The 144,179-nt window shown below is 43.7% G+C and overlaps 1 protein-coding gene, 1 long non-coding RNA gene and 1 other non-coding gene across 9 annotated transcripts; 2 read left to right on the top strand and 1 right to left on the bottom strand.

Moving 5' to 3' along the window:
• The first annotated feature begins 7,889 nt into the window (after positions 1 to 7,889).
• LOC141370418 (uncharacterized) lies at positions 7,890 to 13,380 on the top strand. The gene is made up of 3 exons (XR_012374457.1): positions 7,890 to 8,034; positions 12,603 to 12,679; positions 13,270 to 13,380. It is a non-coding gene; the product is annotated as an uncharacterized lncRNA (long non-coding RNA).
• A 10,606-nt stretch (positions 13,381 to 23,986) lies between these two features.
• On the top strand, positions 23,987 to 123,856 carry YPEL2 (yippee like 2). Of its 7 annotated transcripts, XR_012374456.1 has the most exons (8): positions 23,988 to 24,267; positions 43,965 to 44,278; positions 76,255 to 76,298; positions 77,303 to 77,411; positions 94,911 to 95,166; positions 115,525 to 115,670; positions 116,164 to 116,236; positions 121,964 to 123,856. XR_012374456.1 is itself a non-coding variant. In XM_073879508.1 (6 exons), the coding sequence occupies exons 2-5, from the start codon at positions 44,162 to 44,164 to the stop codon at positions 116,191 to 116,193; spliced, it is 300 nt and encodes a 99-aa protein (XP_073735609.1). In that variant the 5' UTR covers positions 23,987 to 24,267; positions 43,965 to 44,161; the 3' UTR covers positions 116,194 to 116,236; positions 121,964 to 123,856. The 7 variants fall into 7 exon arrangements, 4 of the variants coding, with proteins under 4 accessions (XP_073735609.1, XP_073735608.1, XP_073735610.1 ...); XR_012374454.1 differs by lacking the exon at positions 94,911 to 95,166 and having other exon boundaries at positions 23,987 to 24,267; XR_012374455.1 differs by lacking the exons at positions 94,911 to 95,166; positions 116,164 to 116,236 and having other exon boundaries at positions 23,987 to 24,267; positions 115,525 to 116,097.
• Positions 123,857 to 127,741: 3,885 nt separating this feature from the next.
• On the bottom strand, positions 127,742 to 127,848 carry LOC112808483 (U6 spliceosomal RNA). The gene has a single exon (XR_003204359.1). It is a non-coding gene; the product is annotated as a U6 spliceosomal RNA (small nuclear RNA).
• Positions 127,849 to 144,179: the final 16,331 nt, after the last annotated feature.

Genomic DNA, 144,179 nt, shown 5'->3' with positions numbered 1-144,179 from the left:
TTGCCTAAGTTTAGAGATAAGCTGGAAAGAAGAACTTAAACAATTAAAAGTATAGACTGAGGTCAAAATGGAGGTAGTTGAAGTCCTCTTTCAGGAACTTATAACTTACAAGGCATTTCTTTTCTTTTCTTTTTTTTTTTAAGATTTTATTTATTTATTTGACATAGAGAGACACAGCAAGAGAGGGAACACAAGCAGGGGGAGCAGGAGAGGGAGAAGCAGGCTTCCCGCGGAGCGGGGAGCCTGACATGGGGCTTGATCCCAGAGCCCTAGGATCACGACCTGAGCCGAAGGCAGACGCTTAATGACTGAGCCACCCAGGCGCCCCCTTACAAGGCATTTCTATATGTATTTCCTTCCCTGATTCTTATAGAAGTTCTGTGAAGTAGTCATGAAGAGACAAGCTCAGAGAGTTTCAAGAATTGCCCAAGGTTGACGATCAAGTAAATCCCAGAGTACCCAAACAGGTTTTCTTTTTTTTTTTTTTAAGATTTTATTTATTTATTTGACAGAGAGAGACACAGAGGGAGAGGGAACACAAGCAGGGGGAGTGGGAGAGGGAGAAGCAGGCTTCCCACTGAACAGGGAGCCCCATGTGGGGCTAAATCCCAGGACCCTGGAATCATGACCTGAGCCGAAGGCAGACACTCAACAACTGAGCCACCCAGGTGCCCCCCAAACAAGTTTTCTGATGGCAGAAAAATCTCATGATATATATAAGGATTGATATTTAGTATCTGAACTTGGAGATAACCTGGAGATCTGACTTATTTCTCTGTATTTCCTTTCTTTTTTATAGTAGGCAAAAGGAAATTTTCATTCTTCACCAGTAGTGCATTTGTACTTAATAATTTGGAGAACCATTCATGTTCTGGCTATTTATCTCCTGAGATCACTTAGGCAACAATCTTTAAAAGATCTTAAATGATAGGGTGCCTGGGTGGCTCAGTTGGTTAAGCAACTGCCTTCAGCTCAGGTCATGATCCTGGAGTCCCGGGATCGAGTCCCACATCGGGCTCCCTGCTCTGCAGGGAGTCTGCTTCTCCCTCTGACCCTCCTCCCTCTCGTGCTCTCTATCTCTCATTCTCTCTCTCTCAAATAAATAATAAAATAAAATCTTTAAAAAAAAAAAAAAGATCTTAAATGATAGCTTCACAGCTCCAAAGTGCTCTTGTTGGAATTTTTGTTTTTGTCATAAAACTAAATAATTTCCAGTACAGCAGAGATTTCTTACATTTTTCTTTTTGTCTGTAATGTGTAGTGTAGTTATATGAATTTCACTTTCCGTTCAGGTGTTACAGTCATGTATAAAAATCTTTTATTACACTGAGATTCTGTTGTGAAGAAAGCTCGTCTTATTCACCTCGGCTGTTTCTCTTTCCCAACTTGGCAAAATGCATATGAGGTACAGGATAGATCCTCATTAAAACTTCAAGTTGAAAAGAGCAAGAAAAAAGAAATTGAGTTATGAAAATTCTTTTTGGATGGATAACAACAACATTCTTCAAGGTTCATATTTCAGATATTTTAATTAATTCCATATTTGCAATTAGAAAAACCAGCTACAGGACTTAAGAACTTCTTTCAGTATTTAGTGAATGAAGATAACATAACTTTCTTTGTGTAAATAAGAGCATTATGGTTTGGGTTTTGTTTTGTTTTGGTCAGCATTTTCTTCTCATGTAATCAGCAATCTGAAAGACACTTGAAGGGGAAAAAAGCTTTGACTACAGAAGAGGTGATCTGGAGGTTGAGCAAGGTTGTAAGCACTGACTCTGCTCTTACTGTCTGATGTCGACCAGCCTGAAAGAGGTCTTCATTTTGACCTCAAACTCTTTAATTGATAAAGTTCTTCTTTCCAGCTTTTTTTTCTTTCCAGCTTTTCTCTAAACTCCGGCAAAAGACCTTGCAGGCAAAGCATCCCTTACCCGCTCAAGCAGTAAGGACTGCCCTGAGCCAGCAAGATCTGACCCGTGATTGACCCCGAGACAATGATGACCTGACCTTTACTGCCCACCAGCTTGTACCCATTGACCTTTGTCCCACATTTTCCTTCTATAAACTTGGAAGTATTTTTGGCACTTTAGATACAGTCTTTGAGATGCTAGTCCCCTGTCTTCCCCGTATTGGCCTCATTGAAATAAATTCCTTTCTTGTTTCACCACTACCTGTCTCTTTGCCTTTGGATTTTGTCAGTGCTGAGTGGCTGCACCTGGTCTGTTTGGGATCCCAGAAGCCAGGTGCTCTTGCACCCCTGTGTCCTGGCTACAATACCACAAAATTCTGTTCAATACCACAGCTTGGAGAAAACATGAGCTATAGTAGCCAACTTTCTTCCTAAGCATGTGCAGAGAGTTTATTATCATGTATTCATTCAACAAATATTTGAACGCTCACACTGTGGAGATTCTAGGGACACAGCGGCGAAAAATGTACACAAGGTCTCTGTTCTGAAAATCCATTCTGAAAGTTTTAATCCAAATGAGTGCGGGTTGACCGAATCCTCATTGAGTATTGTCGGACTTTAAGCAAGGTTTTCTCTTTTACTAATTCTCCATGGAAAAGAACAATGTAAGAGCAGAAAACATGAATAGCATCTGATTCTAGCTGATTAAAGGGATTGGTATCCCTTTCCTTTCTTGGAAAAGTGATCATTCTCCTTTCTACTGACTGGCAAAAAGGAATGCCAAGTACTGCAGGTAAAACCTATATACATGCAACATGAACTAGTTTTGTTTCTGTGCTTTGCCATTTCTAAAATGTGTCCTCAATTGCATTTTGGAAATATAAGTTCCTTCAACTGTTATTTCTGTTTTACACTTCTATGTGACATCAAGCAGGGAGTTGGAAAACTTTGTCTGGGAAGGACTAGACAGTAAATATTTAGGCTTTTCAGGCTATAGGGTCTCTGTCACGACTACTCAAGTCAGCTGTTATAATGCAAAAGCAATCATAGATTCTACCTAAGTGGTTAAGTGGGGCTACGTTCCAATAAAAATTTATTTATGGACACTGAAATTTACATTTCACATAATTTTCACATATCACAACATATTCTTCTTCTTTTTATTATTTTCCCCCAACCATCTAAAAATGTAAAAACCATTCTTAGCTTGTGGGCATATAGAAAGTGAGATTTGGCACATGAGTCATAGTTGGCCAATCCTTCATATGAAGGACTGGTTAGTTCAGTTAAATAGGACCTGGTGATGCAGCCCGGTCTGTGGATTTAATCCTCACGGGAATGATTACATCCACTTTGCACTGGTGAACTTGTTGCAATTTCAAGTTCCACCCTCAATTCTGGCTAGTGGCTGGAAGACGTGGGCCATTCATCACCAGGAGAAACCAGTGAAAAACGCCACTTTCATGCTTTCATTTCTAGCAAAGCTTACCGATGATTATTCACACTTCTGTCACTTGAAAGTTTCTGAATTCCACTTTTTCACAGTAAGGTAACACAAATTGTGTGTTCTCGCCCTCTTGTTAAGGCTGGAAAGGCATAAATCTATCTTGTCACGTAGAAAAACTGACTCATAAGCATTTTGGATAGTTCGCTGAGAAAGTGAAACAGCTGTGTTGAGCATATTTAATAATAATCTTGAATTTTTATTGACCAGGATCATTTCATTCTGTGAATGAAGCAATTCCCGTAGGAATTCCCTAAGCCATTCCCTTAGGTTTGCTCTTGGACTGGGAAATAAGTATTTTTGCTTCCTGTTTAGGTCATTTCTAAGCACTTTTGTAAGACTTTGAGCTCTGTTTACCTTAACTAAGCATTTCAGATAGCTTTGTGCTTTTCTCTTCCGAGAAGGCATAAGTTTTCTTGACTTAGATTCCCTTGCCTCTTTCACATCTCTTAATTCTCTGCTTTTGAAATGGCTTTGTTTTTGAGGTGAAGCACCTGGCCATGGGGCATTTGTAAAGGATATAGAGCCATGGGAGGAGATTTGTAAACAAAGCCAAACTTTGTCAGTTATAATTGTAAATTGGCTTAAATTCTTCCAGTAGGAATGCTTTCTTGATTACAATGTAAGTCGGTTCAAGGCTTTTCCAGCAAAGCTCTGTCACACGGGTTTTTTCTTAAGCTTGATGTTACTACATTGAGGTTTGAAGGAGTGACCCCTGCTGGATTCTCTGTGTGATCAATTATACCAAAAAGTTTGTGCAAACGACCCATCCTGCTCAAGTCTGAAAACCTGGAATCATGCTTGATATTATTCTTCTTGTATCCCAATCCTATCCAAGAATGCTGTCATGTCTACATTCAAAATGTATCCAGAATTGGATCCCTTCTTATTTTTTCATACAATGCCACAACTCTGACCCAAGCCCAAACCATCTATCTCCTGGATTACTGCAAAAGCTCTCCCTGCTTCTCCCCATCTACTCTTAACAAAGCAGCCACAGTGGTCCAGTTAAAAACTCAAGTTAGATCACGTCTGTCCTCTTTTTAAAACCCTCCAGTGATTTCTTCTCTATCTCAGCACAAAGCCAAAGGCCTTAAAATGGCTTACTTTATCCCCCCCAGCCCCCATGTCTCTTACCTCATCTCCTATTACTCTCTCCATTGCTTACTTACTACCAGCCACACTGACCCCTTTGCTTCCCTTACAACGCATTTCCGCCTTGAAACCTTTGTACTGCTCTTCCAGAGACAAGGTATTCCACACAGCACATACTTCTTCAGGTCTGTGCTAAGAATCACTTAACAAACACACAGAATGGCTAAGATGAAAAAGACTGACACAATTAAGTGTCAGCAGGGATGAGGAGGAGCTTGAACTCCTATACTTGCTGACAGGAGTGTAAATTGGTTCAATCACTGTTCATCATTAATTACTAAAGCTAAACACTTGCCTACTCCGTAACCTAGCAATTCCACTCCCGGGCAGATACTCAAGATAAATGAGTGCATATACCTACGAGAAAACATATAAAGAACATTCACAGCAACTTATTCATAGTAGCCCCAAATTGGAAATAATCCAACTGTCATCAAGGGGAGAAGGGATAGGATTCGCCTGGGTGGCTCAGTCATATAAGCAGCTGACTCTTGATTTCGGCTCAGGTCATGATCTTGGCATACTGGGATCAAGCCCTGTATTGGGCTTTCCACCCGGTGGGGAATCTGCTTCTCTCCCTCTCCCTCTGCCCCTCCCCCTGCTCATGTGCTTTCTCTCTCTACAATAAATAATCTTTTTTAAAAAAAGATTTTATTTTTATTTATTTTTTTTATTTTTTTTAAAGATTTTATTTATTTGAGAGAGAGAGAATGAGAGAGAGCATGAGAGGGAAGATGGTCAGAGGGAGAAGCAGACTCCCCGCTGAGCAGGGAGTCCCATGTGGGACTCGATCCCGGGACTCCAGGATCATGACCTGAGCCGAAGACAGTCGCTTAACCAACTGAGCCACCCAGGTGCCCTCTAAAATAAATAATCCTAAAAAAGAGAGGAGAATGGATAAATTGTGACTATAATCATGAAATGGAATACTATATAGCAATAAAGGGGACAACTGCCTTTATATGCAACAGTATGGATCCATCTTACAGACATTATATTGAGTGGAAGAAGCCAGACACAAATGCATACATACTTAGGATTCCATTTTTTTTTTGAAGTTCAAGAACAGGTAAAACTCAACGGTGATAGAAGTCAGAATAGTAGTTTGCTCTTTGTGGACACTGACTGGGAAGGGTCACAAGGGAACCTTCTGGGATGCTGTAAATGTTCTGTTTCTTGCCCTGGGCAGTGGTTATATGAGTGTGTGTAAAAATTCATCAAGTTGTGCACAGCGGTATGGTTTACATACTTTAGAATGCGTCTGTTTACCTTGATAATTAAAAAAAATAAAGCAAATTCACTTATCTAAAGCAGCCTTTTTTTTTTTTTTAAAGATTTTACTTATTTATTTGACAGAGACACAGCGGGAGAGGGAACACAAGCAGGGAGAGTGGGAGAGGGAGAAGCAGGCTTCCTGCGGAGCAGAGAGCCCGATGCGGGGCTTGATCCCAGGACCCTGGGATCATGACCTGAGACCAAGGCAGACGCTTAACAACTGAGCCGCCCAGGCGCCCCTAAAGCAGCCTTTTCTACCTTCTCATCACTTCTCCCTCTTATTCTATTTTTATCCATAGCACATATCACTAGCTGACACATTTTATATAATTAATGTATTAGCTTATTTATTATCCCTCTCTCCTACCAGGATGTAAGCTCCATGAGAGGGGGGGACTGGGTTTCATTTACTGCTGTATCTTAGAGCTTAGAACAATGCTTGGCACATAGAAGATCTCAATAAAGATTTGTTAAATAAATGAATTGCTATATTGTAGCTTCAGCTCCGGATGTACTTACAAATCAATTTTTGTCTGGAACATGAGATACTCCTCTTTCCCTATAATCAGCACTATGACTAATTTACAAACTGCTTGCAGATTGTGAAGTGGGATTGGGAACAATGATGACAATCTTTGGGTTGAGTTGCAGGTTTTATTGACAAAGATGTTCGTTGGTTGACTTCTGGGCCCAAAGCTAAGAAGGCAGAAGAGTGGGGGATATCGGTTCATTCTTCTCACTCTCCCAAGATTGTTGAGTTGTTCAGTATTATTTTCTCAGAAGCCAGAAAAGGAAAATAAATAAGCCATTGTCTCCCTAAGCAAAATCGCCTGTGCTATACTCAAGATTTATTTTTTAAGATTTTTTTAATTTATTTATTCATGAGAGACAGAGAGAGAGAAGCAGAGGGAGAAGCAGGCTCCCAAGGAGCAGGGAGCCCGATGCGGGACTCGATCCCAGGACCCCGGGATCATGACCTGAGCTGAAGGCAGACGCTTGACCATCTGAGCCACCCAGGCGCCCATAGTCAAGATTTTTGACCCTGGAATCAGGTAGGAAGAATTAGCAACGCAAATCTTAAGAAATGTGGAGGTGATCCCTCCAGATCTAGAATTGATTTGAAACTAAAATGCAGGGAGAGGATAAGGAACATATAACAAAAAGATATTTGTCTCAGGGTAGAAGTGCAAGTGTGTAGACATGACAAATGAAATGGGTAGAGGATTTTGAGAAGTACAGGAGCATGAAAACAGTGATAAGTAAAAATGCCAACTTTTCAACTATAAGCTTAATCATAAAGGTAGGACCTGGCATGTTTGGAAATAACATTTATAGAGTACTTATTACATGCTTAGCATTTAATAGGTTTTTCTCACTTAGTCCCTGCAACAGGGAGATAGGTAGGTATTAGTAGCTTTATTATTTTTTTAAAGAATTTATTTTATTTATTTTAAATTTTATTTATGTATTTGACAGAGAGAAACACAGCGAGAGAGGGAACACAAGTAGGGGGAGTGGGAGAGGGAGAAGCAGGCTTCCCGCCGAGCAGGGAGCCCGATGCGGTGCTCGATCCCAGGACCGTGGGATCATGACCTGAGCTGAAGGCAGACGCTTAACGACTGAGCCACCCAGGCGCCCCTAAAGAATTTTTTTTAAAGATTTATTTATTTATTTGACAGAGAGAGAGAGAGCGCACGCGCGTGCCTGAGCGATCCCTCTGCATACCTGAAACCACGGACAGCACTGAACCCCATAAAAACTGTTTTTCCTCTATAATACATACCTATAGTAAAGTTTAATTTATAAATTAGGCACAGTAGGAGAGTAGCAACAAAGACTAATAATCATATAGAACAATTATAACAATGTACTGTAATAAAAGTTACGTGAATGTGGTCTCGCTCTCGAAACGCTGTATTGGACTCACCCTTCTTCTTGGGGTGATGTGAGATGCTACCACGCTGACGTGAGCGAGACGAAGTGAGGGGAATGACGCAGGCATATGACGTAGTGCTATAGGCTGCTAGGGACCTTCCCAGGATCCGTTAGGAGGATGCTCTGCTTCCCGAAGGCGGTTGTCGGTGGGTAACTGAAACCACAGAAAGTGAAACCATGGATGAGGGGGCTTGTACTACCGTATAAGCCAAGGAATGCCAAGGATTGCCAGCAAATAACACAAGATAAAATAAAAAAGGCAAGGAAGAATTTTCTCCTACAGTTTTCAGAGGGATCGGGGCCCTGCTAACACCTTGATTTTGAACTCCTTGTCTCCAGACCGTGAGACAGTACATTTCTTACATTTTAAGCAACCCACTTTGTGGTAGTTTGTTATGGCAGTCCTAGGAAAGTAATACACTATTCTTGGGGAATAATTAATATGAATAAGAATATATGTTCAAGGATAGTTGTTGAATAATTTTATTTAAATTCAGTTAATTAACAAATAGTGTATTATCAGTTTCAGAGGTAGAGTTCAGTGATTCATCAGGTGCATATAACACACAGCACTCATTGTATCACCTGCCCTCCTTAATGCCCATCACCCAGTTACCCCATCCCCCCACCTCTCCTTGAATTATTTATAATTATGAAAATTTAGAAGTCACCAGAATGTATAAACAATAGTGGAATCATAAATGAAATATATTTATCAGGTGCCAATAAAAATCATATTTTTGCAAATCTAGGTAAATGTTTCATAATATAATAGTGAGAAAAGGCAGGAAATAACACTGTATATTCCATATGATTCAAATTTCATTTTAAAATTCATAAATCATTACATATTTATAGAAAAAACTGGTGGCAAATACTCTTTTATTTATTTAAGATTTTATTTATTTGCCAGAGAGAGAGAGTGAGCACAAGCAGGGGGAGCTGCGGCTCCCCGCTAAGCAAAGAGCCCAATGTGGGGCTCAATCCCAGGACCCCAGGATCATGACCTGAGCCGAAGGCAGATGCTTAACTGACTAAGCCACCCACGTGCCCTTGTGGTAAATACTTTAAAGGGCTAATAGTGGTTAGATTTTTTTTTCTATAATTTTCTACAGTTATAACAAAGTTATATATTAGATGTTATTATAACAAAGTTATAAGTTAGATGTTAGAAATGTCAGAAAGAAGATAGTATATATAAATTTGATGGTCTTGAGGATAAAGATACAAAGACAAAAAATTATATGTGTCTAATTTATACTATTTCATTATTACATGTATCCAATTTATACTATTCATTTCTCCACACAGCTGGGACTTGTTTTACCCTGGAAATACAGACTACTAGCAGAGAAGGTGGCAAAGACTTTCAGGCCCAAGCCTTTGTTTCTTAATGCAAAATCAAAGGTAGAGGCTATCAATTTGACTCTTATATTTTATTTTCTTTATATTATAGCCTACACAGCCTAAGACAAAGCACTTAGAAGATTCTAATGAGAACCAGAAGATATACGTTCTCAGTTGAAATGCTCAGTTATATTTAGGGATTACACAAATGCCCAGCAATGAGTGAAGCCTCACAGGCCTACAGGAGAGACAAGAAGGGCCAAATGGAGACATTTACAGGAGAGGGGATGGGGTGCCATAGCTGCAAGCGCTGTGGGCACTAGCAGGGAAGCAAGGCCTAAGCCAAAGCCAATATCATGCAGCTAAAGGCTCTGCATAATTGCCACAAATATAAGGTACATTCCTTCACTTCACTGCAACTTCTCTGAGGAGTGATGAAATCCAAGGCCTTTCTCTCTCTCTCTCTCCCCCATACACACTATTTCCTGGTTAAAGTGATGTCAAAACATTCTTTACCTACAGATTTGCATTTTTAGGAAGATAATTTACCCATGAAAGCAACATATCCTAATAAAAACTTATTCCTGGGGCACCTGGGTGGCTCAGGTTAAGCATCTAACTCTTGATTGCAGCTCAGGTCGTGATCACGCCATGCGCAGCGGGGAGTCGCTCTCTCTGCCCCTCCCCCCAATAATTCCTAATAATTAAGCTAACCTTAAAATGACTGACTGGGGTTGTAGTAAAAATGGTCACTTTTTTTTTTTTTAATGGTCCCATTTGGCATTGCCTGTGGCATTGGAAACTGGTACAGTCTTTTAGAAACATGACAGTAAGTACCAAGAGCCCTAAGGAAAACAAAAAAAAAAAAAAAGAAAGAGAATAGCAACAATAATTTGTCTATTTGCCATGATCTATACGATGTACTTGGCATACACAATTTCGTTTAATCATTACCACAATCCCCAGAGTATCAGGGAGCTTAAGCAAATCATTCAAGTCACATAGGTGGTAATGGACAGAACTGAGTTTTGGATCCAGGTTGCCTAATTCCAAATTCTATGTTCTTATCCATTCTATGTTGCCATATAGTGTTTACATTTTTTTTAAAAGATTTTATTTATTTGACAGAGAGAGACAGCGAGAGAGGGAACGCAAGCAGGGGGAGTGGGAGAAGGAGAAGCAGGCTTCCCATCTAGCAGGGAGCCCGATGCAGGGCTCTATCCCAGGACCCTGGGATCATGACCCGAGCTGAAGGCAGACGCTTAAAGACTGAGCCACCCAGGAGCCCCTACTGTTTACATTTTTGACCCTAAAATTGTACTCCTAGAAAGGTACCCTTAAGAAATACTTTAAAGAAAAACACTGTATTGCAATGTTAGAAAAGAGAACAATTTGAAACAATATAATTGTCTAAAATAGAAGAATGGCCATAGTATTGTTTACCTTCATAACGGATTATGATAGACTTTAGAAAAGATAATGACACTCTAAGGATATGAAAAAATATTTTGGATACAATATTCAGTAAAAAAAATGAATACAATAGGTTATATTCATTGCACAAACATAAAAATATATATGTATAGGAGTGCAATTTAAAGTAGTTTTAGATTGTGGTTGTAATAGACTGGGTGCAATTTTTTCCCTTAAAATTTAGTTTATTATTTATTTGTTTATTTGAGAGAGAGAGAAAGAGCATGCATGTGTGGGTGGAGGGAAGGGCTGAGGGAGAGAGAAACTTTAGCAGACTCCACACTGACACAATCCTGAGATCAAGACCTGAGCCAAAACCAAGAGTTGGACACTTAACTGACTGTGGCACCCAAAATTTGGTTTTTGAAAAAATTATCTGAAATGAAGAGTTTTATCACATAATCACCTTCTCAAAATACTGGCCCCAGTCCAGTTTCTTTCTCTACCTGCACCTCTTCTGCTCAGAACAACTTTCCATTTGTCATTTGCTTCTTTTGTTCGCTCCACAGCATGAGCTCTTGCCACGCATATTCATATGAACAAGGTTGACCCAAATAGAAACTGCACATTCCCAGAAATCACTTGACCATTTCTTCTGTCCTGTGACAGTGTTGAGCTGCACATTTTATTGAAGAATTTGTCCTCTTTTTTCACAAAACAGGGTCTCCTCCCAACCCATTTTAACTATTCCTTTGAGCATAGTTGTAGCTTTATATACCTGTACACTGCCATTGACCACAAGGCTTCTCAACTTCAGCATTCTTGGCCTCTATTACTAGATGTCAGCAGCATCTCCTCCTAAAAGTGTGACAGCTAAAGACATCTCCAGATACTGCCAAATGCTCTCAAGTGCTGGGGGGCAAAATCCTGGTTGAGAAACATTGGCCAAAGGTGAACCTGTAGTTGGCCAGTTATGCCCTCGTTTAACCACAAGAGGTCTCCCTAGACCTCATTATGGTTCTAATCTGGACACTATGAGGCTTTGGCCACTACCAACTAGGTTAATTGTCAAGACTGGGTGGGTGGTGACAGCAAAAGGTTTACAAACAGAAGCATTAGATCAATCTCCCGTGCAGAGAAATTCCAAATAAATCACATAGACATTCCATCCTAAAGGACAGGAGTATAAATCCCAAAAGTGTGCTGTATGCAGTGACCTCCTGGCAAAGAATGCAGTGTTGAAAGAGGAACGGGGAGTAACAAGAGTGGAGAAAGCCGACAAAGAGGACCCCAGCCAGGTCACTGGAGGTCACCATCAACACCGATCAATCATACTGATAGTATGTGCCCTTGAAATGATGTGATAAAAATGGCACTCTACCTCCATGACCCTCCTCCCCAAACCCTCTAATCTCAGTCTGATTATGAGAAAAATATCAGACAAATTCCAATTGAGGGGCATCCTACAAATACCTGACCATAACTCCTCAAAGCCGTCAAGGTCATTAAAAACAAGGACAGTCTGCCTGGAGCGGGGCTCCCTGCTCGGCGGTAGTCTGCTTCTCTCTCTCTCTCCCTCTACCACTACCCCCCCCCGCCCCCTGCCACTTGTACTCTCTCTCTCTCTCTCTTAAATAAATAAATAATATCTTTAAAAAAAATAAAAAATAACAGCAAGGAAAGCCTGAGAAACTGTTACAGCCAAGAGGAGCTTGGAGACATCACAACTAAACTTAAGGTGGTGTCCTGGATGTGATTCTGGGACAGAAGGTAGAAATTAAGGAAATCTGAATAACTGTGAATGTAAGTTAATAAAAAGTATCAATATTGACTCATTAAGTTGTAATGATGTACCCCACTAGTATGACATGTTAATAAAGGGAAACTGTGCAGTGGCAGGGTTATATGGGAACATGGTACTCAGCTTAATTTTTTTGTAAATCTAAAACTCAAAATTAAGTCTTCTAATTTTTTGAAAATCATCTGATCAAGCACCGTCTTGGTAAAATAAATGAAAAAGTTTTGAAAATGGTGGATTTGCTAGGATTCTGATTTTTTATCTAAAAGGAATCATTTGATGACTATAATTGGAAATGCCACCATCATGAACCAATCAAGCCCCTCATTTTATGCAGCAGTATCAGGTAAGAAAAGCAAAGATTGATACTGAAGACAACTTAATAGAATAGAGGAGCCCAAATACTTAAAAAAATTCTTGGAGATTATTTCTATACTAACAAGTAGGTAAATGTGGCACAATCATATAATGAGAATATCAACTATTATATCTCATTGATAACTCTTTGAAGTTGGTACTATATTCCGGTACTATATTCAGGTGAGGAAGATTGAATCTTAAAGAGATTATATATTTGCTCAAGGTCATGGAGCTAGTGAGTAGCAAAACTAAAATTCAAATTTTTATATCTGACTTTAAAGTCTTTGCTTTTGACTCCTGTGCATTATTTTCTGCCTATATTTGGCAACCGAGGTTATTAACCTTCACCGTAGAGTAGGTATTACATAATTAAAAGAGTGCTGAGGAAAAAACAGAACTCTGGGGCCTCAGTCAGCTCAGGATATCAATTTCCTTACCAGAAAATTGTGGATAATAATACCTGTCCTTCCTACCTCACTGGGTTATTTTAAGAGTCAAATGAAAGAATATATGAGAAAATGTCTTGCAACCTGTGAAGTGTGGCATTGAATCATTAACAAGTTTTTACTTTTGCAGCTTTTTGCAAACATGTCTGTGAGTTAATTGCAAAATGGAATGTGAGCAGATGATTGAAGGGAGCTTCAGAGCAGAAGGCTCATAAGAGAATTGTGTCAGCTTCAAATCCTCTCTTTGAATGTTAGATCTCAAGTCTATGGTCTTCATCACTGACTGCACTTATCACCTGGGGAGCTTTCCAAGGCATCCATGCCTGGGTTGTTTGACCCCAGACCAATTAAATAACAATTGCTAGGAGTAGGGCTCGGTCAGTGCTGTGTTTAAAAGGCTCTCCCAGTGATTCTAATATGCAACAGAGGCTGAGAACCGCCATCCTAATTGATCTAAAGTCAGCCCAGTTCCACAGGGCCCACCATACGCTTCCTGCTTGGGCTGCTCTTACTCCTGGAAATTGCTGGAGTTGTAATATTACCATCAGGCAGTGAGGCTAAAATAAAAGTCTGGTCAGCCAAGCTGCTAGGACAGCTGATGAAATTGTCATTTGACTAAAGGAAACGGATCTATTTCAGTTTTATTCAAAGAAGGAAGAGTCCAGTCATGGGAGGGAGAATGCTACACAGGCTGGCTATGCAATTATTTAGCACACTGCCACGATCACCAGCCAGGCTAGCAGAGAGGCTGCTCCCAAGTCTTTGCAAACTTGGCTCTGCAGGTTAGTTTATCTTGGTTATCATGCTGTCTGAGAGCCATTGGTGGGATCCTGGGCCTTGGTGCCTGGCCGAACAAAGCTTACAAATTAGCGAATTAACAGTGTTCAAAACCTGAGGCCATAGAAGAAAAAGCTGTTCAGCAAGAATAACATTAGGTGTGTTACAGAATTAATGTAATTCAGAGCTAGAAAATCCCTTCTTTTAGAAATAGGCCCAGTTTCCTAAAGGTATTGCTCTTTAGGGTCATCTGTGGAAGAATTTAGGTTACTGCCAACCACGGCCAAGAGAGAGTACTGAGAAGGAGAAGTCATTTGGGGGAACTGAGGGTTCCTGTCGTCTAGAGTCTGGGCATCACGTTAACAAATCCAGGAACTTATTATGTCATAACACTAAGAGATGAACAGTCTCTTGGGGATAAACCCACATTAACCAAGTTCACAAGAAGTCCAATACTGAATTACACAATGACCAGACATTAACACCGGATGGTACATTCTCTACTTGTAAGAAAGACAATATTGGGAGACACATTTGAATCATAAATTATACTTGAAAGTCAAGGATAATTAAGAAATTAGTTGAGTGATCATAAAAGATGGTACCATCAAGCTATAGTAACTGGATTCATTCCATCTCTCTGTAAGGGTGACCAGTTAAGTAGAAAGAAATACCTCAGACTCTGGCTGGGCACCTTCTGTATGGATCAAGCTGGAGATTAATTGACAAATTCTTGCTCTTCAAGAGTCAGTTTTTCAAACCCAGATCTCCAAACTTCTTTTCTGGTTATGTGTTCCTAACAGAAAAAAAAAAAAATTATGGTCCATTTTTCATATGATCTGCAGATAATTTTGATTTTTTTTGTATCATCTTCTTGTCAGACCTGACAAGAAGGTTATTGCTTTTACTGACTAATGTAGCTGACAGCTTATATTAAAAGTAAGAGAAATGTCAACGCTACCATTTTATTGTTTGCTTGTGCTTTAATTATTAGTATTAACTTTAATTTGTGGTTTCTTTGCAGGAATTTTGTTAAGCCCTTGTCCATTTCGTGAGAGTCAACTAAGTGAAAACTGAATACTATTAACAGAATATAATCTGTAAATCCATTAAACAGGGCTTAGTAAACTGCAAGGTGCCAAATGCTACGCTGAGAAGCAAGCAGTGAGTGAGGTGCCACTGTCAGCCCTCCCATTGCGGAATTCCCATTCTTTGCTGGTATACCTCAGCAATGAATGAGGCTATTCTTCAGACAATGTATAAAACAATGCATTCACTCAGAGCCTAGAATACTTTAGAGCTCTAGATACAATAGCAATAGCAATATACAGCAATCCTTAGAACAATAGTTTTAAGTTCTAGAACAATAATTCTAGAAATTATGCCCTAATCCTTAATTGGATAGGGACACTCTTAAATCTCTATCTCCCCATTTGCTGATTAGGTGAGTCTTTTGTGTAGATGTTCGGTATCTTTCATCATATTTTGATTCTGCTTATTGTTATGTCCTGAGGGAAACTTTATCTGAAGTTTTGGGGGTGCCTAAGGACTCTACTGCTCTATAAGAACAATAAAATGAGTACAAGGGATCCATAGTTATCACATTTTACTATTAGGAGAATGGTTTTATTTAAACTCAGAAGCAAAACAGGGTGCCTGGGTGGCTCAGATGGTTAAGCATCTGCCTTCAGCTCAGGTCATGATCCCAGGGTCCTGGGATCGAGTCCCACATCGGGCTCCCTGCTCCTTGGGAGCCTGCTTCTCCTTCTGCCTCTCTCTCTCTCTCTCTGTCTCTCATGAATAAATAAATAAAATCTTTTAAATAAATAAATAAATAAACTCAGAAGCAAAACAGCTGAACAGAGAGTTAATTTGGTTGGAAGGATCAGGAGGGACTAGGTTCATACCTCTGTCTTCAGAGACTTCACCTACAAGGCTTCCCAGGAATGGGAAGTCTTCCATAGAGTTTGAAAACTACAGCTCTAGAACATTAAAAAATTGTTTGAGATGGAATTTTGCTATAATTAGTGCTGTGTTATAAGTAAGCCTGCAGGAACTAGAGACAAAGGAGATCCCATGGACAGTTTGTTGGCAATGAATTAAGAACAACAACAAAATTCTGATTCATGTTTTATCCTAAAGATATTATAGCATAGAGTTTTAGAGTTTGGACTCTATATTCAGACAGCATTGGGTTGTTCTTTTTATTTCCTCCACAGAGAATTTAATTTTAGTTTTTAATAGGTAATGAATACACATGATTATAAATGGTAAGACTCCCTCTCATTCCTAAGCTCGCCTCCCCTAGTTCTCCCCAGCAGTAACCACAGTTACAAACTTCTTGTGCATTTTCCTAGAGGTAGTTAAGGCATATCAAGACATACTTGTATATATATTACATGTAAATATATATTTTAAAACAAATAGTGGCATTCTTCGTACAACTGTTCCGCACCATGCTTTTTTTTTTTAACTTAATTCTTGGAATTTGTTCACTTTATTCACTATATATTTATTGAGTATTGTGATAGATTGCAATATTGTTCTCTACTCCTCACGATAGGGTTATACATCCTACTTTCTTTGACTTTGGAGACTCTTTTAGTTAAGGAAGGCATAATATACTTCTCTCTTGACTTTGGATTTGGCCATATTTTCTTTGGCCAATGGATTGTGGGTAGGAGTGACAGTGTGTCATTCAAAGTAGAGGCTTTAAGGGGCATCATATGTTTTCATGTACTTCTTGTACAGCAGGGGTCCCTAATGAGAAGATACTAGAAGCCAGTCTAAATCTAATATGTGACCCTCAGTCTAGAGTAGTGCTGTACATATCAATGAGGGAAAAAGAAATGTTTGGGGGTCATTTGTTACCACAGTCAGAAGCAAATTAATGCTACTATGTATTCAGACATTTTTCTAGGTTTTTTTTTTTTAAGATTTTATTTATTTATTTGACAGAGAGACACAGCGAGAGAGAGAGAGCACAAGCAGGGGGAGTGGGAGAGGGAGAAGCAGGCTTCCTGCTGGGCAGGGACCCTGGGATCATGACCTGAGCTGAAGGCAGATGCTTAACGACTGAGCCACCCAGGCGCCCCACTTTTCTAGGTTTCTAAGTTAATTAGGGAGCCAAACAAAGATCCTCATCCTCATGGAGGATCTACATATAGACCCGCCTCTTTTTAATGGCTGCATAGTATTCTTTTGTACAGAGGCATTGTGATTTATTTAACCAGTCCTTTATTGATGGATTTAGGTTATCTCAAAAGATGAAAACATATTTCTAATATAAATGCACAGAAAGCATACATTCAAGTTTTATTTAACTTATAATGAAGAACATACCAGGATGATAAAGTTCGTTTAAGGAGAATATTAGGGGTGCCTGGGTGGCTCACTCGGTTGAGCGTCTGACTCTAGATTTCAGCTCAGGTCATGATCTCAGGGTCTCCAGGTTGAGCCCTGAGTTGGGCTCCATGCTGGGCATGGAGCCTGCTTAAGATTCTTTCCCACTGCCCCTTCCCCCCGCCCTGCCCTCATACACTCTCTCTCTCAAAAAAAAGAAAAGGAAAGAAAAAAGAAAAAAGAAAAAAAGAAGGAAAAGAAAAACAATCTGAAAGTTGAAAACTGTAGTCAGTGTATAAAAAGAAATTCTGAGGGGTGCCTGGGTGGCTCAGTCGTTATAAGCCTTCGGCTCAGGTCATGATCCCAGGGTCCTGGGATCGACCTCCGCATCAGGCTCCCTGCTTGGCAGGAAGCCTGCTTCTCCTTCTCCCACTCCCCCTGCTTGTGTTCTCTCTCTCGCTGTCTCTCTCTCTGTCAAATAAATAAATAAAATCTTTAAAAAAAAGAAATTCTGAAATAAAATTGTTAATTTTAAAAAAGATTTATTTTATTTGAGAGAAAGAGAGAGAGAGTGCAAGCAGGGGAAGGGCCAGAGGAAAGAATCCTCAAACAGACTCTCTGCTGAGCAGAGAGGCCAAAGTGGCGCCTGATCCCAGGACCCATGACCTGAGCTCAAATCAAGAGTCAGATGCTTAACTGACCAAGCCTCTCAGGTGCCCCTAAAATTGTTAATCTTGGTACAAAACTGGCTAATGGCCCACAGCGTAAAAATAATTTTTGAGGTTTTCTTCTACAGGATAGAAGAAATAATCATCCCCCATTATCAGTTTTGCAGAGTTGTAAAATGTCTGGGCTTTCATCAACCGCAAAGTCATATTCCCCAGAAAGAGTTTTTGCTAATACTAACCATGCTACAATATCCTTTTATATTCATTTTTGTGCACATGTGTGAGTGTATCTTAAGGATAAGTCCCTCAAAGTGAAATTCCTAAGTACATTAATTTTGACTTTTGAGAGAGGTTACCAAATTGCCCTTCATAGAAATCATACCAATTTACCTCACTGTGAACAACATATGAATGGCTGTTTCTTCATATCTTCTCCAACACAATGTTATGGGACATTTTACTACCTGCCAATCTGATAGGATAAAAATAGCACCTCATTATAATTTCAATTAAAATTTTTTCTTGTTATTACTATGACTGAATATTTTCTTCATATCTTTACAAGTTATTTCTTTTTCCTCTACCATGAATTGAATTGTCACTTCATATCTTTGCCTTTATTCATCATATGTGTTCCAAATTTTGTTTTGACAGTTTTAGACAGATTTTTAATCCTAGCTCTGCTCTTTACTAGCTGTGTGACCTTGGGCAAATTAATTAACATCTCTGAGCTTAAGTTTACTCATCTGTTAAATAGGGATACTAACATAGTCCTCAATCCCATATCTGGAACCCTAAGATAGAGATATTTTAAATTCTAGGGACTTTCAGTGCATATAGTGTATATCACATAAAGTCCCAGGGAGCATGAACTCTTCAAGCATTAATATTCCCACAAGAAACATATGAATATACTAGATGGGATTAATAAAGCCTACGGATGACCTCATGTCATTTGAAGTTGACCATCAAATGACCTGCATCAATTTTTTTTTTCTTGAAAATCTTCCATGGTTTATTATATTAGTTTGTTGAAAGTTAAAAATTGTGCAGAAGAAAGACATCCTCAATGGTATTGTAACCAATTGGGAGATACAACCTATTGATTAGACAAATATTGAGACTAGCCCACATAGGAAGGACTGGGAATGAAAAGAAGCTTAATGAGAGTGCTATTAGTAGCTTGTGAAAATAAAGGAAGAAAAATATAATTGCGTGTATCCTGTCAAATGTTTTTTTACCCTACAGATTTTACTTATTGAATACTACTGCTCTGTTATTGTGCCATATGAGCTCTGTCAAACTCACTTTTGATTTTCAGAGCTTTTTGGATTTTCAAATGTGCTTAAGGTATAGAGAACTATGGTATCTTCGTACATAAGGTTGTTGTGTGATGATTAGATTAAATGAAACAATGCATGTAAAGTGGTCTATACCAGCTCCTAGAACATAGGAAGAACAAGATAAATATTATTGTTACTCTTGTTTTTAAGATGAAAGTGTTAAGCCCTTACAACTCTTGTTTCCAGGCCCTTTAGCTTGGCGTAGGGTTTTGCTTTGTGCAATAGTTTGATAGTTCAGATGAGTTTCCTTGTAAAGGTGACTGAGATATTTGAAGAGAAGAGGAGAGAAGCATTTTTATTATTTGGTGGCGTAGAAGAAAGTGAATGGACTTTGAAGCCAGATAGATCAGGGTTCAAATTCCGTTAAGATCAGCTTTAAAAAAGAGAGAGAGAGAAAATTACCTATCTTCCAGGTTGTTTTGAGGATTAAATCTAACTAGATAGAATAGAAACTGCTCTGTGCACAATATGTACTCACTAAATGATGGCGGCTGTTTTGTTGGAGTACATTCGGGAGGGCTTAGGTTCAACACTTACCCATTTACAGTCTGAACAGCATTTAATCAGCCACTTTCATGACTGAAAATGAGGGACTTGGATAAGGATCAGAGAAAGCATTTATTGTACATAAAGAAACAAAGCACTGTTACCATGATCTGTCCACAGGAAGATGGCACCAGGCCCTCCTCTGTGATGTAATGTCATGGGATTTTACTTGTTGGGGGAGGAAGGGGTACAATGAAGCCTGGGAGGAGCATCTTCCCCTCCCCATACAGGCTGAGGGGAATGTTTTCCCAGGTGATATGGTAGTGTGAGAGCCTGTAGCCTTTAGCCTCCAAAAACTTTCTATTGTACTGTGATTTTAAAATGCAGATTGCCCCTTTTATTATAGAATATCCTTGAAGTTTCAGGTTTAATGTTGTCACACTACAAAGTAGGACCGCTATCTGTTGATCAGTTTACTCCTATCCATTCCTGCTTGGATCCCTAATGGATTAAATTCAGATATAAACCTTGAGAGAAGGCCTACCGTGTGTCAGGTGCTGAAAACATGAAGACATCTGATAAGGTTCCAGCCCAGGAGGGACTGCAAGAAGGATGGATAACTGATTAACTCCTAATAGGGAGTGCAGAGTGTTGAGTGATATAATAGTGTTATGAAGAAAGTGCCATGAGGGTACTGAGGAAAAAAAATTAATTTTTCTAGGGAGGTTAAGGGAAACTCTTCCAAAGAAGTGACATTCAGTCTGGGACGTCTGGGTGGCTCAGTTGGTTTATCATCTGCCTTCAGCTCAGGTCATGATCCCAGGGTCCTGAGATCGAGTCCCACATGGGGCTCAACGTGGAACCTGCTTCTCCCCTCTCCCTGCTCGTGCTCTCTGACGAATAAATAAAATATTTTAAAAAAAAGTGACATTTGATCTGATTTTTGGCCTGAGTCATTCAGCAAAAGGCTTTGAGATGGAATGATGAGAGGAAGAAGCAGAGGGGGGAAGGTGGGGGGTTAAGGAGTGAATAACATTCCAAATGAAGGAAACTGTGGGGTCCAGGGTGTGAGTCAGTAGGCATATGCATTCATTTGTTCAGTTATTTATTGAACGAACAAATATTGGTTGAATGTCATATACTCTTCTTGGCACGGGGAAAACAACAGGAAGCAAGATAGATAAGGTCCCTAATGCTCTCAAGGAGTTGACACTTTAGAGCTGGATGGGACAGGAACAGAAAACAAATAGGTGAACAAGGTAATTTCAGAGAGTGATATGTGTTATGATGAAAATAAGGTGGGAGAAGATGTGATAGAGAGTACCCTGGGGGGGAGGCATGAAGATTGGGTAGTCAGGGGGCCCTCTCTGGAGAAGGCTTTTGACCTGGGAACCAAGTGGCAAGGAGGCAGCCTTCTGGGGCAAAGTTTTTCAGGTGGAGGGGAGAGCAAATAAAAATACTGTAACAGGCTTAGGCCTGGTGTATTTGAGGAAAAGAAAGGCAGCCAGCTTGACTGGAGCAGCATGATCAAAGGAGCAATAGGGAAGACCAGGGAGGTTGGCAGACCTGGTTAGTAGGGTCTTATGGGTCATCATAAGAAGTTTGTTTTGAAAAAGTACCATTTGGTGTTGTGTAGAGAATGGACTGGAAGTAGAGAGATCAGTTGGGAGGTCATTGCTTACTCTATGCAAGAGATGTTGGTGGCTCCAACCAGGTGACAGCAGCAGAGACAGACATGTTCAGAGCAAATACACATTTTTGAAGTCGAGCTGACAAGACCTGCTGATGGACTGGTGTGGGGGTGAGGAAAAGGAAGATGTAAACATACCAAATGCTACAACGTGGATGTGGAACATGGGATTGGAGAGAAGATCCTGGAAAAGAATGGCTATTAAGGCTTTGGGAATGAATGATTTTGGCCTCACACAGAGGAGACAAATGTACTGGGCCACTAACAAAGCCAGGCTGATAAACTGTCTGTGAGGCCAGGAACCTCTCAAACCTTTACTACCAAGGGTTTTTTGTTTTGTTTTGTTTTAAATAACTCTCTGGCTACATTTGAGCAAATTTATGTCTTTCCTTACATTCTCTCCATCTCCTTTTTTGCCCTACAGGATATATATCTGTCTATTCTGACACTCTCCATTGGCCCCAGCTTCTCTTCTTGGTAGATTCTTCAGAATACTATCATCCAAGTCAAGTAGGAAGTTCTGCACATAATAGGCGCTGAGAATGTATGTACTGAGGGGCAATTAGAGGTGCTTGCTTTCAGACAGAAGTTCCACTTCTGCCTTCATGCTTTGCAACTCACCATACTTAGCCCTTTTGACTAGGAGGAGGCATGATCAGGCTTATGAAGTATTTTTTTGTTGTCCTTGGCTGGCTGGCTGGCTGGCTGGCTCTATTGTCTCCTGGTCTTACCATCCTGTTCGCCTCTCCTGTCTCCTGCATACACACCGCAGGCCTGCAGGGGTCCTCAGATCTCCCTCTGAACCACTGCACCAGGCTTGTCCTCCTTAGCTAACATTGTTATCTTTTATTTAAACAAAACAGTATCCACCAACCTTGTTACATAACATCCGGGTATCCGAGGGTGTTAGACTAATGCAGCATCTACTGTTGGGGAGTGTTGATCTGGCAACACAAATATTCACTAGGAGAATATTGCTGAAATGTAACAAGTTTGACTTCCTGGCCTTCCTTACAATTTTGGAGGGGAAGGGACTTTAGAGATCATGCTATCTCAATCTTCTTTGTTTTCAACTGTGAAAACGAAGGCCTAGACAGACAGACAGACAGACACACACACACACACACACACACACACACACACACACACACACACGAAGAAATTTGCCCGGAAGGCACATCAGGGCTAGAAATCAACCTCTTGATAAAGTCCATCACATTTTAGATAAAGGGTTGTGAAACCTTTCTTGTTCATGATTCTCATCTGAAAAGCTTTCTTTTTTTTTCTTTTCAGCTTTAGACTTTCCAAGTTTGTCAAAAGTGAACAGTTAACAGTGACATGGTGCTCCTGCTTACACCCAAACAGCAAATTTGAGACTGATAATATCTAATGAAAGAATTTGAGGTATTTTTGTTTCTACAAACATTTTACTGACATTAGGACTGGATTCATATCCAACAGTGCAAGGTATATTACCCGAACGCAATATGAATGCAATGTATATTCATCTGTATATCTGAGTCAGATATATTTTAAAGACAGCTGGATAGAGTTGCAGGTGAAGTTAGAGCCACCTGGGGATCTGCCCCAGTAACATTCTCAGTTTATGTGCAAACCAGTATATGGAAAGGGGGTGGAGTCAGCTGTACCTCCAGGGGCATTTCACATCCTGAGAGCTGCTCAATAAAAAACATGGGGTTTCCTACTGCTCTCTGAGGAACTGCAGAACCTCAGTGGTGAAGTGAAAAGGCTGGGCTGCTCTCTTCCCCTCAGCCTGGCCAGCATTCTTTCTCAAACTGACCTGTCTTCCTGCAGGGAGACTGCCCCACTCCACCCACCTGGTGCCTTCCTGGATTTCCTGCCTGCCTGGGCTTATTTTTTAACCTTCTCTTCCTTGAAAAGCAGTGATCCAGAAAGTGGGCTCCTCCCCTCTGGTCACTGACCGTCTTACTTTTCTAGGCTAACCATCCGTATTTCCCTTCAAAGGCTTTGGAAAATCAGCAGCAGTAGGAAGCTGGGCGCCTTCCAATTCCCCTACCACATCTTTCCTACTTTTAACTCGCTGAAATTACTGGCAGAACAGAGAGAAGTGGAGAAATGCCTTGCTTCTGAGCAGGGCCTGGGCTGGTTTGGCATTATCTTATTAAATTCAGCTGGCCCGGGTCCTGAGGCCCTCTTCAGGTAACTTAGGCTCTGAGTTACAAATGGCTAAGGTGTAAGGAGGGAGTTACTGTTTTGGCCCTCCAAATCTAGGTACTATACAGCCTCCCCACTCCTAACCCTAGGTTCTAGGAATTCCAGCCTTGACCTGGGGACAAACCCCAAACGCAAATAAACGGTCTCCTCCCAGGCACTGAAAGCGAACCAACCTCATCACTCTTTCTCTCTATTCCTTCAGCCAGTTGCCCTGCTTAGCCAAGCTCCGCCGGCTGAGCCGTAGCGGGCCAGACCCGGCACTCGCGCACTCCCCGCACCCCAGCCCGGCCAGGGCAGAGGGGTGGGGGGTGGGAGGTTGGGGAAGCGGGGGGCGGAGTTCCGTCCTTCGCTGATTGGCTTGGGGCGGATGGGCTGCGGCCGTGCCGAGCCAACCCGCGGCGTGTTGCTATGTGCTGAGGCGAGGGGATAGGCGCGGGTGCGCGTCCGTCACAGGGCAGCCCCCGGCCCCGACCGGGAGGGATGCGGAGTGGCGGCGGCGGCAGTCGCGGAGACTGTGGCTTTAAGAGCGCGCCCGGAGCCCGGGAGCCAGCCGGGCGGTCCTTCGCTGCTGCGCACCCCGGCGGAGCCGAGCCCAGCGCTGGCCGGACGGGGCAGCCTGCTGCGGGGTAAGCAAACCTGGAGCGCGGCGCGGGCCGGGCGCGCGTGGGCGTGGGGCGCGCTGTCAGCGCGGACGCCTGGCACCCGGCGCCGGGCACCGGTCCCGGAGCCCCTCCGTTTCGGCTCCGGCGGAGCGCGCAGCGCCTTGTGCGCCGCGCCGCCGAGGCGGGGTCCGGCGTGGGGTCCCAGTGGGGGCCGCGGGCGCAGGGGGGCGGGAAGCGGGCCGCCGGGGCCACGTGACCGGTTTGTTTACAAACACTGCCGGGCTCCGGCGGCTGCCTGCGGAGGGACCTGTGTGGTGACGCGGGTGCCCGGATCGGGGTCGGGGAGTTGTGCGAGGAGCCGGGCAAGTCTAGGGTGCATGGTTTGGCGGATGGGACTTGGACGCCGGGTCGTTGCTGCTTCTCAGCATAGTTTCTGCGGGTTCGGGCTCCCTGGGGCCGGGGGGGTTGCTTCGGGCGCTTTCTGTCCCGGGTGACGCTGGGTCTCCGCTGGAGACACTGGGTCCGGGGGCACCGCCTTCGGAGCCCCTGCCTGTGGGGGACTGGCAGCCCTCGAAACTCCCAGGAGCGCTTGGCAGGCCCTGGGCCGAGGTAACCGCAGCCGAGTTCCTGCCTGGCCGCTTCCCGGAGCCTCCCCACTGTCCTTGCCAAGGGGGTGGGCGCCGAGTTCTCTCCTGCCCGACGGAATGTAGGGGCCTCTCCAGCTAGTACCTCCCAGAAACTGGCGCTAAGGGGCAGCCCCGACCTCTCACTGCTTTAAGTCCACCCTCCTTGGCCGCTGACCTCCTTTGGGTGTCTTGACTCAAGTGGTGGCTTTTCTCCTGTTGGGGGTTGGGGTAACCACCTGTTCTTTTGGACGAAACCCAGGAGACTGCCCCTCTGACTTCATTGTCAGCTTACAAGCACTTAAAAAGCCAAGTGAGTGTGTCCTACGTTTGTCTCTGTCGCAAGTTGCAGACCCTCCCACAGTCCCACTGCCATGAATGGCACACGAAACTGCTTCTGGGTTTGCTGGGGTTTTTGCTTTTTCGGTGTTCTTGTCAATTTTCTGTCTTGGAGTCATGAGGCTCTTTTAAGTGAGTCCTTGCTTCTGGTAATCTAAACGCTAACAAGATATCTAGCAGTTTATCTTTTCTTTGCTCTTCCTCTGTTCTTGTTCTCTTCTGGTCCAGCAAGATGGGGTTCCCTGTCCTACAGCGTTGGGCAAGCAGGGAAGTTGTCTGCTTCCCTGTACCCCTCTTGGTGACAGAACACGGGCAGAGCAAGGAACTTAGGGGGTTTAGAAGTTAAGTGACTTGCCGGAGGTAACTCCTGTCGCTGGCTCTGGGGAGGGACTTGACGTCACATGCTTAATGCTCTTCAGTACTCTCCTGGTTGTGAGAACGCCAGGCCTTGTAATCAGTGGGCTTGAATGACCACTCCCTAGCCTTCCTTTGACTTCATCGTTGCCACAGGATGCGAAGGTGGGCCGAATCTGAATTCTATTTCTCTCATTTTCTTAGCGCTTACACTAAGGCTGAGTCTTGCCCCTGATGAGGAACATTTTAATTCCTCTGAACTGTGATAAGAGTGGCTATAAACTCTTTACCAAGAAACAGGTCCAGCCTGAGGAGAGTTGTGCAGACTTCCCTTTGGCACCATCCTTTATCCCCAGCTCCATCGTAAGGGTCTCAGGCAAGAGTGGGGGCCTTGGGCTCATACCTCTCCTTAACTTATTTGCCTTATTGGTTTAGGATTTGATAATAGAATTTCTGGGATCTGTCTTGGTATCTTGTGCTTGAACTAAAATAAAAAAGCTTGGAGTTAGGGGTGGAAAATGGAAAATAAAACATCATGCACAAGCGTACTGTTTTCCTTCTTCCCTCTAGCAGAGTGGTTTCAAAACTTTGAGTGGGATCCAAAGTAAGGAATACCTTTTACATCAGTGCACTGAGGTCCACAACTGTGATAAGTTCCAGGAAACAATTGCTGTCGCTGCCTGCAGTGTGCTCTCTACATAGTTTTTTCTTCTTAATTAAAACAAACAAAAAACCCAACTGCTGGTCATGGCCTGTTAATTTGATTTCTTGAGCAAATGGGTGATTGGGTGATGACCCACAGTTTAAGAAACATTGCTGTAGGGCAGAGGTTCTCAAACTTGAATGTGCACAAAGATGACCTGAATAGTGTTCAAAAATGCAGTCTGTCAGTCCACTCTGGAGATGTTTATTCTCAGTGGGGTGCATTTTTATTAAGTGGACCATGAGCTTGTGATGCAGGTGGTCAATAAGAAACCCTGGTCTAATGGGAATTGGGGGTAATGAACAATGAAAGGCATTAACTGGATATGAGGCATGCGAAGCCTTAGTCATGTATGTGACCTACTCTGTGCAAACCCAAGATCACTCATCTGCTAGTCACACTAGCCTAGGCTTTGAAAAATCCAAGGGTATGGTGTTGTTTGCTTTTAACTGCTGTGAAGCCTTGGCCATAAGACCCCCATCCCTTCCACACCACCCTGCCCAGCCCATTTGAGGGCTGCTGTTCGGTGTGCTGTATGGCTGGATGTTTCTAGGTGCGTGGGGTTGGGGTTTGTGAGTAGTGCTGGTGAGCCTGCTGTACTGTTCATAGATTATTAAAATCATTAAAACATATAAAAATCATTAAAATTCACATAGTTTTGAGGCAGTGACATAGTTACTATGCCTGGGGTATTAACAATTGGCCAGCAGAAAATGTTGATGTTGTTTAATAGCCGGGTATTCCAGGCCATGTGGCCTGGGGGAAGGGCAGGCAGGCTGGTGATTTTGTTTGGGAGTATGGGGGGAGTCAGGGGTTTGTCTGTCAACAGTTGTTAATAAAAGGCACAAGTTCCCCTGACCTCCTTGCCTACTTCAGCCCTGGTTCTTCTCCTGTGATGACATCTTGGCTCCTATGTGCAGGTGAATCTTGTTAGTTACCTCTAGCTCTACCTTCAAGCACACACACACCTGATGCATCCACGTGTTAGATGTTTCCCTCTTATTGAGTCCAAACGTGGGTAAAAGAAATTTCCTTGAGTTAAAGCTGCCTTTAGCTTCAAATAGAGTTCTATCCAAATTCAAACAACAGTGGTCCTTCCTGCCAAGGGTATGCTTTATATGGGAATACTAACTGTAGGATTGTTGAAATGAATAATGTTCAGTTTGGTCAAGCCACTCATATTTAAGATGTTTAGTTTTGAGCCTGTAATAAAAAAGAAAGCAACAAATGGATGGCAAAGGATAGGATATCCTAGTATAGAAAAGTAGAGGGAAGAGATGTCCAGGTAGGACTCTAATGGAGGATCAGGATCTGTTTTCCTTTGTAAATTATCTTAGCGTTTCCCTAGGGTCCATTGACAAACCACTAGGTGCTCTTGACAACTGAATTCCCTTAGCAGGAAGGGGGTCTAAAGCTGTGGAAAGGGAATCCTCTTTTTTTAAACTTGAGCATCCATTTATGGAAAGCCAGGGCCTGCAGGCTAAAGGTATTTTGTTAGAGTTGATAGTTTTCAATGATTTTTTTCCTTAGCAAAAGATGAGACTTGCATCCTTAAAGGACCATACCTACCTGAATTTCCCTGAGATTTGGGAATATAGCCCCCCTAGGGTTTAAAATAAATTGGATTATGCTATTTCCCTATTTAAAGTTTTCCAGTGGCTTCCTGTTGCCCTTCAGACATAATCCAAAGGGCATCCTGTCCCCTTCCCCGAGTCCCTCTCCCCTCATCTCCCCACAGGTCCTTACCTGGGCCATTTTGCTTCAGTCGGTCCCAAGTGGGCCAGCTTTCCTCAGGTTCCCGAAACGTTGAAGGTTTGTTTTTGTCATTGGGTCTTTCTAGTGGTAGTTACTCTTTCCAGAATGCCATTCTCCAAATTTTTACATGATTGGCTCTCTCACTTGCATCTCAACGAGCCCCTCTCAGACCGGTTATCTAGAAGCTCCTCCCTTCCCTGCCCCTCAGCTTCTCTTAATCCCCTTAACTTTATTTTTTTTTTTTTCAAGGCACTTTAATACCATCTGGAAATAGATTTTGTACTTGATGGCTAGATTGGAAGCTTTGGAGCTTCTGTCTTGCTCCCAGCTGACAGTACCTGGAGTGAGTAGCTCTGGATAAATACCTACCCATTGGTGGAATGAATGAATGACTAAAGAGAGCCAAGGTTTTGCGTCTCTAAGAGTAGAAAATAATACTTTTATTTTCAAGAGAAGAGGAAAAGAATTTTTCTCTCCCTTTTCCTGGGGTGTGATAGTGTTCCCTTGGAATTTATTTCAGGATTTCCGCTTTTCACAATATTTTTCACCCTTTTATACCTTTTGATAGGTCTCTAAAAGTTCCGTTGCCATTTTGTTCTTAATAAACAACCTTGCCTCCCCCAGTAGCTTGATTTTGTTTTCACTGTTCTTCTGACAAACAAGTCATTTCTACCAGTAATCACATTTCATTAATACAAGGAGACACTATAAGTAGGACTAAGAACCTGGGCTTTGGAACCAGAAAGATCGGGATAATTAGCTCTGTGACCTTGGGCAATTTGCTAAAATTCTCTAAATCTTTGTTCTTTAGTTGTAAAATAGGACTAATAATAGTTACTATCACACAGAATTGATGGGAAGACAAAATGAGAGGTTGTATAGGAAACCAGGCACAGAGCCTGGCACATAAGCACTTGCTGTTAGCTTTTATTTGTTTATTTTAGAGAGAAATGGAGAGAAAGAGTGAGTGCTGGAGGGAAAGGGGCAGAGGGAGAGAATCTCAAGCCGACTTCGGCCAACGCGCTCAGCCTGACTTGGGTTTTGATCTCATGACCCTGAGATCATGACCAAGCTGAAACCAAGAGTCCCACACTTAACCAGCTAAGCCACCCAGGCTCCCTGCTGTTAGCTTTTAATAATAACACTCATACTAATAGTTAGATTTCCCTCCTCTCTTTGGCAGGAATTCCCAACCCATTGATTTGGGAGTGTGCGGTGAGAGGGAGAAAACCACCAGATCTTAAATTAGCACCAGTAAACGAAGACCAAACATGTCACTTAGATCTATCAGGACTAGAGTGGAAGTTAGGAATCATCTAATCGTACATTGCCTCCCAACTTTTGATAACACCCATGTGGAAGAAGTTGTGGAAGTTTTTGGAAGGACATGTTGTCCACCTGTTCCTCTGGCCATTCTTAGTTTTATCCTTGGATTAAGCTGGGCTGACTGAAAGCTGCATATTGGGGCCATATTACCTCAGCCCCTCCAGAATTATTTTCACTGAGATAAACTTTGGTGTCCTGCCCTTTGCTTTCTCGGAGGGACACAGTCCGAAACAGCTTTATAACGCTACTACATTTCTCATTAAGGGTTGATGTTTGCTGCAGCCTTAAGCTGCAATTTCACTTAGTATCCCCTGTAAGTAGTTAATAGGAGAAATATCTTTCAGGGACAAGTGCCAGAAAAAGCTTTGCCTCTCCTGAGGAACGGGCATGATATTTCTTTGTGGACAATTGGAAATGTATAACTGATCATGTTTCACTTTTTGCTTTGGGTGCCAGGAAGCAAAGAGCCAAATCTGTGGCCTGACTTGAGTAACTTTAGGGCCCCTTATCCTAATTTTTTCCTTGTAATTTCTATTTTCTCTAATTTCAGGTTAATGATTTATAATTCCTTTTTAATTGGATAGATGCTGATTTGGGTATTAAAATCATTTCAGATTTTACTTTTTAGAGATACAAACATTGAGGCTAAGTAGGCAAAAAGAACTTGCTTAAGACAGAGCTAATTAAGGCAAAACAGAGCCCAGGGTTCTTTCTACTCCTGTACATTCTAGAATGTCAACTCCTGAATAAAACCCCATATAACCCATAATGTCTTGATCCTAGGCAAAGCCTACCTCCTCTCTGTGACGAGGCAAAGGAACATTCTGCCAGTGAGGTAACAACACTACCACTCGCATTCCTGGTTGGGTCAGCAGCCCTGTGCTCTCCTGTTTCCTGAGCTACAGCCTTCCCCTGTGGTCTTGAGAATGTGGTATGTCCAGATTTAGTGGTTTTGATCTGAAACTAGATTGCCAGCTCAGAATGAGCTTAGTCTCTAGTGTCTGGAGTTCCCTTGTCTATTTCTTATTAGGGAAGGAAGGCTCAATATCCAGATGGCAGATGGGTGCCACTTAGGCTCAAATGGGGTCTTCTGGTCATGAATGGGAGCTGAATTTGCTTCTACTGAAAAAAGTGGCATTATCTGATAAGAAATTTAATCATAGGAAATATTGACCTTCCCAATGATTTGTTTTGTTTTCCCATGCTATTCTGGGTTGTGAGTACCTGGGGCAAGAGAGGATAAGCTTGAAGCACATCCTGCCTGAGTCAGTAAAATATTGAGCTACAGAAGAGGAACTTCTGGCCTGAAAATGAACCTTGGTTTAGCTTTATTTTCCTGGCTAATAATAGTTCAACAGGTAATATAAGACCTTTGGGAGATAAATGGGTTAAGATATGGCCCCTGCCCCTAAGAGCATATACTCAAATAGGAGTGGTTAAGGCATATGTGTCAATAACCACAGTGTAAGGTACAAAGAGTTGATTTTTGTTGTTGTTGTTGTTGTTATTGTTTTTAAAGATTTTATTTGACAGAGACAGATAGCAAGAGCAGGAACACAAGCAGGCGGAGTGGGAGAGGGAGAAGCAGGCTTCCCACAGAGCAGGGAGCCTGACAGGGGACTCAATCCCAGGACCCTGGGATCATGACTTGAGCCAAAGGCAGGTGCTTAATGACTGAGCCACCCAGGTGCCCCAAGGTACAAAGAGTTTAAAGTCCTTATGGAGAAGGGTAGGCGTTTTGGAGATGGAGCTGTGAAGAATGATGAGGACTTAAATGTGCAGAAAGGCTCCAGGGGGAACAGTTTGTGCAAAGGCACAGAGGTATGATAATGTATGGGGAATGTTCAGTAGGCACATGAGATGTTGGAAAGAGAACATTGGGATTTTGCTTGGGCTGCTGTTGCTACAGTTTACTTATTTTCTTCCCCCAAAGTTTGTTTATTTATTTTTTTTTAGCAATCTCTACACCCAACATGGGGCTCGAACCCAGGACCCCGAGATCAAGAGTCCCATGCTCTTCTGAGCCAGCCAGGCACTCCACTATTGCTACAGTTTAGAGTAACTCCATGGAAATGGACTGTTGCTTCCATTCACAGAAGTCTGTGAACGATGGTTAGTTGACGTCAATAATAGGCATTCTCAAAAGACGGGACTATTCCCCAGAGATTCTCAAATCTTATGGCTGCCATAAGAATTTCTAGTCCAACCAAAGGCCTACAAAATGAAAATTTTCAGCTAGGGAATCTAATAAAAGCAAGCAAATAATACCCCCTCCCTGCCAAAAAAAAATTTTCCCAAGTTTATCTAATGTACATGTCTGAGGTCTGGAAATTGCTGAGGTAGTTGATCTCCTTAGCAGAAACCAGCTGCTAAGCATCTTTGACCTTTGGCCTCCTTTCCCTCACTGTATTTTTGCCGCTTCCTTTTCTTATCGTTGGTATTGCTCCTGCATGTGTCATCCATTATATTTGCCTCCTGTTTATCTCGTCTTTTACTGCTTTGGTCTTTTGTCTGTTGGGGGTCCCTCCCCAAATTGATCCACGGCCAAAGAGACCATAAAGTAGAAATTAATTCTTTTTCGGTATTTGTTGTATTAATGGTATAAACGTGTACTATGTATAAATGCAAATTAAATAGGGCTTTTGGTTAGTTTTGCTTACACGATTCTTTTTCCCTCAAATCCTAAAGGAAACAAACTATCTCTATATATGACTGCTGCCTTAAAGCTAAAAACCCCTTAGCAGGAAGATATTACAGGAACCAAAAACTGGCTTTTTCTTGTGCCTAATCTGTTGTTCTACCTTCTGGTTGAGGTTATTCCCTTCCCTCCTTTGTTTTATCGTATTTCTATAATTAAAAGTTGAAGCAGTGAGCCAACCCTGAGAGTTTGAAGATGTTTTAAGAGAACTTGACATTTTTGTTTGCATTATAATTAGTTGAAGATATTCTGCTTGTTGCTCTAAAGGGCTCAAGGACCAAGGATGCCCATCTTCAGACTCTTCTCTGGCTTGTCTAGGTTGAAGGATCCATGGGGGGTAGGGGTGGGGGTTGTCCGAGGCTTCACATCCTGGTTTTGGTACTTTCTAGTGGAGTGATCTTGGGCAAAATGTTTAATTTCTTGGCTTTTTTTCCTCATCTTTCAAACAAGAGTAATCATAATAATGCCTGCCTCTCTGGGTTGTTGTGAGGATTGAGATAACGCATATCAAGTACTTGGCCCCTCATGGGCCCATGATAGGAAATTAATAAACTGTAGAGTCCTGGAGGCTTACTGACAGTTGCTGCAGGGCCTCAGATGACTCCTCTTTACCTCCTCCCCTCACTTCCCACATTCCTTCAACCAACCTTTCTGAGCTCTTAGTGCAAGCCAGGCTTTGGCCTGGGTATGAAGGATGATTAGCCAGATGTGGTCTTCAGCCAGGAATAGCTCACAATCTAGGGGGAAGACTGACCCATAAACAGCTTTGTGGATGTTTCCTAAGTTATATGAAAAAGCTGCCCTGGCAATGTGCATGGGGCCCCTTGATGTGCCAGGCCTGAAAGGAAAAGAAGTTATAATTCTTCCTAAAATCTATCTGCCATTCCCATAACAGGAGAAATCCAGAAATCTGCTCTAGAATCAGTCTTTCTCCCACCCTCCTCTGTTTCTTCTTCAATAGATGGGAATACTAGATGGCAGTTTAATAATAATTAGGACAAAATACATCCATCTTCGAGCTGGTGATGCTTGGGACTTTAGACATACAGGCATCCTTTTGAAAGTGCTTCTGCCCCCCCTTTTTTTTTTTTACCCTCTCGAGTAGTAAAGTTCAGTTTCCAAATTGCAATTGTGGAGAGACAGGGAGCCCAGCCACAGATGTCAGAGTCTAGAGTTTTGGATTTATTTGAATTGGGAGATTAAAGTGAGGACGCCAAAGGCATGCTGACAGCTGAACAACAGAATTGTATTGGCAGATTGGGGATGGATGGTTTGTAACTAATTGGGGCCCCAGCTGTGCCCTGGGGGAGCAGCAGTTAAAGAGAAATCAAGGTCACACAGTGCCCAGGGTCCAAATATGTTCATTTATTTAGTAAATAATATTTGATCTTTGAGAGTGTGAGATACAGACAACAATCAAACGATCTCCCCAGTAAAATACAACTGCAGCTGTGAAGAGTACTCTGCCTGTGGAAGAAGAACCTGGGTAGTGGGCCTTGGTGGAGGCTAAGGGGAGGGTTCCCTGGTGAAGTCACTGCCAAAGGTCGGCCACCATCTCTTACCCTACTTTCCAAAATGTTCTTTTCTTTTCTTTTCTTTTTTCTTTTTTTTAAGATTTTATTTATTCATTTGACAGCACGAGCAGGGGGAGCTGCAGGCAGAGGGAGAGGGAGAAGCAGACTCCCCGCTGAGCAAGGAGCCCGATGCGGGACTCCATCCCAGGACTTAGAGATCCTGACCTGAGCCGAAGGCAGACGCTTAACCATTTGAGCCACCCAGGTGCCCCCAAAATATTGAGATCTTTTTTTTTTTAAAGATTTTATTTATTTATTTGACAGAGAGAGAGAGAGATAGCAAGAGGAGGAACACAAGCAGGGGGAGTGGGAGAGGGAGAAGCAGGCTTCCTGTCGAGCAGGGAGCCCGATGCGGGGCTTGATCCTGGGATCATGACCTGAGCAAAAGGCAGGTACTTAACGACTGAGCCACACCCAGGCACCCAATGTTGAGGTCTTCTAAATGACTGTTTTACACTGTAGTTCAAGTGTAGCCCTGTCTGGGTGATGGACCCAGTTCCTCTCTGGGTTCCAGATCATGGGGAAAATGTATTTATTTGTTTTCACCAACATTGTCTTTTCTGAGCCTGGCCAAATACAAAACAAAGGACCGATGCTGGGGCGGCAGTCTCGGGGGAGGCTGGAGGAAAAGGGCAAATCTGGCCTTGTTTTGAACATGGAATCAAGAGGCAGGGTCAAGGGACCCCTTTTCTTGCCTGAACCAAATCTGACAGTTCATTTTTCTCCTCACACTGCCCCGGGGGGTTTTGTGGGGACCACCCTGGGACAAAGAAGCTTCATGTGTTGGAAGTCTGAGGGTTTCTCCAGGGGTCAGAAGTCCATGCCAGTCTGGGGAGGGTCCCTTGGGAAGCTGCCCAATGGCACAGAGGTGGTGTGAAGGGCCAGGGGAGGTGGAATAAGAAATGTTTCTGGCCATCAGACAGCACCCAGGTAAAGGCATCAGAGGGTCTTGTCGTGTGTCACCTTGGAGCCATGGCTCCACAGTCCTGAGCATCATGCTCCATCTGCCAGGCCAAGCAAGTTGACGTCATAGGAGTTTGTTGGCTTTTTAACTTTGTGGAGCATTAATGGTGTGCGAGTCCCATGTAATGGCCAGAATTAGATATTTTAAATGCCCTGGATAGCGTTTAAGTAAGATTAAAAATATCAGCTTTACAGGGCAGCACAGTTTCACTGATGGTCACTCATTTTACTCAGTTAATTACCATTTATCAAGACTCTCCAGGGGGTGGGGGAGACTCTGATGTGCCTGAGACTAGGAGTCTGGGGAAACCAAGGGGCGTTAAAGACTGGACTTGAGCTGCAGGAAGCTCCCAGTCTGGGAGACAGATACGCGAACAGTGTGATGGAGCATCATTCAGGTGAAAAGAGTCTTTTGCATGCTGGGCAAAGGGGGCCACCGCCTCTGCTTAGGGTCTTATTCGGGTGTTAAGGGATGAGCAGGCATTTACCAGACAGTGAAGATAGGTTAAGGCTTTGCAAGAGGCTGAACCAACTTGGGAAAAAGTAGTGAACAAGCTTGGTCTGCTGGGGAAACAGGTTTGGAGGGAGGTGGGAAGGTGATGGTGAAGATAAGGAGAATCAGCCCAGTTCCTTGGTGCCACCCGAGGGGTTGGACCTTGTCCTATAGGCTGCTTGGAAACCACTGGAGGTTTTGAAACATGAGAGATGTGATCAGACTGCGTTGTATAAATAGAATTCTAGAATGGGCTGGAGAGGTAAGAGCTGAGTCAGGGAGACCAGTTTAGGAGGCTGTCACGTGAGCTCAGGATGAGGGAGGGTAGGGCCCACCCAGTGCTGCTCCCAGTGGCTGTGAAGATGGCTAGGGGAGACTGGATAACAGAGCCTGAACCAACTGTCTAGGCGACCGATGGAGTATGACATAGAAGGGCAAGAGAGAGTAAAGAGTCTGGACTGCTTTGGCAACCGGGCCTTAAGAATCAGGGTGAAGGTGGTAGGAACCAGGGGAAGGGGAAAGATGGTGCTGGTTTTGGATGCGTTTGGTTTGAAGTGCCTTCCTAGGAGCCAATTAGAGAGGCCTCTTTTAGAAAAGGATCCAGGCTTCAGGGGCAGGAGGCAGAGGTTTAGAAGACTTGGGTGTGGATGGGGATGTCCATGGGGAGCAGGCAGTCAGGCACATGGTAGAAGCACCTCCAAGGAGGAGGAGGAGGAAGGAAGAGCAGCCAGGGAGATGGAGGCCCAGAGAGAGAGAAGCAGGAGAGGCATGATGAGGTGCAGAAGGGGAGAGTTTAAGGGACAAGTAGGCTGAACCAACCACAAGAGAACTAACTTGAATGCAAGACCAGGGCCAAATAGTGTTAGCATTCAAATGTATTAGTGTTTGGACTTGGCATGTTGGAGGCTGCCCATGTTTTTGTAACTCAAAAGCCTGGTTGTGATAAATGATATATTTATGGAGCTTTGCCAGAAGGCTCTGTAGCTCTTCCATTCTTCTGGAGAGTTTGTTATCACTGGATCCAGCCAGATCATCAGAAAGCCATGTTCTTGGGCTGCCCTGATTTGACCCCTATGTAGAATCCCTTTTACTGAATTGCCCTTTGCTGTTAACCGTTATGCTGTGCATTTTTTCATGGAGGGACCTCTAAGAAACAGTTTTGCAAGAGTTTTATGGTAGGAACTATTGGTGTGTGCTGAGGATCTTGTCCACTGAGTTCACTGCTCATCATCTCCTCTGCAACCACCCACAGAAGAAATGTCTCTTAGAAAATCTGTAGCTTGAACAACCAAAATTTACAGAAACTGTCAACCTTATAAGTACTCATTTTCTTTTCTGCCTTGCTTACTGTGGAGTTCAAAGCCAAATATGCAACTGAAATTCGGTAAATATTTAGCAACTTAATAGCGTGCATTTCTCTGTCGTAACTCTCCTTGTGTTCTTCTATTTTTCTTACCCTAATTTCTTCATCTATTTTAAAACAAGCTTGGATCACTACATCAAAAACTAATGATGTATTGTATGGTGACTAACATAACGTAATAAAATAAAATTTAAAAAAATAGAGACACTCTGAAAGATTTTGAGGAAGACAAAAAAAGCGTTGTTTGTTTTTGTAAGTTACCTTAAATCATTTTTGGAGTTGGGAGATGTATAAGAAAAAGAAGGAAGCCATTGATGAACTTCAGTCAAGTGTCCTTGGAAATGAATCTCCAGACAGGTCGGTTGGGCTTTTTTACATTATTTTTTATTGAAATTGTAGAAACAACCCAAAGTAATATCTGATCTCTTCATAGCCAGGTAGTAACAGCTGCTTCTAATATCTAGTGAATTACGTGCAAGTGTCAGGATGTTCAAGGGGAACCACCTCTTCTCTATGCAGATGTTCTAACAGATGCAGGCCTCATGCTGGACTAAGGGCCATGTCATAATATATTGGTCTGCTAACAGATGTTGCAAAGGCACTGTCCAGCAGCCATTTCGGAGTGGACTCTGCACGACTGACATGTTCTGTGACCTCGCTGAAATCCAGGTCTTACCACGATGAAGGATGGTGGACGGATACTGTGCTCTCGGGTGGGATTCGGCTGGCAGAGACATCATTACAACATGCAATCAGGACTTTAAGAGCCGAAGGAATCCTAGAGCTCATGTAGGATTATCATCTGACAGATAATCCCTGTGAAATCAAGACTAGGCCCTGTGTCTAGGGTAGAGATGAATGGTTGGCTTGTTTATGAAAGAGTGGATCCTTGACTATGAAAGCTGGCTTTTATTATCATCTGGATGAAACTGAAGCACCACCTGGGTCCGGTGCTATACAGTGGGTAACTGTGAAGTGATGACAGTGATTTTCCTATGGGTCTTGCTCATCAGCTCTACGGTAGTCATAATAGGGGCATTTCAGTAAAGTTTTCAGGAGTGGCGCCATCCTGGGAGTAGTGGAGTCGGTGTGGGCTGCCACAGAGGTAACTTTTCCACCGTGCTAAGTGAGGGAGGGTGGTCTGTTCGGAATGATAACAGCAATAATGTCAGATCCCCGGCTAAGCCACAAGAACCTGCTTTTAAACCACAGTGTGCCTTTAAGTGGATTAATTGAGGTCCTAACTCTCTGACCACCATGAGTCAACGTGGGGGACAGGAACACTGCTCGTTGGGGTCTTATGTATAGGAACAGTTCCCGCATTTTTTTCTCCCTTGCTGGTGAGGACGATTATAGCTAATCAGGGTTATTGAATGCTAACTCAGGTGCGAGGTGCTGTGCTGAATGCTCCACTCGGCAGTATCTCGTTTGATTCTTTTGTCTCCTCCACGAGGTAGGCAGTGTTGTTACTCGTTTTCAGGCAACTTGCCCAGTGGTGATGCAGCTAGTGCTTGAGAAAAACTGAGACTGGACCCAGGCCCGTCGGCCTCTTCATCCTGTAAAGTCCTTATGGTGGACTACACCTCCAGCCACTTACCTGATGGTCCAGGGAGACTGGGTCTCTCCGCTCCCTGGTCTGGGTTTAGGATTCTGGTGAGATTAGGAATGGGGAGGGAGGACCTTCCTCCTCGGATAGAGACCTTCCACAGACATTGTCTCTTTTTTCTGCCTTCCAGTTCTAGAAATGGCTCACCTGGTCTTTTTCCACTGCCGCCTTTTATTGCCTCTAATCAGGACTTCTCCCTTTCCTGCTACATGTATATATGTAACCTAGGCCCTACAAAGGCAAAGAATGGACCTGGATGTCGATGACAGGCCTTTGGTTAACACCCAGGACTTAGAACATCTCTAGCCCAGAAGAACCATAGTTCTGGGCATCTCAGCACAGGGTCTGAGTGGGGGCAGTCAGGGGAGAATGGTATTTCATGGGCCATGGGGACCCAGAGTAATTTTGCCTCCTACCTCATTACTTGGAGGGGGAAAGGAGGGGCCTCAATTATGTCTGCTACCCACGCGGGTGGGTGGGCCGGTCTTGTCAGCAGTCCAATGGGACGCAGAGGGAGTTTAGTTCAGTAATAGCTGCTGCTGTGTGCTGTGTGCGGCTGACTCCAGGGAGCACGAGAATGTGGTCCCTACTCTTGGGGCTTACCTCTAGCAGAGGCAGAAAAGGATAATTTTCGTTTTGGTAGGATAAGCGTTAAGACAGAAGTGAGCCCAGAGGAAGGACCAATAAGGCCCATGTGGAGGGGGCATTTGAGCTGAATTTTTTTTTTTAAGATTTTTAAAAAATTTATTTATTTGAGGGGGAGGGGGAGGGGGAGAGAGAGCGAGGGAGAAGCAGACTCCCTGCCAGGCGGGGAGCCCGATGTAGGGTGCGATCCCAGGACCCTGGGATCATGACCTGAGCCGAAGGCAGACGCTTAACTGACTGAGCCACCCAGACTCACCCTGAGCTGAGTCTTAATGGACAAGTTAAAGGGCCTAGTGAGGGGTGCTCTCTCCCTCTGCTATTCCCCCACTTGTGCTCTCTCTCTGTCAAATAAAATAAAATAAAAATCTTAAAAAATAAATAAAGGGTCTGGTGAGGAGAAATAGGAAGGATGCCTCAGGCTGAGGGAATGGCATCAGCAAAACCGTGCAAGGGTGTATAAAGTGTGGTGTGTTAGGGGGAACTAGAAGAATTTGGTTGCCAAATGCAAGCACTTAGCAGAGTCCCTGACACATGGTAAACCCTTGAATGTCAGTTTAAAAAAATGGGAGTATAGAGTATGAAGTGATAGAGAAGAGTCTGAAGCAGTTCGTGGGTGTTGATGGTAGATGGATGTCAGTGGTAATACACACTTGGAACTTGTTTGTGCACTTAACTACATGCCAGGTGCACATGGTGAGTGTTAGTTTAGTTAATCCTCACAGAGCCTTATGAGGTTGATATTATTTGTATTTTCTAATGAGGAAATCATGGTTCGGAGAAGTTAAATAAACTTGCTCAAGGTCACACAGCTTGTATAGGATAAAACTGAGATTTGAAACCCATGAGTAAGGTTCTAGAACCCATCTCCTTTTATTTTATTTTTTTTAAGATTTTATTTATTTATTCGACAGAGATACAGCAAGAGAAGGAACACAAGCAGGGGGAATGGGAGAGGGAGAAGCAGACTCCCCACGGAGCAGGGAGCCCAATGCGGGGCTCAATCCCAGGACTCTCGGATCATGACCTGAGCCGAAGGCAGATACTTAACGACTGAGCCACCCAGGCACCCCACCCACCCACCTTGTCAGTTTCTGTGGCCCCTTGTCTCCCACTTCATTCGTCCAGTTCCTTCATGGCTTACCTGGAACATCCATACCTCCTACCCCTCCATCCTGGGGACACACACAAGTTTCTCCTCTGGGTTCGGGCTGCCATTGTGGCTCATTGTGGAAAAGGCCTGTCAGGTGAGACAGCCAGGTTCGCTGTGTGCTCCCTGTGCTTTTGGCTCTTGAAGTGCAGTATCTGAGGCGTTTGTTTTTAATCATAATAGTTCACATCTTTTCTTTCCATGCTGATCAGCAGGAGCCAGCTGGGGGTGGTAGCAAATCTTCTTTAATTTCCACTGTGATGGATTATTGCTTCACTTAAAATGGTGTTTAACTTGTACATGTTCCCTGAGGTTTTTAAATATCGGGCTCCTTTGATTATTGTTGGAAATCAATTTGGACTCCACAGTATGTTGGACTCCACGAGTTGGACTCATGAAGCCCCATGGAGTCTATGTGGCCCCATTACAAGTACCGAAGTCCAAAAATCAAAATGTGGTGACTTCTGCAGCCCCATATCCTTCATTCCTTCTTTAAAGAAAAAAAACTCAGGGTTACCTGGGTGGTTCAGTTGGTCAAGCATCTGACTTCTTCTGGCTCAGGTCATGCTCTCAGGGCCTGCTCAGCAGGGAGCCTGCTTGTCCCTCACCCTCTTCCCCTCCCCATGCTCATGCTCTCTTGCTCTCTTTCTCGCTCTCAAATAAATAAATAAATTAAATAAAAAGGGACGCCTGGGTGGCTCAGTCGGTTAAGTGTCTGCCTTCACCTCGGGTCATGATCCCAGGACTATCCCACATCCCAGGACTATCCCTGAGCTCCTTGCTCAGCAGGAAGCCTGCCTTTCCCTCTGCCCCTTCCCCTGCATGTGCTCTCTCTTTCTCTCTTTCTGACAAATAAATAAAATCTTTAAAAATAAAAATAAAATCTTTTTAAAAATTTTAAAAAATAAAGATTAAATCCATCTATTTTACCTTCCTAAGAACTGACTCAAAGAAGCAGCTTTTAAAATTTTCCCTTAGGAGGGAAGAAGACAGCAACAGGTGATTATTTTTCGGACCTAGCTGTCACCTCTTTTCTGTGACAGCCTACTCTCTGTTCTCAGGCACAACGATCCTCTCTTGATTCTGCTTCAGCTTGCTTTCAACTGACTCCTCTCTCCCAGCTTGCCCTGTTGTGGTTGGACAAGATGCATATTTCAACAAGCCACTTTTTCTTTCCTTGCTTCTCGGGGAGGGAGTCCCGTTTTGGTTGCCTGTGAATTCCTGTGAGAGAGGGAGAGGAGCAGAGTGACCCTGTTACAGCAGAGTCTCATGCCGGCGGGCTAGGCTCTCCGGGGTTTCTCTAGCACCGAGCAGCCTGGGATGTTGCTTATGGGGTCGATTCTTCTCTTATCTTTTAAGTTCAGAGCTGTGATGTGTGATGAATGTGTGCATGGGTATGTGTTTGTGTGTGACATGTTCACATTTAGTACAGACCATAAATGCTTATTCCTCAGAAGGTAGCTTTGAACAAGTTTTGGAATTCAGATTTGAAGCTGAGCATAACCAGAAACCCCTGCCTGCAAACTTTTTTTTTTTTTTTTTTTTTTGGTTTCCTACAGAAGAGAAGTGAGAGAAGAAATAATTCTACTCTGGGGAAATGCATAATTTAGAAGCTGTCTGCATGTATAAGAAAACAGACTCTGGCTGCTCTGTAAACCCAGACTGGCAGCCAGGGCTCGTTGTTTCCTTTTCTTCCTTCAGTGTTTGTATAACACTGATGGGACCCGTACTCCGAGTGCTCCCCACTAGGCAGTGAAGGCTGTGGACTTCAGAAGCTGGCCTGGGGCAAGCCTCTAGCTCATTTCCCTGCCTGTCTTTCCTATTCCTTACCCTGACCACCCCTTCCTTTCCTGGAGATACTGCCCTTCCTGAGAGCAAAACAGGGGTATTGGAAAGTTCAAGGGTGTTTCAGGAAACCTCAGGCAGGGTTCTTGGCTCTTTCTACCACCTCTAACAGCTCAACACCCGACACCATTGATCTACCATGGGCTTTTGTTTTGACCACACTCACCTTACCTTCTGTCAGAGGATGTCGTGGGTGAGAAGGAGGGGCTCTGGATCCAAGGGGTCATGTGTCTTGCTTGTTCATCCCCTGTTATGGCCAAGCCTAACTCCGAGGCAAAGCTGGGGAAACCAGTTCTCACTTCCATATTCTTCCAAGTATTTCTATAATGTTCAGTGTCACCTGATTCCACATTTTCAAAAATAGTGGTGGGTAGACCAAGCAGAGAAGACTCTATGCTTGGGCCCTTGTAGATCTGAATTCCTTCTACAGTTGGACGTCTCATGTGTAATTGGTCACCCTGAACGTGGAGCCCTGCATGGTTCAGGACCGCACAAGGGACATGCCAGGTGAAAGTAGTGACCACTGTTGTACTTCAGCCTAGTGCTGGGCAATGCGGTTGGCCACTCAGGAGGATGTACAGAGTGCCAGGGGTATAGTGACTTTCAGTGACTGCTGTGGTGGGAAGGATGTCAGGGAGGAGGACAGCATCCCTTTGGAAAGATTTGGTTAGTAAGGTTTAGAGGAAAAAGAGAACTATGACTTACAGCTTTCTCTAAACATCCAGATGGATCCCAGACATAATCCCGCAAAGATCTGATTTTATTTGTCTTCCTCCCACATCTCTCTAAATAATTTTATCTTCAAAGCATAATGCAGGGGGGGGGCACCTGAGTGGCTCAGTCGGTTAAGCATCTGCCTTCGGCTCAGGTCATGATCCCAGGGTCCTGGGATAGAGCCCCATATCAGGCCCCCTGCTCAGCGGGAAGCCTGCTTCTCCCTCTCCCACTCCCTCTGTTTGTGTTTCCCTCTCTTGCTGTGTCTCTCTCTGTCAAATAAATAAAATCTTAAAAAAAAAAAAAAGGCATGATGCAGGCATTAATTAACACTGTGACTCTCCTGGGAGGTAGGCAAGTGGGAACACCACCCCTATTAGTGAAGCGCAGGTCATAGGTAGGTCCAGAAGCTTCAGTCAGGGGAGCCAGAGAAGCAGAGTGTGCATTGGACCTTGGGGCTTTGCCCTCAGACCTTTACTTGGACATAACCCGGAAACCACCCACTTTCTCAGTGTCCTTGGTTCCCAGTAGAATAAAATTGCTGAGGCAATGGTAGGAGAGATGTTTGGTGCTGTGGGATGACTAATGGAAACTTTGAGGGTTGAGGAGAAATTCTGGTAAAATTTACTGTCATTGTGAATTTTAGATGCAGCAGTCTGATTATGCCATTTGTTTCATTCATTTGCTTGCTTGCTTTTCAAACAGAAAAGTACTGAGCATCTATTTCTGGGCAAGGTATGGCAAAGGAAATCATTTCTCTCAAAAGAGCTGGCTAGCTTTGAGGGACCCTGCTGGTTGGGAACTTGATCCTTTGTATCATGCTTAGCCCCAAGCAAAGGGTGGTGTGGGGTTTGTTGCCTCTGTAGGTGGTGGGTTGTTTTTTGTTTTTTGTTTCAGATTATATTTGTTAGGGGGTGCGCAAGAGAGAGAGCAGGGGTGGGGCAGAGGGAGAAGCCGACTCCCCGCGGAGCAGAGAGCCCGATGTGGGGCTCCATCCCAGGACCCTGGGATCGTGACCTGAGCCGAAGGCAGCTGCTTAACCGACTGAGCCACCTAGGCGCCCCTCTAGGTGGTGGGTTTAAGTGTTGGAAGACTCCTGGCATCCGGAGATGGATGAGAAATACATACATGACTGTTGCTATAGTGACTTTGTGGAGGCTGAATGTTTCCTCCTCATTTAGCCCTTTATCTTGGTTGGCTCAGAAGAAGAGGCCCCTTAGGAGCCTTCTCCCTGGGGCTACAGGTGGTGCATCCTTAATCCTGGCCTCTTCTAGGGTTCCCTGAGAATGGTGATCATGCCAGTTTCTGAATGTTGGTGGAGGGTGCCTAAGGTAACTGCTGAGAACCCTGGGTGGATACTGAACCTCCAGCTCTGGAAAAGCATCAACACTGGGATCTCCAGTAGTTTCTTTCTCATAATTGGGCGTCTTGGCAATGATGGTAAGAAACAGAGAAGGGGTCATTTCTTCCTGTAAATACTGCCCTCTCTCTTGGGTGGCTGTTGGACTTGACTTGCTTTGCAGGAAGCCCTGTTCCATCAGCTAATGATATTCCCCTTATCTTGGCACTGCAGGCTGCTGAGAACCAGCCCTCGACCTCTGCTTGAGGGTCCTTCCTCTGAAGACATCACCAGTGTGTGGAGCCTGCCCCACACCCACCCCCTGCCAAACCACGGCCTTTACCTGTGTCTTCCGGTGTTTCCCGTGCGACCCATCCTGTGGGAGTGCCTCGTGGGCCGCTCCAGAGTTCACCCCACGCTCAGCGGCGCCAATGGTGAAGATGACAAGATCCAAGACTTTCCAGGCATATCTGCCCTCCTGCCACAGAACCTACAGCTGCATTCACTGCAGAGCCCACTTGGCCAATCATGATGAACTCATTTCCAAGGTACATTTCCCTGTAGGCCTTCCTTGCCCTCCTCTGGGGTTGGGGGACACTTCTGGCTCATAAGGTTGCACAGGCTTATTAGCTCTTCCGAAGAAACCGAGATATTTGTACTTTATTTTTTTGTCCAGGGAGGGCTAACTTGTGTGGCTGTTTCACTCAATTGAGGGATAACTCTTGAGTTGGAGGGAGGGTGTACTAGTTTTAATTTGTAATTTTGGAAATTAGATGTCATCCCTGTTGGAGGCTGGAGGGCTGGTGGCTCGCAGGCCAGAGGGGAGAGGGGCTGAGGAGTGACTGGAACCTCTCACTTGGCAGGCTTAGCTCAAGTTGGTGGGTGAACGCCATGGAGAGTGCTGCCTGCCTGGAAAGAGAACTCTAGGAAAGGTGGTAGGGGCAGGATATCTTGTAGGAGGGCCTTCTTAGCTGAGATGAGAGGATGTTGCCTTGCAAGCTCCCTGGGAAGATTATCAGACTGTTGAGCTACTAAAATGGGTGGCTTTTGGCAGGAACCAAAAGTGGCTTGGCAAAGAGATGACCCACTGGCCTCAGGACCTTTAGGGCTTCTGCATGAGGTAAAATATGGTGTGACACTTGATCATAATCAGAAGAAAGAGTGGAACCCTATTTTCCCTGAAAAGCTTTAGCAACTGCTTCCTAAAGTTGGGTTGGGGAGATTGTTAACCAATAAACCCAACATCCCAGTTGTGCAGTCCAGGAACTGGCTCCTTCAGGCAGCATTTTTAGGGGAGCTCCCTCCCTCCTGGCTCTAAATTCCCAGGGGAGGAGAAACGGGATTTACTAGGCTACATGAAAAGGAGAAAGCGATCACGGGGACCTTTTGCCTTTAAAAAGAATCCCTAGACTTCGTGCCATTAAAATAAAAAAAAACCCTTTATACATACCCAAACAACAACAACAACAAAATTAAGTGTTCTTGATTTGTTTACAAGAACTGTTAGAAAAGGTGGCATCACTTTTCTTTGCTCTGGTTTGGTAGTCCCAGCCAGAAAGGGATGAAGGGTCAGTAGTTCTAGAACAATCCAGCTGGCTGATTTGACAGGAAGTGAAGGAGGGTGCTTGAACAACCATGTCTGTGGTTGTGGGGCTTTTCAAATCACGACTGAGGACAGAAGTCCTCCTTCTAGGCCAATCCCAAGATCTAGTGTTACCACAGAGCTTGAACCCTGGAGCCCTCAGAGTCTTGGCCTCTGGCCTACTTTCACTTCTCTAGGCTTCTGCTAATTACTCTCCTTTATGCCATTTATGTTCCAGCCAGCATCTTGTCTCAGATTCCTCTTGAATCTTTTGGGAACCCCTCAAGTCTGGAATTTTGGATGTGGGGAGGCTGTGTCAGTGAGGGAAGAGAGGAGTCAGTCCCCTTTGCTTTGGAAGGGGGCCTATAAGCTTGGAGGGAAAATGTGAGCTGTCCTATTTCTGGAAATCTCCAGAGAAAATGGAAGCCAAAACATCTTTTTAATAGCAGGAGGAAGTGTTACGTATCGTAAGAAATTGAGGTAACAATAAAATGTGTTCTAGCAACTTCCGTGTACTGAAAACTGCTACCTGACACTTTATAAATGTTATCTCATTTAACCCTCATAAGAAGACTTTAAGGTAGGTGATGTTAATCATATTTTCTGGATGGAGAAGTTGAGACTCAAACAGGCTGTCCAAGAATGCAAATTGGAGGCTCAAAGAAGAGAGAGCAATTTCTTTGAGCATGTTCAAGATGGGTTTCTGGAAGAGGTGGTATTTGAGCTGGGCCTTGTAAGATGGACAGAGGGACCATGTGGAGATGGTAGTGGCCTTCAGTGTTGATGTTTGAAGCCTGGTATTCAGGGCCTTGGACAGTCGGGCCTTTTTGAGTGAGGTTTCTTGCCAGTTCCTTGCTTTATGTTCCAACCACTTGGAACTAAGCAACATCCCTGAATATGCAGATGGGGGTATTTCAGGCGTCTGTGCGTCAGCCAACAGCAGTTCTTTTCCTTCACCTCTTTCCTCTCTCCCAGGAGCTTTCCTACATCCTCTCTTACCTGGGACCACATCTCCTAGTTTTGGATCTCCCCGGTCAGGACCCAACATGGCCAAGAGCTCACTAAATGATTAAATAGATGGGTGGAACGTGAGCCTTGGGAGAAGACAAGTGATGAGCAAAAAAAGTCTTTGTTGGCCTCCTGTCCTCCTTCCTGCCCCTTCTGGGGCAGAAAGGCTCATTCACAAGTCCAGGCCAAAGTCAGCACAAGCTTCAGTTTCATTGGCTACAACCGGTGCACAGATGGCGTACATTAGAGCTTGGTGATTTAAAGAGTTGGGTTAAATGCCTGGCTGTGGGGAGGGAATGAGGGAACTGTGGCTGGCACTGCACAAAGATTCCTTTATTTCACTCCACAGCCACCCCCGGCGTTAAATAATCTATAGATTCTTAGGCAGGTCCGCTTAACGGAAAGATCATTGCCCCAGCCCCCTCCTTGGAAAATGGGCCTTTCTTTTCATTCTGTTTCTCTCTTCCATTTAAGAAAGTTCAGGGAGAGAATGTTTCTCCTGTTCTCCCCTCTTGACATAATCTCCTATGTGGTTTCAGAATCTGCCCAGTGGGAGTTAGGAGCTGGGAAGCAGATAACTAGAGCAGCAGTGTAATTAAATGATACTTTGTACTTGTAATAGAGCCTTTCATCTGGAAGCCTGACATTCTGTTGTTTGGTTTAAAAAAAAAAAAATGTGAGTCTGACTTCATTATGGAGAAGGCAACACAAAGGTCCAGAGAACTAAAGCTCTGAGTCTATGGCTGGGGTAGAGAACTGGGAACAGAATCAGGACTTTGGGCTCCCATGGAAATGTGTAGTTGTAATGTTTTGAACAATTAGGGTCTCTACTGATGTGGTGGAAAGAATCCGGCACTAGCCTTTCTGCCTTCCCAGCTTGCTGTAAACCCCCAGAGGCCTCATTGCTTGGAATCAACTGTCCAACCTCTGAGTCTCAGTTTCTCACTAATAAAACGAGTGAAGTAATATTTGCTGCTGTGTGTAATGCCTAGTAGCTAGCACTTACTGTGTGCTTACTATGTGCCATCCCCATTACAGTCCTATGAGATAGGCATACCTTATTTGAAGGTAGAGTGAGGAGGTTTACCTCACTGGGTTGTTATGAGACTGGATGAGATCATGGGTGTGTGTGGGTGGTTGGCAAATCACAAAGCTCCTCTGCAAATATAAAGTAGCCCCTTTGCTTCTTTTGGTTTTGCTGTCCAAAGGGGGTCTGGGGGGTGGTGAAGGGGATTGTGCTTGCCTGATACCAAGCAAATTTAGTCTAGCCAAGATGGTTTCATTTTAGAACCTGGAGTCCAGGAGTTGGATTTCTCAAAAGGCCATAGAAGCAAAGTTGTGTGTGTCTGCACAAAGGTAACAGAGTATTTTCTCTGTAGGATGGCAGTAGGGGTCCTCTCTGAATTGATGACGGAACTATCTAGGGAATGTGCTGACACATCCTACATTTTCTTTCTTAGGGGGTGTTGTGGTCTAAATGCTGGAGTGTTTGCATGTGGAGGTATTTTAAGTTGGCACGAGGAATTGCTCACATTGTTGTTTCTCACTTAATGGTGCAAGCCCTATTATAAAAATATACTTTGGTTTTAAATAATAATAGTTTCAGTTGGTACAGCTAGTTGCCCCAAGTGAGGACAATCTAATATTCATTTCACTTCCTTCACCTCCCTCCTGTGGACCCATCACCCTTTAATGGCATTGTGGAATAGGCTATTTGGGAATGGTGAACAGGATTAATCCCTCACGAACTCTCTTTGGGGATGGTAGCCTCATTCCAAGACAGTTTGCTGTAGTATTCTGGGACCTTGGAGGGAAGATGTTGTGGGAGGCTGTAGAGTCAGTGTCCAGTCCAGGGGGAAGGCAGAAATCTTTCCCTCACCATCTAGAGCTATAGAAGTTATTGCTATGTGTCAGATCTTCGGGTCAGATTATCTCCTGGTGACAAATAAAAAATTCCCAGAATTGCTGGTCATCTAGCCCAGCCTCTCTTTGTGAGGAAACAGGCCACGGGCAGCTCAGTGACTGGCCTGAGGTTCCACAGCCTCAGAGCCAGACCTCTCCATTGCATTCCCCCTCAACTGTGCTCTGTGGGAGGAGCTCTGGCCGTTTTCAAGCACCAGGCCTCCTTCTGAGGCTGGGAGCTTTTAGGAGGACGGTTCTTTTGGTTCCCTATCGGGCTCCATTGGGCTTAACAGTAGTAGCATTTTGGTTTTCCCTGCCTGCCTTAGATGTAAGATGTAGCATTGCTCTGAGAGAAGTGGCAGGGAGGAAGATGTTCTGAAGCCGTGTATTGGTCTCATGGCTACCGAGGGGCCCACTCTGCCTGCCATTTTCCACCTCTGCTTTTTTTTTTTTTTAAGATTTTATTTATTTATTTGAGAGACAGTGCGTAAATGAGAGAGAGAGAGAGCGCACTCACAAGCTGGAGGAAGGGCAGAGGGAGAGGGAGAAGCAGGCTCCCTGCCTAGTGGAGAGCTCGTGGCAGGGCTTGTGGCGGGGCTCGTGGCAGGGCTCGATCCCAGAACCCTACACCCAAGGCAGCTGCTTAACTGACTGAACCACCCAGGCCCTCCATCTGTGCTTTGAGCACTAGTGTTCCACACCAGTGATTCTCAGAAAGACTTGTACCCCTAACACAGAGGCTTGGAGGTAGTGGACGTGGAGGGGTGCTGGTATGGAGGTACAGAGATCTGTCCTTTTCACTCTACTCATCTGTTTCTCTTAATTTATATCACTCACCAGCTTATTTTTAAAGTATAATAAATATCCTGGAAAATTGATGTAAAAAATAAATACAAGAATAGAATACTTAAAAAGCCAGTCATTCCTTTTTCTTTAAGCGTCTTGAAAATGTTACAGTGATGTTTGGATTGTATGTAGTAGTACTGATGACTGGTGTGTCACATCAAGTAGCATAATTCATGAAGAATATGGACAAGGGAAGTGTGGCTCTTGAAGATCATCCTGAGCTTTTCTAACTTGTAAACTGTATGTTGAATTCTAATTTTATGAACTGAGAGATTTCTGGTAGCCAACGGATATGTGACAATGACTTTTTACAGAAACTGTAATTCAATAAAATTATTTCTATTGAATTACTAGGAGGAAAACTAGATTGTATATAGACCTGTAAATGTCTATATCATAAAAAGTGAAAATTTTGTTTCTGAAATAGTAGGACCTATGATTGTACCAGAGTGACTGATGGGTTTTAAGAAAAATGAGGTTGAGAACAACCGTGCTGGTAGGACCCACATCATAGTGTGTGTCTTTGCTTCTATGTTTGTAAAACATTGTTGAATGTTTGTTGGTTTACTAAAGAGCATTTCTGAGATACAGCAAAGGCAGAAGTGATAAATTATGGAAGAGTTCCAAAGTAAGCCAATAAGCCCCATTTAAAAACACATTCAATCAGTGTTTTGTTTTTTTGTTTTTTGTTTTTTGCTTTTTAAGTAGGCTCCACACTCAGCGTGGAGCCCCACATGGGGCTTGAACTCAGGACCCTGAGATCAAGACCTGAGCTGAGATCAAGAGTCCGGACACTTAACCAACCGGCCCACCCAGGCTCCCCCACATTCAATCAATTTAGCTTTTATAAAGAAAATTACATATCTAACCTAAAATTACTGACTTCTTTTCCCCAACTATCTGACCTTTGAAAGCCCTAATCTTCTAATGAAGTGTTATTTCTGGAGGAGGGTAAAAGGGTTATCTGTTGGTCCCTCGGGAAGGGGTGATAGGTGAACCAAGTCTATACAGAAAATCTGCAAACAAAGGGATATGGTTAGATGACAGTGTTCCTTGATGAAAAGGAACCATTTGGAGCTTGTAAGATGTAATATCTTATGCTATCTTCTCTCCATGGGGACAGAGATTGAATTACTTCAGGGTGAGATAAACCATAAATTAGGCTGGGATAATTTGTTTGTATAGCATGATTGTTCGAACATGGGACCACCTTATCTGGATCTCAGAGGCCTCTGGCATATGTGGGTAATGGCAGTGGGCACTGTGCCTATATGTGCTGTTTTGTCTCATTGGCTCTGACCTGTCATTGCCCATATTACTAAATATGTACTCTGTGTGTGTGTGTGTGTGTGTGTGTGTGTGTGTGTGTGTGTGTATAGCACTCTAGTAAGTATTAGAATATTACCCTCAAGGATTTTATCCTCAAGGAACTTGGACTCTAGCTGGGAGATAGTAGCTTCCTAAGTCATCCCTTCTTGAAGTTTGTATTTCACCTCCTGTTTATCTTGGAGCAGTTATCACGGTGTAACATGTCTCCATTAGCTTGTGAACTGCTTGAGGAGATAATTATGATACCATCTTTGTTTCTCTAGCACTCCACACAGCTCCTAAAGACTGCTGTAGATTTTCAGTGAATATACGAGTGAATGACTGTTAGTACTGTAAACTGGGGAGATAGATATAGAGGCTCTTAACTTGGGGTCCATGGACTGGCTTCAAGGGATCCTTGAAATTCTATGTTTTATTCTATGTATAGTCTGTTTTTCAAGGGAGGGTACCATAGCCGCCTTCAGGTTCTCAAAAGGTTGATCAAAACCTTAAGATCCACCTGGGAAGACTTGGTAGAGTGTTTTTGAGATGTGCCTTGAAGCCAGAACTGAGACATGTAGAAATGGATGGGGAGGGGCCCGTAAAAAGAACAGTATGAACAACAAAGTGGAGGCAGGAAGCATGTGGGGAGCAGCCCATTCTTTTAGGTTTGATATTGAGGAGCTGTGTGAAAACAGATCGAAGGAGTAGGTTGAAGCCAGATTGTTGGAAGAATCCAAGTCCTGACGTTATATTGCTGGCAGTTGGGTGCTTCTGAAACTTCTGAGCAAGTAGTGACACGACCAGAGCTTTGCTTTGAGATGGCAAATGTTGTTGTGGTGTGGTTGGCAGAACTGCTGAAGGGAGACTGGAGATGGAAGAACCAGGGTGTAAGCGTTGCAGTGGCCTGTGGATATTTGGGGCACATGATGGTTGTTCAGTGAAGATTTGTTGAGCATTGCTTAAGGAAGAAATACAAGCATTCTAAGGGTTGAAAAAATTCTGTAATATGTAGTTACAAATAAGAGGAATTGAGTTCAGAAGGTCACACTCTTTGGATGGGAGGCAGACCTGTCCCATAGTCATGCCTGCTCCCTGTGAAAATTACTGATGGTAGGCACAAGTAGAATCGCTCACCCATTTCTTATCAGAGGAGCTGCTAGGGACCAAGTCTGGTGAATCATCTGTGTTTTTTGCTGCAGACTACAGGCAGCTGGAACATGAATCTGCTCAAATGTGATCCTTTCTATGTGGTTGCTTTAAATACCAAAAGGAAATGTTGACTTGAGCTATGAGGCGTACCCTGAAAATTAACTCCGTGGTTTGCAAATGCCTATAAGGTTCCAATCATAAGATTGGTTTGTACATTAGTGTCTTGGCATTCAGTAAGGATGCTGATGATTGCCAAGCTTGTGCACTTACTCAAAATCCAAAGAAACTCTTTTCAACGGGGTGTCTTCCCCAGAAACAAGCAGTAGGTGCAGGACCCTCCGCAGGACCTTCCCCCTGTGTTTTTGAGCACTGGCACTTGGTCTGTCTCTGGAATGGTAAAGCTGTACCATTGCTGGTTCAGCTGTTTTGTTTTTTTAGGGCCGAACAGAATCCACCATCATATTCAGATTGTTCAGTTCAATAATATTTTTTTAAAGATTTTATTTATTTGAGAGAGAGAGAGTGAGAGAGAGAGAGCACGAGAGGGAAGAGGGTCAGAGGAAGAAGCAGACTCCCTGCTGAGCAGGGAGCCCGATGTGGGACTTGATCCTGGGACTCCAGAATCATGACCTGAGCCGAAGGCAGTTGCCCAACCAACTGAGCCACCCAGGCGCCCAATAGTATTTTTTTATTTCAAACAACATGCCAGGCTCTATGCCGAGTGCTAGGGTTAGAGAGACGAAGTTACCATGATTCCTGTACTTAGCCTGTTATCTTTGGGGTGCATGGGAATGTAATGCTCACTGTGGGGGACAGAAGAATGTTTACAGATGTGGTTGTGTTGGTGCCCTAAAAAACACAGGATGAAAAATGTACATCGCTGCTTAACTACTATTTATCGAACGTCTGCTATGTGCTAGGGATTCCTTTTACTCCATCACTTAATTTTACAACATCCCTTTAAGGTGGGAATTAAGTGACTTGCCTAAGGTCATAGGTTACCAAGAAGCTGTGTGGAATACAGATCTAGGTAGTTCTATGCCTTCTTTACCATAGCTTGACAGTCATACCTAGGTAGCTCCTTTTGGCATCAACTATTTTCTCCCCCCCCCCTTTTTTTTTAGATTTTTTTTTTTTTCTTTTCCGGGACTCGATCCCCCATCACCTGAGCCGAAGGCAGATGCTCAACCAACTGAGCCACCCAGGTGCCCCATTTTTTTTTTATAGGGAGAGTGAGCGAGCACATGCATGGCGGTGGGGAGGGACAGAGGAAGAGGGAGAGAGAATCCCAAATAGCCTGATTTGAGACTCGATTTCAGGAGCATGAGATCATGACCCAAGCAGAAACCAAGAGTCAGACGCTTAGCCGCCCGCGCCCCCCAGGCACCCCAGCATCAACTGTTTTCTGGTCTCTCAGTAGTGTTGGTGGTAAATCCTACCCTGTCTGCCCTCCTATCATTTCCCTTGCCTGAAGAGTCCTTCTTGCTTTCTTTCTATTTACTTTCTACCCATTCCTGAAGACTAGTTTTAAGTATTTTCTACGATTCTCTCCCTCCGTTGAACTCCTATGGAAGTTCACTGCCTGGTTGTTCACTTGGCAATTAATAATGACTGTCTTATAATAACATGGTCTGTGTTATTGTGGTTACCTGCACTTTTTACACATAATTGTCTTGCCTCCTAATACGATTCTGAATGACCTGGAGTTAAAGACTCTTTCAGAACGTTAGAGCTAGAGGGGCCTTTGAACCTGGATTTTTCTACTTCAGCTCCTCATTTTACAGATTAGGAAACCAACGCCCAGAGAAACTGAGTGCCTCTTGACTTTGTACTTTGCCACCTCCTCTCTGCCACACCACCTACTGCCTCACACATAACTGGTGCTTGTAAATGCTGGAGGCAGGCCTGGAGGAGAGGGCTGACAGGGGTAGAACGAAAGTATCAAGCTGTATGATCTTGGGCAAGACTGTTCTTTTTGGCTTTCCTTTTTCTTCAGCCACCAGATGAGGCATTAGATCAGACTGTCATTAAAGTAAGTGTCCTTCCACCTCTCCCATCTTCCGTTCTAATATAGCAGCAGCAGATGATACAAGGCAACATAACTCAGCGGGATTACAATGTAATCTCAGAGCAAGACTACCTGGGTTCAAATCCTGACTTCCTCACTTAGTAGTTAGGCAAGCTGAGTCATCTCTGTGTCTTAATGCCCTCATTGGGAAAATGGGAATAATAATACTAGATACCTATAAGATTTTTGAGGAAATTAGCTGAGGTCATCAATATATAGTACTTCTCACAGTGCCTGACATAATAGGAAATGCTCCATGAAGGTCGGTAGTTGTTACCTCTGACTATTCATTAAGCAAAACCAAAGTAGCAAACATAACCAGATGCTGGCTCCCCAGCTGTCCTGGCTTATTGGCTCCTTCCTTCTTTCTGAGTCTCAGCTATTACCTGTTAGCTATACCCTTGTTAGTGGTCCTCTGAGACCTCTAGAATCATTGAATCTCTTGTTCCTTGTCATTCGGAAGGGACCAGCAGGTCTCTGGTGATAATGAAATAAGAGCAATAGCCTCCGCTCTCCCGACAGTGGTGGGGTTGGGCTTCCCTGCAAGCAGCCCTGAGGCCGCTTTCAAATTTAAATGGAAAAATCTGCCCCTGAGCCCTTCCCTTCTAGTCTGTCAGGTAGTGATTTTTCCTCTACCCTACACAGCCACCAGGCACAGAGACTTCAAACTGCTCTAATAGTAGCCCAGGCAGCCTTGGGTGTTGGCGCCATAGCCAGAGAATTGCTTGTCAGTTTGGTTCACCCCGTGATGCTTCCTGGTGGGGATGGATGGAGGGAGGTTCTTTAGAAGGAAGCCATTTTCATTATTTTTAAAAAAACAAAGCCCAAAAAGAATCTCTGATACTTTTGATTCCAAAGCACTCAGCTAGCTCCCAAAGCAGGAAGGGTTTGACCTTGTGACCCAGAGTATTGTCTTTGGGGTCAGGGCTGCCAAGCCAAGGAGAGCTTTAGCTCTGGGTTTCCCTCCCCTCCCTTGCCTATTGCTGGTGGCTGGACTGTGACTCAGGGGCAGAGGGGGGAGGAGAGGAAGAGAGGAGGAGATGGCTCCACCAGCTGCTGCTAAAAACAACAACATCTAATCAGTCCATGAACTCCCTCCCCTCCAGACCACAGTGATGTTAAGAGGCAGAGCAGGTGGCACTGGCTCTCCCCTCCCCCCTGCCCTCCAACACCTTTGGGACTTTGAAGGGACAGCTTATGTTGTCAAAAGGAACATGATCTAACTGGGGGACCAGGAAACTCCTTTTCCTCCCTGTTTGGGCTGGTCCCACCAATAGCATTTGCTGTAACTTGAACTCTCCAACAGATACATGAGTGGACAGAAAAGTTTTTCCTTGCCAAAATGAAAGATCCCAGAGTGAAACCTCCTGCATTAGACTCCACCATTGTTCCACGTTTTGTGAACTCCTCTTATGTGTTAGATATTGGGGAACACAGTGGCAAACAGGTGTATGCTCTGCCCTCGCCCAGTTTGTGCCTGGTACTTCGGTCACTGGAAAGCCCATTATCTGAAGAAGCAGCTGGTGGCACTAGAAGTGGGGATCCCCATCCTGAACCTGGTCCCCAGGGCCCTCCGCGGCAGCTGAGAAACCAACATTTCCACAGTGCTTTCCATCCCATTGGCCTGATTTTCATGAGCTTCCCACCTGTGCACAGCTTTTCCCCTGAATGTCCCAGTCCTTCACTGCAGTGTCAACCTGGGCTATCCCAGCCGAGTGAAAGTACCAGCGAGGCTCTTGAAGTTCAAGGTGACCAGTGAATTAGACCCGCTGTTCTCTGATGTGGGTTTGGAGGAATGTCTGTTCTCAGGAACAGGCCTCTAACCCTTGGGTGGTGGTTGCTTTGTTTACTTCTGAAAGCTGCACGGTTTTGCCCTCAGCCCCTCCCCTCTAAATGCAGAATGTTCCAAATGACAGGTGGGGCTCTGGAGAGCCCTTTCAGGTTGCCCCCAGACAGATTCACCCAGGCAACTGAAGGAGAAAAGAAGCAGGAGAAACCCGACTTACTGGAGCTCCTTAAGCTCCAAGTCCCCATATTTCTTGATCCCCTCTTCAGGAGGAGAAAGAAAAGGCAAAGTATATATCTGTGGGGGAGGAAAGCTCCTCCCTGTCTGTCTCCTTCTCTGTAAAAACAACAGGCCAGTCTGCCCTGGGCACTGTGGGGGCAGGTGCTGGGTAAATACACAAGGAAGGAAAGCCGATAAGATAAGGTCTGACAAATCTAGGTCACCAGGCTGCTGCCAGGCACCTGTGTGACTGGTCACCTTGAAACTGACAGGAGGGAGGATGGACTTCCGTTCCGGGGCACAGACAGGCTCACTTCCCAGGCCTTTGTTTTATGTCTTTATTTAATAAACACTTGTTGAGCGCCACTATATCCCAGGCTACGGGCTAGGTGTTTCAAGCCCCTGTGTGTGTCTGTCAGGCAAAAATCTCCTCCTGGATCCCAGGCCTGTAACCAGTGCTAAAAAAAGAAATGACATCATGCAAAAGCCAGTTGGTCCACTAACTTCTAGGATAGGGGCAACCAGTCTCATGGTAGAAGGGAGGGGCACTTTGGCGTCTTCGTTCCCTCTGCCTTCAGCTAAATCAGGGGTCGGCAAACTTTTCTGTGAAGGCCTGATAGTAAGTATTTTAGGCTTTGCTGGCCATATGGTCTTAAACCCCCAACTCAGCAGCCGTAGAGAATACATAAACGAGCATGGCTGTATTCCAGTGAAACACGTATGAAACAGGTGAGAGGCTCAGTTGGGCCCTTGTGCATTATTTGCTGTTTCCCAGGCTACAAAACGTGAAGTGAATGTTGGAGAAATGGGTTTATGTGATTTCAGGAGGATTCTAAAACCAACACGGTGGTTACAGTTGGTATGGATGGTGTAGAAGCTGATGTACTGTGTTCATCGACTAGCCCCACTTGACACTCTGGTGTCAGTTAGCTCTCAGGCCAAACTTCAGCCTCAACCATCAAGCACCCCAGGTTCCCACCAAAGGTTACGAGGTGACTAAGCCAGATGATGCACATAGTTTCACACAGTCTCATCTGTGTGAAACATCTCATGGGGAAACCGTGTGGGGCCCTGCATACAGCAGTCCTTGGAATCATTTTAAAAGCCCTGAATGAAGGGTTAAGCCACCTGTGCTTGAGGCCTGGCTCTGCCACTAACTCTTCAGTGTGGCATCGAGTGAGTTATGTAAGCTCCTGCCCATTCAGCACGTATTGAACACTACTGTATGAGGCATTGAGGAAACAGCAATGGATACATGAAAATGTTTGCCCTTAAGTAGCTTATGATCTAGTGGGGAAGACAAACAGATAAATGATTATAAGATGTAGTGAAACACAGGCTTTTTGAGGAGGTGATTGTTCATTCAGGATGCTATAGGGCAAATAGCAGGATGAGTTTTTTCTAAGTGAACAACAAAAAGGGGGGTTCATTCTGAGCAGAGGCAGAGAAACAGCCTAGAGGAGATCAAGCTTAAGGAATCACAGGAAGAGATGGAGAGGGTGAGAGGGGGCAGCAGGAGGTCAGCAGGGGTGCCTTGTACAAGGCCCAGAAGGCCCAGCTAAGGAATTTAGATTCAGTTTTGTATGCTGTGGGGAGCCATGAAAAGCACTTTTAGGCAAGGGAGTGATAGCATTTGATTGAGATTGGACTAGAATATTATAACATGGCCTATTTCGTAAAGTCACCTTCTCTAGCTTCTAGAAACTGTATGTCCATGAGCTTTGTGTGGACAGGCATGTTGATATTGTATAAAGTTAATAAACACCGATAATTAAACCAGTGCTGTAATTTGTAAGCAGGCTCATTTCCTCCCTGGTGATGCCTTCAGTTAAAGAGCAGCCAAATAAATCACTGGCAAACACCAAGCACCCATAACTCTGAGAAGACGGCCTTTCAGACTTCTCTGGTTTGCTGGGCCAGGTATTCCCTTTTGTGTGACGCTCTCGGCTGGCTTCTTGAAGCTCACTGAGTCTTCATGAGGTGGCAGTTGCAGCCCCACATTTATGAGTTAGTTTTTCTATTACGTTGAAGTGAGAACTGAGTTGCAGAACTCACACGGCTTTTGGTGTAGTCATGGGGTTTGGGAACAGGGCAAAGTGAAGGGGAGAAATAGATGGCTTCTGCACTCCTGCTGTGTGTTAGCATACACCTGAATGTGGTGGAAACCGGCCTGAGAAAATGGGGATACATGGGCAGAGATTCCCAAATCTGACAGCACATCAGAATAACCTGGGATAAAAAAGGCCTATCTTCAGGACCTACCTCCAGAAATTCCTATTCTGTAGGTCTGAGTTTGACTGGGAATGAAGGCCCTGCCTACTTTGGACACAAGATTCAAGGAGGCACCCACTCTCAGGGCTGTCCAAGTGCAGGGGGGCAGCACCTCAGAGCAAGGGCCTCCTTAAAAACGCTGTGTTAACTTCCTGGCTTGCGTCGCCTTAGTCCCAGCCTTCCAGCCTCCTTAGCACTTCGAAAGTAGCCAGGGCTTGCTGTCTGCCTTCTAGCCCTTTGCACTCCCTGAAGGCACAAAGGGTGTATATGCGTTTTGTTTTGTTTTGTTTTAATAAGATTTATTTTTTTATTAGAGAGCACAAGGCGGGGTGGCGGGGGGTAGGGTTAGAAGGAGAGAATCTCAAGCAGACTCCCTGCCAAACACTGAACCAGACCCCCTAAGCAGGTCACTGAGCCACCCAGGCACCCCACAAAGGGTGGTTTTGACTAACATTTGTTTGAAAAAGGTAAGAGTTCTTTGGAGACCTTCTAATAATGATAATAGTCATCATTTTACTGAATGCTAACTAAATACCAGCACAGTACTGGGCACTGTTTATGTGACTCACAACTTTTGTCTCATACTGACCCAGGGAGAAATGTACTACCATCGTGACCAATTTGGGATGAAGAAAGCAAGGCTTAGCCAAATTGAATTGATCAAGGGAACCCAGTTAGGAAACGGTAGAACCAGAATTGGAATTCAGGCATGACCCCCAGATCATACCCCTAAGTGCTCTACCACACTATTTCTTGCTCTAAATTTGTAGGGAAACCCAGCCAAGCCTATTCTCTTGGTGCTTCTCAGGCTATATGCCTGGCTCTGAAATCTCCAGGTAACCCCCTGTTCCTGGGGTCTTGAACTTGCACCAGACATGGCACCCTATGGTCTCTTTTGTTGTTGTTGTTGTTGTTTTTAAAGATTTTATTTATTTATTAGAATGAGAGAGAGAGAGCATGAGAGGGGGGAGGGTCAGAGGGAGAAGGAGACTCCCCGCCGAGCGGGGAGCCCGATGTGGGACTCGATCCCGGGACTCCAGGATCATGATCTGAGCCGAAGGCAGTCGCTTAACCAACTGAGCCACCCAGGCTCCCGTTGTTGTTGTTGTTTAAGATTTTATTTATTTATTTGCCCAGAGAGAGAGCACAAGCAGGGGGAGGGGCAGAGGCAGAGGAGAAGCAGGCTCCCCGCTGAGCAGGGAGCCCCCTATGGGGTTCAATCCCAGGACCCTGAGATCATGACCTGAGTGGAAGGCAGATGCTTAACCGACTGAGCCAACCAGGCGCCCCTGTTTCTTTTTTTTAAAATAGGGTTTTTGACCCATAGAGCCATGGCAAACGGGAAGGGATGGAGAAAGCGTAGGTGATTCTCAGCAGGGGCAGAAGAGTTACTCTTTCTTAAGCTGTTTACTAATTAGCTCCTTTTGCTCCTGAAACCAGAAAGAAGAGGAACTCAAGAGTCAGCAGGGCTCAGAAGCCCTAATTAATTTGTGGTCCAACTGGGTCAGGGAGAGTGACCCTATGCAGTGCCCCCTGCCCCTCCCCCCCGGGACTTGTGTGCTCCAGCTCACTAGAGCAGAGTTCCACAGCACTGGGGGGAGGGATTCCACCCTGGGAGTTAGATCTCCTGTGAAACACATGTCTGCCTATTCAGTCTCTTCCTCCCTGACCCTCTGGCGGGGCTCCTGCTGGTGTTAAGTTGCCCCAAATACTCAGTCTCTTATTTCACATAGTCAGGCAAATATCCCACAGCCAAGGTGCCCTTTCGGCTTAGCTTTCCCATTGGCTGCTCTCTGACAGATAAGCTCCTAAGAGGAGGGAAGAGGGAGGGTGTAGAGGTGGGTAAAACCTGGAGCAGACCCCTTTGTCCCTTTGTCATTCTGCATAATGGGTCCTGGAGCTCCCCAGTATTGGGTTTGATGGGGCAGGCCCTGGGTGGTGGCTAGCCATCAGCCCGTCTTTTATTGGTAGATGGGACTTCACTTGGCTGAGGCACAATTGTACATATGCTTAGACTTTACCTTAGGGTGGAAATCGGAGGCTGAAATTTTTTAAGTGTCAAGAGACAAGGAAACTCTGTGTTCGATGTGTGGGCTGGGAGAATGCAGGGGCTCCTGAGCCAGGCTCGGTTTCTGCATAATCTGCCATGGCCGTGCCTGACTCCCTGTCTGTCCAGACCTTGCAGAGATGTTTCATTCTTTGGACTGGCTGGAATTGAGACATGAGTGCTCCTACTAGTCAGGAGGGGGAAGAAGCCAGTGGACAAAATGTTCCTGGGTCTGGATGACTAGCCATAGCACAGGCTGAGTCGCTGGGAACTGAGATGAAACCTTTCCTCTTTCTTTAGCCAACCCATATCTTGAGTAACAGATGAGTTACTGCCAGATTTGCTGGTTTTAATTTACCTTTTTGAAGAGATAGATGCACTTGAAATAAAAATGAGCAGGAAGTTTGCACAGTTAGCTTTGCCTGGCTCACTGCTGTGGGGAATGAACATGTACTCCTAGATTTACACATCTTCTCTCTTCCCTGTTATCTGCAACCAGAACAAATCCCTGGAACCCGGTTATAGGGATTATTATGTTATGTGGAGTTAGTTGATATTTCAGACAGTCAGGAAATTTCCTCAAGACGAGGTCTTCAACCATGGCCTCCAAACACAACCTTGCAGGTAGGTGCCAGCATGCTAGAACCCAAGAACTGGGCATGGATGGATAAGTTGGTCTTGAGTATCCAGAGACTATTTTAAAATGTGTACAGAAAGGTAGCAATTAAATGTTTGTCTTGGAATAAGCCTGGCCTCTGCATTCTCCCAGGAGCTTTTGCCTAGGGAAGATGATTAAAAATAGATCTGAGTAGCACTTCCTGCTTGGCAGATGGCTGATAGCAAATGCTAGGGCTTGCAGCTGACCTTTCCTTTCTGAAATCTGCTCCGTGTTTCCATGATGCTAATTGAGCCCCTCTCTAGACCTAATCAAAGAGCTGGCTGCAAAAAAAACAAGGTTTGCTGTCCTGGCTGGGCTCAGTTCATGGAGCAACTTGAAAGTGCTGGAATTTGCATGGAAACACCCACTCTGTGGTCCAACTGGCTGGTCCTTGTTTAAAAACTAACAAGTTCTGCTTTTAAATTTGCTGCCTGGTGCTGTTAATGATCCCACACCCTCTCCACCCCCATCAATAAGGAAAAATTAGTGGAAAGGGGAGTGGTAAGAATGCCCTGTGTTAGATGTGTGCACAATAGACAATGCTTACACTCAGCCAAAAGAGAGGCAGGGATTTCTTGAGACTTGGCTTCCAGGGGTGGTTCTGTCCCCATCAGCTGTTGTCTTTCCTCACTTAATAAAACACAGATAATACTTGAGACAGTGCCCTGAGGTGGTATTAAACTATGGAGGACAGAAGATACGGTTGCAAACATCTAGGGACCACTGCTGCGTTCTCATGGAGTTATTAGCCTCTCATAGGAAGGAGATGGGGATGTAGATGGGTCTTGCTGAGACTGACTATGCTAAGTGCTCTTATTTCTTCAGTGGGAAAGTCCTCCTGCTCTATCAGCAATCCTAGAATGTTCTCATCCTCTTCAGTTCCACCTACGTTCTCAAAAACTCCTTTCACATCCATAATGTGTCACAATGATATATATTGTTTGATACATACTTTGTGTGTTTTAGTCCTGTTTTCTAGTTAGATTATAAGCAACTTCAGGACAGAGCTGGCTTGCTATGTTCTCCTTGGTGCCCGGCAAGGTCTGAGACATAGCTGCTCATTAGGTAGTTGTTGACTTATAATTATGGAGGCGCAGTATTCCTCATTATGATATATCACAAGATTCTAAGCTACACCCTTATTATTGGACATTTAGATTTCTCCCCAGTTTTTAAATTGTAGACTACATTCATGTGACACAAAACTGTTTTGTCTGGGAAATGATTTTCCAGTGCCTGATATTTCACAATGTGCCTGGGGCTTTAGTGTTGGCCAGGGAAGAAGGTTGAGCACCAGAATATATGAAAAGGATTTAAGTCTCTATGTCTTGAGGGTGAGAGTCCTAAAATAGGAATTGTCAGATAAGATAGGCCAGCTGATGAACAGAAAAGACTTTTTATGCAGATAAACAGGAAGTTTAAAAACATAAGAGAAGAGGTCTAACTCTGAGTCAGAAACGCTCGTTTAAAGTGTGAGGCGTTTACTCTCTTGAGAACGTGGACTCACAGAATGTTCACCCTCGGAAGAGTCCTTACTCAACCCCCTCATTTCACAGATGATGCAACTCCCAGTTCAGAGGATCGGGGATCTGCCCAAGGACATCATGCTGTTGGAGGCGGACGATCTAGCCTTGTCTGGCAGGGGTGGGAGTGAGGGAGCTGGTTTTTCTGACCCAGTCATGTTCTGTTTCTAGAAGGAGTACCTTGAATCACCAGTGCCCAGCTTTTGCACTTTGGCAAGCACCTTATCCTCATTTATACGCTCCTGTCTCTTTCAGAAGAGCCTTTTGGCTGTGACTTCTTCAAGCCCCACCATGGCCCTTTTAAATAACATTGTCTCTTCCTTCATTGCTATTTGTTATCACTAGACTCCTAAGCCCAGCCTATTGGGTGGGGGCAGTGGTGTATGAATATAGGGGTTAAGTGTAGATGTATACTACTACACTCACTGGAGGAAAGCCTGATGCTGGATAGCTGCCACAGTGGGGAGCAACACATTAGTTAACCTACTTTAGTGTGTGCAACCCGAAGTCCAATTGTTTAAGGCCCTGTGCTATGATTAACATTTCCAGGAAAGCAAAGTGTTGAAGGTGTTTAGAGAACACATAGTAGGAAATGAAAAATGAGGTTTAGAAGATAGTGGTATTAAGGAGGGCACATACTGCATGGAGCACTGGGTGTTATACGCAGACAATGAATCATGGAACACTACATCAAAAACTAATGATGTAATGTATGGTGACATAACATAATAAAATAAAATTTAAAAAAAATAGTGGTAAACTTGGTAAGGGTACAGCCGCACCACATACAGAAATTTGAAGGAAGTGGTAGAAGAATGGCACCGTTTATGAAAGCCTGTTCTATGCCAGCCACTTTACTTTCTTTGAGGTGGGTATTGTGATCCCATTTGGCAGATGAGGAACTTGAGGCCAGAGAAGTGAATATACCCAAGAGCACATGGTAGAGAAAGTGTCACAATTGGGAATTGTATCTAGTTCATACAACTATATCGTTCTTCCATTATATCAAGCTCCTAACCTGGGAGAAGTTCAGCTGGTACAAGGAAACCTTGTGAGCTTTAAAGCTATCACTCAAAGTGTTACTTGGCACCAGAGGATATAAAGATGGGGCATTCAGGGAGCTCTCAGGAGACAGTTCAGCTCATACAAGGAATTTTGGGAGAGTCAGAGCGGCTGGACGTAAAATGGGCCTCCTGGGGAGGTAGCAAGTTCCCTATCCCTGGAAGAGGTTTGGTAGAAATGAAGATTAGAGCCATGTATCAGATGAGTGGCTGATCTTTGAAGATCCTTCAAGTTCCAGTGGTCTATGAAATTAAAGCTGGACAAAGTCATATGTGTGTTTTGTTTTGTTTTGAGATCCTCTGCTATACCCAAACTGCAATCCACTGCATGAGATTCCTACAGACTGCCATTAGTTAAGTCTTTCTTTTTCAGCTAACTCCCCAAGCATTTTTCTGGGTTCTCTGCTCATTCTTTGCCATGATGTCCAGGTGCCAAAGAAGGGATTTTAAGGGGCTTCTTTGCTTTTAATTATTTTTTTTCCCCACAGGTTGTGAAATGAGAATCATCATTCAGGAGTGAGCTGGGAAGCCTGTTTTCAGGCTGGGTTGCAGAGACCATTCCTTTAGTGGTCTTCAGTCAGCCTTAAGCATTGTAGGTTTACAAATTTAATTTTACCTCTCCACTCAAGAGTGGCCAAGCTCTGGTGAAGCAGTTCACCTAGCACAACTCGCAGGAATTTAATTGGTGGACCAGAATTCTAATTCACTAATTTACAGTGGAACGGATAATCCCAAAAGCTCGGACTGTGTGTTGTCTTCCTTGAAGGTAAACCCACTTGAGTGAGAGAATTAAATTTAGGCAGTTGCTAAGTAAATATGGAATCAGAGCAGAGGAAGTGGAATAGCCTAAGAGATTTTTATTAATTCTGACAGCTTCATCCATCCTTCTTCATCAAAGAGACAGATTTTCCAGGTGAACATGCTCTAGTAAAATCTTGGGACTTGGAGTCAAAAGCCATAGATTTATGTTCTGACCTTGAATTATAAGCTGTGTGAAACTGGGAAAGTCACTCAAACAGCTCTGGGTTTCAGTTTCTTCTGCTGTTTTAGGGATTGAATCAGTTAACGTATGGGAAAGGGCTTTGTATACTTTGGTGTCCTATATACATGTTAGCATTAGTCTAATTGTGTTAGGCTCCTTTCTTTTAGGGAGTCCCTTGGACAACAGCCTTGGTGTCCCATCTTCATTCTCCCCTAGACTAGTCTGTAGGTTTTGCCAACTGACATCAGATATCTTTTGTGGTGTAAGGACATTCCATCTGCCAGTGTCCAGCTGGCTTTGGAAACAAGTGGTAGATTGAAACAAATCCAAGAAATTGGTATTGTCCTTCCTAGGTATATGAACTTGCATTATCTTTTTAATTTTAGCAGCTTGTAGTGAATTATTTTCAAGAGGCTGATGGTTTGGGGGAAATTTGAGTTCCATTATTTCAGCCCCCTTGAAGTTTTAGTTTTATATTCGAACTGAACCGCAAAGGGCCCCAGTATTAATCACTTGCCTGCCATTACATTCATCATTACAATCACTTGCCTGCCACTACCTCCACTCTCTTAACTGAGAAGCCAGTCTCCCTGAACAGACCTCATGAGGGTGACATGTCCAGCTTTCTTCTGCAGAGGATGAGGCTTGTCTGATTATGGGAATCCCCTGCTCTTTATCTTTCTGAAGAATGCATGTTTTCTGGGCCTTTTCTGTGAAGAGCAAGGAGCGAATGCAGGATGTTGAGCCGGCAGCATCTGTTTTCCCACTGGCTTCACGTTTCCATTGGCATCTACTTACTGTCCTAACCCTTTGTCACAAACTAGGGAGCCTTATCTGCTCTTGGTTCAACAGAGAACAACCCCACGGCCCCAAACCACATCTGAGGCCCTTAGAACAGCTGGGAGAGGTGTGGGAGAGGAGCTATGGGGGTCTGTGGCTGTCGGGGGTTTGGAAGAGAGTCTGGGGAAGCTCTGCTAAGACAGCCCAGCCCTTCCAGAGTAGTCCCACATCTCTCATCTTAAATCCGGAAGGCCCGCGTGGCCGAAAGGAAACAAACATTTAAGTGCCGTTTCAGGAGCCCGGCACTGTGCTTTATGTACAGGCATTCGTTGAACACAACATCCCTTTAGAACAGGGGGTTAATGGAATAGGCGTTACGTTTCTCCCTTTGGTAGATGGGGCCCTGAGGCTCAGAAAGATGCAGTGACTTGCTCAGGGTTACACAGCTTGCTCTAAAGCCTGAATCCTTTCCACTGAACATCCCGCAGACATGACAGCAAGAGGGAGCAGACTTTCCAGGCTCTTTTCTCTATTCTGTTCTCAGTTTCCCTTCCATTTCTCTAGGTCCATCCCAAAAAGCAGCCTGTTTCATGCAGGTCAACAGGAAGGTGAATTTGAATGGTCTGATCGTTCAGTAACTTAGATCCCAGAATATCCCCCTGTAAGCAATAAAACGTGGCGCCCAGACTGCTCAGCACCTTTTGTTTTTGCCGTTTGTTCCTTGCATCATTTGTATCATGTATGCTCCCATGCCCTTGGAATTTTATGACTCCACACAGCAGACATTTCCTCCTTGAGAGCCAGTCCCTTCCCAGCCCCTCCCTCCATCTGTTTAGGGAATGTGAGGGTGAACTGAGACCTACCAAAGCTCAAAGCCAGGGCATGAGGGCTGTAGGAGGCCATACTTCTGTCCTTAGGCAGCACACGTGGCTTCCTAGCCCATCTCAGTGTTTGTAAACAGATGGGCTAGAAGCTTTTTGTAATCCATAAACACATAGAGATGGCTTTGTTCTTTCCTCATCTTTCCTAGTGACCCGCGTCCTTGTGTGGAAGTCCTACACAGTTAGGAAATTCTTCCCTTAGAGTTAACCCAAGTCTCTCTTATTTCCATTTATGTCCATTTCCTCCTGCTCCTCTTATTGCAGAGAAAATGGAAGAAATCCCTTTTATTCTTCTTTTCCTCTTAGCTAAAGGCTTACTGGCTCTAAGTAGCACTTGGGTTCTAATTATGGAAGTTTTCATCATTTTCATTGTTCTTTATTGTTACCCTTCCCACTTTCTCCATATGCTTCCTCAAGGGTGAAATCCAAACAGGATCTAGTATTATTTTGCATGGGTTTCAGTTCTTTGGAGTGGAGCCTGTGGCTTACCTGACCCTAAATGGGAAACTCCACTGGGCCTGACCATGGATGGAGAAAAGAATGAGAAAGGAAAAAGGACTGACCGGGCCCTCCCCAACAGAACGTCAGATCTCCCGAGGCGGGATGTTTAGCCAGCATCCCAAGGGCAGGGGTTTTGCTAACCCTCCTTTGTATCTCTACCTAACACTTCTACTGTCTTCTTGCTGAGATGGTGTATTGTATAATATATGGTGCCTTCAGCAAATACATGGAGACAGAGAGTAGATTTGTGGGTGCCAGGGGCTGGGGCAGGGGATGTGGAAGATGACTGGTAACGACATGAGATTTCTTTTTGGAGAGTGGAAATGTTCCGGAATTATAGTGGTGACGATTGCACAACCTTATGAATATACCAAGAGCCACTGAATTGTATACTTTAAGAGGATGACTTTTTTTCTAAATATATTTTTAAGATTTTATTTATTTGAGAGAGAGAGAGAATGAGAGACAGAGAGCACGAGAGGGAGGAGGGTCAGAGGGAGAAGCAGACTCCCCGCTGAGCAGGGAGCCCGATACGGGACTCGATCCCGGGACTCCAGGATCATGACCTGAGCCGAAGGCAGTCGCTCAACCAACTGAGCCACCCAGGTGCCCCTAAGAGGATGACTTTTATGGTAATATGAATTACATTTCAGTTAAAAAGAACTCAACTTTGCACTAATTAGTTATTTTATAACTGTATAATAAAAAGAAATTGTAACAACACAATATATATATATAAAGCCTTAGAGTTTATGAAGCACTTTCTTTCATCACAGTATCTCCTTTATTTCTTAAAGAAAGCTGGTGTGAGGACTGTTTTACTGTGCCCATTTTACAGATTAGGAAATCAAGTCTCAGAGCAGTTAATTGGCTTGCTCAAGTTAGTAGCATAGCTGGTATGTGGCAAAGCCAGGACTCAAACTCTGGCAGTCTGCCTCTTTGAAGCCCATGTAATTCACACTGCCTGTGGATGGTAGGTTGGAGAAGCAAGCACTAAAGGCTTTAAAGGAGTCACAGAATATGACAGGAAAGGATCCTGGGGAGCTTCAGTCTCATCCCTCCATTCTTATGGAGACATTGAGTTGCAAAGAGTGGAACACTTGTCCTTTGTCATAATAGTAGAGAAATCAAAGTCACCAAAGAAAAGGATTTTGAAAACCCAAGTAGATTAGAATCAGCCTTTTCATCTCTCTTTTCCAGGCTCCTGAAAAGGCCAAAGAGGAAAGAGAGGGAACTGACCTTCCTTCTACTGTGGACTTCATTGACCTTGTTTTACTACTTATCCTCAGAAACCCTGTGAGATAGGCATGTTTCCATCTACAGATGTAAAAGATGGCAAAGCTGAGAGAGTTTGAGTATTTCTCCCCACGTCAGGTAGCTAGTAAGTTGTCGTTGTAAAACTAGGATTTGATCCTGATCTTCTGATGCCAAGGCTAGATCATCTCATCATACACAGATAGGCACCTAGCTCCCAGATAGTGTGGCTGGGTGGGCAGGTAGACATCTGCTTCCTCATCTTTCTACACCTCCTGAGGCACATGCTACATTAAAAATGGTTGACCTTGGGGCGCCTGGGGGATGCAGTCAGTGAAGCATTAGACTCTGGGTTTCAGCTCAGGTCATGATCTCAGGGTCATGAGATGGATCCCCACTTCAGGTTCCGGGCTGAGTGTGGAGCCTGCTTGTCTCTGTCTCTCTCTCTCTCTCTCTCTTTCTCTTTCTCTCTCTCTCTCTCTATCTCCCCCACTCCCCCCAAAAAAGAAAAAGAAAATGATTGACCTTCCCAGTGAGAGGAGTGGGCCTAAGTTGGAGAGGCTCTGCTTCATGCTAGGAGGACGTCATGCCCAAGTCTGCTCAAGGGTGAGGACCTGTGCCTGTTACCGAGGGGAAGGAACCCATATGTTTGCTCTTTTTCCACCTCCCCCTGAAAAATATTCATTTGCAATGGTCCTCCTACTTTTAAACGGAATTGCTGCCTTCAGACTTTCAAAAGGGGCCAGAAATCAGTGGTTTTGGATACTAAACAGGAAACTCAAAGCCCTTTCCATTCCTTTGAGCTGGCTGGAAGGGCTGGGCCTGGACTATTACTTTCCTTTAAAGGACAGAAGAAAAGTGTTGTGTAATTTTTTAAAAAAACAAAACAAAACAAAAAAAACCACTTTCCTGGAGTCCTGAACACGAGCCTCGGTTGATACACAACATGAAAAAGAGCTGCCTTGTTGCCTGGCAGTAATGACAGCAAACAAATGTGTCTGACAGTCTGTTTGGGATCTCCTGGTCTGAAATTCTGTTTGCTTCATTCTAATTGCTTCCTTAACTTCCTTTCAGTCTCCCCACCTTTGGTACCACCCTCACTCAAGGGAGTGCCAGGCCGTGCCTGGGTGTGCCAGGCTGGGCCGGGCCCCACAGGATACAGTGACCCGGCCGGGGCTATTCTTGTCTGTGTCTATTTGCAAGATGCCTGTTGTTCCAGTGGCTGTTTTTCCCATCATAAATGTCGCCTTGGCAGAGGCCCAGTGTGGAAGCCATGGTGGAAGAGCTTCCAGAGTTCTATCCCAGGGAATTCAGCTGCTCCTGAGTGCCAGGCTGAGCCAGCAGGTTCACTGTTACCCAGGAGGGTACCTGCCCTAGGAGGTCGTGCCTCCAAGACAGCCCTTTGCAGTGTGTGGGCCTCAGCCAGCGCACTTTTTGTGGAACAGGCCTGGAGGGACCATAGTGGCCCTGGGCGGCACCTCTGGGCCTGGCTGGCATTTCTCTTCTCTGCCATGTGTCCTCCCCATCCCCTACTGTCTAGGAATTCTAGGCTATGCCAGGCTGGAGGAAATTACTCATAGACCCTGCCCTGAAGCAGACAGAAACCCCCAGAATGGCCCCCAGACTTTTAAAATCACCTATCCCTACTAGTAAAATGTTTGAGTATATACTCCTAATATATGGACACTTATAAGTGGTATACGCATACTACTATGGAATATGTACATTATAAGCCTATGTTCAAAGAAATGTTAATAATTATAATTTAGGAAGAAAAACAATTTAAATTGTTTTTCAGATCTTATTGAAGCTATGTGATTTAATATGCTCTTTTAAAAAAATTATTGGTTTATCACTTTCTGATACAGTAATTCTAAGGTATGTCCTAATGATATTTTTCAGTACTTTATCTTAACAATTTCCCTTGCTGAAAAGTTCTTACAAGAAAGGTAGATTCAAATGCAACGTTAGCATGTTTGTGCCTAGGAAAATCATGATCCCCATGCTCCAACCCATTTACCCAATTACACAAAGGTTTTTGCAGAACTTGCAATTGCTCTTTGGAATACTTTTGAGTACATTAGGAAATGGGTCCTAATTGTGTAAATACAGAAATACAGTGTACAGATGAGAGATTGTAGAGATGGCTTATTTTTAAATTTTTATTGGATTTAAATTTTCTTTAATTTTACAAAGTAAAATTCACTCTTTGGTATACGGTCCTATGAGTTGATAAATACTTGGTCTTGTAGCAACCCCCATAATGAAGATAATTCTATCTTCCCTGTTACTCCTTGTAGTCAAATTCTTCTCCTACCCATAACCTTTGGCAATCACTTACCTTAGCCTGATGCATTTCAGATTCATCCATGTTGGTATGTGTATCAACAGGTGGTTCCTTTTTATTGCAGACCACCATTATATGGGAGGTATCATTTTATCCAGTCACCAACTGAGAGACATTTAGGTTGTTTCCAGTTTTGGACAATTAATAATAAAGCCGCTCTGAAAACATTCTCCTGTAGGTTTTTGCGTGAGCATAGGTTTTCATTTAACTTGGGTAAATGAAACCACCGAGCTCTTGTCCAAAGTGGTTATGCTGTTTTGCAATGTATGAGAGAGTTCTGGTTGCTACATATTCTTAACTTGGTTTTGTCAGCCTACAAAAATTTAACCATTCTAATAGGTGCATGGTGATATCTCACTTTTTTTTCTTTTTTTATCTTATGACTACCATTTTATTATAAAGGATACAACTCAGGAACAGCCAAATGGTAGAGATACATAGAGCCAAAAGATGAGAGTAGAGTGGAGGGTGGAGCTTTCATGCCCTTTCAGGGCACATCACTTACTGAGCACTTTGATGTGTTCACCAACCTGGAAGTTCTCAGAATCTCATTGTTCCAGAGTTGTTTTGTTTTTGTTTTTGTTTTTAATTTTTTATTTAAATTAACATTTGGTGTATTAGTAGTTTCAGAGGTAGAGGTCAGTGATTGATCAGTCTTATATGATACCCAGTACTCATTACGTCACGTGCCCTCCTTAATGTCCATCATCCAGTTACCCCATCCCTCCACCCCCCTCCCCTCCAGCAACCCTCAGTTTATTTCCTATTATTAAGAGTCTCTTGTGGTTTGTCTCCCTTTCTGATTTTGTCTTGTTTTATTTTTCCCTCCTTTCCCCTATGATCCTCTGTTTTGTTTCCTAAATTCCATATGTGAGCGAGATCATACGATAATTGTCTTTCTCTGACTTATTTCGCTTAGCACAATACCCTCTATAGTTCCATCCGCGTCGTTGCAAATGACAAGATTTCATTCCTTTTGATGGCTGCATAATATTCCATTGTATATATACACATCTTCTTTATCCATTCATTCATCTGTCGTTGGACATCTGGGCTCTTTCCATAGTTTGTCTATTGTGGACATTGCTGCTATAAACATTGGGGTGCAGGTGCCCCTTTGGAACACTACATTTGTATCTTTGGGGTAAATCCCTAGTAATGCAATTGTTGGGTCATAGGGTAACTCTATTTTCAACTTTTTGAGGAACCTCCATACTGCTTTCCAGAGCGGCTGCACCAGCTTGCATTCCCACCAACAGTGTAGGAGGGTTCCCCTTCGGGGGCGCCTGGGTGGCTCAGTCGTTAAGCGTCTGCCTTCGGCTCAGGTCATGATCCCAGAATCCTGGGATCGAGCCCCACATCGGGTTCCCTGCTCAGTGGGAAACCTGCTTCTCCCTCTCACACTCCCCCTGCTATGTTCCCTCTCTTGCTGTGTCTCTCTCTGTCAAATAAATAAATAAAATCTTTAAAAAAAAAAAAAAAAAAGAGGGTTCCCCTTTGTCCGCATCCCCGCCAACATCTGTGGTTTCCTGACTTGTTAGTTTTAGCCATTCTGACGGGTGTGAGGTGGTATCTCATTGTGGTTTTGATCTCATTGTGTTTTTAATTTGTACTTACCCCAGTGACTAGTGATGCTGAGCATCTTTTCATGTGACTACTTACTATCTGTTTATCTTTGGTGAAGTCTGTTCAAATCTTTGGCTCATTTTATTTTTTATTTAAAACTATTTTTGAGGTTATTTTTTGAGGTTTTTTTTTTTTGGCTGGGTATACTACACTTTATTGATGATACATGATAAGGTAGGGCTCCCCGAGTCCCTCCCTTTCTTTGGGGGTCTGGGATGTAAACTGTCTAGAGGTCGTGAGATTCTCAGTGTGTCAGGGGATGAGTTGGGGCAAGGACTCCCCAGCAGCTGAGGGCCTCTCTCTTCCTCTTGCTCTCCCTGGGGCTGGTTGTCCAGGGGGCTTTTACTCCTTGGAGGCCATATAGACCATAACGTCCACCACCTGGTTGCTCTGGCCAAATTCATTGTCATACCAAGAAATGAGCTTGACATACTGGAACATGTAGACCACATAGTTGAGGTCAGTGAAGGTGTCACTGATGGTGACAGTATCCACTTTGCCAGAGTTGAAAGCAGCCCTGGTGACCAGGTGCCCAATATGACCAAATCCATTTACTCTGACATTACCATTGTGTCTCGGGGATGTGGCTGGCCCTGCACCAGCAGATTCTGATGTCTGACGAATGGGCTAGGAGCCGAGAGCCTCTTTTGCTCATTTTAAAATTGGGGCATTTGTTCCTTATTGTTGAATTTTGAGAGTTCTTTATATATTTCAGGTACAAGTGCTTTGTCATATATGTGATTTCCAGATATTTTTTTCCCAGTCTATGGCTTAACTTTTCTTTTTATCGGTTTTTCAGAGTAAGTTTGAGATTTTGATGAAGTTCAGTTTAGCAGTCTTTTTCTTTTATAAATTGTTTCTGGGGCAGGATCTAAGAAATCTTTTCTAACACGAAGATTTCCACCTGCATTTTCTTCCAAATATCATTCGTTTTGAATCAATTTTTTGTATAGTCATGTCAATTCTAAACTACAAAGATCATAAAAAACGAATACATTGCCAGATACCAGTTCTCTCCATAGCATAAGTTCCTTTTGAAAAGAAGTTATATTCTCATTCCCTGTTGAAATGTCACCTATTCTTTAAAGGGACAAATTTTTGTGGGTTTATTCTTTTGGAAAATATTGCAGAATAAGAGTACCATATGAATGTCAAGCTCCTTTTTACAGCAAAGGCCAGAGAGTTTGGAATGCTCATCTTTTTACAAAAGGAAAATGTATAACTTCTTTACATTTTTAAGTACTTTGATATAAATGAACCTCTTCGTGGTGAGCTATCCTATATATACAAAAAATTGCAAGGATCCTACTGTTTAAATATCCTGTTTTTTAGATTTTATTTATTTTGGGGGGGGAAGAGAGAGAATGAGCAGAGGGAAGGGGCAGAGGCAGAGGGAGAGAGAGAATTCTCAGACTCCCTGCTGAGCACAGAGCCCAACGTGGGGCTCAATCTCAGGACCCTGGAATCATGACCGGAGCCGAAATGACCAACCGACTGAGCCACCCAGGAGCCCCAAATATCCTGTTTCGTTTCGTTTCGTTTTGTCTTAACTTAAGGTTAGTCTCATTCTTGACATCCTGTTGCACAGAAAACAGCAGTGTTCACGATAAGCTGAAAGCGAAGACTGAAGGGCACCGCTGTCACACCACACACGTGTACAATGAGAGCCCCACACTTCCTTCTAGATAACCTGTGCGCACATGACACTAACCCAGGGAAGATCCCAGTGGCAAATCTCTGACTGTTTAGTGAAACCATTTTTTTTTAAGAGAAAAATATAAAAAGAAGGAAGGAAAGAAAGATAAAAGTAGATTAAAAATTTAGGTGTTTTTTTTTTCCCCTACCCTGATTGTCTTATATACCTTCTGGGGATGCCTCTACCCTGGAAAGTCTTAAATGCTGCTTCTCTCCCTATATTCCCAGTTATCTCTAGGTATAGCAGATCTGTGTTTGTTTGGGAAATAAATACCTCATCCTGTTATAAATGGTAGAGCTGTGTTGCTTTGTGTTATCTTCCTGTCTGCTTTCTTCTAGAATTTATTTTCCCATAGCCTCATTCTTCTAAGCTCCAAACTTGAAGTTTACAACAAATGTTTCTTAGAAGATGACGCTCCTGATTATCCATAATGTAGAACCAGGAATCATAAAAGAATATAATTTTGGAGCTGTAAGGGGACTTGGGAGGTTGACTAGTCCAAATCCCTTATGAAAATAAAAAAATACAAAGGAATTATGGTTAAATCCATAGAATGGAATACGATTCAGCAATAAAAAGGGAATGAGCTTTTTTTTTTTTTAAAAGATTATGTTTATTTATTTGAGTGAGAGAGATGAGGGGGAGAGAGGGATAAGCACACGCCATGCTGAGTGAGCAGGGAGCCGGACGCAGGGCTCAATCTCACGACCCTGAGTTCATGACCTGAGTTGAAACCAAGAGTCGGAAGCTTAACTGATGGGACCACCCAGGTGCCCCAGGGAATGAGCTTTTGATAAAATGCAACAGCGTGGATGAATCTTGGAAGAATGATGCTGTGTAAGAGAAGCCAGACAAAAAGCACTACATACTGTGTGATTTCACTTATAAAAAACTGGAAAATGCAAGCAACAGTGATGGCGGTGGGTGCCTGTGGATGAGTGGGAAAGGAGTGAGGAGGGGAGGGAAGGCAATAAGGTGAAGAGGGACGCGAGGAAACTTCTGGGTATGACAGTCGTGATTGCGGTGATGGTTTCACAGGTAGATACAAATAGTGCACTTTACATAGGTACAGTTTACGACATGACTTATACATCAGTAAAGCCACTTAAAGAAATAAAGGAAGTTAGAGGCAGTTCACCTGTGGAATAAATATTAAAGGCCTACAGTATACCAGACTCATGTGCTCTGTGCTAGGGTTTCAGAGAGAGTGAAGCCTTGGCCCATACCTTCCAGGGAGCTCCCCATCTAGTGAGGTTGTTAGAAAATAAACATATCAATTAGATCCAGTATGTTAAGTGCTAAGAAAGAGGCACAGACAGGGCACAGGAGGAGTCCAGAACATGGGGGCCAACGGGTACCTCTTCTGGGGGGAGGTCAGGGAAAGCCTTACGGAAGAGAGCAAGCTGAGCTGAGGGTGGAAGAGCCTTCCCATCTGAGGGAACGTCATGGGCAAATTGGTGAGATGGCAAGTTCCAGGGAACTGCGTGTGGTTTGGCCTGACTAGAGCAGAGGACGCTATAGCGAGAGAAGGGACCGCAGAGGTTGGTGGGGCCAGACGGTGAAGCTTTGGCTTCCCTGCCAGTGCTTGGGTGTCTTTGTGCTCCAGGGTTGAACTAACAGGTTGTCTAAATCCATAGTCTGTGTCACAGGGACATTGTCTCTTCCAAACACTTGGCATAGACCTCCAGGTTTTCAAGGCTGGGACACAACTATTCCTGCTTCATTCAGCCTGGGAGTTTCTTCTGTTCCCCAGGAATGTTTCAAAACCCAAGGGAAGAGCTGGTTTAGGCCTGAGCAGCAGCTGGGGAACATCTGCTTGCTTCTTGGAGCTACACCTGGGAGCACAGGCCTTTGGTGCGTTTGCCTGTTGGAGGCAACCAACAATCAAGCTGTCCCAAAGGCAGCTTTTTCCACAAGTCCGAAATCTTGCCTTTCTTTCTGGCTGGCGGCATTGATCCCTGAAGTCCGGTATTTCTGACAGTGGCTGTCTGGTGTGCAGTGATCTGTGTCCTGTCTGGTTCTCTCCTACCCTCTGGTCCTCTGTTAACTAGTCACCACTGGATTTCTCCAGCCACGGAGTAATAGAGGTCATGGGAGAGTCCCCTTATTTTATTTGTTTTTAGAGTGGTTTTCGGAGGAGACTAGGACGTTGGATCCAGAGTACGACTGTCAGACCACATTAAAAATGCAGGCAGCAGCGGTACGCGGATGGCTCATGTCAGCCGGACCTGTCGGTGTCACCAGAGGAGGGAAACACGGCAAGGGCCTGTCTTAATGGAAGTGGATGCCAAACTGCATGGCAAGCCCTGGCTCACGTTTCTCCAGCTTCTGCTGCCCTTGAGCTGGAAGAGAACAGCTCATATCGAAGCTGGGATTTAAAATGGGATTGCTGCTTAATGAGTGTTGCTGTGATCTAGAGATCAAGTTGCTTACACCTCAAAAGGAGAGTGCCCGTGCTCCCAGGCAAGAGGATTGTTACTCTTAACGGCAGTTAGGATCACAAGACGTGAGAAGTGTAGGTTTGGTGGTGTATTCTTTCTTGCCTTGGGGATCCTTTGGCATCTTCTCGGGGTTGGGCCAAGAGGGCAAGCAAAGGTGCCCCCACTGATTTCCCTAACCACCTCGAGGAAAGCTGTGGCCAGCACAGATGCCTGAAATAAGTAGGTCCAGCAAAGGCCAGTGTGGATTATCTTGGGTGGATTAATAGAACAGACGGTGTCAGGAGGGAAGAAGTTCTCAGTGACATTGTGGAGTTTGGTTTTTCTGTCTTCTCACCTGGGCTGGTGAGAACAGTCCAAGTGTGGGCTGGCCCAAGCTCTGTGGCTGTGTTTATGCTCTCCTCTTGCCCTCCCTCATGCTAGCTGCCAGCTCCTCTACTAAATGGCTCAGGGCCGTTTTTTTTTTTTTTTTTTTTTTTTTTGCTGTGTCAATCCTGGAAGGTTGTCATTGTTGTGATTTAGGGCTGGTTTCCCGAATGGGTGGATGAAATGGATATCTAACTATCAATTTGTTTCCTTGCATTTCAGTCGTTCCAAGGAAGTCAAGGACGAGCATACCTCTTTAACTCAGTGTGAGTGTCTCTGGTACATCCATGGTTTGGTGCAAATTTTGTCGGGTGGGGGGGAAAGCAGCACTCAGTCATAATTAAACAATGGCCCCTGCCCCCTCTGCGACAATAGAAACCCTGCAGAACATTACTATCCACATTAGGTAGCCAGTTATCTTTGGGGAATTTTTTTGGGGGGGGGCAGCATCTTTGGCTAAAAATAATACATTTACTACCCACAGTAGGCACATCAGAGGGCTGTAGGCTCATAGGGAAGACGTTGAAGTGCTTCCGAGAGCCTCATCATGGAGGCTTCATAGCCAGGTCTAAGATGAGTCATCCGGGAGGAGAGGAGGTCGAACAAAAGACATGGGGATCCACTGCAGGAGCTGGGGCTGGAGGAAAAAGCCCGGGTAGTGAAGAGCCTCCCCCACTGCAGTCGCGGCCTATAGGGCTCTCTGTCACTGCTGGGCACATCCTTTGTAGCCTCTTACCTGGGAAAGGAAGGGGGGGACACTCACAGAAGTGTGATGAACTGTGAGAATGACAATCTCACATGTTCAGCTGGAGATACTACGGGGCTCATTCATCCTTGTAATCAGGCAAAGACTGTGCAGATGTCCCGTTTGACATCTTCAGCTGCATTCAGTCCTCAGTAAGCTCTGAGCTGAGGACCCGTGCTCATGGCTGTGGTCTTCACAGTGTGGCCATCCATTGGTCCCCTTAGGTCACAAGATTAGAAGCATTAGTTAGAAACCTTCCAAGCAAAGTCTCAACCGTACAGACTATTTTTCATAGACTCACTGAATCAGAACTTGCAGATCTCAAATGCATTTCAATGGAGATGTTTCCACGTGGCTACCTTTTGGGGACTGTTATCCCTTTTGGTCATAAACAACGCCCTTCTCAGTGCCAGCGTCCCTTGAGGCATCCGTGCTCAGTTACTTTCTCGCTGCAAGCTCTGCTTGAACGACCGAGGATGAATGTGTGACTAACCACCCTTTCTCTCTCTCTGTCCCTTGGCACAGAGTTAATGTGGGCTGCGGGCCTGCAGAAGAGCGAGTGTTGCTAACAGGACTCCATGCAGTCGCAGACATTTACTGTGAAAACTGCAAAACCACTCTGGGCTGGAAATATGTGAGTACTGAGGAGTCTGGTCGGTGGCGAGAGGACTGTGAGGGAGTAACCGAGAGCCTCGTGCTGGAAGATTGCTTTCTTCTCCTGGCTTCCTGTGACCTTGTGGGATTATCTTCATCCAGGAACAGGCAGTGGAACCCGAAGAGCTATTCCTGGCACACTCCTGTCTACCACACTCATTGTTCCCTTTTCTCTGACAGTCCCCTTCTCCTGCTCATTCCTTTGCACCTGCCCCTGAGACAGACAGATACACATCTGCTTTACAGTTTAATTAATAATAATAGCAGCACATGACATTTCCTGACAGCTTACTCTTTCCAAGCCTATATTATTTTATTCACTCTTCACAGCTTCCTTGGTGGGTAAAGCTTCCTTACCCATCCATAAAATAGGGCTGAGGAGACGGAGACTTAGGGAGGTTAATAGTATATCTGATGTTATCCAGCCATTACATGGCCAAACCAGGATATTAGGCATCCAGGAATCTCACTGCAGAGCCCATGCTCTTTGCCCCAGTAAATGTCCCCAAAACATTCCTCAGGTCCTAGGCCCTGTGCTAGGCATCATCAAACATGTTAATTAATGTCCTCTGTTAGATAGAGTCATGGCTGGACTCTCCCTAGTGGACGTTCGTTCCTTCGCTGTTTAACGCAACAAATATTTTTAATGTCTTGATACCTAGAGTGAGCAGTCCTTCGCCACGGTGAGAGGAGGTATAGATGATCCGTGAAAATAAACTTTTGTTGTTATTGCTGGTAGATATATTTCTTATTGGCAGATATTTTCACATGCTTTTTTCTGCCCAGTCATGGTGGGGATGTTGAGTCTTCCTGGCTCTGGGAGGACAACTTATTCCACGTAAAATGCCATAAATTCCCTGTCCTGTCAGTTGCCCAGGGTCAGTGTGGGGCTGGCTTATATGACCTGTGGTTAGTTAGCTTGTTTGTTAGCTTGGGAGAGCCCGGAGGAGTTGTCAGAACTGCCCGCAGAGTGATGATGATGTGTCAGTGTAGGTTTGTTGATTGTGAAAAACACACCACTCTGTGGGACTCCAGGAATGGGGGAGGCTGCGTGTTATGTGGGAGCGGGGAGTACAGGGGAAACCTCCTTGCCTTCTGCTCCTTTTTGCTATGAGCCTAAAACTGCTCTAAAAACATGAAGAAATCTATTTAAATAAAAAAGATGTTCAGCAAAGTATGATTCCATTTAACCGAAGTTCAAAAATGTGTGAATCTTAACTGCCGCAGTGGGGCTGCATTGCCTTTAGATGCCATCTTTCACATCTCCCTTGAAATGTTCAGAATTAGCAAGAAACACCCTAGATGGCATGTTTCACGATGCCAAGATGGTCACAGATCCCTATGGTTGCCCTGATTGCTTCCTGTGGGAAAAACTGGCCTTGGCTATTCTGTTCCCACCTGTATGGCCGGTGGCCCCCTCTGGGCGATCTGGGGGCCACAGTTCTGGTTTTGATTATTCAGAAATGTTCTGCCCTTCTGTTTCCCCAACCTCTTGGTCATCTTATTCCATTGAAGATGTACAGGATTACAGACAGACGATAAATCTGAGTTCATTGGTTTTGCTCCTTACTTTAGGTAAAATGATTCACTTCTTTGATAGAGGTTTATTAAAAGCCTTTGTGTTGGATACAAAAGTAAATGTGATCTAATGCTTGCCCTTGGGAGTGTTTACAGTCATGGTATCAAGGAGTAAAGCTTACAGGTAAATGGATAAAACAGCTGGACAGGCATAATGATAGGACAGTAGAGAAACCTCCATCTCCCAAATACATTACCCCTCATGTCCCAGGCCCGTGCTCCAATCCTTCATTCCATTATTTCTTCTGACCCTCATAGTTAATCCTGTGAAGTACTTTTAATTATCCCAGTTTTGTAAATGGAAAGTTTGCGACTGTAAATGCAATTGGTTAAGTGATGCTTCTGGGGCCAGGATTCAGTCTGGGGTGTTTCTGCAGACTCCAGATCTAGTGTTCTGTCCAGTTAGGACATTTTGGAAGTGCCCTGTGGGGCACGTGGGGGCTGTAGAATTTTTTTTTTCTTTTGACTTTTGTTTGTTTAATAGGGATATATTCTTACTTTCCTAGTTTTCTTTTTACCTCCTCCCTATCCTAAACACACTGCATGGAACAATAGGTCTTAGTCTCGAAACACATTCCTTTGTTGTGTACATACACACACACATACACGGAGCTGAGGAATAATGAAGTGTCAGGGAAATGACTGCTGAGTCCACAGCTCTTGCGTGTGTGTGATGTGTTTGCACATTCCCTCTCAGCGCCCCTCCCCTCTCCACTTTGTGGAATGATTCCTCTCTCAACAAGAGGCTCAAGTGTGAGCTCTTATTAGGAGACTCAATTCCCCAGAGCTCTAGGAACAGAAGATGCAGTTCATACAAATGCTGCCCAGAACCTACAGGCAGGAGGGTTGAGTTACTTACTAAGTTGGAAGACTTGGGAAAAGAGCTGATGTCCACAGCTTGTGCACATCGAGCTCAGCCATCTAATGACTGTGATGACCAGTGCTTTCCATATAGTACACCAAGATGTTTTTATACATCTATGCCTAGGAAGAAAATATCCCTTTGAGCCTATACCTATGCGGGGCTTTTTTTTTTTTTTTTTCTTTTTTCTTTCCTATGGGGCTTATTAGCCTGCAAGCCCACCCACAGTGTTGTAAATTTAGGATGGTAAATTGCCAGGTGGTTTCTGTTGCATTTTCTCTCTGGAGGCCTGGCAGCTGGGTGGGGCGTGAGGGCTGCCAGGTTCTTCAGCCTAGAGTTCATGTAGCTCCTTACTCCCTGGAGAAAGGTGGTGAAGAAAAAACAGACTTAACACACCTGACATAGAAACAGCAAGATAAATAAGAGAGAGACCTATTTGGCCTCCCAATACTTTGTTCTCTCCCTGAGTGTCTTTTCTCTAAGTGTAACAGTACAATTGAGGATTATGACATAGAAACTTCATGGATACATCTATAGAGCACATTTCTGGTTAGCATCTGAAACCAGGTTCCTCTCAGATTTTACACATGCACGCTCTCTCACACATGCACGCACACACACACATTCACACACTCACTCAGCAGTTATTTATTGAAGACCTATTATCTGGCAAGCAGTCTTCTAGGCACGAGGGATACTGCAGTGAACAAAATAGATGAAAACCTCTGCCTGCCATGAAATTTGTGTCGTCCTGGTGAAAGACAATAGGTATAGTAGATGTGCGGGTTGTACTTTGTGTTTGAAAATGATAAGTGCCGTGGAGAAGAATGAAGCAGGGAGAGGGGCGGGGAGGGTGTTCTGGGGTGGAAGTTGTGCTTTTAAAGTAGAATCGTTGGGAAAGACCTTACTAAGGTGGTGACATTTGGGCAAAGCCTTAAATGAGCAGAAATCCTGAAGAAATTCTACTGTAAATATTGAGAAAAAATGTTTAGAATATTTAAATTGCAAAATATCGAAACTCGGTTGTAAATATTGAGAGTCCTGGCGCTGTCTCGGAGCTGGAGCTCAGTGAAGGGGATGTGGTGTGTCTGAGTGGCGGGAATTCTCTCAGTCTGGGCCAGGCTGGGCCTGATCACTTCTGTGCTACAAGTCACCTACTTGTCTTTGGTCATTCGGTGTCTTTTCTCTTCCTTTGTGTCTCCTAGGAACATGCCTTTGAAAGCAGCCAGAAATATAAAGAAGGCAAATACATCATTGAGCTAGCACACATGATCAAGGACAATGGCTGGGACTGATCGGAGGGTATCCACCTAACCCAGTGTCCACGTGAACACCATCCAACCGAACATTCTACCCAAGCGTGAGAGAGTGACTGAACACTTGGTTCCATCCATTTAGGGGCCTTGCCATCTGGGGCATTCTCCCACCCTGACGCCGTCTTTCTGGTGACCGGCCTCTAAATCGCTGTCTCTCTGTCTCTTTGCTTTGTATCTGTTTGTGAGTTGATCCTGGCTTCTCTCTCTGTTCTAGTGTTGGCTGAAAACAAAACAACGAAAGGAACAGATGCCTGACCACATGGCGGCAACCCACCTTGATAAGGGCCCTAGGGCCCATGTAAGAGCTGCCTGATGGCCTCTTGTCAGGAGAGCAGTGGCACAGCATGGGGGTGTGAGGTAGAGAGGAAGGGGGAGCCTTGGGGGTCCCAGGGGTGGGCAGGGGATGGGCCGTTAGAGGTAGGAACAAAATTGTGCTGCTCCCGGGGTCCCGGTAACGTAGGCTTGAAATAATCGACTTGTCTAAAAGGACAAAGAGGAAAAAAAAAATACCTCATGACTGCATTCTCTCTGATCAGAAGCTTCTGTTCCTGACACCGACTGTGCCAGGTTAGCTTGTGCGAACGCAAGAACTGGCCCTAACTGTAGGGGCGCAGGGGCCTGGTTCTCCTGGGCTGAGTTGGGGGTGTTGTGGAGGCAGAGAGTGAAAAGCCCAGGTGGTTTTAGTAACTCTGATGCCTCACTGCTCCTTCGGGTTATCTTTGCCTCTTCAGCCACCGTAGGTGAGAAGAGGGGGACTGCCATTTGCAATGGGTGCAAGATCCAAACATCCCAAAGGCTCTGGCCACCAACCAACTAAAATCAGTAATCGAGGAGGACAGGGACCAAAGGGGGGCAGTAGTTTGGGAGCTCCTGCAGAAATGGCTCAGATACCGGGCCAGAAAAAATAAAAAGTAGAACCAGTTAGGAATTCTGACTGTCTAACCTTTTTTCCTGACCCTTAGTAAGAGAAGAGCCTTGTGACAAGGAAGGGGGTGGGGTGGGGCAATGCTGGGAATAGCTTAGATTCGAACCATTACAGGTTAGTGCATCTTTCCCCTTTGGTATGCAAAGGCTTCAGTGAGATCAGCATTTCTTTGTACATAGAGTTTTGGGTGTTTTTCTCCAGTTCTATCAAAGTCCCAAGGCTTTGAGCTTAGTGATAACCTGGCCAGTAGATTCGTCATGCCCCTAGCTGTTCTCCTTGGACTGGAATGCTTTGTGTGGAGAGAAATTGTCAGAGCGGTCCAGCAGTGGGGAGGGCCTAGGTATGATATCCAACGTCAAGTTACAAATTCCAGTATTAGCCCCTGCCTCCCATCCATCTCACAAACCAAACCAAAGTTCATTATATTAGGGAAACAGAGAAAAGATCCTTAATAAGGCTTATGAGAGCAAGGAGTTTGTTAGTTAACCAACACTGTGACGTGTATTCTACCAACAGGTAAGCCAGTACACGGTGCACGATGAAACTCGTTTAACCGAGTTAATTTTATTGCTTAGACCGAAAATGTAATTAATGTTAAGATATGTGCAGGTTATGTTAGGTAATTCTCAGCATCTCATTTCTCTAAGTAGGCTGACCCTATAGGAAAATTAACCTTAAAAGTCACAGAAGAGTGAGTTCATAGAGGCAAGAATCTGTAAAATTGATTGATCAGGATTCAAGCAGCCAACCAGGGACATTTCCAGAATTCAGACAAATTCCCGTAGGGAGTGAGTCCATGGTGGAAATGCCTTTTCATGTTTCTGTGGGCTGATTGCAGAAGGGGGGACCTGAGGTAGGCGTGGCCCTTCCCTGGAGGGTGACGGATGGCAGGACTGACAGGAAGCTGGGTGGCTCCAGGTAGACTGCTTCTGTGACACAGAAGGATTCCTAGAAATTGAATCTTGTTCTCAGAGGCTTTTTACTCACATTTTTTGGTACTTTAGCAACCCTGGGAGATTAAGTGCTCCCCACATTACTAAAAAGCAGACTGAAGTTCAGAAGAAGTATTTCATTTATGCTCCCAGAGAAAGAGCTCTTCTGGCTCCCAGGGCCAAGATCTCAATAAAAAGCATTTTCAACTTTCACATTCCTAAGATGGCTTGCCAGCACAAAAATCGTAGATCCCCCTTTCTGTCTGCCCTGAAGGTAGTGGCCTTCACTTAGAGATTTTGATTAGCCCCTTTGCTCAGGGAACGTCCTGGCTGTTGATGCTCCTTTCCATAGAAAGAAAATGGGGGTTAAGCACGGGTAGGTGTTCTGTCTTTGAGACTGAAAATGGAGTGTGGTGACATAGAAACCAGACATGGGGTGCCCTAGAATTTTCAAGGGGCAGAGGAGACTGATGTGCCACTGTTCTTCCTTGGGGATAAGGCCTCTGACTGTTGCATGGATCAGAGGAGGCTCCAGTTAGACCCAGGTTCTGGTTTTTTTTTTTTTTTTTCTTTTTTTTTCCCCCCAGTTCTTACCCATTGAGCATCCAATGGGTGTGTGGCACCATACTTGGTGCGAAAGATCTGAGTAGAATGTTGGTTTTCTGTAACTACAGGGGAAAAAAAAAACAACTCATTAGGCTTTCCCTCTGTGTCAATGAAACCAAAAGTGCTTCTTATAACCTTAGCTCCATTCATGGCTTGTCTACCTAACATCTAGCAGTATTGGAGAGACCGCAGCTGAGTGATGGAGACGCATCAACTCGTGGCCTCAGTCAGTTCATTCTTTAATTTCCTCACCAAATTATTGACTCAGAGCATAACCAAAGACCTCATCCATTCACCCCTGGCGGGTTCAGGGAATTGGAGTTTGACTGTAAAGCCTAGGCAGGGCGCAGGGAGTAGGGCAGGGGAAAGGGTGAAGTGAGAAAGGCAAATACAGTGAAGTTCTGTACCTCAGCCAGCAGCTGCCTTCATTTGCAACTGAAGTCCAGCTGGCAGACTCTCTAGGTCCATCTCCCCTGTGCCATCCTAGGTCATGTGGCCTCGGTGGCCCTGGATTACACCCAGACCCCAGGATGTTAGTCTCAGGCTGCTGACGGGTTGATTTGACATGAATCGAATACAGCCAGACTTGATGCCCACAGATTGTCAACTGGGCCTTGACTGAGTGCTGCCCCGACTCCGAGACAGCAAGATCATGGAGATAGGATAGAGTAAATCTTGACTGGTGGGTCAGTGTGTGAAAAAGAGGTGTCCCCTTTATAAAAAGATTTTCAAATGGATATATATATGAAAAAAGTTGCTTGTGAAATATACTTTTGTAAATAATATTTAATTTTTTAAATAATATATTTGGTGCTGTTTTCTCAGATCCCCTGAGAGCACTTTTTATTTTCATTTTTAAATTCTATGGTTTCCTCTGCATTTCTTGAAGTATATTTTAAGGGAAACAGTGATCACCAATATACTCTTTTAAAAAAAAAGATCTGTATCACTTTAGTCTGGACAGAGGCAATGCCTCTCTGCATTTTTTTTCCAGATGGAGCAGACTCTGCAGTACATTACCAGGTTGAGAATTGAAATATTTTCTTGCACCAATATTTGCTAGAAAAGAAAATAAATAAAATCAGATTTAGTAACAGCTTAGTGATTCCTCTTGTTGGAAGAATTTCCAACAAATCGGAATCTTGTTTTTAATGCGTGTGTGTGTGTGTGTGTGTGTGTGTGTGTGTGTGTGTGTGTGTGTAAAAAGCACTTTGGACTGTGCCTCCTGTTTTCTTTTATTGGGGACACTATACCTACAGTTTACACCTTGGGCACATAAGGCTTTCTTCTCTTTCTCTCTGCTTGTTTTGTTTCTGAGTGGACCAACAGCACAAACCATGAGGATTTTGTTTTTCTGAGCATGGAGCTATTGCCACTTTGCTCCTTTTTCTTTGTGTGCTCAACTCTCCCAGATTGTAAAGGAAATCTGTTGTTTGTGAAGATCAAGCAGAGTCAGGTCTGTGTGTTTCTGAGATGTGAGTGTATTCCTTATGTACCCCAGGGTTCCAGTGGTTGTAGAAGCCACATTGTTAACTGGTTTGGGTTGAAAGAACATCGGTAAAATAATACACATACCTTGTAGGTAAACAGTTTATATTTTAAGGTCAGATTGCCTCAGGTTCAGGAAGAGGCTGGGAAATCAAATCTTGAACACAATCAACTTACATATTTTAACAAAGAGTCTGCCTCAAATGAGAAAACAAGCTAGTGGTCAAGGTAGAGGAAAGAAATGTTTCATTTTCTCAAGCAAAATACAGTCATGAAATCTGCCAGCAGTGAAAGGAAAAGCCAAGAAGAAACAAGCTATTCCCATCACCAAATTCGATCTGCCTGTATATTTTTATATAACATTTTGGTGAAAGTGAGAGTCGGTTCCCTTTTCCAACCTGCAGAGACGATCTTTCAGTACGGAATCTCTACTTATGCTTGTGTTTACAAACTGTATTTGTTGGGTTTGGGTTTTGTTACTTTCCCCTTTTTTTTTTTTTTTTTTGGTGGCATTTTTCAGGTCACTTTGCTTCAATAACAAAGATAATTATTTTCAAATAATTTGTCTTCACCTTTTCCTGTATTTGTACATAGTGATTCAGTATTAGAGAAAAGTGCATTGTTTCTGTCCTATTTCCAATCTGTGTTGGTGCTCATTTGAGAAAATAAAGTTTTCAAATATTCTTTGGAGGGCTCATCTGTCTTAATTGACCCAGCATGTTTTTAACTTGATTTTAACGTTGAAAGTAACTGAAAAGCCTGTAGGAAGTCATCTAACCCCAGTCACAGAGCTCTCAACTGAGACCCTGCAGGGTTGTTTGTTCCAAGGACAGTTGGCCAATTAATGAATAAAAATCAGGTCTCCTGCTTATCTGCAAATGCTGCTCTTATCTTTAGATATCAGAAATGCCTGAGTGACCTTTAGGATTTTTGTCTACTAAACCCCATATTCTTAAACTCAGCAAACTTTTCTGTTTATGCCAATTTCTTTGGGGGGAAATTGTATTGCATTAAGTGAAGAGATAAAAGAATTGTAAAACAACAAAATTAGGTCACAGAGGCAGCATTATCTCCGAATAACTGGCTAACAAAGGAGGAAAGGAGTATTCACAGTTACAGTATATGGAAAATCAAGTCTTCTCACTCACTGAACAAATATTTATTAAACATCTGTTAGGTTCTAGACACTGGGTGAGGCAGTTGGACCATTCTAGTCAATCAGCTGCTTTTCTTTTCCTCCAGTATCTTCCATATGCACAGCCTTGCATAGCCAGTCAGCGTACACAGTTTTGTATTTTGGTGCCTTCATTTAACAGATGAAGTATTTTTGCCTAGACATCAACTTTTTCAAAACCTTGCCTCCACAACTTACAGCGTTCTCACCTTATATAGGCAACCTAAATAGTGAAGAAAGAGGATATTAAAACTGCCCGAATGTGTGTATTTGTGTGTTTTCACACTGGTGAAAGTATTTTAAAAGCCTGTTCTCTATAAAAGAAGAAATAACCTTGTCTTCCCGTGAATTTTCGCCTACCCATTCGGGGCCCGGCTGCAGTTGACTTTATTTGTCCTTGAGCGTATTATCTTATCCCGTGACCTGTTTTGCTTCAGTGGATGTGTCTGTTATCATTTCATTCTTGTTTGCCTTTGGCCGACCGGGAGGAGAGAAAAGGTAACACGTGCGGGAGACAACCCTTTCCCAGCCAGCAATCCTTGGGTCCTCCCCTTTCCAAGCTCTCACACCCCAGTGGCCATCCAGGGGACCAGGCCGGACCGCGGCTAGAGTGCTTTGCCTAAGTGACCTCACTTAAGATCCCCGCCGTGAGGCTCTTCCTCACGTCATCCCAGGAGTCCTCGCCGCTCTGTGGGAAAAGCAATGACAAATGCCGATGATTCCCATTTGACTGATGATGAAATTGAGGTCAGGAGGGTTTCACGGGAATGATAGGGTCAGGAATCCTAGCCCGGCTTCACCGCCCTAGGTTCTTTCCCTGCACTGTGTTCCAAATGTCAGTCTCTGTCTTCCTCCAGCCTTCTTAATTCTTGTGTGGCTTCATAGGACACTTTCTTAGTCTGCCCATCATGACTGTTTAATGTGTAAGGGGTCAGGGAATGTGAATCAGCAAATTAGGTGGCTGCTACCTGAAAAGGATTGTGTATTCCATAGCTGAACGTAAGCTCGGCTTTGTTGGTTCTTAATACTCTGCAGTAGATCACATGTGTAATCCTTGGCCCCTTGATTAATAGTAGGTACTTAACAACTGCTTGGTGAACATTGAACTAATGTGGATTCAAAATCTGTTTAATATATTAGTATCCCTAAGAGGACAAGAGAGGAGGTTAGCACTGAATGTTTCCTGCATAAGGTAAATGGTTATATCAGGAACAGTCAGTTTACTATTTGCATTTACTTATTCAACAAGCATTTTTTTTTTTTTTTTGGACGTCTGTTACGTGCCTAGTCTAGTCAGGAAACTAACCCCAGGGAGCAGAAAATCAGTGGTACTAATTGTGCAGAGTGGGAGAACAAAGAGTTATGCCTGGCCCTCCCTGTTGGTCAAATCATCATCAGCCACCACCCTCACTACCCTCTCCGGCACCTGTTTCCTGCAGAAGCAATTGCTCATAAATCCTTTCATCTGAACCTAGAGCAGGGCACAGGGCAATCTCTGGAGTTAGGGCACCTGATTTCAAATACTGGTTTCACTTAGTGAAAAGGTTATCTACGGAAAGGGCTCAGCCCAGTGCCTGGCACCTCGCAAGGAGTCAGTAATGAAATGGTTGTCATGATTACACAGTGCTATTTTGAGTTGGGAGTGGGATGAAGTGGACTGTTATATTTGATCTTTACGTACATTATTTGCTTAATTTTGCAACATGCCTATGAAGCAAATACTCCATTTTACAGAAGACAAAACTGAGGTTCAGGACATAAATAACATGCTCGTGGACGAGCTGGCACACCCCCTCCATTCTGTGGCCCCAGCCTGCCATTCAGGAAGCAGGAATAACCACCAAATAGGAAACTTTTTGGCAGATTAGATCACACACACACACCCAAACTCATGGCTGTCTAGTTGTCTCCCGTTTTATTCTTTTTATCACGAAATAGAAATTCTGGCTTTTCCATTGGAAGCCAGGAGCTCAGAACTGAGGAAGAGTTGAGTTGTACCATACCTTGATTTTATAGGATTTCAGGCCTGTTAATTGCAGGGTTATGATTGTTAAGAGGTAAAAGTGTTGCTTTCAGTTGTTCAGACTGATAGGAAAGATGGAAATGAAAACCATGCCCATGCAGAAGTGACTAAATATACTAACATTCAATACCATCTCTGTGCGGACGTTTGGGGTAACTCTCCAGGCCAGCTTAGAACAAGCCAAACATTAATAAGAGTTCATGTGGCAGGAAGATACTTCTGTTCTCCCCCCTCCTCCACCCAGGTGATAATGGGATCACTTTAATGAGAGACAGGATAGCTGGGAAAGCTGAATTTTTCGAGGCCTTAGCAAATCATTTAAAAACTATGACAGAACTAGTGAGTTGTATTTATTTTGAATTAAAATCATGCTAATGGTTTATTCCAAGCTCAGAAATTAGCAGGGTCAAGTAGAAAGAATGTTGGCTTTGGAGTCGGATAGATGGGGATTTGAAGCCTGACTGCATGATTATATATTGATTACTTTGAGGAAGTCCCTGCAATTCTCGGGACTAGTTTCTGTCATCTGTTAATCAGGGATACCAACAACCACACTCAAGTTATTGTCAGGGTCAAATAATAGCCATAAAATGCCCAGTACATTGCCTAGATCAAATAGGATTTTGCAAGTGTCACTCCCCGCCCCCCACCCCACCCCGCCAGCACTGTTAGCACTAGGATAGTGAGGATCCAAAATTCATTCCTCTAACCCACCTCTACAAAAGAGGAGAGGAGGGTAAGTCATCAACACCTGCTCATGGGCCTGGGAAGTAGCGGACTGACATTAGAACCCAGCACCCAGGTGATCAGGCTAGTGGTCCCTGCACCACGCTACTTGCTTTTAGCTCTAGGGGGTGAACATTTATGGAAAGAAAAAAAGGGCATCAGCTAGAAAAACATCCTTGAATTTTAGAATCTTGTTTGAGAATTTTGATAGTAACCATCTTTGGTGGTCTTCAGTCAGGCATAATTTGCTCTTTGTTCTTGCACCCTGGTCTTGATATGCAGGCAACATGCAGAAGGAGCAGAATGTTCTCAAATCTCACTCACCTCCCCAGCCTCCCCTGGACTGCCTGCTTCTAATTCTAATTCTCCAGAGCAAGGCCCTGCCAGCACAGCAACCAAGCAGGGATGTTTTATTTATGGCTTTAATAATGGAGTCTCTTGGGAAAATTTTGGTTTCCCATTCCCAGAAGCAAAAATTCATCCACAGAATGTTCTTAAAATTTATTACCGATTATATTTTTTTCCCCAACCACATTCTTTGAGCCACCTTAATAGACTTTAAAATGTCCCTTCACAAAAGTGGGATAATTTGAGTTGTCGTTCATTTGCCTGGTATGTTCTGTACCAAACCAGCACAGTGTCCAAAATGAAGAATATAGGTTGATCATGCTGTTGCCGAAGACATAATCCTATGTTGAACATGCTGTATTTATGACCCAAACTGCCGCCAACCCAGCAGGAGCTTGTTTTTTGCTTCGTCCAGTTCCCTGTCCCTGATTTTCCACTGCCATTGGAAGAACAGCACCCACTCCTGGAGGCGCTCAGGCTTGACGTTGTTTCCATGGTGATGGGACGACCCAAGACTCAGGTTTCATTTCATTTTCGATCTCAGTGATATGATAAAGGAATCGCACCGACAAGAATGCCAGCCATCTGAGGGAGGAGGACTGAGGAGAGGAGTCATGGGCCTTCTGGGACCCTACCAATCAGAAGAACTCCTGTGGGAGCTTCTGGTTAACAAGGGGGTATGGGTCGTCCTCTTGCAAAGGAGAAGTGGGAGTTACCACAGAGATAACTGGTTTGGACCTGTTGCGGCCAGTGCATCAGATAATTCATCTTGCCTGGGGTAGACCCAGGTTTAACCCGAGGGAGATTGCCTGAAAAAGCTAGGCCATGAGGCAGGCAGAACTCAACCTGAGAATGCCTGTAAAGATCTTTTCTGCCTGTGGGCAGGACACTAACTGGCAGGTGGGGACTAAAATGCAGGCTTCTGGGCTCCTTTTAGCTCTGTGACCTTGGCTGGGTTGGTTACCTTTTGAGGCTCCGCTAACCAACCTGTAAAAGAAAGTTGTGGTGAGAACCAAGCGTGACAACGTACATCAAGTGCTGAGGTGGAGCCCGGCACCCTAGAGCTGAAGAGATGTTGGTTATTGTTGTGATAGTAGTGGTGAAGCAAGGCGGGGCTGTGTGTTCTACAAAGTGGAAAAATGCATGTGAATCACTGGGCAAATGAGAAGAAGAATCCTAGTAGGATGGTTTATAACTATCCTTTTTCTCTGCATGTATTTTCTCAGCATATTTTAGTTTATATTTCTTCATACTTGGCAAATAGTAGATATCCCCAGAGACAATAACTTACACATTTCTTTCAACAAATCTTTATGAGCCAGACTTTGTGCTAGAGATAGACAAGATCCCTGCCCTCAGGGAGTCTTCTCAGTCCCTTCAGGGAGTACTTGTTTAACCAGGGGTAGTGGGTAGTTGCCCAATGAAGGAAACGCCAGAGCCACCACTGCAATTACTGGTTTGGACTGGAAAGTACAGTGATAGAAAGGCTTCCCAGAGGCCCCTTGCTGCCTGTCTTCCACTGGGCCCCTCCAGCTCTTGACCCAGGCCTGTACTGTGATCCTTACCAGATTGTATTGTCTGACTCCTTCCGGGGCAGGAACCCAGACTCTTCACAGTTGACTGCACTAGCAGCTCAGTGAATGTTTGATGAACCAATATTCATGTGGGTATAGGGATGGTCATCGAACAAAAGAATTAGTCCTTTCCACCCCAACCCAAGAGGAGACTAATGATATTTATTGACTGTTGGGGGAGGGGGGAGAAAGATTTATTTATTTAAAGATTGTTTTACCTTCATTCCATTGGAAATAATAAGGCAAATGAGAGAAGTTTAGAAGATAGGAAAGGTCACTAAAGCAGGCATCTGTTTCATATCTCATGGCGGGAGTAAAGGTTCTCAAATGGTTTCATTTGGTCCAACCTAAGTACAAGGAGTGGGCAGCATGGGATGGTCGGCAGTCATTCACGTGATATTAAGGAAAAGGGTCTCTCCATGTGGGGTATGTTGGACAGAGAGCTGAGCAGGGTTTTGGGGGCACAAACGTGAGTCGTTTCGGCCGGCTGGTCAGAGGGTGATGTGTTGTCTGCTGCCCAAGGAAAGATCTCAGCAGTATGGCCTGGTGAGGCCATGTATGGGCTCACTCAGTCATAGGTTGGGCAGTCAGTGAACATGGACTCTAATTCTTTCCATGGGGTCTCTTTAGGTTTAACCTTTTTGTCTCCAGACCCCACTAATCTCTCTGATCATTTTCTTTGCCTCTCTCATCCCTATCTCTTTAGTCTAGGGAATGTCTTTCAAGTGAGGGATAGAGGTGGGGACATCTTGATTTCACTTACAGTATTTTCTCCCAAATGCTTTGTTCTTGCCTAGAATCTTTTATTCTTACCTTTGATGGCCTAGAATTTTGAAACTCAAAGCCAAAGAAATACAAATCATGGTTAAGATACAGAATAATTACATCACCTCCAAAAGGTCCTTCATGTCCCTTTTATAATGAGCTCCCTCCCTCCTATCTCCAGCCCCCAACAACCACGGATCTATTTTCTGTTAATGTTGTTTTGCCTTTCCCAGAATGCCATATAATATGTAACCCAGTCAATGTCTTTTTTTTTTTTTTAAGATTTTATTTATTTATTTGAGAGAGAGAGAGAGCAGGAGCAAGGGAGAGGGGCAAAGGAAGAAAGAGAAGCAGACACCTTGCTGAGCAGAGAGCCTGATGTGGGGCTCGATCCCAGGACTCTGGGATCATGACCTAAGCCAGAGATAGCTACTTAACTGACAAAGCCACCCAGGTGCCCCAATCTGTCTTCTTTCATAATGCTTTAACATAATACTTAGAGATTCATCCATATTATTGTATGAATCAGTAGGTCATTCCTTTTTATTGCTGACTAGTATTCAATTGAATGGATATACCACAGTATGTTTACCAGTGATGGACGTTTCTATTGTTTCCAGTTTCTGGCTGTTAGGAAAAAGTGGCTGCGAACACGTATGGACAGGTTTTTGTGCATATTGTGTATATATTTTTACTTCTTTCGGGAAAATCAGATTGCTGAGTTATATGGCAAGTGGTTGTTTAAATTTAGAATTAACTAACAAACTTTTTCCAAAAAGGTTGTGTCGTTTTGCATTTCTACCAGCAGTCTGTGAAAATTCTATTTGTTTATATTTCAATTTAGTCATTCTGATAGATGCGGATACTCTCTCTCTCTCTTTTTTTCCTGATCTCTACTGCCACATTCCTCCCATGGAATAAATGTACAGAAATTCCTATCTGACCAAAGAAGGAAAAGAGCGAGGAAGAAATTTAAAAGTGGCTTTACATAAGAAGCAAAAATATCTTTTGCTTCATAAGAAAACATAAAGACAAGAATAAAAAAATGAAGAAGTAAGAAAACAGGTGTTGGAAAGGGGGACCCAGGTATAGGATATCATAAGCTCTCCAAAGTGACTCCTCTTTGTCATCCATCTAGGTAGGAAGCAGTTTGGTCAAATACTCTGGTTAATCCATTTAGAAAACTCCACTTCTGCTCTGGACATATATTATAAAACCAACCCCTTCTGTTAACTCTTGTGTTCTAATCTAGTCTCCTTTAAACCAGAAATGGGAGCTTTTACAGAAAGATGGCTGGGGTGACAGCATTGCTAAAACAGCCATGTGCAAAATAATTATGAAGGATTGCACATTCAAAGGAAAACCTCACCCTTGATCCCAAATTATATTATTTCTTAGTTCTTTGGAAAGGGATTTGCCATGAAACCTTTGAAACCTTTTGAGGAATCATCTTGTTCTTTTCCTTGTTACTCCCCATTCACTTCATTGGCACACACATTTTCAAGATAATCTTGCAATTTATAATCTTGGCCATTTACTTTAGTTCAAGGCCCCAGTGAAACTCCTATGACCTCGTAAAGAGGCTGCTAGAATCAACATCTAGAAAACTCGGATCTAAAATGAAGACTACAACCCTTTCCTTCTGCATGACAATTGAAAGAAGGCATTTCTTCCAGGGGTGTATGGAATACACACTGGGGGATCTGTTTACCCAGAAGTTGCTTCTTGTACTCCACTGTGTGGCCAACAAGAGGAACAGAATACCCTGAGTAGTCTACCTGAGAGTCTCTACATCCTGCTTCCTTTCCTTCTTTTGCTGTTCGTATCCAGAACTGCCTATATCAATCACCTCTCCTTTTCCAAATGCAAGAGAGAGCAAGAAGGGAGAAGGGTGGGAATTTTGAAGAATTGAGGTAATATGCTGACTAGTTGGCAGTGCTTACTTTTGGTTTCTAGGTAATAAATCATAACCTACAAGCAAAAGACCACTCCTGCTTTCAGCTACCATCTAGATCCATATTCCCCAAGGCCCTGCCTCCAGGGTGACCCAATACTATGGTAAATGCAAAACCTGCTGAGATTGAGTGTCCATGTTTGAGAACCAGACTCTAGACATTTGGTTCAAAGAGTGATGGTGACACAATGGGGTCAAGTGAAGCTGTCAGGAAAATAGCTACTAATAATAGCTCATATGTATTGAGCACTAGCTCTGTGCCAATCATCAAATGCTCCTCATGTTCTTTTTTTCATTAGCCCTCACATTAACCCTATAATGGAGGTCCTATTATTAACTCAGTTTTGAAGTAAAAAACAAAACAAAAAACTGGGATGCCTCGCTCGCTCAGTCCGTGGGGCATGTGACTCTTGATCTCAGGGTTGTGAGTTTGAGCTCCACACTGGGTATAGAGATTACTTAAAAAAAAAAAATCTAGGGCACCTGGGTGGCTCAGTCATTAAGCATCTGCCTTCGGCTCAGGTCATGATCCCAGGGTCCTGGGATCGAGCCCCGCATCGGGCTCCCTGCTCCACGGGAAGCCTGCTTCTCCCTCTCCCACTCCCCCTGCTTGTGTTCCCTCTCTCGCTGTCTCTCTGTCAAATAAATAAATAAAAATCTTTTTAAAAAGGGGCGCTGGAGTAGCTCAGATGGTTAAGCATCTGCCTTCGGCTCAGGTCAGGATCCCAGGGTCCTGGGATTGAGCCGCACGTCTGGCTCCTGGCTTGGTGGGGAGCCTGCTTCTCCCTCTCCCTCTGCCTCTGCTCCTGCTCATGCTCTCTCTCTCTGTATCTCTCTGTCTCAAATGAAAAAAATAAAATCTTTAAAAAAAAACTTAAAAAATCTAGAAAAAATAAATAATAAGAAATAAAATTAAAAATACCCTGAGGCTTGGTGAGATGGTGACTTCCTAAGGGCCCCCAGCTAGCAGATGATAGGCCCAAGTTTTAAACCTAGGTAATGGGACTCCAGAGTCTTCATTCTTAACTACCCTACAGTATAATTACCACTACAGCCCCAATGCAGTAAAAATCCCCAGGTAGATCAGTCTGACAATGGGAAAGTGTGAGAACAAAATGTTTTCTAGATTTCGAAATCTACTTCGAAAATCAGTTCATTTCAACAGTCATTCATTTATTCATTTAACAATTATTTTTGAATATGTATAGATGCTGGGGATACAACAGTAACAAGATAACTGTGGTTCCTGCCCTCACGGACCTTACCATCATAAAGAGAAAGCTTGTAAAGAGAAAATTGCAATAAAAAAAAAAAATGATGGGTTTCATCAGAGGTATGAAGGGGCAATGCCAAAGAAGAGGAAGAGGTACCTGAATCTGACTGTGAGAGTGAGAAAATGCTTCATAGAGGAGGCATCTTAGGAGCTGGGCCTCAAAGACTAAAGAGGAATCACAAATAGACAAGGTATGTGCGGATGCATGCAAGTATGTAAGGGAGGGCGTGGTGTTGTACCCAGGAGAAAAGGAGGAAGCATTGTGGGTAGAGAGGGCAGCCCAGCCCCACTGCCAACCTGAGGGAGCGCATGTTTGGTGATGCCAGCACACAGGGTTCAAGGTAAACAGCAGAAGAGGAGAAAGAAGCTGTGTAAAGTGGGTGAGGCCAGGTCTTGAAGGGACTTGTAAGGAGTTTGGGTTTTAACTCATGGGCAGCAAGAAGCCATTCAAGGATTTTGAATGGACACATGACATAACCAGATGGGCATCAAATTCCAGCTTGGTCACTTATGGCAGGAAGGATGAGAGAAAGACAGAGAGGCTAGGTGGGAACTGGGAGATAATTTAGGAGGACATAGTAATATTGCCGACGAGAAAAGATGCAGTGCCCAGCCAAGGGCAGTGACCGTGGAGATAGAGAGGAAGAGATGAATGAGAGCGTGACTAAGAAGGCAGACTGCACAGGATTTGAGGGTTATCCAGTGAGGTGGCGTAGGGGTTAAGCGCGCAGGCTGCGTGGTTTCCGACTGCATTGATTTCATGCGCTTCTTAGCAGTGTGACTTGGCCAAGTTACTTAAGCCATCTGCCTCAGCCTCCTCATCTATAAAATGAGGATAACAATAGTATTTATAGCATAGGGTTATGGTAAAGATCAAATGAGATCCAAATGCCTAGAACAGTGTCTGGCATAGTAAGTGCTCAACAAATGTTCTCTTTTCATTATTTTAGTGATAGAAAGGGAGGGTTCTGGGTGGGTCCCAGGTTCCTGACTTGGGTCACCGTGCCAACATGAACTAAGTGCAAGATACTCTCCTTGAGAAAGCTATAGTGTAATAGAACACCGACTAGAAGCCCTGTGGGACTGATCCTAATAGGGCCACAACTAAGATTTGCTGTGCTCATTGAGCCGTGGAAGTAAAAACTGACATCGCTGAGTAGCTCCAGATTCTGGGCTGCCTGACTCAAAGCAATATTTTCTGCCTTTATTCTGATCATGTTTCCCCAAAGATATTTTTCAAACATCAAAAATATTTCATGTGATCCTAAGGTTCTGAAAGTCATCCCAGATCATTGAAAGAAAGTGCTAGGAAATGCTCCCTGAAAAGGTAGTTTCTTCAGATAACTATGTGTTTTTCCCTTAGATACTTTAGTATAAAAGATTTTCAAGAAGTATGTTTCCTTCCTTCCATCCATCCATCCGTTCATCCATCCCCGTCCATTAATTCATGTATCCGCCCACCCAGCCCTCCATCCACCCACCCATCCATCTACCCATCCACGCTGTGTGGCATAGTGATGAAGAACATAGAATTTGGAGCCAGACACACCACTATTAAGCTTTACTATACCTAGTAGCAGTGAGACCTTGAGGCTGTCCTGTCACCTCTCTGAACCCAGTTCCTTGTTTGTAAAATGAGGATTCAAACAAGTATCTCTGGGAGCCCCTGGCTGGCTCAGTTGGTAGAGCTTATATGACTGTTCCTCTCAGGGTCCTGAGTTCAGGCCCCATGTTGCGCGTGGAGCCTACTTTCAAAACAAACAAACAAAAAACCCCACCAAGTATCTCCTCACAATTCTGTGAGGATTAAATGAGACAATGACTATAAAGTATGGAGCACAACACTGTGCATGTACTAACACTCGATTACTAGTAGCTGCTTTTATTGTTCTGCAAGCCACGCCCCATGCCGGACACTGAGCATACAGCAGTGAACAAGAGTTAGGGGCCCTTCCCCAAGGAAATTTCCAGTCTAGAGGAGGAGAAAGATGTGAATGAGTAATTTCTCCCAAACAATTTCATCTCATTATACAGCACTGCTCTCCTCCCAATTTATTAGGTTCATAAGTGAGGACTTGTCTTTGATTCCTTTCTTTTCTATCAACTCCCCCCCCATATCTAACCCAGAGGGAAGTCTTTTTAGCTCTACCCCTAAAATATATCTCAAATTTGGCCAGTTTTCACCATCTCCAATGCTACGACCTGGTCCAAGCATTCATCTGCCTTTCCCTGGACACCTGCAACAACTTCCTTAGCTGGTCTCCTTACTTGCGCTCATGCCCCTTACAGCGTATTTCCCAGAATAGCCACAAGGATCCTTTCAAAGCATAAATAAGACTTTGCTGGTCCTCTGCCTAAGTGCTGCAGTTAGAATAAAATTCAACCTTCAAGGCCCTGCGTGTACTCTGGTACCTGCAGCTTCACTGCCCACAACCATGTGGAAATTCTTTCTTTACCTTGAATGCATCAAGCTTGTTTCTGCTCAGGGACTTTGCACTGAGGTCTCCACTGCTTAGGATGCTCTTGTGTAAGTCCTCCCATGCTTCTTGCCCATCAGTCTCTGGTCAGATACCTACTCAGAGGCCTTCTCTGGCAACCCCACCTCATTACTCCTGCCCCCACCCCGCCGCACTCTATTCTCTAACCTTGTTTTATTTTCTTCATATCATTTCTCTCTCTGTCCTCCCTTCCTCCCTCCCCCTTCTCACTATTTTTCTTTCTTCTTCGATCTCTACATATAGCTGGTCTCACGAGGGGCAGGATTTTGTCTTCTCACCTCCATGTCCATGTGCCTTGAATGGTACTCAGCACATAGAAGGTGCCCTGTAAATATTTTTTAAATTAACGTTTGAATGAGTGAAGGAATCCCAGTAAAATGTGTGTGACCACAAGAACAATCCTGCTGGGGCAGCACGGTGACAGCTGCTCAAGGATGCTTTGGAAAACATTCCCATCTGTCTGAGTTAAATGCAGTGCTGCCTGATAACAAGAGTCATAAGCTCTACCAACCATGTCCTGAAGTGTCCTTTCACCTGGTTCTTAGCAATACACAGATGAAAAAGCTACTGTGGCCAAGTGGTTGGTGAAAGGAAGACCTGGCCACCATTCTTAACAGAGCAATCAATTCCCTCCCTAAAAGGGGCACTGCCAAAATTCTACACAGGTTATTTTATAGCCGATATAATAACAAACACGCCTGCCGGTAGTGCACCTAGTACATTCCATTCATCTTGTGTACCTCTCGACTACTTCTTACACCGACTCTGCAGCGTAGGTATTATCCTCCTCATCTTGTATATGCAGAACCTGAGGCCCAGAGAGGAATCCTTATTTGTCTGCGGTCACAAAGCTGGTAAAAGGGAGGGCTGGGATTCAAACCCAGGTCCGTCTGGCTCTGATGTCTAGGCTGGTTCCACAACACTCCAGAGGGTCAGCTCCTTCAAGTGGGGGGTGGATGGTGTGGATATGACCTAGCTAATGCTAATTTAGGAGAACAATCCCGAGATAAAGAGTTCTAGATAGAAGTCTCTGTAATGAGCCTGCTGGCCCAGTAGGAATGGCGAGTTTTATCTCCTGTGGGTCAGAGCAATTTGGTGTCTGGGCATTCAAGGGTAGGATTGTGGGGATCATGGAGAAAACTGTTTTCAAAGACAGGAAGGGCTTCCCTGGGCTGCGTCAGGGAGGGTAGTGTGCTCACAGTGATGAGCACATGCTGGGGGACAGGAACAAGGAAGAGATTGTAGGGAAGCAAAAGGTGTTACCAGAAAGGCTCTGGACAGAAGACAGATGGATATAGGGGTGGGGCAGAAAGGGAAGAGAAGTAAATGAATCCATAGCAAGAGACTTGGAAGAAGGGTTTTGTAACCCATGCCCTTCTCCCAGGATGTTCTTCACTGCATCCCTGGCTGAGATACACTTTTGTTCTTGTTAGAGCCTTTCACTAAGACATAGGGAGACTCTGCTGAGCAGTGAGGGAAGACCTTCATGGGCAACTGCCACTGAAATCCCAAGTCCTTAAATGTCACCACGTCAGAGAGACCTTCCTTCATCTAAATGAGACCTCCCTTCCCTCCATGACTCTCTATTACTGGACCTGACACTTTCTCAATAGCATTTCTCACAATTTGTAATCACATATTTATTAATTTTCATAGTCACTGTCAGGCTCTTCCCCTTGGGCCGAGACCATCTTTGTTTTATTCACCAATGTGTATTTGGAACCTAGAATGGTGTGAGGGAAATGTTCAAGAACTATTTGTTGAACAGCTGAAGGGGTGAATGTTGTCCAGGTGGCTGATCCTTAAATCAGGTGGTCTTTGTGGCATGTGAATAAATTACGGTGTACTCATCCCCCTCAATAGGTGCATATAGGTAAAATCAGGTTAGCGTTAACACCAAGGATAGGTTCAAAGAGGAACGAAGGATCGCTCTCCAAGAGGTGTCAGGGGAAGTCCTACTCCTTGGCCTACTGAGGTGAAGGGAATTCTGGGCTGCTTTTATGGAAATGAGCCTAAGTCAATTTAGCCCCAGCTCTCTCCTCCCACACACCAGTCCCCGGTCAGTGCCCGGTTGGGGGCAGATCATGGTGGAGCAGGTCATGCTAAGGCTTGCCCCACTTCGTGCTGCCAGGAGCTCTGGCTCCCATCAGATATATGCCGGCTGTTGGCTAGAAGGAAGAAAGCAAGCTGTAGCAGGAATGACGTCCACCCCCTCCCCCCAGACTTGAAGCCATCGGCTGAGGGAAGCCAGCTGGTACCAGGTTAAAGAGACCATTATTTGCCACCTAATAAGCAAGTGTTTGGGGAGTGGGGGGCAGATTATTTCTCAGCAGCTTGGAAAACAGGGCATACATGATATTTTGTTTCTCCTTTGGCCTTGCTGATAGCAGAGTTTACTCTTGAGTTTTGGTTGACCTGATTCTTTTCAGGGAGACCTTGAAATAGAGATAAGCACACTATAGTGGAACAGATATGTGCCACTCCCTTCCCCTTCATCTGCCCGTTCTTCCTGATGCCATCCTTCGTTTATGAACTGTGATCATTGTTCCTAGGGAAGAAAAATGCAGCCAGGAGACTCCTCACTGCAGCCTCAGCAAGATGCACTGCAGGCCAGATTGGGCCTCGGTGTGGGGACTTCTAAGTGGTATGAATCTAGAGAAGGGAAACAAAGTTCAACTTGTTCCTGTGAGCCTTCATATCAGAGATGTTTATGTCATGGGTCTGCACAGTTAGAGATGCTGGTCATTTTTGTCCACTAGTGTGAGAGGCTTGGATGGCCTTGGTTTGCCCTCACGTTTCCTGCCTTTCATTTTTCTGGAAAGAAAATTAAGAGTTTTATTAATCACCTACTATATCCCAGGTACTGAACTATGCATCTTTCCCAAAGTTGTCTCATTTCATTTGTATTAAAACCATTTCAGGAGAGATTATTATCCCCTTTATATGCGTGAGAAGATGGAGGTTCAGAAAAGTAGAATAAATTTACTAAGCCCTCTCAGCCAAGAGGCTGTGTCATAATTTGAACCCGGGGCATCTCACTCCTAAACTTGTCCAGGGTTCACAAAGAACAAAAATGCTGGAATACATTACAGGGTGACCTGACTACGTTGCTTAATGTATGAATTTAACACTAAACATTGTTTAGCGCATCTGCTTTTACAGGGGAGAGCCAGAGGAGGGAGAGAGGGCTGGCCTGAAAACAGTTCGTTTGCTGGGGTTCAGCCTGCTCTCAGCACCTAGTCCCATCCAGACAGTCGGAGCCTCTCTAAAAAAGCCACCGTGTTATTACAGTGTCAGAGAAAAGTGTGACCTTGGTAGCTTGGACCAAACCCCAGCTTGGACCAGAACTTCCATCCAGGGTAGCTGACTCTCTTTTATTGCATAACCGCCACATTTTTGCAGCCCTGTCCAGGAATATCTGTGGGAATAAAGGCTCCAATAAAAGAAAAGTTATCCTGCATGCTTGTCTCCTACCCTAAAGCAGGGGCAGCTCAACAAGATAGAAATCCCAAAGCAGCGACTTGTCCTGGAGGCCAATGGCGTAGTCACCCCAACCTGTATCCAGCTGCTCCTTCTGCAGAAAACAAGCCCCCAGCTCTGCCTTCTGGGACCAAGTGTGAGCTCTACCGGCCCTCAGCAACCCAGCTCCAGGAAGTTTGCTGCTTCCTTATTTGAGATGTATTACTAAACTGTAATCATACTGTGAGTGGAGCCAGCCAAAGCAGTGGCTATTAATAGGGAGGTGAAGAAAGCTGACTCAGGAGGAGGCTGACTTAGGCTGGAGGGAAGAGCCTGGCCACCTTGGCCTACAATCCTCAGTGAGAGGTCAGCGAGACAGACAGACCTGAGCTCATTTCGCTCCTGGGCCGGAGTCAGCACGAGCTGGATTTCTCAACTTTGGAAATAGAAACCTGAGGCGGTCCTGATCAAAGGGATGTGCAGCCGACCTTCCCAGGGCCTTGGGGAGTCTCAGAGCCCTGAACACAAATAGCTTAAATAGCTCTGATGCAGCAGAGCTGTAACTCTCCCCTGCCAGGGTGACTTGGAATGGGCTGTGGAGGCTACCTTCTGCAGCCTCCCTCAACCGAGAAGCCAGTGGTGACCCAGCCCTGTGCCGGCCAGAGCTCCCGCCTGGCAGATGTCAAAGGAGGGAGAACCTATTTCGGGCTTCCTGATAAGGCTTGGGGAAGTGGGTGTTACAGACAGGTGGAAGCAAAGAGGTGAAGGTCCACAGCGAATGAAGGGCATGGTGCTGAGAGGCCTGATCGTGTGGCAGAAAGTTTTCGGTCATTTCTGTTAATGCAGTGCCCTTGCTCAGGGAGTTCAGACTTCAGCCATTCGGTAGACGCGCCATCACCTAGCAGCTGGAAGCAGGATAGATTCCCACATCTGGCCCATGCTGCACCACAGGAAAAACAACTGCTCCCGGACGCTGCGTTCAGAGTATCCCTTGCTCCGTACCAGGCACGGAACACACGCTCCATATGCTGCTTCATTTAGTCCTCACCCACCCCAACAGGGGGGTATCATCACCCCTCTTCTCAGAGGGAAAAAGTGAGATTCAAAAAGGTGAAGTGACAGTGGCAGGGCTAGAAGGTGACAAAGATACAGGACTACAACCTAGGGCTGTGGGCAGCCTGAGGAAAAGCCAACTGCAGCAAGCTGCCTTTGTGCCCGAGGCTCGCCCCCATCTTCCCGGCCGTGCCTCCCTCTGCCGCCACTCTGGTGCCCGCACTGAGTTGGGGTGATGGTAGTCCGTGTGTGTGTTGCTGGGAGGTGCTGGAATCTTCTCTTCATTCTTTTAGTTGGTTAGGCATGCCTGGGTATGTTGCCTCAAGGTGGAAGATTGGTTTTGGTTCCTGGATCTCTGAAGAAAGAGGGTCAGGTGGAGAACGGATATGGAAGATCTCTTCCTGTCCCTCCTAAAAATATTTACTAAGCACCTATTAGGCTCAGCTCTGGATGGCTTGGGCACTTTCAGACTACAGAACAATTTAAAGACACTATTGATCTGGTCTCTTTCTCTACTATTTTTCACATATCCTGGGGACTATCCGCAGGGGTAGATCTCTTCAATTACACATGTGTCATAATAGACACCTTAGACACTCAGATGTATCTATCAAGTACTTCTTCACAGAAAAAGTGGACTTTTCTTCCACCGATTGTCATTTGGGTCACTTCCTGACCCTGAGAAAGATCCCCGGGACCCCAGACCCCGGCTCTTAAGCTCTAGCAAGTTCATGAGGGAAGGGAGCCCGATGCGGGGCTCGATCTCAGGACCCTGGGATCACGACCTGAGCGAAAGGCAGACACTTAACCACTGAGCCACCCAGGCGCCCCTGGTTAATTCTTTTTTCCTTTTTTGAAAGGCAGACAGCCTAACAATCATAATGGTCAGCAGGGTGGTGGCTGCATCCAGGTTCAGGCGGCCGCCTCCTCTCACTGTAGTCAAAGTTAATTCCCACTGTACCTTGAACTAGGTCACCTGCAGGTCTGTGCTGAGGCCTGATCTGGCTGTCGGGGGAAGGCATTTCTCGTCTGGCTCTTGCTGTGCTATCTTGGGCAGGCGGGTGGAGAAGGGGGTATTTTTCACCTTTGCGTGGGATTGTCTCTCCTCTTCTCCTCCCTGGAGGTGACCATTTTCAGATCTGTGGGTGGGGAGGAAAATCTTCTCTTCCAAAAATAATCTCTTTCTGCAGTGGGGTTTGAAGCTGGACCAAGCTGCTAATGCTATTTTTACCCAGCTTGCAATTCAGGGTGTAAATAGCAACTCTGGCTGTTTTTTCCCATAGCTGACAACAGAGTCAACCTCTTCAAGGCAGGGGCATCCTGGCATTTTGCACAAAGGAAACAGAATAAAGGTTGCTCTCGGGCCCAGGGAATGATCCTTGACCAATTAGGTCAGTATACAAACGGGGCCGGCATCTCCATGGTTGTGCTGTCTCAGTCACTGCTGTAAACAACAGGCCCCATGATAGCTCCTCGGCTGAGGCTGGTTTAAAGAGGTGCGATGTGGAATCACGAGGGAAAGACAGGCCCATAAATCTCTGCCTGAGCACGCTGAGAGTTCCGGGAGCTTGAGCAGCTCTAGGCTCCAGCCGACTATTCCCCTCACCCTCCGTCTTGCATTAGCAAGCATTTCTTCTAAGGTTGCCCCAAACCCACCAGATTAGGAGCTGAGGAAAGACAGAAAAAACACCTACCCAAGGCTGTCCAGATGACAGAATGTCTCTAAAAATAGATGCCTCCCATTTCTCAAGTGACTGGAGACCCCACCATCTTGAGTATTAGGAAGTATCATTTAGAGGTCATGCTAAGAGGACTGGCTCCCTCCATGCTGCATATGAGCAGAAGCCGTGAGAAGCTAACCAGAGCCTTGGGTTGTGTCTCCAACTGGCTTGGGTGGGGTGGGAAGTTCAGTTTCACAGAGGACCCCTCATTGGTACTGTTGATGAGCATGGTAACTGGCAAAGACAGAGGTGAGCTCATCACATTTGGCAATTCCCTATTGTTTCTCTTCTGGAGAACAAACATACTTCACTGGCTTTTTTCTGAGGCCAATTTTCTTACCCAAATCTTTCCCTGGGGCCTTTGGACTGAAATTAGAAAGGAGCTATAGGTCAGCAGGAATGCCCTTCATTCTGAATTACACAGCAATTCTTCATGGACCTGCCCATTCCCTTCCTCTAGGCACATACTAGTCAATCATCAATCAATAAGAGAATTTCTCAAATATCTACTGCATACTCAGAACTGGGCATTTAGACACATGGTTTAAGTTTCAGGTTCTTCCAGCAGATGACGTGTGGGCTAAGAAAGGGATTGGAGGGCAGGTAAGCAGCTGAGTAACCCCCAAATTTGCTTTTTGGGAAGCAGTTTCTGTGCAGTTCTTTGGAATTGATTCTGGGCAGCTGTTAAATTGCAAAACTCACTGCCAGTTATCAATAGCTAAAGTGGCATCGGAGAGCTTCTGATGGTAAAAATAGGAGCAGGTAACAGATGAGAAAATAGCTTTGCATTTGAGGAGAGAAGATGGGAACATATTGTCTCACTCTGCTGTGTTGTGGGTTTCCACTGTTAGCTTGGGTTCTTTCTCTCCCAGAACTGGCCAGCAAAACCTACTTGGTGTGACCTCCAGCAAAAAGTCCACCAGGGAGCTGGGCAGGATGAGATCAAAGCTTTGTGTTAGCAGCAGGAGGAGATCCGTGCTGGGTTCAGGGTATCCTGGTTCTCACTGCGCTCAGAGTCACATTGAATAGCCGACACCACAGTTTTCAATAAAACTTGTTGAATTTTAAATGTACCATTATGTACCAAATCTACTATATGTAGCAAATGTCAGTTGATCTGGTAATTCATGTGTCCCCAAACTTCAAATTTACAAACAATGGTTTTTGGAGCCTTGATGGTAAATGTTTACCTTAAAACAAACAAACAAACAAACAAACAACAGAAAAACGGAAGCAGGAAAAAGTGCCCTGGTGAGTGAAACCAAAAGCAAGTGGCAGACAATCATTTGCTAGACTGACCGTTTGTTTTGAAAAATGCTCCCAACCCCAGCCTTGACATTGGGAAATTTGGAACACCATAACAGACTTCCTGTCTAGTATTTCCCTAGATTTCCTGGAATCCAATTTGAAGTACCGTTTCCCCTGTGTCACTGAGGAGTTAAACTTTGGCTGGGCTCTCCTGATGACTAATAGGTACCGTGTGGCTCTGAGATCAGGGAGAAACTGACAGTCGGTGTGGGAAGTGTGAGGTGTCAGTGCTCTTGAAATGCCTTTCATGGGCATGGTGAACAAGCACAAGGATGTTTGCCACCTAGTGCCCCTGATTGTGTGATTTTAACGTGAATTCTTGTTTCTTCCTGTGAATTTTGCATGATTTTAAATGAAGATCTCTGACTTCCTTTGGAGCTTGATATTACCATAGTGTGAGAGTTATTCCGTGGAGAATGATACTTTTAGACAGCTAGTTCCTCTACTTTGAAAAATAACCCATTTTGATTGAGAACAAGGCAGAATCAAATGACCTAACCAAATCATAGCTGACAAGGGTTACGGAGATTTGGTCTTCCTACTCTAGCTGTTTTCATCCTTGTGAAAGGAGCCCAATTAGCATAACACTCTTGGCTTCTCTCCACCCCCTCATTCTTCCCTGGGAAGGAGGAGTGGTTTCCTTTGACTGGTGAGTCTGCAAGGAGAAACTGTGTCTTATACTATCTTCGCTTCCTTTCTTCTTGGGAGTCAACACTGCTCCTCTAGGTTGAGAAGGGAAGGCCCTTCTGGCCCACCTGCCTGTCACTGAGTGACCACGTCTGTCTAATTCTGAGCCTGAGTATTGGGAAGATCATTTGTTTGACAGTGTCAGCCACGTTCTCTAATATCAGCTTTATTAGTAATAAAGGTTATTTTTGCCCCTCATCTAGCTTACAACAGTCCTCTATTTCAGTTCAAAACTCGGAGAGAAGTGGGGGGACTGCTATGTTGGGGTCTCTACAAAGACCCCAACATATTTACTGGGAGACTTCCTGGTGGCTAGAAAAAGCCTTGGGTTGAGGTGAGACCCTGGCTTCTAGGTCCATGTCACTACTTTCCTGTAGAACACTGGGTCATGATCCCAGATCATGATCCCAGGGTCCCGGGATCAAGTCCCACCTTGGGCTTCTTGCTCAGCGGGGAGGCTGCTTCTCCCTCTCCCTCTGCTCCCCACCCCCTGCTTGTGCTCGCTCGCTCTCTCAAATAAGTAAATAAAAATCTTAAAAAAAAAAAAAAAAAAAAAGGAACACCAGGTTCTTCAGTAGTCAAAGGAGTAAAGGGAGTTTATAGAACGTGTCCCTCCCAGCTGGCACGTATCCATTCAACACTTATTTATTGAATGCCTACTGTGTGCCAGGGGGTACAACGATCAAGATAGATATGGTCTCTGTTGTCACAGTTTGTCATCTAACTAGGGCATATCAGTGAGAAAGTTTAATGTTCCAAGTGAAGTAAAACAACCTCAAACAGGCTTAACCCACAAAGAGAATTTATTGGCTCAGTGGGGCTCCAGACACAATTTAATCCAGTACTCAAACAACAGGGATCCATTTCTTGGTTCTGCTGCTTCTGGGTGGATTCATTCTTTTGACACCACATGATGCAACCCGTCCTCTCTCCTGCCAGCTTCAGGCTTTTCACTATGGCCACAGCGGAAGTAAGGTGTACAATTTACCAGGCCGAGAAGAGTCCAAGTCCCAACATTCCTTGCAGACTCCCAAGGTCCACTCAGATTACACCATTTTAGGTCATGGGCCGTCCCTAAAGCCACAACTGGGTTCAGTGTGAGAGGATACATGGATGAGCTGATAGCCAGTGGAACTCATCCCTAGATGAAAGACAGTTGGGCCCTTCCCACGTGGCTCGGAAATCTGGAGACCTATTAGGAAGAGAGAAGGGGCAGCCACCAATAATTGTCCGTGGCAGAAGGAAAAGACAGCAAATAAAATGATAATTCTGCTCTGAGGGAACAGTTCAACCTGCAGAAAACATAGACATTCATTACTACCTGGTGAGTCAAGCACAGGTCAAGCACAGGTCTGGGAATCCAGAGATTTGGGTTCCAGATTCTGTGCAGGATCCCTATATACAACAGACCCGTAGGAAAGTTCTGGAGGTTAGTAGATTTGCTTCTTGATCAGGCCCGTCAGGAACAGCCCTTGGGTTGCCTCTGTGATTCCTTTTCTCTTTTTGGCATGGAGGGTGACATATGTCTGAGAGGAATGCTAAACGGATCACTGAGGTGCTGTCCACAAAGTAGCTGTCACTACATAAACCCAAGCTATCTGTTGTCATGTGCTTGTTACTCTTTTAGTCTTAAGGACATTCAACCAGTGGTTTAGGGGCTAAACATTAACCACACTAGCGTAGATCAGCACTACGGGAGCTATGAGCCGTGAAGATACACAGGCCTTCAGTGTTCTAAGTTCAAAAGATCTATGTGAAACAAGATATAATCCAAGTGAACTGAAAATGGACAGAAGTGCAGTCAGACATGCAGGGTAGGGAGGGTGCTTCGGCTCAGTACCAGAGCTAGTTCTCAAGAGGTATGCGTGTTTGCCAGGCAACTCAAAAGTACCAGTGGGACCTGGGCAATCCTTTCGATCTTCATTCAGCAAACATTTGGGTACCTTCTTTACAAGAGGTACAGTAGGAACACATACACAGCAATGAGGTTGCCCCTTATATCCTTCTTAGAAAAAAAGGATCTCCATTTATAAATAGGTAAATTATCCTGAGTCCAGATTATTATATGTAATATCATATATGTTATATGAACTAAAGGTCTATCACACCAGAGCCAGAAGGTAAAATTAGTGTCATTTGGGGGTGGAAGTTGGAGAAAGAGTGGGCCATGAGTGAATCCTGCTTTAAGGCATAAACAAATACATAGGAATAAATTGAAAGATTATAATTACACAGCGGTATTTTTTGGTCTCCCAAATAAATACGACCCAGTCCCCTAAACACCCTACGGCAGCAGTTTATTTGCATCTTTCTCACTGCTCTTATTCTGACTTCTATCACAGTCAGTTGTTCATTCATTCAATTATTCAATCAGTCCCTCATTGAACATTTATGGCAGGCTTGATATGCACCAAAGTACTGTGTCAAAGGCCAAGATACAAAACAGAGTGAGACATGGTCGTTGTGTTCTAGGAGCTCAATCCAAGAGGGGAGGAGGCATAGAAAAAAATAATTATAATACAACATGGGAGGTGCTCACAGAAGCGTGCACTGAGTGCTCTGAGGTGAAGTCTTCACAAAGGAGATGATATTTGATTTGATCTAAAGATAACAGGAGTTTTCTAGGCTGAAATTTTAGAGCATCTGGAAAGTCCCTGCAGGAGGAGCCAGCATGGTGTGCTGAGGAAATGCTAAGGAGTTTGGTCTGGAAGGATCTCAAGGTATGTAGGGAGAGTGTCAGAAGAGGAGTGGGGTAAAAGGTAAGTCACGTAGAGCTTTGTAGCTCTTGATGTGGGCTTTGGACTTTATTTTATAGATAAAAGGGATTTGTTGAAGGACTAAGTAAAGGAAGGACAATATTAGATTTGGACTTTAGAAAGACATTCTAGCAGCAGTCTGCAGGAAGGGTTATCCTGGGGAAGGATTGGAGGCAAAGAAAGCAGCAAAAAGCTTATTTCAATAATCTAGATGAGAAGTGATAAGCCGTGATAGTTGAAAAAGATGGAACAGAATGGGTTCAGGAAGACTTGAGAGATTGAACCAGTAAGACTTGATAATTGATTGATGGGATGACGTCAGAAAGGAAAAAATTAAGAATGACTTAGGAATCAATAGCCTGGGTAGATAAGGAAATGAGGGTTCCATTAACCAGAGTAGCTAGTAGAAGAAGAATAGGTTTGGGAGGAAAGATAAGGACATACTGCCTTTAAGATGTGTGCATGACATTCACGTGGGCAAGCTCCGTGGCTGTTAAAAACACCTGTCTAGAGTTGACAGGAGAAACGGAGGCTAGAGGTTGACCAGGGGATAGGTGGGTGCTGAGACCATGAAATTAAATAGCACAGACCAGGCCACTAAAGGGCAAAGATTTTGAGGGCAGGAGGAGTTTGATCATCCCTACAGCCCCTGGTATAGTACTTTGCATAATGCATGCAGAAACTATGAAAAATGCTCAGATACATGCATAAATATACCAATTTGGAAGTTGCTAGTAATACCTAGATGCCCAGAGACCTCCAATTTGGAGTCTTTGCAATTTTACAGACTTACTTGAGGGCCAAACTGGCAATAAGAAGAATGCAAGCAGCATACTAATATTCAAAGAGATTCTAGCCTTCCACTAAATTCCATTTAAAAAACTACTGTTATCACCATGTGTATTTCTTTGCATTTGGTCTTCCAGAGGATGCTATAAAATGAGGAAGCTGGGGTAATACAGCTTATCAGAATTAGGGGAGTTTAGTTGCAGTTGCTGGAACACAGAAATTGGTGTCAGTGTGTTTGACCTTTCGGAAAGTCATTCTGAGGGCAGCTTCATGGTGTTTTAGGAACTAAGCAATGTCTTCTTCAAATGTCATACAATGTTACAATTCTTTTGCATTTGCTCATTCTTCCAACAAACATCGTTTGAGCACTTCGTATGTTCTAGACACTGTGCTAGGGACAGAGGACATCTTCCCACCCCTCAAAGAGCTCACAGTCCAATACAATTAAAACATACTGTGAAGTATTATGATAGAGGTAAGCACTGTGTGCAGTTGAAGGCAGAGAAAGACAACCCAGCACAGAGGGGAGGAAATGAGGGTGGCAACATGGTTAGAGAAGTCTTTTCAGAAGAGACAATGCCTGAGCCAGGTGATACAAGGAGGGGATGAGGTTCCAGATCAAGAAGAGAGCAACTGTAAAGGCAAGGAAGAATAGAATTCATTGTGGCTGGACATGGAGGGGAATGGCAAGAGAGGAGCTAGGACAGGTGGAGAGGGACCTCATCAGGCCCTGATAAGCCCTTCCTATGGAGTCTGAACTTTTAGCCTGAAAACAATGGATAGTCGCTGAAGGATTCTTATAGAGGACTTCAGAATTTTTGTGCTTTTAGTTTTTGTCTTATTTTCCATTCTCCCTCCTTCTGTCTCTCTGTTTTGACAGTTTGTCTTCCTTCCTTCCTTCCTTCCTTCCTTCCTTCCTTCCTTCCTTCCTTCCTTCCTTCCTTCCTCTCTCCCTCTCTCCCTCCCTCCCTCCTTTCCTTCCTTTCTTCTTCCTTTCTCCTTCTTTCCTGTGAGCATGATTTTGGAAATTGCAGCTGATCTGGCCTATACCTAAAGGGCAAGTGATTTATTTATGTTTTGTCCATGCTTGGGCTGAAGAAAAAGAAGGGGTTGTAGATCCCAGAGACCTGAATTTTGGTGGTAGTAATAAGCAAAGTGAGAGAATCCCAGAAATAATTAATACCACCCAGAGGCTCTCCTTTACTCAAACCTGGAGATGCTTATGTTCAGTTTTGAGGAGGGGGGCGTTACCTCCAAGGTGTGGACAGGAATCTTAACTGGAGAGAGATCGACACTCTTGCTACTTAAAATGGGGTCCCTTTAGATAAGTGGAATTTCAAGCTTCAACCCAAACTTACTAAATCAGTATCTGCATTTTTAACAAGATGCCTAGGTGATTCCCATACACATTCAAGTTTGAAAAGCCCTGATCTACAATATAGGAAAACTGCTTAGCTGGTAAATCTTATGTCACCATGTTGCAATCTGTGTTGTTTTGCATGGCTGATTGATATGTAATCAGTTTGTCAACCTCTATGATTATAAATTTATGTCCCACAGTAAACTCAAATCAGGGGTTAAGCCACTTGTACTCCACTGAACATTTCCAAGAAATCTCCTTGGAACCAATGATGTTGAGATTCTTTTAAATAAAAGATTTGCTCTCTGACTGTTGGATAAAAGATTCATTTTTCCCTTATTGTGACAAAATATCCATAACACAGATTTACCATTTTAACCATTTTTAAGTGTGCAGTTCGATAGCAGTAAGTACCTTCACATTGTTGTGCAACCATCACAAAATCCATCTCCAGAACTTTCTCATCTTTTTTTTTAAAGATTTTTATTATTTATTTATTTGAGAGAGAGAATGAAGGAGAGAGAGCACAAGTGGGGGAGGAGCAGAGGGAGAGGGTGAAGCAGACTCCCTGTTGAGCAGGCAGCCTGATGCGGGGCTCGATCCCAGGACTCCAGGATCATGACCTGAGCCGAAGGCAGACGCTTAACTGACTGAGCCACCCAGGTGCCTCAACTTTCTCATCTTCTTAAACTGAAACTCTGTGCCCATTAAATAATAAATCCCATTGCCCCCTCTCCCCAGGCCCTGGAAACCACCATTCTACTTTCTGTCTCTATGAACTCTACTCTAGGTGCTTCATATAAATGGAATCGTACAGTATTGGTCCTTTTCATATCTGGTTTATTTCACTTAGCATAATGTCTTCAAGGTTCATCCATGTTGTGGCTTGTATCAGCGTTTCCTTCCTTAAAAAAGGCTGAATGACATTCCATTGTATGTGTCTACCACATTTTCTTTTTTACCATTCATCCATCAACGATCACTTGGGTTACTTCTCTTTTAGCTATTGTGCATAATGCTTCTGTGAACATGGATGTAGAAAAATTCATTCCTATAATCAGCATTCATACCAGGCACGCAGCTCCCCTCTCCCAGCATCTCCACATTATTTCCCAGAGGTGTGCCACAATAAACATAAAATTCACAGCTAATGGATGTTCTCAATGAATTTTCTTTAATGTATCAATTCTCTAGTTGACTCCTCATTAAGAAAAGGGAATTTGCTGTTGTTGGGAATGAAATGTCTGTTCAATTTAGTGTCTCTGTCTGGGAGCAAGGGCCTCCTGAATATAAACTCAGAGCCAGAGCCAAGACATTAATCTGTGAAGCTCAAGTATTGATTTGGTGACGCCATTCTCTTCCCCTGATGCTATTCCTATCAACTCAAATTATCTCTGTGAATATAAGAACCATTTTTTTTCTGGGTGCACTGGGCAGCTGGTGACAAGCTGCTTGCTGATGGGCTGTGACAGAGATGAGCAGTCAGCTGCTCCTGGGCAGTCGAGGTCCTCCCCGCCAGAGTGTTGCTGGTCAAAGGAATTTGCAGCCCTGAAGCCAAGGGGCAGACCCACAAACACTTGGACAGACTCGGGCCTCCAGCCTGATTTCAGTGACCCCCAACAGCGCTCAGAGAAGGGGAAGAGCCCCTGAACTTATGGTGGAATTATTCTAAAGAATTATATAAAGGGCGTTATCTCCTCAAATTAATCACATTTCTTTTCTGGAATCTCCAGTTGACCTGTGCGGCTCCAGGAAGCAGATGGGACAGCTTTCCCTCGGGCATCCAGTGGGGGCGCTCTTACACTCTCATTTCATGCCCACTGTGTTTCACCCCTGGGTCATATCTTTGGGTTATCAGATATGTGTGTGAAGAAGAGAGGGTTACAGTCCCACCAGCTCATTTGGAAAATAAACAATGAAACTCTGGATTTCACTTTCTGTGCAGTCACTTTTGCTTTGAAACTAAATCTGGACGTAAAGTTGGGACCAACACAAGTTTCCAATTTTCATGTTAATTCCTGGCCCTCGAGGATGATTAACTTTATCTAGAAACCGAAAACACGGTTTGGACTAATCTTTTATGAGATCTGATTAAGAGCTTTACAGCGAAGATTTGCACCACATTAGAAAGGCTCAAGCAATTTAGGAGAGTGCACATGTAAGGAATGTCCTTTTACCCGATTATAAAAAGAAGAGCTGGAAATCGCAAGAAAGGAAAGGGTAAGGACCGGCCTATTTGATCCAAGGAAAAAAGTTTGCATGTTGGTGAGCACATTTGAAGACTTCCCATGAGAACCCCTGTTGAAACCAAAAGACATAACATGATGAGGTTACAGGCATGTGGAGTCACAGAGCATGCGATGGGTTGTAAGGATCTGAGGGAAGTCTGGGGACCTGCATAAGATCCTAAAATATCGGTAGGCCACTGCTTAGAATTTACGCTCTGCCTCCTCCTGGGTTTTATCCTGATCTCTCCACTTGAAACGCCTTCCCCTGTCCTTTTTCCTCTCCATTAATACATGCTTATCAAAGTCTCTCCACCCAACACCTCACAGACTGACACCTCTTAGCCATGATCGTTCTTCGCACCCTTTCAAAATGTGTGTGTTTTGGACGCCTGGGCGGCTCAGTCAGTTAAGCATCTGCCTTCGGCTCAGGTCATGATCCCAGGGTCCTGGGATCGAGTCCTGCGTCGGGCTCCCGGCTCCCTGGGGTGTCTTGCTTCTCCCCCTGCCTGCCACTCCCCCTGCTCATGCTCTCTCATTCTCTCTGACAGGTAAATAAATAAAATCTTAAAACAAAAAACAAAAAACAAAATAAAAACACCACAATGTGTATATTTTATATGTCCTAGGGCAGCCTACCTGGCATTAATGAGACATTTCTTAGTGGTCACTTTTAAGACATTTTTCACATGTGTGGTTTGTGCTCCTAAACCAGTCCCTAAGTTCTTTGAGGTAGGGACTATTTGAGGGTGTATTTCTCTAGGGTGTCCTAAAGCTCAAACTTTAATATGCATGGGCCTCAATAGAGGATCTTGCTAAAATGAAAATGCTGATTCAGCAGGAATGGGATGGGGCTGAGATTCTGCATTTCTTTTTTTTTTTCAATATTTTATTTATTTATTTGACATAGAGAGAGAGACAGAGACAGAGTGAGCACAAGCAGGGGGAGTGGCAGACAGAGGCAGAGGGAGAAGCAGGCTCCCCACAGAGATGGGGGAGCCCAATGTGGGACTTGATCCCAGGACTCCGGGACCATGACCTGAGCCGAAGGCAGTCGCCCAAACAACTGACCCACCCAGCCGCCCGAGATTTTGCATTTCTAAGCAGCTCCCAGGTATTGCTGCTGGTTGGAGGACCACCATTTGAGTAGCAAGACCCTAAAACGCCCAGGATGGTGCCTCAACATAAACAAGTAAAACTTTATATTGGTAGTAGTTCCAACCAAATTTCTCCTGTGAGAACCTGACCCCTTCAAGTAAATCCTATCTCACGATCAAAGGTAAGTCCTCTCCCCTTGGGTCATGACACTGCCCTCTAAACTAATTGAAGCCTGAGGACATGATTCTGTTATAATGCAATTGTTTGAATTTGTGTTTAAATTGGAGCAGTCTGAGTGGTTTTACTAATGTCATTTGAGAGGACTGGTGAATTATTTGGGTGTGCATGGCCCAGCCCTGATACGCTAGGCCACTCTTGGTAAGAGCCACAGTTAATACTAGCTGATCCCATAAACGGGAGCCCACACTAGCCTGCACAGAGTGTGGAGAGCCATAACTCGCCTTCTGGATAAGGGGCCCTCACTTTTCTCCCAGATGGGTTAAGTAGGTGGAGGCAGAAACCAAGCTTACTTTTGTTGACCTGTGTCCAGTTAAGTCTCTGTTCCCTGTAAGAAGTCCTGCTCAGAGGCCAAAAGCCCTACCTTAGTTTCACCTTCAAAACTAGGAAAATCAGTCTTTGACTATACTAAGCAGACTTAAATAAATGCTTTTGAACCAGGAGGTTCAGACCAGAAGGATTGGTGGGCATGAATGAAGCTACAGAAATGTCTGACTGGTCTCATGGCCTGGCACCGATAGAAGGCCAGTCCAGCCTCTCAGGACCTCGGTTTGCTTATCAGCAAAATCAAGGTGTTGGACTGGAGGCTTCTTATCAGCGCTAAGAGTCTGTGGTTCTGATCACCATATCAGGGAAAGGCACGGGAGACAAGAATTCCACACTTGGCTCCGTAACAGCACAATGTGACTGGGAGCCTCTTGGTGGGCTCTTCTCTTGCTGGTCTCAGCCCCAGTGCCTGTCCTAACCAGGCGCTAAGTTACCCTTTCCTAGACAATTGGGTGCCTCAGATCCGCCAGCCTGGTGTAGAAAGACTTGAAAAGATGTACCCTGTGCTGCCACCTAATGGCTCCAATTCTCTCAAAGCGATTCTTCAGCACCATTTGGATGTTACAGAATCTCTAGGCCCTCTATAAAACACAATCCACCAGCGATGAGAACCTAGGGTGAGAGAACAAACATAGGGTACCTCCAGGGGCCACCTCATCACGGGAGTCAGGGACTATGACTGTAAGAACCATAACTTTTTTTTTTTTAACTTGGTGATTTCCTCCTTGTTATTTCCTGTCTGTTTCCCCGTAATGATTAACAGTAAAACTCTAAAAACAAAAAGGGCCAAGGTGTTTGTTTTCAAGGGCAGCAAGGAAGCAAGGAACTGGGGGAGACAGCACTCCAGGGGTTGGGGTAAACAACTCCAGGGGATGGAGTGGGTGGAAGGAGCTGAATAGCTGGAAGGAAAGCAGGTTGAGTCCTCAGGCTCATTTGAAAAAGGAAAGAGGGGGTGGAATAAAGTTGTGTTCTAGTGGGAATGAAGGTAACGGTCTTAATAGCATTGTCATTCTTTCCTGTTTTGTCTTCAGATGAACCAGTCTATTTTCAATCCAAGAAGATGAAGCAAATGGATAGCTGTAGACTAGTGTTCTAGTTCAGGGGCCTTTGTAGGAAATGATACTCCTAGAGTGAAGATCCCAAATACAGAAGTCTCCAGAAGGGCCAGGCAGATAAGGTACCTGGCTGGGGTCTGCCATGGGTAAGACTGTCGCGAGTGGGGGACCGTGGGGAACTGGGGAGCACTTACCCCATCTCGGGAGGCAACAGATGCTCAGCCCTAGGTGGTTATGGCCCTAACCAAATTGTATGCTCACATTGCCTGATCTTTCAAATCTTCAAGAGAAGCTGGAAATTTAGATTATTATGTGAAGTCTCCTCATTTTTAAATGTTGGCAGCTAATGCTACTTTTAAAACAAACAACAGCAACATTGTGTGGGCCAAATAAAACATGTCAGTGAGACATATTTAGCCCAAAGGCCAACTTTTTGAAAACTGGACCTAAAGCAGTTTGCATTCTGGAATCTCAAAGCATTAAGAGGCTCCTTCTGAGGCATATGGTCTGTCAACAATAGCAAACTACAATCAAACAAGCAAATATCAGGTAAATTGGGGAAGTATTAAATGCTTTACATTTAGATTTGTTGGTTTGTTGATTTATCATATCCAGGTGAAAGCCTTGAATACATTCATTCAATAAATCAAGAAGCATTGATTGAGCACCTAATATATGCGAAGTAACGGTAAGTAAAACTTTTTCTGTAAAGGGCCAGATAGCAAATATTTTAGGCTTTGAGGGCCAAATCGTCTCTATCACAACTCCTCAGCTCTGCCAGTTGTAGTTACAAAGCAGCCTAAGACAATACATAAACAAGTGGTGTGGCTCTGTTCCAATAAAACTTTATTTACAACAGACAGCAGTCCAGATTTGGTCCCTTGGCTATAGTATGCCTATCTCTGATCTAGAAAATCTTAGGGAATTTGAAGCCTAATGCAACAGTTTTCTTTAAGGAAATCTACATGTTTATGCTTTGCCTATTCAGACAAGGAATTAGGGTGATATCACTATGATTTTAAGTTATAAGTAGTTTACCCCAAATATTTCTCTGTTATCATTTAGTATAATACAGGCTATCATAATTATTCTATAAACATAAACAAGTTACCATAAACATTGGAAATAATGCTGATCCAACTAAGCTACTGAAGTTAGTTTGGCAAAACTATCTGAATATGAATTTAATTTAGGATAATTTTTCAGAAGGGGAACCATTTACATGAAAGAATATTGAATAGTTGGCTGAGCTAGTTATCTTAATGGTGTGATTCAATTCCTGTTTTGATTGCATGTGAAACTGTTGTGAATAGAAACATAAAGCTGAGCACACCTGCTTGTCCCCTGAGTCCTTTGGGACTTCCTACTTGGAACTTGCAAAAAGATGTTATAAAGAGAAGAAATGAAGAATATATCACTTTAAAAAAAAAAGATTTTATTTATTTATTTGACAGAGAGAGACAAAGCGAGAGAAGGAACACAAGCAGGGGAGTGGGAGAGGGAGAGGCAGGCTTCCCGCGGAGCAGGGAGCCCGATGTGGGGCTCGATCCCAGGACCCCGGGATCATGACCCGAGCCGAAGGCAGTCACTTAACCGACTGAGCCACCCACGTGCCCAGAATATATCACTTTTATCTTTATATTCTCAGTGAAGTAATAGTACATAGAAGATGCTCAAAAAATTTTTGCTTTATGAATGGAAGGCAACAGACTTTGGTTGGCCATGGTAACTTCTTTAGATGTCACTTTTGTGAAATATTCACTAAAGATACCTAGCTATTTACATGCCTGTAGATACTGTGTTTTGGCACCCAAAAGCTATTTGTAGCTCCCTTCTTCTTCACTTTCTTCTACTGTAGACTGCCTTGCAGGGAAAGGGACCATGATGTTCCAATTCTGGCCAACAAGATAGAAACATAAGGATCTGCTTGGGGCTTCTGAGAACATTTCCTGATAGGGACTGATTCAGTTTGACCTCTTATCCCTTCCCTCTTCTTCCCGACACAGATACAGTACCTTAGAATTTCAGTAGCCATCTTAGAATGGGACAAAAGCGACAGACTAAGGATGGTGGAGTAGAAAGAAAGAAGAAGCCTTGATGACATCACTGAGCAGCTTCATTAGCCCTGAACTGACCACATTTGGCTTTATTACATGAGAAGAGATTTAGTCCCCATGGGGTAAAGCCATTGTTTGGCCTTCTATGACTTGCAACCCAACCCAATTCTATCTGTTTGGGGACTACTTAGAGTTTCCTTCTATTCTTTTTTTTTTTTTTTTTAAAGATTTTATTTATTTATTTGACAGAGAGAGATAGCAAGAGTAGGAACACAAGCAGGGGGAGTGGGAGAGAGAGAAGCAGGCTTCCCACGAAGCAGGGAGCCCGATGTGGGGCTCGATCCCAGGACCCTGGGATCGTGACCTGAGCCGAAGGCAGACACTTAACGACAGAGCCACCCAGGCGCCCTAAATTTCCTTCATTCTTATACTCCATCAACATTGCTCAGGAGATGAAATTTCTAGCATCTAATGCAGCTGTATTAATTTTCTGACTCTTCCTGTGCCACTTTGAAAAGTTGGGTTAAAGACATTTAAAATCTTGTTATAAACTCAAATAATATATGATGATCAAAATTCATTCGTATTCTTAGGAAGAAGTGCTATTACAATACATCAAGTTCAAAGAAAATGTTTTACAACATAGCTTCTAAGAGTATCAAAGGTATTGTCAACAGATTGTTTCTGAATTTGTTTTAGGTAGCAAACACTTTATGCCAACGAACTATTCAAAAAGTATTTAATAATATATGAATGTGGCCTACTTTTTAGAGTTTCATGGCCCCCAAACCATCATATTTTGTGACATATACATTAGCTTTTAAAGACCTTTCAAATCTTGGATTTTAGGAGCACCCAGTTGCCAAAATTTGGGCAATTTGGGCATCAAAAAATTGATGGTAATGGATTACAACACATTAAATGAAATGTAAAAAAAAATCTATGAGTTCACAGTGATTCAAAAGCATGCCAGCTAGTAAATGTAGATGAATAGGGGAGTTTGCAACTGCCAATATAGTAATTGCTTCAGTGTACCATCATTAACAGATGCTAAAGCTATTGAGTGAAAGGTTGTTAGGGAACAAGATAATCACATGGCTTCAAAGTAGCATCTCAGAGATCAGTTAATAATTCCAAAAGGAAAATGTATCTTTACCATGGTGAGACCTGGTAGACATACTCTTTAACCAAGCAATCAAACTTTGGCATCACCAATGGTAAGACAATGGGCAGCCTTCTGATCTTACACACTAAGGGGTACACAACACCCCCTATGCAGAATTCTTTCCTGAATCTAAACAAGGAAATAGTCAAGCAAATCCAGAATTTAGAAAAAACCTGTAAGACAACTAGCTTAAAGTGTCATGGAAACCACCAAAAGGCAGAGATTTTTCTTGGCTAAGAGGGAGTAAGCAGATAACAACCAAATGCAATGTGTAAATCTTCATTAGACTCCACTTAGAGGAGAAAAAAGTCTGCTTATGAAAGACATTTTTAAGATCTTAAAAAAAAAAAAAGAGGGACCCCTGGGTGGCTTAGTCCATTAAGCATCTGACTTTGGCTCAGGTCATGATCCCAGGGTCCTGGGATCAAATCCCGCACCTGGCTCCTTGCTCAGCAGGGAGCCTGCTTCTCCTTCTGCCTGCCGCTCCCCCTGCTTGTGCTCTCTCTCTCTCTCCCTCTCTCTGACAAATAAATAAATAAAATATTTTTTTTTAAAAAGACAATTTTAAGACCATTGGAGAAATTTGAATATAGAGAATATATTCAATTGTATTATTGAATTAATGTTAATTTTCTTAGGTGTGTTAGTAGTGGTATTGTGGTTATTTATTAGAATGTTTTTTTCTAGAAGATCCATATTTTAGGCATTTAAGGGTAAAGTGTCATGATGACTGCATCCTACTTTTTTTTTTTTTAAGATTTTATTTTTAGGGGCACCTGGGTGGCTCAGATGGTTAAATACCTGCCTTCGGCTAAGGTCACGATCTCCAGGTCCTGGGATCGAGCCCCATGTCGGACTCCCAGATCAGCGGGGATTCTGCTTCTCCCTCTTCCTCTGCCTCTCCCCCTCCTTGTGGTCTGTGTGTGTGTGTGTCTCTCTCTCTCAAATGAACAAATAAAATCTTTCAAGAAAAAATTTATCTTTAAGTAATCTCTACACTCATCATGGAACTCGAACTTACAACCCTGAGATCAAAAGTTGGGGAATATTAAAGTGGAGACTTAGATACATAAATGAAAGGAGCACAAAGATTGGTTTAAGGGGTATTGAGATAATGTCCAAGTTTTCTACACTATTCTAGGATATGCTGGTTTGGTTTCACCTGGAGAATCCTGCACCTCTTTATCACACAAAGTTGTATCTCAGGCAGACTAGGCTGAATCCCAGCCAGGGTGATCACCTGTCCTGGTTTGACCAGGACCAAGGGATTTCCCAAGAATGGGACATTCAGTGCTAAAATTGGGACAGTCCTGGGCAAACTGGCTCTAAGGTCACCCTAATATTTCTACTTACCACCTATGTGACCTTGAGCAAATCATTTAGCTTCTCAGAGTCTTGGTTTCCTCATCTATAAGAAGGAGAATATATATGTGCTACAAAATGGATGAACCTTGAAAATATTATGCTAAGTGAAAGAAGTCAGACACAAACATCATATATTATAGGATGATTCCATTTATATGAAATTTCCAGAATAGGCAAATCCATAGAGACAGATAGCAGATTAGTGCCTGCCAGGGCCTGGAGGGTTTGACTGTTAAGGGTTATGAGATTTCTTTTTGGGATGATGAAAATGTTCTAGAATTAGATAGTAGCAGTTGTACAGCCCTGTGCATATACTAAAAAAAACACTGAATTGTACATTTTAAGAGGGCAAATTTTATGGTATATGACGATATCTCAATAAAGCTGTTATTTAAATAATTGAGTAACACAGTATCACCAACAATTCCACTCTTAGGAATAGGTAAATCTATAGAGACAGAAACAAAATTAGCGGGGCACCTGGGTGCTCAGTCATTAAGCATCTGCCTTCAGCTCAGGTCATGATCCCAGATTCCTGGGATCGAGCCCCGCATCAGGCTCCCTGCTCAGCAGGAAGCCTGCTTCTCCCTCCCCCACTCCCCCTGCTTGTGTTCCTGCTCTCACTATCTGTCTCTCTGTCAGATAAATAAATAAAATCTTAAAAAAAAAAAAGAAACAAACAAAATTAGCGGTGACCTTGGGCTGGGAGGAATGGAGGAGAATGGGGAGTGACTGCTCCTGAGAATGGGGTGTCTTTTTGGTGGGATGAAAATGTTCTAAAATTGACTGTGGGAATGGTTACATATCTCTGTCAGTATGCTAAAAACTATTGAATGGTACACTTTAAGATTTTATTTATTTATTTGAGAGAGAGAGAGAGATCAGGAGCAGGGCAGGGGTGGGGGAGAGAGAGAGAGAGGGAGAGAGCATGAGTTGGGTGAGGGGCAGAGGCAGAGGGAGAAGCAGGCTCCCCCCTGAGCAGGGAGCCCGATGTCAGACTCGATCCCAGGATCCTGGGATCATGAACTGAGCAGAAGGCAGATGTTTAACCAACTGAGCCACTCGGGGGCCCCATTTGAATGGTATACTTTAAATGGGTGAATCGATTTGCATGGTATGTGAATTATACCTCAATAAAGCCATTAAACAGGTAATATGGTAAAAGTATTTTAGGTTAAACAAAGGAGATTATAATACCTGTGTGAGGTCTAAATGAGTCTTTGCTCTCATAATGCTCACACCCCCTCCCAAAACACACTATCACACCAAATCATCATTGTGTAGGCTTTTTTCCTTGCCCACTGAGCTGAGAACCCTTTGATAACAGAAACTTTCTAATTCACGGAGGGCCAGTTTCCTGGGCATGGAAACTACTCAGTCCCACAAGACCCTATACTCAGAAGAGCACCACATTTGGTTTAACGCTCTGCTGTCACTGTCTTGAAAATTCTTAATATCTGAACGAGGTGCAGGCGCCCCTCATTTCCATTTTGCACTGGGCCCGGCAAATTTTGTAGCTTACTGAATCCACCTTTGTACCCCCAGCATGTAGCACAGTACTGATGCTCAGTGGGTGTTCTCTATCCCAATTCCAGTACCCTGAGACTTTGCTCAGAACAGCTCATTGACTTTCAACACAGATTTATCCAGAGTCTATTATGTGCCAGGAAGCGTGTCAGCAGCTGGGGACACCGTGGGGAGCCAAAGCAGGCAGCAGGCTGCGGCAAGGGCCCGGCTCAGAAAGGAGGCTGTTCCCGTAGGTAAATGTGCTCACCTAACCACTTGTCCCAGACAGCAATGACAACGTTTGACTCATTTGTACTTTCAGTTCAAGAAAAACACATCACCTTGGGATCCAATTTTGCAAGTTCTGCTTATCACAGGAACTAGAAGACTCTGATGAATGAGGATGGGACTTCAGTTCTTGTCCATGGTGTGAATAAAAAGTCGACTCTGCCTTTTTTGGTCTGTCCCATTGACATCTATCGTTAAAGAGATCTGTCAGGACCTTTTAATGCCATTTAGTTCCTATGTACAAAACACTAGACTAGGCACTGCTGCTGCTGGGAAGATTGCAGCTGGATCTTTTTAAGCTTGTCACACGAGCTCTTTAGGTAGTGATTCTGGTGGGCTACAACGTCATGGCAAGTCAGCAGAGAGCCCCTTGAGTCAAGACCCTGAAATTCCTGATAGACCTGCCTTCCACTTGCTAGATGTTCTTTATTATGGTGAATTCCAGAGGCAATTCCTTAATCTCTCTGAACTTCAGTTTTCTAATCAGTTCATACAAGGCTGGTGTCAAAGGGCTATTGTAAAGATTAAAAGAGATAGTGCACGCCTAACTTTTGGCACGGTGTCTGGCACTTAGTAAGAAAGCCACAATAAAAACAAAGGCTAAAACATTCTGTAAAACTGTGTTGTTTTACATCTTAATGGCTAAATAGGACTGTTCCTGGCATACAGCCACACATCATAAAATACTTCGGCCTGCAGCTGCTATTCCACTAGCTAGAGGTGAAGGCAAACAGTTCTGACCAGTATCTACCTAACTCTTTAAAGTCAGTGAGGTCCTCTTCCTCCCTCTCAGCCTTGGTGGGGACCCCACACCTGGTTCCCACACTCCTGGGTGCAGTGTCTGTCTGGAGGAAGGCTAAGCGAGGGGGGGCTGGAATGCCTGCAACGGCTGGTGGGACCACCGAGGGGACAGAGTTGGACCTATCCTGGCATCTTTAGCTTCTCTGGAACCTGGAGCCCACACCTCCCTAGCACAGTCTGCTCACTGAACACCTAAACACCTGGGTTCTCTCCCACCACCACCCATCATTGGTCAGTCATCAGAAATGGCTGCAAGGCAGCTTTCTTCAGCTGAGGAAGGTCAATTCTTGGAGAAATGTTGATCTGAGAGCTATCAGTTGACTCTCCCAGCAGGTGAGAGAATGACTGCCTCCATCCTGAAGCAGGGAATCTAGGGAGGCAGCACATCACAGCACCCACGACAACATCAAATGGTAGGAATTTCTGTCCTATATCCCGGTCATTTCTAGGACTTCTGAAACAAGGATGAACTGGGGGGATGATAGAGAATCATGAGATATGTCATCAAATTTCATAGCTGGTTATCTGGGAAAGTTCACTGAAAACTGCATATAGTACAGTTATGTGTTCCTAACCAATCTTAGAGTTGATCCAAGCAAAAAATCTCTAAACAGATCTACAAAAAGTACAAAGAAGTCTTTACCATAAAGTATCTACCCATTACAAGATTGTGTTTACTTTCTTTTAAAATCTTCATTGTTGTATAGGTGTAATGTTCACATAATCAAAAAACAGCAACAAAAAGGACTTGGTTTCTGGAAATTGACAGGACTGGGTCTGATCCCAGCTCTGTAACTTATTCTGAGTGACTTCTATATAGTGACCTGTGTAGCGAAAATAATATTACCTAACACACCGGATTAATGAGAAAATGTACCTGGAGTACCCAGCACATTCAAATTTTTCTTTCTTTTTTTTTTAAAGATTTTATTTATTTATTCATGACAGAGAGAGAGAAAGAGAGAGAGGCAGAGGGAGAAACGGGCTCCCAAGGAGCAGAGAGCCCAATGCAGGACTCGATCCCAGGACCCCGGGATCATGACCCGAGCTGAAGGCAGACGCTTAACCATCTGAGCCACCCAGGCACCCTGCAATTTCTTAATAAATGTTTCTTCTTCTTCTTTTCCTCCTCTTTGTCATTATTATTATTTAGTCTGAATTTCCCTGTGTGAGCACAGGAAAAAATACTGGGTTCTTACTCTGTAGTTACTGTTCCAGTAATCCACACGTATAGTCTATTTTTTATCACTTTTTTTTTTTTTTTTTTTTTTTTAGTATTTAATGAAATTCCCATCCTATATCCACTTTATGATGTTCCCACCTCTGGCCCTAATTTGACAATGCATGAGGCCTCTTTCTTAACAAATTTTAGTGTCATTTGAAAAATATGTTTACTAGGAAATCTCTTTAACTGACCTCAATTCTGTGGGCTGTTGTATCTCTTAACACTGAGTAAACAATGGGAGATTTAAATCACTTGGCCCACTCACCAGTGAAACTGTTTTCAAAGATCATCTCCATTTCATTTCCGCAGTAAGTAAAAACTATTCTGGCTGAGAAGATCATAGCCCTATTTGGGAATGTCCTTGAGATCTTATATATGGCCAGGATTAACCCTAAAGGCAACACTCACTGTTTGAGAGGCCTTGTGCCATATAAATGAATCAAACACAGATCTTATCTTCAAGAAGTTGGAATTTATAAAGATACGACATGTATATAAAGAAATTAATACAGGATGCCTGGGTGGCTCAGTTGGTTAAGTGTCTGCCTTTGGCTCAGGTCATGATCCCAGGGTCCTGGAATCGAGTCCCGCATCGGGCTCCCTGCTCAGTGGAGAGCCTGCTCCTTCCTTAAAAAAAGAAAAAGAAGAAAGAAATTAATACAACATAGAAAGCAGTAAATTTCTATTATGGAGTGAATGGGTTGCCCCAAAATTCGTATGTTGAAATCTTAACCCCCAATATGATGATATTAGGAGGTGGGTCTTTGGGAAGTGATTCAGCCCTCACGATGGGGATTAGTTCCTATAAAATTAGTTCCTTTTATATTAGTTCCCCAAAGAGCTCTCCCACTTCTGCTGTTAGAGGACACAAGAAAGTGGCCATCTATGAACCAGGAAGTGGCTTCATCAGACCCTGAATCTTTTGGCAGCTTGATCTTTTTTATTTTATTTTATTTTATTATGTTATGTTAATCACCATACATTACATCATTAGTTTTTGATATAGTGTTCCATGATTCATTGTTTGCGTATAACACCCAGTGACCATGCAATATGTGACCTCTTTAATACCCATCACCAGGCTAACCCATCCCCCCACTGCCCTCCCCTCTAAAACCCTCAGTTTGTTTCCTGGAGTCCATATCTCTCATGGTTTGTCTCCCCCTCCAATGTCCCCCCTTCATTTTTCCCTTCCTACTATTTTTTTTTAACATATATTATTTGTTTCAGAGGTACAGGTCTGTGATTCATCAGTCTTACACAATTCACAGTGCTCACCATAGCACATACCCTCCCCAATGTCTATCACCCAGCCACCCCCTCCCTCCCACCCCCACCATTCCAGCAACCTGTTTGTTTTCTGAGATTAAGAATTCCTCATATCAGTGAGATCATATGATACATGTCTTTCTCTGGTTGACTTACTTCGCTTAGCATAATACCCTCTAGTTCCATCCACGTCGTTGCAAATGGCAAAATTTAGTGTTTTTTTGATGGCTGCATAATATTCCATTGCGTGCGCACACACGTGTGCGTGCGTGTGTGTGTGTGTGTGTGTATTCCACATCTTTATCCATTCATCTGTTGATGGACATCTTGGCTCTTTCCACAGTTTGGCTATTGTGGACATTGCTGCTATAAACATTGGGGTGCACGTACCCCTTCGGATCCCTACATTTGTATCTTTGGGGTAAATACCCAGGAGTGCAATTGCTGGATCGTATGGTAGCTCTATTTTCAACTGTTTGAGGAACCTCCATACTGTTTTCCAGCGTGGCTGCACCAGCTTGCATTCCCACCCACAGTGTAGGAGGGTTCCCCTTTCTCTGCATCCTCGCCAACATCTGTCGTTTCCTGACTTGTTAATTATATTGGCAGCTTGGTCTTGAACTGCCCAGTCTCCAGAACCATGAGAAATAAAATTCTGTTGTTTAAGCCACCCCGTCTATAGTATTTTTGCTATACCAGCCTGAATGGACTAAGACAATGTCATAAGACAAATACAGAAAAAAACCCACAAGTTCAGGAAAAGGTTTATTTCTGATTGAGAAAGTTGGGAAAGGCCTTGTGGAAAAGGGAAACAGCATACTGACCCTCATGCTTGGGCCTGGAGAGATGGGAATAAATTGGACATGCAGGAATAAGAGTGTCGTGGAAAGAGAAAATTACTACCAGTATTAAAAAAAAAAAAAAAGTGATGGTGAGGCGCGTGGGTGGCTCAGTTGGTTAAGTGTCCAACTCTTGGTTTTGGCTTAGGTCATGATCTTGTGGTCATGGGATCGAGCCCCAAATTGGGCTCTGTGCTCAATGCAGAGTCCGCTTGAGATTCTTTCTCCCTCTCCCTCTGCCTCTTCCCACTTGTGTGCACACACTCGCTCTCTCTCAAATAAATCTTAAAAAAAAAAAGTGATGGTGGCAGTTTCCACATCATGGGAAATGCTACGATTTCCTCTTCGTTTTAGGAAAAACAATTGATGGACCTTTTGGTTACAAAAAGCAAGGTCTAGGGCGAAGAGGAAAAGTAGAAGTCAAGAGGCAGCTGAATTGCCCTGAAGAATCCAATAAACTAGTGTCTCCCTTGGGATAAAGAGGGTGTTCCAGAGTGAAATGATATTGACTTCCTTTTGAGAGGCTCAGGGCAGGAGTTTTTGGGGGGCTTAGAACTCGAAGAAGTAAGGAGGCAACAAGATTCTATGAAAAGAACTCAGTTGGCAATAGGGCAGCAGGTTGTGGGTCATGAAAAATGGCCAATAACTAAATTCCCTATGCCCGGAAGGGCCAACCAACTTCAGTATTGGCCACGCCTATTAAATACCTCCACTATCCCATAAACTTCAGTATGGTCACATCATTCTTCAAAAGCTAGGACAGGGGTTCAGGGCAGGAGGTGAAAATCCCCAACCCGGAGAAGGTAAAAAAGCTCTGGGTAAATTCAGAAATATTGAGGAAGGGGTTGAATTTCCTATAGGAGGGGGCTCAAGTTCAGGGAACTGTGATCTGTGAAGGCTGGAGGACTTAGGGAGATGGAGAGTACATGACTGGCAGGAAGAATAAAAACACAGAGGGAGCTGTGGTTGGGCTGAAACAAAGGATAATAATAATAATAATTAATATAATACTAATAATAGCTAATACTTCCAGAGTGCTCACCATGGGCCAAGCACTGAGCTGTGCATGCATTAACCCATTTATTTTAGAAAGAGGGGCTGCAGTCAGATCATGGGATGCTCGATTGCCAGGCTAAGGAATGCAGACATATTTTACTGACAGTGGGGAGATTTTTGAGCAGGTGTTGTTATGAAGTAAAAGACAGGAATCAGAATTGCTTTGATAGGGGAGCCTGAAGACCCCCTGAAATTTTGAGTAATAGTGAATCACACTATTTGTGTAAATAGCCACATATTTCTTTTTTGGGGGGGGTCTTTTTTTAATTTAAATTCAATTAATTAACATATAGTGTATTATTAGTTTCAGAGGTAGAGGTCAGTGATTCATCAGTCTTACATAGTACCCAGTGCTCATTACATCACATACCTTCCTTCATGCCCATCACCCAGTTACCCCACCCCCCCACGCCCCTCCCCTCCAGCAACCCTCAGTTTGTTTCCTAATATTAAGAGTCTCTTATGGTTTGTCTCCCTCTCTGGTTTCGTTTTGTTTTATTTTTCCTGGGCTTGTTTCTTTTAATAACTAGAATCCTGCTGCATGTATTGTTCTTTGATGTGCTTGTTGGAGATGTTCTCAGCCTAGCACACTCCTTTTATCCATTATCCATTCCACAGAATTAAAAATATGGAACGCTTCATGAATTTGCATGTCATCCTTGAGTAGGGGCCATGCTCATTGTCTCTGTGTCGTTCCAATTTTGGTATCTGTGCTGCCGAAGTGAGCACAGTCATATATTCCTTTTTCTGGGGAGAGCCGATTACTTCCAACCAATCTTAAAGGTGTCTGAGACTTCAAACAATGCTACGAATCACTGACTTAGCAGTTTCAAGCCTAGATGAGCAGCAGCATAATAGTAGCATTGAAGGAAAAAGGGGTCCCAGGGAAAGAAGGAAACGTGGGGTTGGCTGCAAGAGTAGACATGATCACGTCCCTCTGTGATCTACTGCTTTGACGAGGACGCTGTAGGTGGATCTTCCAGCCGGCACTAGAGATGGAGAACCCAGCCCTCCAGAGACCATATGCTGCCGCTGCAGGCAGGAACCTGACCTCCATCACAAGCTGGAATTTTAATGACATTTTCAAGGAGAACAGAAAAAAAGGCCAAGGACAGATCTTTGAATATATTGAATCTGCAGTGCTTCTTCCTAAGTGCTTTCTGACATTATTTTTCTCTACCCAGGAAACTCACATTTTGAACTTTAGTTCCTAAAATACATTCAGTCACACTGTGGAGGGGCAGGAGGGGTGCACATAATGACTACTTATGTGGTTCACTTCTCATCTGAGGAAATTATCTTTTCAAAATGATCAGGTGCACCTGACCCTGTTAGAAAGGCGTGTGGGTATTTTTGAGCTAAGTTAGGAAGTGTGTAGGATCATTGTTATCACTCAGGATCTACTTCTAGCCCAGTGTTGGAATCTCAGGAACCCACAGAATTTCTCCTTTCCCTGGAGAGGAAGAAAAAGATACCTGTTACTCTTTCCCTGCTCATGCCAGGAAAGCTACTTAAAATATTTAAGTTGATACAAATTGATAGCTTCTTCCCCAATCAATGGTCCCCACCCAGCTTTACTACTGTGTGGAAATACCTCAAAGAATAGTCAGCATTTTCCCAAGAGTTTGTGGAATTTTGTGTGGGTATGTGATTTCAAGAAGAAAGGAGCAGCAGTTCTGATCTGTCACACCCAGAAACTACTTAGTTGTCAACATCATGGAACTTTGTAGAAGCAGTAAAATGTCTGTAAATGGCCGTCATGGTCACCATAGCTAACCAGACACTGGGTTAAGGCCATATATTCATTATTCATGTAATCACCACAAAAATCCCGTAAGATAACTTTTGTGTATGGGTCTGATTTTATGGATGCAGAAATTGAGGCCTAGTGAACAAATTCATGTTCCTAACCACTGCCAGATTATTCCTGCTTTCCTCTGGGGCATGACCCATCTGCAGACCTTCACACGGCTGCAATCTAGCCTTTGGGCCTGGGCCATCCAGTCAAGCGGGCAGTCGTAAACACCCTTAGATCTTCCAAGGTACACGTGAACTCTGCTTACCTAGGCATCCTTCTCCCTGGCTCTGAACTTTGCCTGTCTGGATCTAAATGTTCTCACTTCCATGTGAACTTCAAACATTGCTGGTTTCCCTTAGTGAGGTTGGGCCCCACTACCTACAGAAGTTGGGGGCACCACTAAAGAAACAGGGACCTGGATTCAACACACCCCCTGAAGTGAGGCCAGTCCTAAGAAAACACTCAACTTTTGCAGGCAGACAGAAAAAATACTGGCAGATTAGAGATATGGAGATGTACACCCAGGGGTGAGAGGGAGCTAGATCTCTGAAGGGGAGCATCTAGATGGGCAAGACCGGGTGTTGTAGGGCAAAAAGCACAACCCAGAATATCAGAGGCTTGCTGATAGGCAGGTAGCCCAGTGGTGAGAAATTCCAGAAGGATCAATATTTAAGAACCAAGACAGGTGTCATGGGATGGACTTTCCCCCCTGTACCCCCTGTTATGGGTTGAATTGTGTCTCTTCAAAATTCATATATTGAGGTCCTAAGTTCCAGGACCTTAGAATGTGATCTTATTTGGAAATAGGGTCCTTACAGATGTCATTAGTTAACATGAGGCCATTATGGCGGGGGGGGGGGTGTTCCTAATCCAATATGACTGGTGTCCTTAAAAAAAAATGGGTAATTTGACAGACACACAGACACACACACAGAATGTCATGTGAGAGTAAAGGCAGAGATCAGGGTGATGCTTCTACAAGCCAAGGAATGCCAAAGAAGGCCAGCAAACCCCAGAAACAAGGAGAGAGGCACAAAACAGAATCTTCCTTACAGTCCTTAAAAAGCATCAATGCTGCTGACACATGGGTCTTGGACTTCTAGCGGCAGGAACTGCGAGACAATAAATGTCTGCTCTTGAGGCCACCCAGGTTGCGGTACTTTGTAAGAGCAACCGTAAAAAACGAACACACTCCCTTTCTCTAAAATTGTAGATCTGTTCCATTCTGCTTCTGGCCAATCTAGTCCTGGTTTCCTGAACCAAGTCCTCAGAGGAAGCTGATGCAAGCCGAGAGCTTTTCAACAAAATGGCTCCTGCAGAGTTTGCAAGGTACGCAGAGCTCACTGGAAGTCAGCAGGCCATGGGTGCCTCTGCACTGTGAGGACATTGTGTCCTCTATGCACTGGGGCTAATGGGAGGGGGTCCCCAGTGTGGAGCTAGGTGCTAACTCTCTGGGGGATCGAAATATTCAACCCCAAGTCTGGAGCACAGTTTTTGCTTAACCTGGCTCCTAATAATCTTTGCTCTCAGCCTCTCACCCCTTCACTGTCATCAGGCTGTTACCAATTTGCCTTTAGTCACCTGATGAAGGCAGCAGGTTTCCATGGTTACCTACAAGCATGCAGCCAGGTGTCATTCCTTAGAGGCCGCAGGATAAAGCAAATAACAGGGTCTCTGGCACAATAAAAAGGACCTGGATCCAATGATCAAAATGGGGTCCTGGGGGCAACTGGGTCTCAGAAGCAAGTCAGAAGCCCAGGAATGAGAGCTGGGCATGAAGGCAGAGGCAGAACAGCAATCCTCCAGTAAGTACTGCCGGCTGCCGGATGCAGAGCCCTTGCTATGACCCAGGTGCTACACCCCCTACTTCATGTACCTTATTTCCTTTTGGTCCTTGGTTACTAAAGCCCTCTGTTTTAACAAAGAAGGAACTGAGTTTACATGACGTATTAAAGATCACGCAGCTGGTAGGTCAGAGAAAGGATTTGAACCCAGGTGCGGAATATCTTCCATCTATCCCTGCAGATCTGCTTTCTGGTCTTCTCCACCCCATAGGCTGACGTGCATGGGCTGCATCCACAGCCTCCCTCACCCCTAGCTCCGGCTGAGTCTGGAAAGCCCTGCAGGTAAAGGGGGAGGAAAGGAGAGGCTGCTTCCGGCTGGCTGTGCCCCGGGACAGCCACCTTTCTAGAATCCTCTTCCATTCTCTCTCCTTGTGTGTGTGTGAGTCTTGGGCTGCTATTCTTGGCAGTTACTGCTCTATCCCTTGTGGTTGCCCAGGACCACTCTTTTGTAGGAAACTCCTTTCTAATCATCTTCTTCCTGATGAGACCCTGACTGCGACAGCAGGTCTGACAGGTGCTAGCGTCGAGTCCCAGAGTGCGGGGCCAGTGCTCCTTAAACCCCGGCAGCCGGGGCGCCTGGGTGGCTCAGATGGTTGGGCGTCTGCCTTCGGCTCGGGTCGTGGTCCCAGGGTCCTGGGATCGAGGCCCGCATCGGGCTCCCTGCTCAGCAGGGAGTCTGCTTCTCCCTCTGTCTCTGTCTCTCTCTCTGTCTCTGTCTCTCATGAATAAATAAAAAAAATAATAATAAACCCCGGCAGCCTACAGACAGGACTGGTCTCTGAGATCTGGGGCTGTGGGAAGACATGCTGAACCTGAGGTGGCTGTCCGGTGGTTTGAAGTGTGGAGAGAGGGCCACAGCCCAAACTAGAGAATTAAGTAGGGTCTGATACTCGCCTCCAAGGACTTTCACTTCCTGCATGGCCTTTCCTGTCCCGGCAGCTCCCTAGTGTTGAGTTACGACAATGAGTTTAGCTAACTCTACATTCGGAGTGAACAAGGCTGCTCTCACTTCAGACACCAGCTACCCGTTTGTGGCTTCCCAGGACCATCCTCATTTCAGACTAGCTGGCTATACATTCAGAGATTCCTATGACCACCCTCAATTCTATAATTTGCTGGAACGACACACAGAACTCAGGAAGCACTATACTTATGACTACTGGGGTTTGTTTTTTGGTTTTTTAGATTTTTTAATTTATTTGAGTGAGAGCACAAGTAGGGGGAGCGGCCGGCAGAGGGAGAAGCAGGCTTCCCGCAGAGCAGGAAGCCAGACGCGGGACTAGATCCCAGGACCCTGGGATCATGACCTGAGCCGAAGGGAGTCGCTTAACCGACTGAGCCACCCAGGCGTCCCACTTACGATTACTGTTTTATTACAACAAAAGAATACAAATTAAAATCAGTCAAGGAAGAGACATAAGGGCAGAGTCCAAACAGAGCTTCTGGTCCTCTTCGCCTTGGTTCATGGAATCCTGACCACTCATGTATGTATGACAGTATGACTCTTGGTTTGATGTATAACAATGCTCATGACATTGCCAACAAGGGAAACTTACCCAAGACTTTAGACTATTTAATGGGGCTTGATCATATACTGCCTATAAGATCAATGCAGTTGATAGGCCGTTTCCTGAAGAGGGTTTAGCTTGAAATCAAGGTTAGGGTTAGGCAGAAGATCATAAGTTAAAAGTGACCTTGGATAACATGGGAAGGACTGAAGTACAAGCTCGTGGTTATGATTAAAAATGTACTGGAAGTAGAGGAAAAAAACATTGATCTTGGTCTTTTTGGGCAGTAGAAGATCACTGCAAGTGGGTGAAAGAGATCTTTGTTAAGTCCACAGATTAAATGCAAGCTGAGACATTTCTGTGTGTTGCTTTTCCTGACCTGAGAGTAAACTTCACCCGGCAGCTCTCTTTTTTCTATATTGTGCCTATCGCACGGACAACTTAACCCTTTATTTTTAGGTTCATTTCTATTTTTATACATGCAATGCACGTATATAATAGTATGAAAGTTGCCTAAAGTTTTTTTTTTAAAGATTTTATTTATTTATTTGACAGAAACATAGAGAGTGAGCACAGATAGGCAGAGCGGCAGGGAGAGGGAGAAGCAGGTTCCCCGCTGAGCAGGGAGCCCAACGCGGGGCTCCATCCCAGTGACCTGAGCTGAAGGCAGCCGTTTAACGACTGAGCCACCCATGCTCCCCTGCCTAAAGATTTCTATAAAAAATCAGTCCCCTGCCACATCCCTCTATACCTCTCAGTTCTACTCCCCAGAGGCAATCACTTCAACTCTTAGCTGTTTTTTTTTCCTAATATTTATTCCTCTTTCTAAATAGAATATTTAACTTCTTGACTGACTGATTTTAGATATAATCTACTGACTCCCCACTATGGTAGATGATTTTGTTTCTCCATACCACCTTTCCCATTTCCCTTTTTCCTATGTTCCCTGCATAAGCACATCAACACTTTTTGTTATACCAAAGGCAGTGTTTACATTATTATGGCCAAGCAAATGCTGTTGACCGACAAGCCAAGTTGCCTTCCCAACCACACCTCCTTTCTTAAACAATCTTCATTTATCCTATATTAAAAATTGCCATGTGTTTTTCTTTGCTTATTTGTCCATGAACCCATCCAATTTTTCCCAAACATTTCAATACGCTGTCATCTACATACCAAGAATGTGCCCCAAATATTCGCATATGCCACTTCCACAGTTTTCCCAGAGCTCTCCCAGAATCTTCCAAATTCCTAGCCTTCTATTTTTACATGTCGTTGAAGTGTAAAAAAACAAACAAAAAACCAATGATGCTTATACACTATACATTCTAAAGTGTCTTTTTCATAATAAATCCCTATTTGAATTTTAAATAGTAATCTAATAACTCACTGTTTTGAAAACTGGAAAATAAAGGAAAGGAATGAGGCATTTCTTATGCCATTCTGCTTTTTCTATTCTAGCCGTACCTTGGGTAACCACATGGTAGATAAAAGAAAATTTCTCTTTATCAAACTTCCAGATAACAAATGATACAAGCATCTTTGAAATAAAATATCAACCAAGTAACCCAACTAATAAATTGCAAAGAATATAAAAATGGGATGGTAAGGGAATTTAAAATTTAAAAGAGATTTAAAAGACATTATGGCACATTGCAGTATGTGGTCCTTATTTTGTTTTTGTTTTTTTTAAAGATTTTTTTTAAGATTTTAATTATTTATTTGACAGGAAGAGAATGAGAGATAGAGAGCACGAGAGGGAAGAGGGTCAGAGGGAGAAGCAGACTCCCCGCTGAGCAGGGAGCCCGACGTGGGACTCGATCCCGGGACTCCAGGATCATGACCTGAGCCAAAGGTAGTCGCTTAACCAACTGAGCCACCCAGGCGCCCTGTGGTTCTTATTTTGATCCTGATTCAAACACATTAAATAAAATTATGACATTTATGAGACATTGGAAATTTAAATGCTAAATATTTGATTATATTAAGAGATCAAGCTTAATAATTTGGTTTGATCAGATTGTTAAAAAAAATTGTTATCTTTGGGGTGCCTGGGTGGCTCAGTCGGTTAAGCATCAGACTTGGTTTCAGCTTGGGTCCTGGTCTCAGGGTCGTGGTATCGTCTGGAGCTGGGCTCTGCGCTCAGTGGAGAGTCTGCTTGGGATTTTTTCTCTGCCTCTCCCTTTGCCCCTCCCCCTGCTCACAAGCACTCATGCATTCTCTCTCAAATAAAAGAAAAATCTTATCTTTTTGACATATATATGAAAATAATTACCTAGAAGCTCTCTGAACCGTATATTATTGGGGATTTTTGTGGAGGCATCATCACATAGACATGATGGATCTTCTCTGGATTGGAGAATGGGACTCGGGGGGAGAGAAGGGGCTAAAATTTCCAAGCCTCTAGTCATGGCTTGGTCTTTCTGGTGACCGTCCAGAAACCCACCAAGAGTCACCTCATTAGAACAAAAGATGTTCTTATCACCGAGGAAATGACAAAGATCTTTGGAGCTCTATGTCAGGAACCAGGGTCAAAGACTACATGTTAGAACAAAAAATTCCTCTCCTACCCTGTATTTACAAAAGTTTTAGGAGTTCTGTGCCAGGAACCGAGGGCAGAGACTAATATATATATTTCTTATTATTTCACAGTAGATTATTTCCATAAAATGGTATCTCACTTTTAACATTGTGATATAGCCTCCAAGATTTTGTCATGATGATACCTTATTAAAAATAACAGCATAAGTGATCCCAATAGTTAACATTAATGGAGTCCCAGGCACTGTGTTAAAAGCTTTCTATGCATTATCTCATTCAGTGCTCACCACAACCTTATGAGGTTGATATTATTATTGGCTCTATTTCATAAATGAGGAAACTAAGGCCTTATTTCAAGTCAGTGGAAAGTCCCGGACTCCCACCCAAGGATATTTAAGTGCAGATCCTGTGCTTTTAACCTCTAAACTATCTTTCCTCTAAATTAGGAAATTAAATTTGAGCAAGATCATTTATTTGTTTATACCATTGCCTTGTCCCAGAAAGGATTTTAGGCATCTGGTTAAGAAACTTGTCCAAGATCACCCAGACAATAAGTGGTAGAGCCAGGAATCAAATCTCTTTGTCTCGTGAACTGTATAAACTAAGTGAGATAACACAGATGTAGACCCACATCATATATTTCCTCATAAACATGGGAAGGGGAAATGGGGACATTTTCTTTGGCTGGTTTTCATTTTCATTCTGGTTAGACATGTTCTCAGCATTAGAGTTCCTTGCTTTATCTTTAGAGAAAGAATGAATGGGGCAAGAGGGACTCCAGAATAACAGGCCTGGGCAGTTCTGACATGGGCTGGCCCATGACAAGTCGACGGAAGGAAAAGGCCTGACACTATGGTGAGAGACGTGCTTGGTACATGGCAGGCAACCTATAAACATGGCTTGGTAAATACAATCTTCAGGAGGAAGGGAGGGAGACAGCAAAGAGTGGGTAGTATAAGGAGAACAAAAGAGAGGAGTCATGTTTTCGGGGAAGTGGGGAGAAGGCAGAGTGGTGGGGGTGGGCACTTATACCTATTCAAGTGTGAGAATAAAAATAATAATTGAATTTGGTCATACAGGGTTTCAGAGAAGAAAAGTATGAAAGAGAAACACCACCAAAACAACCATTTTTAAAAAACTGCATATCCTAAAAATCACTTCTCTCAACTCGAGGACAGTCCCCACAAGTCTGAGCAATAGAGTTTTGTCGATCCCTCTGGATCCTTCCTTCTTGAGTCTGTAGCATTGAACTTCTTAAGGCTAATACTTAATCCATTTTTTTTACCCCTAAGGCTCAGTCCACATGGGGTTGTATAAAGAACTAACTTTTCTTGGCAATAACTTGAAAAATAAATAGAATGAAACATATACTCTTTTTTTTTTTTTTTGCCTAAAAAGTTAAACATTCATTTGCTTTCAGTTTGAACTATTATAAAAACATAGCAGGACCTGTTCTTAATCTTTCTTCTTTTCTTTTCTTTCTTTCTTTCTTTTTTGTTTTTCTTTTATGAAGGAGCCTGTCTCAACTTAGTATCCTTAACCAAACATGCTTTAGTCTCAGGGCAAGAGCCAGCTATAAAGAAAATACAGTTCTTTTAATAGCACCTCTTTTGCCCCGGCTGTTCACTGAAAGCTAACTATGAAGGCAAGATGCATTTGAGACTTCTCATTAAGAACCATGATGTTTTACTTAAGTTGGACTATGCCACTTGGATAATGTGAAACAGAAGTTACTTATTGAGAGGCAGGGACAGGAAAAGGAAATGGCTGACCTATAACTAGAGTTCTCCAAAGGTGGTAGGTACATTTATTAATCTCTTGGGACCTATTTCAGTCAGCAACTTGAGCTGCCTAGCACGTGTGTTGAGTAATGTTTAAATCGTTAGAGTGCACATACAGGAATTTAACATCGCAGAAATAGGATTTTCCCCCCATCCCTCCTCTCTAGACATTTCCTTTTTTGCCTAAACTATGCAAACAACATTCAGGAAAAAAAGAAAAGAAAAGAAACTCAATTCAGGCTTGTTGGATAGAATCCTGTGGAATATTGATCCTTAGAACTTCTCTTTTGTCACCAGACATGGACAAAGAGCCCTCTGTTCTCAGTAAATTAATCTAGGGCAAAGAAATTTCCACATCTCCTGCGTTTAGTTTGGAGTTCCTTCTTTTTCTAAAGGTGGCATAATGTATATATTTATTTTTAAATATGTGTATTCTCTTTTTTAAAGGTAAGCAATTTAATCTTGTTTTAAGGATTCAAAGAACACTTCTCTGAGGTAATTGAAGGAGTTGCAAATTTCTAAAAAGTAAATGACAAAACCATGATGTTCTAGAAATATATAGAAACATGCAAATAGTAGAAAATGTATCATTATGATCGCCAATGGCTAAAAGCCTGACCTACATTAAATTTAATCCGTCACTGACTACTTCTTAAAGCCTCAGGTCCAATGCCAACACCAGCCCTCACACAAATACAAGAGAGTCACAAATGTATTAGCCTCAACTGCCCAATAAAATGATTTGAAACCTAGAAGATATGTGCCCTGATACTATTTTTAAAAATTATGACTGATAAGACATGCTCAGCTCTGAGAAGCCTTGAAAGAAAAATGACTCATTCCATAAAGGCATTTTTATAAGGCAAGTGGATTTAGAATATAACGGTGACATTTAGTCATTGTAAAGGAGATAATTTCATGAAGAGTAATTTGATATTTATAACAGCATCATTGTCAATTAAATTTTGTAAAGAGTAAAAGTGAATCAAAGGTCCTTGGTGAGCAAAGAAAGATAAAGTGGAAGCTCTATAACGGGGTGGTTAGCGGTTAGAAGAGAAGAAGAAAAACAGAACAGAAAAACAACAGGAAGGTTGTACTAATTGTTGCAGTTTTTCATTTTTAATTCTACTGATGTTTAGGTGGACTCCGCAGCATTGTAGCAGAATCAAAGCACTTAGGATTATATAAATGTATATAAATCCAGGTTTCTTTTTTTTAAGATTTTATTTATTTATTTGATAGAGAGAGACACAGCGAGAGAGGGAACACAAGCAGGGGGAGTGGGAGAGGGAAAAGCTGGCTTCCCGCTGAGCAGAGAGCCTGATGCGGGGCTCTATCCCAGGACCCTGAGATCATGACCTGAGCCGAAGGCAGAAGGCAGACGCTTAATGACTGAGCCACCCAGGTGCTCCTATAAATCCAGGTTTCTTATGGCCAAATCTTCTTGTGGATTTCATATTCGCCTTTATTTTTCTCTTTGGATTACTCATCTCATGTGCTAGTTTCTCTTCTGCAAAACTTCCTTAAGATTTTGTTCTGTTACAAGTTTTGGTTGGTGACCCATTCTTGAGAGACAGTTGTTTACTGAAACAACCAAAATGTGGCTTTTTTTTTCTAAAAAAGCCACACACAAAGAGTGTCTCTATTGTTCTTTGGTTACACATTCCAATCTATTCAAATTGTGAACCAACTTGTTTTTCTGTTGTTTGCAGTCTATAGCCTCATATACCCTGCATTACCTTCTGAGGACAATGCAGGTATTGTAAATGTCAGAAACATACGTAAGTAAGTAACCAAACTCCATTGTATAATATATTATGCCAAGAATGTATTTTTCACACATGGTGTGTTAGTGAAGAAATAAAACCTTGAAAGTAAAGTGTTTTCTATTAGGCTACTTAATATAGAAATGGTGGGTGCCCTGGGGCAAAAATTAATTGATGTTTAGGCATAACCTAGTGATTTTTAATTGAAACCTGGCTTATTTTACAAGTGCAAATCTGGGAGCTAAATCACATTTTGAGTCTATGGATTTATTACTGGAGTAAGTTTATGCTGAATTAGCTTTTATAAAATTCGCTTTCTTAGAAAAACAGCATTAGCTCCAAAATATATGTTCTTTGGTCACTTTCTTGCACCCAAAACACAATTACTGAAATTTGACAACAGCATAAAACATATACCTTAATTAATAATAGCACATTTTTGAGGGTAAAGTATGTTTAATAATTGTTTTCTAAGATCCCGGCATCTGGATTCACATCACCTGACCAGCAAACAACTATTTCATTATTTTTTTAAAGATTTTATTTATTTATTTGACAGAGAGAGAGACACAGAGAGAGCACGAGCAGGGGGAGCAGCAGAGGCAGAGGGAGAAGCAGGCTTCCCGCTGAGCAGGGAGCCCCATGCAGGACTCGATCCCAGGACCCTGAGATCACAACCTGAGCCGAAGGCAGATGTTTAACAACTGAGCCACCCAGGCGCCCCCAACTATTTCATTTTTAGGACACAGAAGATGAAACTTTATCCCTTAATTATGAAGGCTATGTTTTACTGAAACTATTCAGTAGTCCCCCTTTATCCGCAGTTTTGCTTTCTGCCATTTCAGTTTCCCCTCAGTCAGCTGCAGTCAGGAAGCAAATGGTCCTTCTGATGGATTCTCAGAAAGTCCACAGCAGCCTAACGCTATGACACAACGCCTCCGTCGCTCACCTCGCTTTGTCTCATCACGTAGGCATCTTATCTCACATTATCAGGAGAAGAAGGATAAGTATAGTGATGTGGGAAACAAAGGCAGAAGAAAAACTATTTAATTTCCTTGCTACCCACAGCCCACTGACAAGTCCTTGAAACAAGCAGAGTGACATTTCTCTAGGGAATAAACTGCCTCGAAGATGATACTTTTCTAAGGGCAAAAGGCAATCTTGCTTGACCCCCACCCCCGCCCCCCCGCAGAATCCTGTCAGTCTACTTTCACATATAAAAATTCCTTTGGAAACTTCCTTTATCTCTACCCACCCCCCCAAGATACGTGTTGGCAATCATCCCCCAAGCATATGACCCACCGATATACATCTGAAGGGTCTCATGACTGAGGTTTTATTAGACGGTAATAAATGACCTTTTCCCAACAGTAACTAGCCCCCTCAAGGTCCTGGAAACCTTGCTTCCAAATTCCTGAGACTTACGCTATCCCTAAGCCCCTCCCAACTTTTAAGTATATAGTGGGCCACTCCTCATGACCTCAGTGCACCTCTTTCTGCCCATGGGGCCTGTCCCCATTCTTTAATAAAATCACCTTTTTGCACCAAAGACATGTCAAGAATTCTTTCTTGGCAGTTGGCTTCAAATCCTAACATCTTTACTACATCATATAGTACAATATTTTGAGAGAGAGAGAGAGAGAAACCACATTCACATAACTTTTATTACAGCACAGTGTTAAAATTATTCTATTTTATAATTAGTCTGTTGTTAATCTTACTGTGCCTCATTTGTAAATTAAACTGTATCATAGGTATGTGTGTATAGGCATTCCTCATTTTATTCCACTTCACTTTATTGCACTTCAGAAAGACGGTGTTTTTTTACAAATTGAAGGTTTGTAGCAACCCTGTGGGGAGCAAGTCTGTTGGCTCCATTTTTCCAGTAGCATTTGCTCACTTTTTGTCTCTGTGTCACATTTTATTAATTCTCACAATATTTCAAGCTTTTTAATTATTGTATTTGTTACAGTGATCTGTGATTACCTCACTGAAAGCTCAGATGATGGCTAGCATTTTTTAAGCAATATTTTAAAATTAAAGTATATATGTTGGGGGGCACCTGGGTGGTTCAGTCGGTTAAGTATCTGCTCTTCGACTTGAATCATGATCCCAGGATCCTGGGACTGAGCCCCGCATCAGGCTCCCTTCTTAGTGGGGAATCTGCTTATCCCTCTCCCTCTGCCTCTCTCCCTGGCTTCTGCTCTCTCTCTCAAATAAATAAAATATTTAAAAAAAGTAAAGTATATACATTGGGTTTTTTTTAGACATAATGCTATTGCACAGTTAATAGACTACAGTATAGTGTAAACATAAATTTTATATGCACTGGGAAACCAAAAAATTCATTTGACTTGCTTTCTTGTGATATTCCCTTTATTGTGGTGGTCTGGAACTGAACCCACAATATCTCCGAGGCACAGGGAAAAACATGGTAAATATACATAGGGTTCAGTACTATCTGCGGTTTCAGGCATCCACTGGGGGGTCTTGGAACATAGCCCCACGGGTTAGGGGTTTGGAGAGGAGACTACTGCAGTATATTGTTATAAGGCCTATTTTCTTTGTGAGCATCTGCTTCGAATTGTTATTCATTCCTTGGGGTTTGTAGCTTGGTAAAACACAAATGGCAAATATATTTATCTAAAAAGTAAAAAAAAAAAAAATTCATGACTCAGTTCTAACTCCCCAATTGGAATTTTAGAAGATCAAAAGGAAAGTAAATGATAAATGCTAATTTTTTAAAGGATAAAAGAACAGAATGCCTGGCTCATTTACTTCTAAATAAGACCTGCATGAAACCATGAAAATGGAAATGTGTTTATGTAACCCATTTGAAATCTAACCAATCCAGAGAAAATATCGGCTCTCACTGGATATATCAATACAGAGTTTTGCAATATAAGAAAAGAAAAAGGGACCAAAATAGTAAGATCCAATGGTAATTTCCTTTTCTTAAAATAGTTTTTCTCTACCACATACAGCTCAGAAACCTTTGCTTATATACCCAAATGGATTAAGTTAATATCCACAGATGATGGTTTGCCTCTTGGTATTAGGGGAAAACAATGGTGAACACATTGCACGAAGACATTCATTTGTCCATTCACCCACAAAATCATTCAGCAGCTAGTGTGTGCCAAGCACTGTGCTCAGTTTATTCAAGTGCCAAATGCCTAATGGGATAGGGTAAATTTTCGAGACTCTCTGCGGTGAAATGATAAGTGTATCTGTAGATTGCCTCTCATTTTCGACTCATCGTTTCATTGAAATTCATATTCTTTTAGACATTTTCTCTCATATTGAAGGCTAAATATAATTTTTTAAAGAAAGGTTAATTTTGGATCTTCCACTTTATAGACTCAGTCTGAATATGTTGTCTTTCACATTGTCCCAAGTGAATTATCCCATGTTTTAAGGTCTGTGTTCTGAGGCTGTCAGTCCTCTATCAAAGCCTTGTTTAAGCCACTGTCTGTTGAAAGGTTAGTGAAGGGCGCCTGGGTGGCTCAGATGGTTAAGCGTCTGCCTTCGGCTCAGGTCATGATCCCGGGGTCCTGGGATCGAGTCCCGCATCGGGCTCCCTGCTCCTAGGGAGCCTGCTTCTCCCTCTGCCTCTCTCTCTCTCTCTCTCTCTGTCTGACTCTCATGAATAAATAAATAAAATCTTTAAAAAAAAAAAAAAGAAAGGTTAGTGAAATAGCTGTGAATGTTAAGATCACGTGGGTCAGTGTTATCACTTTGATCAGAGATTTTTGCCCAACCGAGAGGACTGAATTTGACATCTATTCAAAATAATGGATCAGTTGGTGGCAATATATTCTCTTCTTTCTGGGTTATCTGCTTATATACCTGTCACTGCTAATCCTTTTTTTTTTTTTTGGCCTAAAAAAATTAGACTTCTTGGCATCCCCCTCAATCCTTCCCCCACTGCCTGCAACAGTCTGTTAGTATTCAGATAAGGCTTTTTAGATTTGTTTTTTTTTTGTTTTTTGTTTTTTTTTAGTTTAGAGTTGGACCCTCATTTTAGCTCCTTGATTTGAATTCTCTAATTCTGGTGAAATAGGATTCTCCAGTATTAAATCAAGATGTCTCCAGGGTAACAGCAGACAAGTGGTAGGATATGCTAAATAAGGCTGTGAGCCATTTCAAATATTATGTGGAAAGCAAGCAACCAGGAATAATCAAAGGTATGACAGAATTTCAAAGGAGGGCACTCCTTGAATGAACATATATTGAAGAAATAAAATGCATGTAGAACAGAGTCAGGCATATTATCTTTTGTGAAACAAAAGAAGGGGGAATAAAAAATATATTCATATTTGATTATATGTGCATGAAGAAACACATGGAAGAATAAACCCAAAACAATAAAAATTGTTATCCATTAAGTAGAAGAGCTGGAGTGGGGCAAGGGAAGGAGTGGAATCTATTTGTGTATACCATTTTATTTAGTTATGACTTTTAAATCATGAAATACAAAATTAAGTTGAAGTAAAAAAAACTCTTGGAAGATGGGGATCCTCAGTCTAGATCAGGATCTATAAAGTTATCTTTAGGATTTTCCAGGGGGATCCTCAGGCCAGTTGCTTCCACCAGTCCCAGGAATCTCCAACCGAACCCCCAATCTTGCTCAAGTACTCGATTTTCTGCAGCCTCTATTTGTTTGTATTTGATGCAGATGTCAGAAAACCCGATTCATGCTAATCTAAGCAAAAATTAAAAAAAAAAATTACTGAGTGAGCTAAGCCAAAAAGTCCAGGCACAGCTTAATTCAGGCATTAAACTACAAAACACTGGGATCCAGTCCTCAGCTCTACTTCCTGACTTAGTTCTGTTCTGTAGCTGCCAGTTGTCTCTGGCAGCCACAGACAATCAATTCCACGATGACGAATTACAGAAGAAAGACCACCTTTTCCTCCAAGAGCTCCAGAAAAAGTCTCAGACTTGAGTCTTACGGGTTTTGATTGGCCTATTTTGATTCATGTGCTCATCTCCCAATGGGTCACTGTAACCAGAGAGTTAGCATGCTACCATTAGCTTAGCCGAGGTCACATACTGCGCTGTGAGAGCAGGAGGGAAATCAGCTTCCTGTGAATTGTGTTGGTGGAGAGGAGAAATATTATCCTCCAACGTGAAACTGGGGTATATTTCAGGAAGGGATGTTAGATGCTGGACGGTAAAAACACTAAATGTTTACCACCCCACCCTCTCAGAAAGACTCCCTTATCCTTTAGGGACTTTACTCATTGTGCTCACTCCTACCAGACACCTCAAGTTTTGGGGAGACAACCAAAAGTAGCTTTTTCAAAGAGATTTGAGACTCCCTGAACTAAAATGAGTTTCTCCCCCCTAAACCAGGCTATCCAGAGAACATTCTACTTTTGAAAGCAGGTCAGAAAAATGGCCATTTTAGTCAAGAAGGAGCAGAAGTTAAATAAAAATCACCTAAATCCCAAAGACTGAACTTTATGAAACAGTTAATGATGAGCAGTTTAGTAGAACTGTCTTTCTTGAGAGAGACAAGACAATAAATTATTTTTGTGTTATTCTTTTGTTATAAAAGCTGGATAATTACTTGGGCCTTTAAACCCTCTTTGTATTTCTGAATGACGACCAGAGCCAGGCTTTAAATAAATAAATACTCCTCAAGGAAAAGCCTGAAAGGAGGCTTTCTTTCCAGGGGAGGTTCTACCCTGTTATTCCATGGCTGGTCTCAATTAGCTTTCTGCCGCCACCACGCATTAGTGAAAATGGCAATGGGCGTAAAGAACATGCCCATAGATCTGTGGAAGATTTCCATTTTCTCTTCATTTCTGGCACCA

The sequence above is a fragment of the Callorhinus ursinus genome, unplaced genomic scaffold (assembly GCF_003265705.2).
Source record: "Callorhinus ursinus isolate GAN/ISIS: 27379988/994484 unplaced genomic scaffold, GSC_fseal_2.0 scaffold34, whole genome shotgun sequence".
Lineage (NCBI taxonomy): Eukaryota > Metazoa > Chordata > Mammalia > Carnivora > Otariidae > Callorhinus > Callorhinus ursinus.
The sequence above is the reverse complement of the archived record's forward strand: the minus strand, read 5'-3'. Positions and strand labels throughout refer to the sequence as shown.

Coding starts and splice junctions, on each gene's coding strand:
- YPEL2 (XM_025851147.2), top strand. CDS start 44,162: ATGGTGAAGATGACAAGATCCAAGACTTTCCAGGCATATCTGCCCTCC. Junction 44,279..76,254: donor ATGATGAACTCATTTCCAAG/GTACATTTCCCT, acceptor CTTGCATTTCAG/TCGTTCCAAGGAAGTCAAGG. Junction 76,299..77,302: donor GCATACCTCTTTAACTCAGT/GTGAGTGTCTCT, acceptor CCCTTGGCACAG/AGTTAATGTGGGCTGCGGGC.